This window comes from Thunnus albacares, chromosome 16, assembly GCF_914725855.1.
Source record: "Thunnus albacares chromosome 16, fThuAlb1.1, whole genome shotgun sequence".
NCBI lineage: Eukaryota > Metazoa > Chordata > Actinopteri > Scombriformes > Scombridae > Thunnus > Thunnus albacares.
In genome coordinates this window covers 23,516,141-23,660,319 of record NC_058121.1, presented here as the reverse complement: position 1 = coordinate 23,660,319, position 144,179 = coordinate 23,516,141, and the positions used below count along the sequence as shown (strand labels likewise).

General features: G+C 38.3%; 3 protein-coding genes and 1 long non-coding RNA gene across 9 annotated transcripts; 1 reads left to right on the top strand and 3 right to left on the bottom strand.

Annotated features, from left to right (window-relative positions):
* The first annotated feature begins 10,955 nt into the window (after positions 1–10,955).
* On the top strand, positions 10,956–22,554 carry LOC122965353 (beta-taxilin-like). The gene is made up of 11 exons (XM_044329363.1): positions 10,956–11,073; positions 13,693–13,906; positions 14,033–14,105; positions 15,199–15,284; positions 15,538–15,708; positions 16,083–16,277; positions 17,128–17,247; positions 19,038–19,112; positions 20,458–20,550; positions 20,806–20,901; positions 21,122–22,554. The coding sequence occupies exons 2-11, from the start codon at positions 13,700–13,702 to the stop codon at positions 22,064–22,066; spliced, it is 2,061 nt and encodes a 686-aa protein (XP_044185298.1). The 5' UTR covers positions 10,956–11,073; positions 13,693–13,699; the 3' UTR covers positions 22,067–22,554.
* A 25,994-nt stretch (positions 22,555–48,548) lies between these two features.
* On the bottom strand, positions 48,549–64,895 carry LOC122965694 (solute carrier family 35 member D3). Of its 2 annotated transcripts, XR_006398281.1 has the most exons (5): positions 63,912–64,895; positions 59,526–59,736; positions 53,126–53,283; positions 49,590–51,402; positions 48,549–49,470 (listed from the first exon to the last, which is right to left on the bottom strand). XR_006398281.1 is itself a non-coding variant. In XM_044329870.1 (4 exons), exons 1-4 carry the CDS (start codon positions 64,134–64,136, stop codon positions 50,653–50,655), a joined length of 1,344 nt encoding a protein of 447 aa, XP_044185805.1. In that variant the 5' UTR covers positions 64,137–64,895; the 3' UTR covers positions 48,549–50,652. The 2 variants fall into 2 exon arrangements, 1 of the variants encoding a protein (XP_044185805.1); XM_044329870.1 differs by having other exon boundaries at positions 48,549–51,402.
* A 13,434-nt stretch (positions 64,896–78,329) lies between these two features.
* Positions 78,330–139,277, bottom strand: pex7 (peroxisomal biogenesis factor 7). 5 transcript variants are annotated; one of them, XM_044377471.1, is made up of 11 exons: positions 139,189–139,277; positions 137,464–137,608; positions 136,612–136,669; positions 136,134–136,284; positions 135,896–135,973; positions 135,000–135,108; positions 113,123–113,229; positions 111,716–111,829; positions 107,623–107,678; positions 95,283–95,382; positions 78,330–79,439 (listed from the first exon to the last, which is right to left on the bottom strand). In XM_044377471.1, the coding sequence occupies exons 2-11, from the start codon at positions 137,573–137,575 to the stop codon at positions 79,371–79,373; spliced, it is 954 nt and encodes a 317-aa protein (XP_044233406.1). In that variant the 5' UTR covers positions 137,576–137,608; positions 139,189–139,277; the 3' UTR covers positions 78,330–79,370. The 5 variants fall into 5 exon arrangements, with proteins under 5 accessions (XP_044233406.1, XP_044233405.1, XP_044233403.1 ...); XM_044377470.1 differs by having other exon boundaries at positions 137,464–137,624; positions 139,090–139,247; XM_044377468.1 differs by having other exon boundaries at positions 139,090–139,247.
* LOC123000034 lies at positions 79,589–82,944 on the bottom strand. Its single transcript, XR_006407877.1, has 2 exons — positions 81,189–82,944; positions 79,589–80,543 (listed from the first exon to the last, which is right to left on the bottom strand). It is a non-coding gene; the product is annotated as an uncharacterized LOC123000034 (long non-coding RNA).
* Positions 139,278–144,179: the final 4,902 nt, after the last annotated feature.

Here is a 144,179-nt window from a genome sequence, read left to right as displayed (position 1 = left end):
TGTTTACATACAAATAAGTAAATAAAGATGGTCTAAGCATCGATAAATCTGATATCTTGGCCAATATTGCAAAGATATATCGGTATCTGTGTATGTCTGCTGATAAAATTGATAGATTGTTTGGTTGTTGTATGATTGAAAACTGAAGTAGAAACATGTCAGAGATGTGTCACCATTCGATAGTATGAGAGTAGTGATTTTTTCTCCATCATTCTATTTACATCTCTGAGTTTCTCTCTCAAACTGTCAGACTCACTGTTGGTCCATCTCAACCATTCACTCAGAGACCAATATGAGGATCCGTTATCATTATTATTGAAGCACGTGTGTGTATGTGTGTGTGTGTGTGTCCTTTTGTACATGCATGGAATCTGAATGGGTTGGTTCGCACACGTGAAGCGGGGCAGATTTGATTATGAAAGGTACTGCAGCGCAGCAGAATATAAAATACAGTCAGAGCTGCGTCGCAGAAAAGATTAAGATGCAGAAAGAGAGACAGTGAAGAAAGAGAGATGAAAAACAAGAGAAATAAACAAATAAAATCCAACAAAATACATTTCAAGAAATGAGAAAAATCAATAAAATCTCATCATGTAGAAAAATGACAATAATAAACGAATCATGTTCTTTCAACTTCACAATAAGATGTTTTCTGTACTCTGATGCTCAGCCTAACCTTACGTCTTATTCTTTCTACTCATCAATGTTGAAAACATCGCTGCAGTCTGTCCAAGGATGCAGTTTGCCAATCAAATCTCCCATCCGTGTAGAAAACAAAGCACTGTTCTGGTTTTGACCTCCAGTGCACACAGACTTATGCTGAATTAGTTGAATTCTTGAGTTCCTTGGTGGGTACTGGTCTGAAGCACCGCTACAAGTGTGTCCTTGCAAGAAAGAATTTCCTTTTTTTTCCCTGGCTCTCTGCTAACATCTCGTAACTAAACACACCTTGCAACTACTGAATATCTGCCTGCCCACAGTGTGAAAGACATTCTTCGTACATGGCCAAATGAGCTGAAGTTAATGAGCAAACAATCCAGGGGTGAAAATAAATCCCTGTAAACAAGCTGATGTGAATGTGACAAAGAGAAAGACAACTAACCCTCTATATGATAATGGAGCACTGAAAGAAACCCAGTAACAGCCAGTGTATGCTTTAAATGTCTTTTTACCTGGCCTTGTGTTACTTTTATATTCTGTCTTGATGCCTTTTATGCTCTGTGTAAGACACTTTGAATTGCCTTGTTGTTGAAATGTGCTATACAAATAAACTTGCCTCGCCTTTAAAGGAACTAGTTTGTACAAAGATTGTGAGATTGTCTGCTTTGGAAAATTACAAAAATGATTGAATGCAGGTTCAGGTTCAGGTGTGATGTGGGAGAAGAGGGGTTCATACGTTGTTTTGACGATCAGACAAGCTCTTTGATTGAAGCATGCTGGTGCCTTAAGGGTGTTGAGTCTGGTTGGTTTATGGGCTTGTAGTGCATTGAACTCTAGAGCGGCAGAGTTGTGTAAAAGTTAATGATGCCTTCTTTAAAACATAACTATGATCCTTACCTAAAGATAACCAAGTGTTTAGCTGCTAACCTTAACCATGCCTTGACCATTTTTTATTTGTTATAGCCATCTTTTCCCAACCTTAACAATATTGTAGTTGTTGAGCACAGTTATTGTAAAAACAGAAAAAACACTGTCCATGTGTCCAAAATAAGCCAGGAAACTGCTACATAGCCTTTTCGATGCTATGTTTCAACCAGTTAGCAATCCCTCCAGAACTTTTTGTGATTATGCAGCCAAAAATGTTTGATTTTGCAGCGGCTTTTCTCAAAAAATGCGATACATTTTTCAATGTTTTATGTGCTCTTTTTGTGGTAAAACTGTGGGAATTGGGAAAAATTGCAAGCAAAGGAAAATAATGCTTTTTTTTTAACTACTACCAGTCATATGTGATCACTTCCTTTGGTAAAAAGCATATTTCATATCACAGAAAGAACAATATTTCAGTGCTATTTGAACATGAGAACCATGGGCTCAAAGTTATATAAAAAACAAAATACTGTAGTTGAGTTCCATTTATATCCTTGTTGGATGCTTTGATGACGTAGTTACCATGACACAAAATCACAAATCACAAGCAGTCTGTTGATTTGACCATTTCATGCGGAAAAGTTGCAGGTTTGCAGGCTCTCGCAAATATTGTGGAGATATCTTGAATTTGCGTCAATTATTGTAATTGATTTGATTGATTTGAAATTGTCGTCACATCCTGTTTTAGCTTGTTTATAGCACCCTTTGCTTGGAAGCTTGAAAGTGCAGCTTATACTTGAATAGTATAGCAATTTCATGTCACACATTTTCTAATTGAAATACATGTCAAATTGATTTAGCGTAACTGTAGCTCTATGCACCGGTGATCAATGTATTAGAGAACAGCACTTTTAGCACAAATCTCCAAGATAGAGCTCTCACCTTCTTGTATAAAAAGATAAAGACACAGGGATGGAGAGAAGAAAAGGGAAAGGGGGTGAAAATGGAGTGAAAATGGCAAACGGAGAAAAGGAGGGATTGCTGATGTCTGCCAAACTAAACACTTAGATTAAGTAATTCGTCATGGCCTTTCAAAATCACACGTTTTCTGGTTGTCAGAGTGACATTGTTAGTCAGTATCTTCCAAAATCAATGCAAATTACCACTATAAAATGATTTGGCAGAAAAGCTATTTGGCTAAGTTTAGGAAATGATCATGGTTATACTTAAAATACAAAACGAAACAGGATGCCAGCAACTGCCTCCCATTTAAATGTCAGATTCTGTGCACGGCCACCTCGGCTTATAAAGACACTTATGTCATAATTCACATAACCACGGGAGGTCCTCGCAAGGTAAACCGAAAGATGATTGAACAAACGGCCAGTGGTTTTTCAGGGGACGGTGATGAGCAAGAGGGTAACATTAGATAAAGAGGGGAAAGAAAATGAGTCGGAGAGCAAGATAAAGAGTGAGACATGAAGAGAGGAGAGAAAGGAAAGGTCGTGAGAGAAAGACAGTTGAAGGAAGGAGAAAGATGATTGAAAGAGAAGAAAAGAACAAGAGACACAAAAGGACAGAGGAAAGAGAAAGAGATGAGAAAAAAGTGAGCTTGTGATAGATGACAGGAGGACACGAGGGGAAAAGATAGGGGGGCAAAGAAACTGAGGAAAGTGAATGACGAGAGAGGATGTGCCATCTTTAGAGGGCTGAGCCAGGGCAATCTAATCAGCAGTAATACCATTTGACCCATTCAGCGGTTTGATTAAGGAGCCATTTGCAGAAGCAATCAAAGAAAAGCAACGGCGTAGATGTTCCTCCATAACTCTCTTGCCTTCACTGCAATTGATTGATTATTTTAACATCGCCCATTTGGTTCACGCTTTCATGGAAAGACATTTCCAGAACGACAAGTGCAGACACAATCAGAATATCAGAGAGAGAGAAGTCAACCAGTGAAGGACTAAACTAACTGTCTTAATTGAGTGAGCACCATGTTCAACAAGGAACTTCATGGCCGTTTACATACAGTTAGGGTAATGTCGCCAAGAAAGGTTTACCATTGTGATACGTACTGTAGGATAAAGTTTAACTACTCTGTGTGCAGGAATTTGTGGCTTGAAAGCGCCAGTTAAACCAATATTTGACTTGATTGTCAAAAACAGCACTTTGGGGCCATATTTATCAAGCTTCCCAGAAGAGGAAATCACTCCCAACAGGCTAAAGATTCTCAGAGTGACACATTTTTGGTCCCACTTTGAGACTATTAACTTAGGAGATCACTCCTATCTCGGTAGATATTTAGTAGCTCAGAATCAACATTGTTTTTTTAAAATCACGACCACGATCATCCCCTAATCTTAACCACTTGGTTATTATTGTAACCATGACAACAAAAGTCTCCTAGCCTTAAGAAATAAGTCATTTTAACCCATACCATGATGTTTCCCTGAACCTAACCAAACTCTAACCATAGTGCTGTTACATCATAAAATATTTTTTTTCAACAGTGATGTGTGACGGTTTTGGAAGGCACAGAGATTTGTACAGCTCATAGGTGTGTCCGATCAGCTCTAGAGTTCATGGACTAACCATGTGTTTTGTTGCTTAATTTGGAGGACTTGCTGTCCATGTCAGCCTCTTTCTTGGTCATCAGGAACAGTTGGGATTCAGTGTCTTTAAAACACATTTTGCCAGACAGGAACATTAACATTGCCTGGTTCTGCCAAACCCTGAATTACATTCAATGATAACATATTTACAGTATAAATCTTTGTATACTACCTCTGTATGCTTGTTTTCACAGTTTATTGTGTATTTGGATTCCCATTAGTTGTTACCAAGGCAACAGCTACTCTTCCTGGGGTAAGAGCATAAATGTATATACATGCTTTCACATACATGCATACATAAATACAATTACAGCACTAACCTTACCCTCTAAGTAAAACATTATAAACATTACAAAAACCTAATACAATTTCAACAAAACCATGTAAAACTCTTTCTCCATACATCTCTCTATATGTATACATACACTGTATATGCATACACACACTTATTTACACATACTGTACATACTTACTAACAAGCAGTGTCTATGACCATGCTTAACAAATGCTTTGAGCTACAAATTTCACAAAACCAATGAGTTGATAAGAAGCCAAATGTTAATCCGGTCTCTTGCTACATCAAAGACTGCTTTGGCACCGAACGTTGGCATTTGACATAAATTGAGATGTGTAGAGTCGATACTGGGCTGAGATTGTTTACTGTTAGACTGAAATGCCATTTTATTTCACTTCATTATCACAGCCCGTATATAAAGATGGGTGTAGCGAGGTGTGACGTCACCTGTTGGTTTCATTGGAGCCAGTCTAAAGCCCAGAGTTGCAGCTTATGGTTGGCGCCATCTTTTCTGTTTTGAGCCAGGACTTTCCAAATAAGGAGTGCCGGGTGTTGCCTCTACCTCGAACTGAAGCTAATGCTAGCTTACTTGGAACACCGAGTGCTGCATATTTGCGCTAATGTTAGCTACTTTATCTAAATTGTGCTAACAGGGCAGTAGCATTAAACTTACTGAAAAATATTGTGACAACAGTCTGGCTCAGTGTGATTCTCGGTGACGGAGAGAGCAGCAGGTGAGCCAACTGTCAACCACAGCTGTCAATCAACATCGCCCACATGGCAGACATCAAAGCTACTTCACAAACTCTATTTGATCTGCAGAGTCCCTCTCAGTGTTTAAGAGAAGACTAAAGACCACGCTCTTCCATGCATCTATGCACTCTATGCATTGCATCCGTGCACCGCATGTTGGCATCTGCGTCCTTTCAGACTCAAACTTTGCTTTATGGCACTTACTTGTGTTGTTCTCTCCTGACTAGATCCCTGCTGTACATGTACGTCACTTTGGATAAAAGCATCTGCTAAATGAAAAATCGTTGTAATTGTAACTGTAAGTCTTCAGATCTTATTAACAGAGCAATAATTTCCAAAATCACCACCAGCACACTTATTAGAGAGCCTAAATTTAGAAATTGAGACCATAATGAAAAATAATTGGGAAACAGCCATCATTGAGCACATCACCAGACGTATTTGGATCGAGATGTAGGCAGTGATTTGGACATCATCTTGGGTATAAAGAGAAAATACCAGGAACATGTTTCAGCTTTTCAGAGAGACGAATGAAAGAAAAAAAGCCTCATTGAGAAAACCCATTGAGTTACAGAAGCATGGCTAACAAAAGTCTAGCAAGGTGAGGAACGCAGGTTTGCAGCTCTTTATAGAGAAGGACAGAGAACATATGACACAAAGAAAATGAAAGGTGAAGGAGACGAATACAGTCTGAAAGAAAGTGTACGGATCAGTCGTACTTTTTGTCTGTGAATGAAAAATTCCTCCTAAAAAAAAAAAAAAGTCCATGGCTGACAGAAAGACATTATCACCTCAGCAGCCAAAAAAAATAATCATTATCACACATTTCCTGTCTTGAAGTTTAATGCTCAAAGTGAAAGGTGAAAAATTCTGAAAGGACAGTATCACACAGCTACAAAAGAAAAAATAAATCTCATGCGTGTTATTAAAGAGACTTGGCTGCAGAGTGTACATTCCATTTCATTATTTCTTCTATATAGAAGAAACACAAAAGATAATGGAAGAGGAGGAAGAAGAGGAGGAAGAAGAAGAAGAAGAAGAGGAGGAGGAGGAGGATGTCAGTAGACCAGTCAAATGTCAGAAGGCAGAGAATGAAAGAGACAGAAGAAAGAATGAGGCAATATATGAAAGGTGGAGGAAGAAAAGACAGACATAGAGAAGGGCAAGTGAGAGACAGAAATTGGCAAAGGAAAGATAGAACAGAGGGAAGGAAAAAGGGCAGGAAGAAAGAGAGAGAAAGAAAAAAGAAAGAAGAAGGAAGGAGGAAAGAGATATTAAAAAAATAAAGCAGGGAAACAAAGATAGATGAGGGAAGAAAGAAAGAAAATAATAAGAAGGAAAAGAAGAGAAAATGAGGGAAGGACAGGACGGTAGAGGAAAGAAGATGGGGGGAAAGAAGAAAAAAGATGAGAATGAGGAAAGAGAGGTAGGAAGGAAGAAAGAGAAGTGTAGAAAGATCACAAAACATAAAAGTGAATGAAGAAAGACGATAAAGGACAAAAGGAAAGAATTAAGGAAGAGAGGAAGGAAGGAAAGAAGAAAGGAAGAAAGGTTGGAGTGTGGTAAGAAAAAAATAAGAAAATTAAAGGAAGGAAAGAAATAGAGGGAGGCAAAAAGAGGGAAAGGAACAAAGGAAAGAACTCAGGAAGGGAGGAAAACAAGGAAGGAAAGGAATGAAGAAAGGAAGGAAAAAGACAAAAGGGGAAGAAAGAGAACTAAGGGGGAAGACACGAAAACATAAGAGAGATAAGAAAGAGAGAAAGGAAATAAGTGGGACAGAAGGAAGAAAGGGGGAAAGGGACAAAAGAAGGAAGGTAGGAAGGAAATGAGAGGGAAGACAAGAAAAAGAAAGGCGGGAAGAAAGAGAAGTAGGTGGAAGAACAAGAAAAAGAAGGGAAGGAAAAGGTAAGAAGAAAAGAGGGAGCAAGTGAAAAAAAGATGAAAATTAAAGCAAGGAAAGAAATAGAGGGAAGAAGTAAGAGGTAAAATGGAGGAAGGAAGGAAAGAGAGGAAGGAAATAAGAAGACAAGGAAGACAAAAAAGGGAGGGAAGAGAGGAAGGAAGGTGGGCGCACAGATGGAGGAAAAAAATGTAAAAGGGATGAAAGAGACAAAAAAGGGCAAAAGAAGAAAGAAAGGAAATGGAAGAGAGAGGAAAAAGGAAGGAAGGAAGACAAAGGTATGGGAAGGATGAAAAGAAAGGGGGGTAAGGATAGAAGGAAATGAAGGAAGAGAAGAAGGAAAAGGGGAGTAAAAGTGTTGGAGTGATAAAGACATTGTGAGACAGAAATAAACTAAAAGATTGACAGAAAAAAAGTTTAAACAGAGAAATGAACAGAAGAGAGACTTAAAAAAGAGAAAAAAAAATGATTGGCAGAGAGTTAGACAGACAGACAGAGAGGAAAAGAAACCAAAATAAAGGAAAGAACGATTGAAGTGCGGCGAAGAAAGAAGACAGCGGCAGTGTGACAGAAGAAGATCAAAATAAAACACAGTAAGTGTGGTTATTGAGTACGGAGCAAACTTGCTCACAGCGAGCAGCCGCGGATCTTTTACTTTTAAAAAGAACATCACACGGCGCTTTCACCACTGCTTATTCCTGGGAACTTATATTTTAAAAAACGAGATCATAGTTGACTTTTGAAAGGAAGCTGCCGAGGGACTTTCACTTTGAGATCGGAGCGTTTTCTGACGGGTTAATCCCAGCTTTGTCTGTTTCCTCTAACAGAGAGCAACAGCAGTCTACACCAGACCTAAGCGGGAAGTTAAAGTGTTTCCACATTTCACAGTAAATGTTTGATTGTTGATATGTGGGGGGGAATCCTTCTCCTCAGCAGCTCAGGTGAGGCTTTCACCGTCTGTTCCTCTGCCTTTTTTTTTATCTTATAAATATAAACTTGAAACTTCTGTTCACCAGCAACATGTTAGAAGCAAAACAGGAAGAAGTGATATTCATGCAGGATAAAGCTGCGGTGCATCGAATTGCTCGCTTCATTTGACAGCCGTTGCACGTCGGATGCACCGCAGTGCTGCTGCATCAAGAGGAGCTTGCTGCACAGCATGAGGCAAATTATGTTATTAGAATCAATCTGGAGTGCTGTGCTGTAATCAGGAGTTTTTCTTGTGTATATGTGTGTGTGTTCATATACAGCACACCACTGCTCAAAAGTGAGTTGAAGAACACCAAAATGTTATATTGTGATACTGACGGTATTTGACAACTTTTCAGATGGAGATTTGACACAATGGATAATATAACAAGCTTTTAAAATACAACACATTGTTAAAGATGAAACCAGTGGTTTCCAACCTTTTTGGCTTTAGACGTCTTACAAAAAGCAGTGTGTAGTCGGGGTCACATTTCACATGTCTATGAGTTGTTAACAGCTCCACCAAATAGTGATTTTTCTCTCTAAACTTCTCACATGCTTTCATTTCAATAAATGTTCAAATGATCCAATATTTCACCACAAATCAAAGATCAGAGAAAAAGTCCAAAAACTGAAAACAGATTTGTGTATCAGAACTTTGTTTTTTCTTCTTTCCTCTCCCATTAATCATCTCACGACTCCTCAGATTTATCTGCTGACCCTTCGGAGGGGCCCCGACCCCTAGGTTGGGAACCACTGGACTAAAGTAGCTAACTGTATATAAAGTAGTTGAAACTAGCTCCACCTCCAGCAGCTACAACAGTAACATGCTGCTCTAACACTGATGCTTCAGTATTAATAATCTAATGATGTCATATATAATAATATATCAGTCAGAGGGACCAAACCACTACTTTTACTGCAATACTTTAACTACATCAAGCTCATAATACTTATGTACTTTTACTTAAGTAGGATTTTTCATGCTTGTAATGGAGTATTTTTACATTGATGTATTGGTACTTTTACTTAAGTAAAGGATCTGAGTAACTTCTTCCATCACTGTGCATTTGGATACAGCGAGGAGGCTGCCTGATCTATCTAACATCCTCTGAAAAAAGAAGAGTGTCCACTTGTTTGAGCTTCTCCTCTCTTGGAGATTCAGATCAGCAAAGGTCAGGTCTAATAGGGTGAGAAATTATTTCATCTCTCATGTCATCAAACTGTTATTAATATTCAGGATGAAACAGCTGATGATCAGTTTTCCATATAATGATCGTGTTATAGATGATACAGGGTCAGATGTCTGGTTATGTTGTGACTGATGTGTGTTTTTTTTTTTTATGTGAGCTGTTTTGTAATATGTTTTATATATTTATTATGTTTCATGTTCAAGTCCACCTACCCCTCAACCCTTGTCTCGTCGCTACCTGAAGCAACACGCCTCCACCAACACGCCTCGTCGTGTTGTTTTAACACACATTTTTAACATCCAGTGTGTGTGTGAGAGGTGGGGGGGTGGAGTGTCTGCATGTGTGCGTGTGAGTCGTCTTCAAATGTGTGTGAGTGAGACAAATTGAAATACAGTGTGTTTGTGTGTGTCTGTGTGACCGAGTGTTAGTTGTGTGAAAGGCAAGAAAGGACAAGTGTGTGTGTGTGTGTGTGTGTGTGTGTGTGAATGAGTGACACACAGAAGAGCTGAGTGACTGAAATGAATGTTCGACACTCTCTTACACACACACACACACATGCACACACATGCACACGCTCACACTCCTGCAGGTGAACATGGTGCTTTGCTGCATTTCATCAGGCTGGTATTGAAGCAGGCTGACGGCTCGCTGCTGCCACCAGCTGGTCAACACCAGAGCACACTTCATATTACAGTAACACCACCTCCTTTGCTCCCATCTGATACAACCTGGAAAGAGTAATGGAAACATAACGCTTGTGTAATCAGACAGTTATCACCATTTATTTATTACAAGCTGAATATGACTCTATCCAGGTTTCTGGTCGTCTGTGTCCAGTTGTGTCTTGATTTCTCATCTCAGACACTCGTTCCTCTACCAACGGAGAACGTTGAGAAACCTGAATAAGTTGTTTACATGCAACAGTATCCTGGTTTCTGTTGGAGTACTCCAGGCAGCATATCCAGGTTTCTGAAACCAAGATATAATGTTTACATGTGCAACACATGACCAGAATACTCCGAAAACCTGATCATAACCAGGATACTACTGCGCCTCAATGGAAAAGGGCTGCATGTGTAGACAAATACAACAAAAAGTTTACTTCCAAAAGTTTCAATGGCATGTATCTTTGCATGACTTACAGTTCAAACGCCTTATTTATTTTATACTGGCCCTTTATGGCTCTTTTTTACTTGTCATGTTATTGTAAACTCAGGATTTTTGTCGGGATCCTGTAAGAATTCTGTTTTTCCAGTGATCTGATTGGTCAGATGTTGGACTGTTGGCAGGTTTTAATCCAATCCTCTGAAGTTAACCCGCTCCAGAGCAGGTTAGCTGTTCAGCATAGGTTACCATGGTGATTTACCCCAGTTAAAAGTGAGCTAGTGTCTTGAAAATCTGAGTTAAGTCCAAAGATAGCTGCCAGTACACTAAACTTGCTTCATGGCCCTTATGATCTGTACAGATACAGTGAGGTCATATTGTACTTCAGAGCATCAATACTTTAAAATCTCTGTCTTTTAAATCATTTAAATTAATCAAATATCAGGCAGAAAAGTCTGTCCTCCCTGTATCCACAGTCCCACACTCTTGCCTAAGCACACACACACACACACACACACACACACACACACACACACACACACACACACACACACACACACACACACTCATGTGTCCCTGAGCTCAGAGTGTGAGTTGAGCCTCTCAGGTTATTTTGGGGGTCAGCTGTCAGCAGGACCCTCCTCCTCCTCCTCTCTCTCCTTCCTTCCTCTGCCTTTCTCTGTCTGTTCTTCATCTCTTCTCTTTCACTCCACTGATCCGGTAAGACTCTTTTTCATTCTGTACGCCGCTAAATAATCAGTTGTGTCAGTAAAGTGTCTGTATGTGTTTGCCTTCATGTTGTGTTGTAGCCAAAATGTAGTGTTTTTTATTGCTTTTATGCTCTCTCAACTTTCCCCCAGTGGACTTTTTAGGAAGAAGTAACTTTTTTTTTCTTTTGTCGGACACTAAATTAGCAGAGAAATACTTATCTTGTGCTGTACTTATTTGGTTTACTGTATAATATTAACTTAATGTACTAACAGAGTAAAAGCACATGGAGAGTTTCCATCATGGTGGCCATTGCGCAATAAATTGCTTCGTCATGGCCAGTCTGTAAATCTTCACCCACGTCAATAAAAATAATCTGTCCTCACCTCAGCGTTTCACGTTTTCTGAGGAAACGACTGTTGATTGGCTGCATGACACAGTGGGTGGAGCCTAATTTTGTCTTTTGGGGGATTTATTACAGCGGCGGTGTGTATGACATGAAGCAGGTAGATGGATATTGTAACACACATGTAACATTTTGCTTATTGTACGTGTGTGTTCAATATATGTGTGTGTGTGTGTGTGTGTGTGTGTGTGTGTGTGTGTGTGTGTGTGTGGCTGTATCAAGCAGTTCTACCATATTTGGACACTCTCAGAATAGATGAGACTACAACAGGTGTCGTCTGGAGTGTGTGTGTGTGCGCATGCGTTTTTGTTACCTCATTAGGACTTTTTCCAGTATAAACACCAACCTTGTTGGGACCAGTAGTCTTCATGGGGACCAGAGCCCAGTCCTAATGAGGCAAAACGTCATTTCTGAGGTCCTGGTTAAGATTATGGGTTAGGCATGAATTGATTATGGTTAAGGTTAGGGTTTAGATTAGGCTGTCCACAATGAATGGAAGTCAATGCAATGTCCTAACAAGGATAGCTGCGCAAAGTTGAGTGTGTGTGTGTGTGTGTGTGAGTGTGTGTGAGTGTGTGTGAGTGGGGGTTGGCTGGCTCACACAGCTAATTTTAACTCGACAGATACAAAAACGTTGGCAGCCGGCATGTTGTGACAGAGCTGTGAGGATAAACAGACACTGAATACCTTCTACAAGCCGCCATGTCTCCTATAAAATGCTTTTACATGCTACTACACTGCAACATGCTTTGAAGTGAACGTAATGAAGGAAAAAAAATGTTTCTGCCAAGAATTGCAAACATGTTGATAGTGAATGCACGAGTAAAACATTTGAGACCGTCCTCCCAGGAAAAACCACACAACAGGTGGTAAAGTCCGTCGCCCACTAACGAGGTATAGTTGAGTTTGAGTGACAGATGCCATCTAGTGGTGTAGTAATAGTAGTATGGTAATTATGAGCCGGAGCAGCGGTGCAGTTCAGATGATGTATATACATGTGGACAGATTCAGAGGAGGAGGGTTGGACGGAGGCATTAAACAAACAGTGGACTCTGCCAGAGGAGACCGCTGTTTGTTTCCTGTTTCCAACTGCGAGGCGGGACTGTTTTTTAAGAGCAGTAATAATGATCATCACCTAAATATAACTTTGTGGTTATTATTGTAGCCATGACGACAAAGGTGGCCTAACTTTAAGGAAGCAGTAACTTTAACCCACACCACATGTTTCTCTAAATTCAAAATATCTGCTTGTTTAATTTAGAGGACTTGTTGAAATGTTCACATGTTGACACAGTATCCGAGCTTACTTGTCTTGTGCAGAGGGCTGTGAAGGTTATAGGGAGGGACGGAAAACATTCTCTTCAAGTTATATTTTATGTGAGATGTCTGTGCTTAGAGAGGCAGAGAAAATAATCAGTGAACTCTCTCACAGTCTTTATTCTGAATGTGAGCGTTGGCCGACGGTTTAAGGTATCAAAATACAGACTGAAGTGTTTTAAAAACGAATTAGTCCCATCATCCATTATTTAAAACAGCAGTAGTTAAATACTGTTTTAGTTACATGGTCACAGAGCTACAGATACAGTTTGACAGATCTACACTGTGCAATACTTTAGTTGTCTGTTGCATGTTGAACGGGCAATACTGGTTTTATAAGCTGTTGTGGTTTAATCGATTTCATTGTTCTTTTTATGTATGTGTGTAAGTATGTTTGGGAGATACAGTAAATGTTTTGTGATGCAGCAACGTTGAGCCCAAGAAAAAAGTTCCTTAAGTATATTTCATCTTTAAAATCTTGCAGTACAATATCAGCTCATAACTTTTTTATGGTAATGTTGGTTAAGGTTAGGTTTGGTTAGCTTGTTTATTAAAGATCCTCTTCAGACATTCTTTAAAACATATAAAAATACTCTACTTGGAATAATGATTTGTGTCTGATGAAGTTTTCCACCAAAAAAAGTTCAATTACCTGGTTAGAAATTCTTAAAACAACATGTGGCTTTAATCAGTCATTAGAAAAACAAAAAAACACTCAAAACTGTACAATAAGTGTCAAATCATTATCTTGTTTCTTTTCTCTGCTGGAGATTATATACTGTATAAAACACTTTTAGTTTTATTGTTTCTACATAAAGTTCTTTAGACCCTATCAACAAAAAAAATTTAAAGAGATGAAAGTGATGCCCCGAGACTGAAATATGATTCTTTCTGTCCTTTATTCTCAGACCTCTGATGATGGAGACATCAGCGAAAGTAGTGGCCCCCAAGCCGGACGTGGTGTCTTCCTCCCCAGACTCCGACAGCGCTGAAGTTGAGACGACGGCTCCGCCTGCAGCCTCCGACTCCTTCGACCCGATGGAGGAGTTCAGCAGACGCCTGGAGAACATCATCAACACCCACGGCTCTGCAGCCAGCCTCCTGGACAAACAGGTGGGAAAAGTGACGTCTACCTGAGTTACACATAAACTTTACGCAACCTGAACATTCATCTCAATGAATCCCGATGACACACAGAGACGTATGAGGGCATGTAAACTGAGTTTTATATTGTTTTGAATGTAACAGAGCGCGGTGGAGGCAGAGATGGAAAAGATGAAGGAGGAGGCAAAAGATGACATCACCGTTACCATGGAGAAAGGTGAGGCCGGAAGATGCTAGCATGGATTATTTATGTACACAGAAAAAAACAGTAAGTCCATTGAGTTTAATTCAGTGAAGCTTTATTTCTGAATTAAAAACATGGATTGAAAACAGTGTTATGATTTTAAGGTAAATGGATAAAAACACAGAATACTTTTATATTAATTGTTTTTTGTGTGTGTTGCAATGAGATATGGATGATGAAATATGACATTCATAAGTAAACAAGTGTGAAAACTAAAAAAAATAATAAATACATGAATAAATATGGAAAATAATACACAATATGTGGAATGAAACAAGTAGTATAATGCTCATTTTCATTATAAATTAATCTGGGGGTTGTTTTTTTTTTCAATTAGAGACCACAGTAATGTGTTGGAACCAGAAAATATTTGGCATTTTTGCTTGAAAAATGATTCAAACTTGAAAAAAACGATTAATCCTCACAGCTCTAAAGTAGTTGAAGGATTTGTGAGATGAGTCAAGGGGACTCCAGGGCTGCTAGCCAAACCTGAAGATAACTAATTAGATTTGGTTTTTGGGTTTTTAAAGGAACCTCTGAACTCCAACTTGGCATCAACAAAACAGGATCTGTTCTCAATAGCTCGGTTCTTCTGGCAAAAACGCTTCCCACTCTGTCAAGAACAAGCTGTTCTTTGTTAGCAGCTCATTTTTAGATGTAGAGAACAAGAAGCTTGTAGTGATGATGAGAGTTGGCATCTTCATCGTCCTCTGCAGCAGCTCGTTTCTCATGAACTTCCATCTGATCTCTGGCTCTCATATCAGCCCACCCACCAAAAATCCATCAGCAATAAAATAAAAAGGAGTGTCGACATCAAAAGGAAGAAAAATGGAAAATCTGTGTCTGTTAAACATTTAAAAAACTAAATATCTCAATCAAGCAGCACCTCAATATTCTCTTGCATGTTCTGCAACATCAGTTCCACCAAGGAGAATTTGGAGGGAGAAGGAAGCCCAGAAGTTTAGGGGCGAAACTTGAAAATTTATATTAAAGTTTATATCTCAGGCAGTCCATAAGAAAATAGAGTTCAGGCTCTACATCTCCTGTTTCTCTCTCTCATCCACAGAGGTTTCTGTCATCATGCAGAGTCTGAGCGAACTCTCCTCCCCAGAGAAGAAACTGGAAGATCTTGTCAGAAAATATGCTGAAATGGTGAGAATATTTTTAAACAGATGCAGAGGCTTTTAACAGCTGAGACATTTGCAACATTTCTTTGATTGTTTGACCTTTAAAATTAGAAAGAAAACACACACTGCCTACAAATAAATCCTGCAACTTTATTTTAGATGTAAAAGCACCAAAAAACAAACTAATTATGCTGTTGCTGTCATTAATAATTACAGCCAAAACACAGCATAAATAAGTGTTTCTTTTTCCCTGTGTGTGTGTGTGTGTGTGTGTGCAGGCGGTCCTGCGGCGCTGTGATGAGAAGAAGCTGTGTGTTCAGCAGCAGAAGTTGTCCGTCTTGCTGGAGCAGCAGCAGCAGCTGCAGGCTGAGTGTCGCAGCGGCATCGTAGCTCGCAGGGACCTGGAGACTCTGTGCAGAGAGCTGCAGGGATACTACAGCGTGTTGAGGGTACGTGGTAGAGGTCTGCACGGGGCTAAAAACTGTCCTGTCTCATGGGTGGAAACAGGAAATGAACAGCAGTCTCCTGTTAAAACGTCCACCGTTTGGTTAATACCTCCATCCACCCCTCCTCCTCATCCTCTGGATGAGGAAATCTGTCCTAGAAACCTTTAAAACAGCACCAGTTCTCCGTTTTTGGCCGACTGACATTATGACCTATTGTAACGTTTTCTCAGAGGAACAGTTTCCTTTTGTGCAGGAAGCAAACGTCCTGCAGGCCAATCTGACACTCTGAAATGAAGAGATAATAAAGTCACAATGAAACCCCTTTTTTCTTTTAACATAATGCTCTCCGTCCATTGTTCCCTACCTACTTCCCCCAGGAGGAGAGTCTTCAGAGCAGCAGGGACGATGAGAGGAAGAGGAACGAGATCACCGGCCACTTCCAGAAGACGCTGGTCGACATCCAGGCTCAGATTGAGCAACACAGCTCTCGAAACACCAAACTGTGCCGTGAAAACATCATCCTGACCGAAAAACTGGAGAGTCTCATGAAACAGTGCGAGACGAGGGAGCAGGTGAGTAAGGTCAAAGGTCAAATGCGTTAAAACTTTGTAGATTGTAATGCGCTTCTAATAAGAACAACTTTTAACGACATATTAACAAAATATTGATCAAAGTAAATGCTAGAGCTGCAATAATTAGTTGAATAATTGATTAGCTGATTGAAAGAAAAATAATGGGCAACTATTTTGATAACTGATTAATCATTTAATTAGTTTCAGGACTCTTCTTGTTTGTAATTATTTGTTGATTTTCTCTTTGTTTTCCGTGACAAGACACATGAAGATGTGATGTTGAGTTTTAGGAAATTGTGACGGACATTTTTTTAAACTTTTTATAGACAAACAATTGATTTAAAAAATAATTGTCAGATTAATTGATGATGAAAATAATTATTTTATTTTATATATATATATTTATGTATATACTCTACATAGTCTGCACAGCAAGACTTATGCAGAAAGTATGATTTAATACACATGCATTAAATAATATTTAATATGTAAGTAATGTATATATATATATATATATTTAATAATATTTTATTATTTATATGTATCAGTTCCTGTATATTTCATAGAAGTAGAAGAGTCGAGTGCATTTCTCCACATTTAGGTTTATACTTTATATAGTTTCAACACACTTTGAAACTTTACTGCAGAGCTGAATCAACAGAGAATTAATTATCAATTAGTTTGAGGATCAAATTTTATTGACCAAATAATGAATCATTTAAATGATAAAACGGCAGGTTAATCAGTAATAATAATAATTGTTAATTTCAGCCCTGCTGAACTCTGTCAGATGTGTTTAACATTACTTCAGATTCTGTCTGTTGAAGACAAATTTCTTTTCTCTCTGCAGAATTTGGAAAAGATCAACAAACATCGTGACCTGCAGTGCCAACTGAGCGAAGCCAAACTGCAGCAGGCCAACGCTCTGCTGGCCAACGCCGAGGAGAAACACAAGAGAGAGAAAGAATACGTGAGTATGAACAAAGTGAAATACTCGATACACAGAAGACAGATTGATAAAATGGTACAATGAGTTCTCCCAAAATATAAAGTATTTACTGAACAATAATTAGTTTTGGTAATTTTTATCACCATTCACATATAAGAACTGTAAAAACAAACAAAAAGATGTAAAAAAAAATTTTTTTAAATTATGTATGTAAAATAGATGTTAAACAAAGTTATGTACCGTATGTAAAAAACAACAACAATTTTTTTAAACGTATGGTATGTAAAAAAAATGTTAAAGAAATGTATGTATGTAAAAAAAAAGTATACATGGAAAAATATGTTAAAGGGGACTTATTATGCTTTTCCTTATTTTCAGTACAGTCAAATAAGTGTCAAAGTGTCAAATAATAAGGTAAACGTATGTAGAATTAATCCTTGTGATCAGAAAGCACCGACTTCACACTGCTCTGAACACTCCAGTGTTTTTTTTCTACCTTCAGCCCGAGCCGACGTCAACTTGTGACTGACTTCTTTATATGCGACTTTTCCGCATTTTACCAACGAAAGTGCAGCTAAACAAGCTGCTTCTTGATTGTTGACATTGACTGATAATGAAGAGAAGAGAGAGAGAATTATAGGTTTGATAACAGACGGCGACGCAGCTACAAAGTCCAGGTGTTAAACCCGAGTACCACAACAAACAAATACTTAATATTTAACCACTCAAGTTTTCCACTGAAGAGCCGTGCTGGTCCCCACAGCAGCAGATAGCAGCGAGCACTGGCTGAACAGAGCTTTAACAACTGAAATGATGAATGACCGCTGATCAGAGTCTCGTTGCTCTGAGTAACCTATAAGAAGCAGCAGAGGACGTAAACACAGCTCCTTCCTCAAACCTCTCAAAGCAACACGATCAGGCTGATATGCAGTGAATTCGCTTTTGAAATGCTATATGAGCAGCAGCAGCAGGCGTGCAGCAAAGTGTGAGCAGAGCACTGACGGCTTAAATACACCGCAATGATTATAAGGGTGCGCTGAATATATGCTACAGTGAGAATAGTACGGCATGTGAGTGGAGCCGCAGCTCGAGTTGGGCTGCCTGAACCAGCACGTAGGCGTCACTTCATGTATGCAAAAAAAATGTCAAAAAAACATGCATCTATGCAAGAAAAATGTTTTTAAAAAGCTTATGTATGAAAAAAAAATATTTAAAAAAACAAAAAGAAAAATGTTAAAAAACCTTACAGTATGTATGTCAAAACGTTTTTGTCTTTTTTATTTCAAAATTTAAATAGAGGATAAGTCCCTTGAGATGCACCATCTCAGTTTTGAGGGGTTCATTTTTAAAAAAAAAGTATGTATGAATGATTAATCTTATTCTATTTTAATTCATTTTTAAATTACTTTTAAATTGAATTGAATTTGCTCGTTTATTCCTTATTGATAACCTACTAGGCTACTGTTTATATCACATATTCAAATATTCACTATTCAAGCATTCAATTTCTGATATCAGTCTTCATTAACGTCGACTTTTTCTACTGTTGTTGCCGTTTCATGTCATTTGATATTTGTTGAACTTCATTACAAGTTCATTCATGGACTACGATTGATCGTGAAATCAATTAAACTTGATTAATATTAATTTTGTAAACAAAATTTTGATTATTTTTGTAGAATCTGTATTTCACATATGATGCTCAGTTGTAGTGGTTTCCTTATACATTTGTATTACTGTATGAACACTTTAGTAATTCTTAATGAATCAACATCCCCCAGTTTGACTGTACATTATCTCTGTCACCGTAGTTGCTTAGAGAGACGCTTGACAAAACAAGGAAATTCACCGAAATGAAGGAGCAGGAGCTGGCCCTAAAGAAGCAGGTAAAGAAGCGTCTTTAATGTGTCTCTGTTTGTTCTCTCCTAACCAGTTACTGGTTCAGGCTGCCGATTGGAAACTGCAGGCTCAGGCACTCAAAGAGCAGGACACTGTGATGCAGGCACAGGTGAATATTCACTGACCAGACTAACACGCTGACCACAAGGACAGGTAGCACATAACTGCAGGGTAGGGTTTAAATTACCGTAGTTACGGATAAACAAGGCTGTAACTGGGATTTTGGATTTTAGAAAGTCGTTAAAACAAGCCTCATCCCATCAGAAAATTTAGAATCATTTCATTTTTAATTTATTACATTTTTCCATGTTATATGTATTCAGTTATCTGCTCAATTAGTTTGTAAATTGTATTACCCAACATAGATACACAGTTTCCTTGTCCACACAACCAGGGATATGGGATGTACAGTACTGTATGTGTAAATATTACAGGAAGTAAACCACTAAACACTTTTATTAACACTGTTACTAAAACACAGGTGGGCCTAAAGGACAAAATACATACAAAAGCAAAAGCACAAACATAATGGAAATATGCTACATATGAACAAACGCTACAAATTGTAAAACACAAGAGAAGTGTTAAAATTAAAGCACAGACATTAGAAAAATGCCCTTCAAATCCAAACGTACAAAAAAATGCTTAAATATACACAAAAGTACTTTAATTTTTTGGTATTGTTTGTGTTTTCACTTTTGTATGTGTCCAAGTGCCATGATACTGTTAGATAACCATGTCCAAAACATTTAAAAACATTAACATTTAAAGATCATTCTTGAGCTTTGAGAGTTGATCTCACCACATGCTTCATTTAGGGTCTGTGCACATATTATTAGGGGGGAGGGAGGGTCAGAGAAGGGGTAAGGCAATTTAATTTTATTTTTTGTTGAAGTCATATATTTTGAGAAAGCTGGGGAGTGTCTTTTAGTTTTTTCATACCCCAAATTTTGTTTTATCTAAGCTGTGTGCAAGCTTTATCATATAAAAAGGAGATGAAATAGTTTGATCAAAAAGATTGTTTTCATGAGGTGTAATAACGGTTTATTTTGCAGCTCTTTATCAAAAATAGATCATTTTGTCAATACTGAAGGGAGGGCACTGCAGGGTATAGGTGAATTTAGGATCCAAAGAACATTTTTAAATCGCAGAAAAGAGTCTTGCAATGAAACATTTAGCCAATAACTTCAATGCAGTCCCTTAGTCGCTGGTCTGGAGCTTGCAGTTGTATCATCCAATCATTGCTGGTGGCTGGTTGTAATTTCCCTTCATGACATTTCAGCCTATTGTGCACCTTTCTGAAATGTTCATGCCTTTTCTGTCTGTCCACAGTTGCACCTCTACTCTCAGAAGTTTGAAGAATTTCAGGAGACGCTGGCCAAGAGCAATGAAATCTTCGCCCGCTTCAAGACAGAGATGGATAATGTAGGTGGTGACCACTGATATGTGAAGCCGTGTGGGTGTGAATGAGATGTTCCGGCACCCACTAACTGGGACCAGTTTGTCTTTATATCTTCTTTTATGTGAGATGCCAAATGTGTAAAAGTGAATGGAGTTAATAACTGAAAGAGGGTTATTGATTTTAATGAAAGTGAAGTGTTTCATAATTAATTTCTTCTCTGTATAGTATTATTTTCTTGTCCAGTTGTCTTCTAGTTTTAAATTCTTTCCCTCTTACAGATGTCAGAGAAGATGAAGAAACTGGAGAAAGAGTCAAACGTGTGGAAGACGAGGTTTGAGAACTGCAACAAGGCTCTGAATGATATGATGGAGGAGGTATGTTGATGATGTTTCCTCATAAATCTGAACTTCCTGTTGAGTTTTGAGAGTTTTCTTGAGTCTGATTGATCCAAATATCTGTGACGGGGGAGTGTCTACTTGGCACTTGGCACTTGACTCTACCCAACCCAGTTAGAGTATAATTTTCTAGTTTTATTCTCATCGTATCTCACTCATTCGTTTCTCATTTTCCTCCTCCCTCCTGTTCCTGTTCCAGAGAGCTGAGAAAAATAAGGAGTACGACATGTTCGTACTGAAGATTCAGAAACTGGAGCTGTTGTGTCGTGCACTGCAGGACGAGAGGAAAATCCTCTATGACAAGATCAAGGATGTCCGCCACGCTAACTCCAACCTCCCATCAAAGATCTTGAGCGACTTGATGAACCACGATGAAACCGCCGTCACTGTGGGTGCTGACAAATCTGTCCTGACCTCTGCGGAGCCTCAGCAGCCTCAGAAGGAGGACCCAGTCCTGACAGAGGACATGGCCCGACTGAATGCGGAGCAGGCCAAGCTGCAAGAGCTTGCTGACTCCCTGCTGGCAACACCCATCGACAATGATGAAGAGCAGGAGGATTTAGACTTTGAAGAAGACATTGTGGCCTCTGCGTTTGCCCACTTCCACAACAAATCTAAGGCCAAACAGCAGGCAGCTGATGTCAAATCAGATGCAGCAGAATCAGTTCTCCCACAGGAAGGTAAAGCTGAAGAGGCTCAAAAGCCAGATGCTCCAACAACTGAAGAGAAGACTTCTGAAACGACACCAACAGACCCAAAACCAGAGGCAGTAAAAGATGAATCACAAGTTGAGGTCAAACCAGATGAGGAGGTCCAGCAGCAGCACTCTGAAGAGACACCAGAGCCTGAGAAAATCCAGATCAATCCACCAACAGACAAAAAACCAGAAGCAGTAGAGATCCTGGAGGAGGCTGGTGAGGTCAAACCAGCGGTCAAAGAAGAAGGTGAGACAGTCCAGCAGCAACCGGAAGAGCCTGCACAGGTAACAGAAGCAGCACCAACCAAGTCAGAGCCAGCTCCAGTCTCTGAAAACACGCCTCAAACCGCCGCCGTTGCCTCCAACGCCAACTCCTCCAACACCAACTCCTCCAAGAAGCAGGCGCCAAAGAAAAAGAAGAAGAGGAACGGCAAGAATGCTAACTAAACGTTAGGATGTGCTGACGGTGTGTGTGTTTGTGCGTGTGTGCGTGCGTGTGTGCGCGTGTGTGTGTGGTGTTATTTATACTTTGCCTGTGCACCTTTTGTAAAGGTTCAAATCTTTACTTTGCCTCAAGTGGTGCAGCTGAAGTGATTCATTTTCTCAAGAATCAATATCACCAGATGAGAACACACAAATAAACCAGCTGTATTTTACAGTTTAAATGTCTGAATGAACATTTAGTTTGGCAAGACAGAAGAGATTAAAGTTTTAACTGAACTCTAAGGATGTCTAAACTGAGATGAGCAAGCACTGAGAAAGATTTCTAGTCAGAAATATTAAATGTTAACAAAAGTGCCATAAAGAGTTTAAGTTTTGCCAGAACAAAATCATTGTTTGGTCTCTATGCCAGTGAAAATGCAGTGTCTCTTTTAAACCAGAAACCACAATGCACTTTGGCAACTCCAATAAAGTGATTTCTTTTGACAATTTTACATCTTGTGTGCTTTCCGATTTTTTTTGCATCCCAGTTATCCAAGATTTTTGGTAGCTTGAATATCCATATTTCTTTCATGTACACACACTGCTTTACTTATCAGGATCCAGATTGAAATAATAATAAAAATCTTATAATAATAAACCTTTGATAAACATGCTTTTAACTTGTGTCCACATCACAGCGTTCCCACGGAGTATTTGTTGTGTGTGTCCTCAGAAATGAACGTTACCTGAAATGACCTGTGAGGCCGGTACAGTGTCCATCTCGGAAGTTTTCATGTTTTGTCTGTTTTACATAATTTAATCAAAGTAGATTTACTGTAATTTTAAGTGACTTGGAAATTTTCTTGTCTCCGTCCCCTGACTTATGCTTTTCAATCACATTTTCTTTGAGTTGTTTAGAGTGTTTCTTTGTCTGCATGGTTTAGTTTTTGGCCATGATACTGTGAAGTTGGACCTTGCAGATACAGCTGGATTTATGCTACAATCAATTGAAACCACTGGACTAACTAATTACATGACTTCAAAAAAAAAACACTTTCAAGTATTCAAGGAAGTTTATTGTCATTCCAGAACATGTTGGTACATGGAGGGAAAGACATTAGGTACTCAGGTCCCAGTTCAGAAAATAGCTTATCATCCGGAGCTAGAGAAGCTGCTGCACTGCTGAGTGCTGCTATGAGTACAAGTACAATAAACGGAAATAAAGATACAGCAGAATAAAACAATTATTAACGAACAAGACAAAAATGACAGAAAAGCAAACCAAATTCCAACCTTAACCATGAAAATAAGGCTTAATCCTCAAACAACGCTTTGAAGAAGCAAGGATTGGAAAAATATCCTTACTATCCAAAATATCCCCACTTGTCAGGTCTGAAACTCACATTGGTCCTAAAAAATTAGAAATACACATGGGCACAGATTAAAGTGTGGCCTACCAGTCTGGTCCATTACCAGATGATCTCAGTTTGCAATGTTAACTCCCAACCAGTCACTTCTGGACACAAGCTTCAGAGAAATGCTGTGGAATAATAAAATACTGTAATACATTAACTGTTGCAAGCTTGGACAAGTATTTCTAATGCTGCAATACAATTGAACATCCACTAGATGGAGTTGTTTTCCTCCACATGTGAATGGCTTTACACCAGCCTGATTATATTGAGAATGCAATACAACTCTTCAACCACTAGATGGAGACAGTGATCTTCATATTACATCTGTGTTGCATGAACATGGTTTTCAACTGTTTTTCAAGCCATTTGATTGGTTCATGATGTCCAGTTTTTGGACACATTTTGCATTCATTTGCATGCATTTATTTTTGTGAACCTCTTTTTTCTTTCAATGAACTTCAGGAAACAGAAACACTAAAAATGTCAGAGTTTCTGTCTCATTTATCCTTTCTTGTGACACCAAAGAGAAACTTCAAAAAACACCAAAGGCATTCATATAGGCTATTGTTGCTTATTTGTTCTGAAATCTAAACTCTATTTTAGTTTTAGTTTAGTTCATTATGATGTTGAAAACAAAATGTACTGTCATTGAATAGTAGATGTTCAAATTTCCATTTTTTCTGAGCACATTAACAACTTCTCAGTTTATTTGTGGACCTTTTGATTACATCACATGATCTTTATTAGCAGATAATGTCTGCTATTAAAGCACTGCAATCAAGCACTAAACTGGACATCAAACAGTCCATTTCTCACATTTAATGACACGTTTTGATCAGATTACAAATAAGTGTGTTTGAATGTTTAACTCTTGCATTGCTCTGACAGTGGAGAGTTTTGGTGTCTAATAATGATATTTGCCACTGTGATGATAATAAAATCACATGGGAATACTGAGATATAACAAGAACAGGGCTATATCTAATGATGAATGGGTTCCGGGAGCATTATTTAGCTTCCTTTGTGTTCATACAGATAGAGTTAAATGCTTCATTTTTAAAGTAGGTCAAATGTTCATTCACAGCCACTGGTGTGGTCTTTCATTTTGTCACTAAAGCTCTTGATCTGATCCACTTAAAATAAGTTCAACAGTAGAATAATCTTAAATTTCTTAAAAGTAAATGAGGGCAAGGGTCAGAGGTGACTAACAAAATGTATCAGAGACCAGAATCACTGTGAATAATATGAAAGGTAAATCAGCCTAAGAGATTTATTCCCTCCAAGAGACTTTTAAAATGTTTTTTAGCCCCACATTTCACCCAAGAAAAAGAAAAGATGAGTACTACAGTGCTTGGGAAAATTAAAAAAAGAGGAGAAGAGAAGTACAAAGGGTTTTTAAAATTCAAGATAAGAGCTTAATAGAGAATGGGGGAGAAGAGCACAGAGATATGGGAGAGAGGGATTTGATTTGAAGCATTTTTTGAAGTGTTTCGACCTAGTGACAGAAGATAAGAGTTGACTTAATGAGTCTGTGTGGATGAATGTGGGATATGAGCAGAGACACTCTGATTTCAGGTTAGCTGAGTAATAATCTTGTCCTTAAATAAAGTTCAACATGTTGAGATTTGTCCAACCAGGGCAGCAAATAAATATCAGTTTCTGCACAAGTTACCTACTTACATTTACATTTGGCAGACGCTTTTGTCCAAAGTGATGTACAAATGAGGTTCAATCCAAGCTACAGTAGATCAAGAAGGAGCCTGAACACTCAGTTCCACCTTAGTCTCTAAACGCTTCGCTCGCAGAGACCAAGGACAATCTCCCAGGTTTTGTGGCTAAAACTGGGTGGAAACAATTAGAGAGTTTAAAAAAACCCTGCATTGGAGAACCAATCCAAAGTCTTTAGGGCGGCCCTTTATATTGGGGACATGCAGTTCACTATGGAGGAGAATGGGGGGAGAGCATCATTTTCGGGAAGGTGTGTCCTAAGGGGCATAGGTTTGTTAGCCGCCGTTCTTGCCGCCGTTCAAACAACTACCGTGCAGTCAGAAATCCCTAGACTTCGGTAGGTGGAGATCTCGGCTTGTCTGGTATCACAAGACTAAGTTCCACCTGACACAAGGCTGCAGCTGCATTAAGTTACATATAAGAGCTTAACAAATTACTTTTTTTTTTGGTTTTAAGAGAGGAAAGGGATTCTGCTGACCAAATGGAGAACTTGTGCCACCACTGAGAGATGATACAGGAGAAGATTATGGAGTGACTGTAGGACTAGTTGTTGTTCATTTGCAGATCATAGTGAGGAACAGATTAAAAGATGAGGCTGGCAATTTTCTAGATTTTTCTTATTGTCAACAAATCTCATGCACAGAGCCAAACCAACAATTTACTGATCTACGTGTGTGTGTATCTGAAGCCTGATATATCTAATTCCTCTGTGCCATAGACCACCATTGTTGTCCAAAACTATTTTAAAAAAGGTCAGTGAATCACACCGCTGCACTGGGTGACATGTTCCTGCATTATGAAGAGTTTGGTCACGTTAGTTTGTTTAGAAATGGCACCAAAGACTAATAACAGTGATCAGGTTTTCAGTCTTTGGAGAGTAGTTCTGTGTAAGTCAGACTCCACTGAGCATGTGTGGCAACTCTGTCTCCTAGAAATTATGTTTATACATTACTAAATTACAACAGCAAATACATTTTATTATAAATGTAATGCTGCTGAATCACGTTTTCTCTCAACAAAATTAGAAAATATTAATTATCATATTTGATGTTGATACTGAACGTATGAGTGAAATGTTCAGAGACAACATTATCTATCATTATCTTGTTTTTTTTTCCACCAAAATATATGATCTTGGATAGGGAGGGAGGGGATATTGGGTATTGGGATTGGGATGGAGGAGGAATACCTGTCAATTGCAAATCTCAGGCTAGATTAAAATATGTTATTTTACGGAGTCTATCTTTGAGGTAAATCTCATTCCATTTTTATTATGTAGTCTCTGATTGTAAAAGTTAATTTTTCCATGTCCAAAATTTGTTCTATTGTTGATAGCGATGAATTTAGTTTTGGTGAATTTGGCTGTTTCCCTGTCCTTGTTACCAGCTTCATGGCCGTCACATGCAATATGTGGATGTTGATATGAAATGCATGTCAGTCGATTTTGTCTTTCCTATTAAACCCAAAATATTTTCTAGTTTCAGAGGTTCTTTTAAGTCAGAAATATACTTTCGGATTTTCTCAACTTCTTCCCCGAAGGGTATCAATATTGGACATGTAAAGAATGTGTGTGTATAATTTGCTACTTGTTCTCCACATCCTCCACATCTTCTACAACTAGTCTTAGAAAAGAAAATGGGGAAACGAAGATTTTTAGCATCAACAATGTGTCCTCTGTCCAGTGTATTTTTTTTTTTTTTTTAAAGAAAACTGGGTTTTCATTAAGCAAATTCAAGCAGTAGCCTATAGACATACTATTAAAGTGCACAACATGTAATGTGCATTACAGAGAACATTCTCTGGGAAAGTCCCTGATGAAACAACACTTGGTCCACCGGCTGCATGAAGCTATCACAGAGATATACTGTATGTCACAGCGGTTGAAGATCCCCCCGCAGGGTACTCGTGCTCACTATAGAGAGCTTTGTCCTCCTCCACAGTTCTTCTCAGAGCGATGGCAGCAGCAGACGTATGTGCAGGGGTATCATGGGCTTCACTGCATCTTTTTATTCGGTTCTATCTGTGTGAGTTTTCTCTAACTCATTCAGTATTCAACGTGCTCCGTGACCACTGACACACTGTCAGCTCTGGGCACGTTACGCACACACAATCATCTCGGTGGAGAGCCGTTATGTGCACTACAAGCTGTCATACACTCAAGCTCTCTTGTAATTTATTTGTACGAGTCTTTGGGACTGCCACAGTGCACAACGACCATCCCTGCCTACTCATTGTGTGTATGAAGTGTGTGTACATGCACAGGATGATCATATTCTACTCACACCATCATGGATCAGTGAGTTATTTGTCCTCTCATTCCTGCTATGCTTACATTTAGGACTTTTACATTAAATTGTAGAATATTGTTCTTTATTTTAAAATGTAGGCTATTTTAAAATTGTAATCCTGCTGATAATCCCCATTTTCACTAAATGTATGGATATTATGTGTCTGATTAAATCTTTTTTTCTGTAACTAACGGAATACAGTTACCTTTTTTGTATCCCAATAACATAACGTCATTATTCTGTTACAAGTCTGTTTATAAGACGTAATTAAGTATCTCTGATTGTGATGTCTTAAAGTTTCCACTTAAGGAGTCTTTCCAGTCTTCTGCAAATATGTTAATTTCTAATTGTTTTCCCCATTTCCCTTTTACTTTATTATCTACAACGGTGAGTTTATGCAATATTTTATAAATATTTGAAGGATTTTCTCAAGTTTTATTTCAATTTTGAATTATGTATTGTGTTAAATCAGTTTTTTGATTTGTCCTCTTCTAAATATTTCATGATAGAACTTCTCATCTGTAAAAATTTAAAGAAATGTTTTTGGTCTAACTCATATTTGGAGACTATCATTTCATATGAATTTATTGTGTGTTTTGTAAGTAATTGAGAGTATGTTAATAACCCCTTACCAGCCCAGCAATCTAAGATTTTATCAGATCAGTTTGGGATAAAATCAAGATTGTGCGCCATTTCTCTAAGATACACACATTCTCTATCTTTAGGGTTTTGCATATACATTTCCATTTACGTTTTAAGATATTATAGTTTTAAAATAAGGGTTTATGAATAAACTATCTTACAAAGGAGATCCCCACACTGGGTCTTGAACTCTAGTCTCCGACTGCGCTGACTACTGAGCTAAAAACCAGCGTGCTGCAGATGTGCAGCCAGACGTCTGCTTATCTAGACACCCGTAACATAGAGACAGCACAGCGTGTAATGTGTAGGGAAGAACTTCAAAGGCGATTCTTGCTTTGCACTTTTCATTTATTGCCTATTTTTTACAACCTAACTTTGTGGAGAGGAGAAGGGGAACAACAGGTTATGGAGAGTTCTTTGAGAGCACTTCGCTTGAGTCAGTAGCTCAGCTTTATCCCTGGGAAACACGCCCAACTCGGGAGTGATGTCCAATTAAGGAAATATGCGTCATGCAGCAGGTGGATGTAACTCCCTTCGTTGAGACCTGCTGATAGACGTAACAGCGGAGCAGAGGAGATAGTGATGTATCTGACCGACCCACACCCTGGTATTTAACTTTTTTTTTTTCTTCCCAAAAACAAATAATTTTTAAAATATTTGTATGAAATAAATGTTCGTTAAAAACCCACTATTTGCACTTTGCTGAATAACGTATCTGTATTTGGGCAGAGAGAGAGTGAAATGAAGCTAAAATAATAAAAATAAAAGAGAAAGAAAAAAATGTCAGCTCCAAAAGTTTGGTTTTCTTCAACCATTTCTACTCTCATGGTTGTGAAGGCGTACAACTATTTGCCTTAAAAATATGTACAAATAAAATTCTTCAATTTATCAGTGACAGCGATACTACTGCTCCTCTAGTCCCTATTTATTAAACCATGTCATTATAAGAACGGGAAAAAGAAACAAAGAAAACATCTACCTTATTTTGTTTTTACTCTTCTCCATAGCCTGTTTAAACATTTATGTACTTTGCAAACTTATTATATTTTTAACTCATAAACACACTTCTTCCAATATAAATTATTTTTTCATGGTATATAAACCTTTAGCAGCTGTATTGCAGTGCCAGTACGTCTATGTATACTCTGGGTTTACTCTGCTATATTCTGTATATACAGTATACACATACGCACACACATTTGCACACCTATGTAGATATACAACACACTCAGACCACACTTAGACATACACATGATCATTTATACAACACTGGATGTAGAAATCAAAATGTCATCTTTCTCCTTTTAGACAAAAGATTCTCTTGTTTCCCTTCTTATGTATCCCCCACTCTCACATCCCCCCGCCTTTCCATCCCATTCACACTTGTGCTCACACACACATACACGCACTCAAACACAGGGAAAGAGTGAGGGAGGGAGAGAAACCATCACAGTAGCTCATGCATCAGTCCATAAAGTTATCCTAGTGTCTGTAAATTAGGCCTATATTGTTGTAAATAGAAAAAAAATAAAGAGGAAAAAGGTCCATCAGGCAGATAATGTCAGCACTTAGAGTTCAACAGTATGTCGTTAGTCTTCAATGTGAGATCTGTCTTTTATTCCCCATTAGATCATTTCCCACTGTTGCGCTTGAATGCAATTTTCCTATTCCGTTTGTTTCTCCGTCTGACTTGTAGAAACCTTTCCGCTCCAGATCTTGCTAGTTCTGCACTGCTGTAGATGGTTGCAGTGCCATCCTTCTTGAACACTTTGAGTTTTGCTGGGAGCCAGGATGTGTGACTTGACCTGTTGCTCTCATAGTTGCTCTCACACAGCTCTGTATGCAGCCTGATGTTGTCCAGGTCCAGGTACATGCATGCACCATTGAGGAGGATCTCTTTCTTTGACCAGGCTGCCTTCAGCACTTCTCTCTTGCTATCATGGTTGGCGAGGTGCACGATGATTGGTCTCTTGAACCGATCCCCTTCCTTTAGTATGCCTATTTTATGTGTTTGGGTAATTTCCATCAGCAGAACATCTTTAAACATTTCTGGATGAATGTAGTCATGTCGTTCCCTTCACTCTGTTCAGCAATGTTGTAAATGCATACATTATTTTGCCTGGATTTATTTTCAATATAGTCCATCTGATCTCCATCTCAATGATGTGACTGTTAAGGTGTTTTAGTGTTTTCTGCTGCTTAAGCTTTTTCTCTTCCAGTTCACCCTGGTCTCCAGCTCCGATACTCTGGTGTTCATTGTCTCCGCATCTTGTTGTAAATCCGTCGTTTGCGGCATTATTTTGTTAATGTCTTGCTCTGTGTCAGCTCAGAAGTTTTTGAATTTGACCCTGAAGACTTAAATTTCTCCAGTGATGGAGTCCTTCAGCCTCATAATTAATTGTTTTACCTCACTGGTATCTGTCATTGTTCGTGCCTGTCATGTCGAAGCCAAAATTTTGTTCAAATCAGATTTGTTTTCTTTTTCCTGTTGCGTCTTCACTCTCATAGTCACCACCTATATGTTTTATTTACTGCATGTTTTCTTAATTTTTAGTTAAATCTAACTTATTTGCTGAATATTTGGGGTTTTCAGAGAGTTTCAAGCTGCCACCGCCATTGATCATGTGACCATTTATTAACATTTACTGTAAGTAACACCACCATCTTTTACTAACCTGAAACAAAGTGCTTTTGTTGTCTAAACCTGAACACACACAGGACTCAGGATGTGAACTGGAGTCTGTGGAGTCCTGCATCTTGTACACCCACCATCCACCCTGACCTCCTCCGTCCGTCTTTAGAACGATGTAGCGTCATTCATTTGACAAAATGTTACCTGTGAACATAATCCAGGCAGCAATTACGTTTGCTAATGTAACGTAATTGGGAAAACAATTTAGTTGTATATAACTGTAATTTCTAGAAGACAGGGATGGGTGTGGATGTGTTTTTGTTTACAGCTTCACTAGCTTGTTATACTACAAATCACAACCTATTGACTTTGTACTGAAGTTCTGGGAAATTTATAATGTAGCACAAAGTCAAGAAGTTGTGATATGTAGCACAACAAGCTAGCAAAGCTGCCTGCCTTACACAGAACTACTCTTCGGAGACTGAAAATGTGATTGCTGTTATTATTCTTTGGAGCTGTTTCTAAACAAACTAACACAACCAAACTCTTCATGATGAAGGAACATGTCACCCAGTGCAGCTACGTAGCTCACTGATTTATTTTTGGTAGTACTAGTAGATCAGTTCATGGTTGGTTTGGATCCAAACATGAGATTTGTTGACAGTAAGAAAAGCATAGAAAATCACAAGTCTTATGCTTAATGGTAAGCTGAAGGTCAGTCCTGCAGCACTGACAGTCAAAGCTCATGAAAAAAAAAACAGAATTATGTGCAACCTGTGAGGGGCTGCAAATCCTGACAGTGTAACAGGAGCCGCAGGTGGAAAATGTAAAGCAGTCCCAATTCTTATGCACGCTCCTGCCTATCTGCGAAAAACATGCAAGACGCCTGTCTGCATGCAGGAGACAAGGTTCTCATGAGTGAGTGATTAAACTAAGCCGTGGCACACATAGATGTTAGAAATGACTCTGACAGAGAGAAAGAGAAGAGAGATGTTAATGTTCTACCTGCTGACCTTTCTATAATCCACTCAAAGTCTTTATTACACATTATTTATTACATCACTGTTCTTCCACACCATACAGGAAAAAAAACATTTCGTTATGGAGCTGCTTTGTGTCATGTTGAAACAGGAAAGAGAGAAACATAAACTGTTGGCACAAAATTAGAAGAACATTATTGTCTTAAACATTCCTAATATTTCTGGCGTCTGACCCTTTGTAGGCAAAAAACAGCTTCTACTCATGACCCCCCTTTACAGGTTGATTGATCTTTTAGCACTTCAATCGACGACAACAACAAAAAACTGCTTAGCACTTATAGAGGTGAGAAAAAAAGCACACAGTTTATCTGTAAGGTTTAGGGGACAGTTGTGGTCGTGGTTTAAAAGAGACGACAAGTTCACAGTTCACAATGTCACGTGATCTTCTTCTTTGCTCCCGCCATAATTACTACAGCAGCTCGACGGCGCCGTAACTCAAACATAAATATGCGTTGTTTTGGGTGAGTCGCGTTTCCTGAAGTTATTACGACCCAGAGTCAGAAAGACCACAGTTAATTAGACCCAGATTGGCCACAATTACACCGTTGAGTGTCTGCATACTTTTAATAAAATATAGTATAGCTCTGAACACTAAACTAACAATCAAAACCTCATCTTTAACCCAAATACAAAACTCAAAACTATAAAAAATTCATAATCAAAACAGCAACAGGTCTCAATGATCACACCTCAATACAAATATTGTACTTATTGTAGTAAGAAATTCAAAACAGTTGCTCAAATATAATGTTGATCAGGTGCCCGAGTATATCAGCTGCTATGACGCTTAAATCTCCTGAAGGCAGACAGACGAGGACCGACTCCGCAGCATCTGATCAACGGGGTTGTCACATTTTGTGCTTTTCAAGCTCCAAAAATGCACCTTTTTAAACTTTGGAGAAATGTTTAGTGTGTGCGGTTCTTAAGAACAAAGATGAGTATTTTGCTGCAGGGATGATCTCCGGTCAGCAGTTTGACTTTAGAAGATTTAAGATGGCAAAATGAATCCAAGACGTTATTTCATAAATCACTTCCCCCCGAGGGCTGTTAAGCGACCTTTAATTTATCTTTGTTGCGAAATATGTGAGTGCGGCATCACAGAGGTTTTTATTCAACACAGTCTCGACGCTTATATTTTGTAGTCACGCTTTACACATGTTGCATAAAGACTGAACTAACCCCTGCACACTGAAGCATCTTTATATTGCGTTTTTACAAATCATGTATAACACAAATAACACTTATGGAGACGCTGCTGGAAACTGAACTCCTGTGTAAATAAACTGATCATCTGAGCTTCAAAAGCACTGAGATGAACTTGCATTTAGGCAAGAAACATCCCTGATAATACACTCTTCAAAACATCTGTTTGCAACGTGTGTTGTGCTCACATTGTTGGATTTAAAGAAAGGTAGTGAAAGATATATCAGTGGTGAATCACGAGCTTGTCTCAAACTCGTGAGATAAGCTTAACCAGTTCAGACCTGATCAGACTTCAGGGGGATTTCTCTGACTGCTTCTGTTGTTTACTGAGATCACTCTGTAAGAGCTGCTTTTTGATAAAATCAACTATGAACGTCAAACTGCCTTTGGAAGGAAGAAAAACCTCCCAAAATATCCTTACTTTACAAAACTGTCCTCTCTATAAGAGGTCAAACACTTAGATTGGTTTTCACGTTGGAGAAAAAAAAAAAGCAAAGAACATTAAACTAGTATCAGTTATTGTTGCTTGAATTCAGTTATTTCCTCTTTTGTTTCATCTTTTTGTGCTTTTCATTAATCTTTCCTCCGTCCTGCGTGTTTCTGGATGACAGCTGAGTTGTGTTTGATGTGGATATGAGTGTCGAACAGGAAGATAATCTCCTGTAACACACACATTCACCTCTGTCAGACTCATGTTTCTGTCTGACAGCTGCCGCATGTCAGAAGAAATCCATATCACACCAGGAGAGCCGTGCGTGAGTGTGTTTTCTATCTTTGCGAGGACCAGATTGAGTCTTAGTCTCACAGCGTGAACAACTCTGTCTCCCAGAAATTACTAGAATTACACACTGCTAATTTATTTTGTCAGTTATGTCTTGAAGGAAAGTGCTAGGATTATGTTCATTGAAAATATTTTTTGCAGAGAAAGTGACTGTTCTGCATGCAAGTTGTACTGAGATGTGGATGGTGGATGTACAAAGCGGTGCAGGACTTTGACACCAGAGACCGAAGTTCAGATCCTCAGGTTTGGTGTCAGAAGAACTGGGGACATTATGAAGTTATATTAAAAAAAAAAAAAAGAATATTTATAAATAAAAAATTACATTTTCATTTAAAAATTGCTTTAAAAAAGTTAAAAAAAAAAAAAAAAAAAGGAAGAATAGTTCTGCTGATGCAATATCATTAGTTTTGCAGGTATTTGGACAAATTTTTGAACTGATGATGGTATTAGATGGAAAAGTTAAGCAATCACCAAAGTGATTACAATTCATCCAACATGAATTTCTGGACCAAATTTGATGGGAATCATCCCAAAGTTGTTGAGATATTTCAGTTTGAATGAAAAATTTGAACCTAGACATAGCTAGAGGAAAAGTCAGACATTGATCCTCTGAGGAACATGAATGTCTTTACAGCATTTCATGTAGTTTTTTAAATATTTCTGTCTGGAGCAGCCGACTGAACCAACGTGTTTATCATCAGAAGTGTTTCCAGCTGTGGTTCAGAGTTCTGCAAAGGCCAGTTTGGATCCTGTTCCTGTCCAGTTCACTTGGGTTCTGGTCTGGTGTTGTGTTTGTGTGTGAGTGTATCTCTCTATCTGGGGCTCCTATCATTACTGATGCAGTGTGTAATGATGTTGGCTCTATTGAGCTCCTCACAGCTCAGTGCACAACCAATGATGTGTGTCGGGACTGATGGAGACTCTATCTGCTGGATGCTGCTGCCTGTAATGAACACAGAGAACACAACTGCGGACAAACACACACACACACACACACATATTCACACAGTATATATGTATACAGTGCGACTATGCACAAACAGCACATATATGAGGAGTATAAAGGTCATGTAGCCTAGAAAACTCATGTTTTCTCAAGATATCAGATAATTCTTTGAAGTGATCGTGATTTGATCGGACAGTTGACTGCGGTTGTAATTTCTGCTTGTCAGATCTTCACTACAGTACAGTTTTCCACTTTGGTGCCAAACGCTTGAGCTGTGTCCACATCTCAAGACTGAATGTGTCATGATGAAGCTGTCTTATTTCCAGAGGTCCAAAGGAGTAAAACGTGACAGAGCTTTTAGCTTTTTCTCCTGCCTTTTTTAAAGGAATATTTTGACAGTTTGGGAACCATCCTTATTGGTATTCCTGCTGAGAGACGAGAAGATCGATGCTACTTTCATATCTGCTAAATATGAAGCTACAGCCAGCTGCTGGTTAGCTTAGTTTACCATAAAGACTGGACATTAGGAGAAACAGTTAGCCTGACTTTCCAAAGGTCCAACAAACAAAATCCACCTGCCACCTACGAAAAAGAAGTGTATCAATCTTTCTGGAGTCTCTGCTAGTTGCTCAGAGCCAATAAATAGCCTAGTTCAGCACATAACTCCTTGCAAAATGGTGTATTGATGTCTTTGCACCTTGGTTTTTGTATGGATTAAACAAAGAGATGTTCATTAATTAGCTTTAGAGATGCTGGTAGGTGGATATTGTTACCTTTAGACAGATCCAGGCTAGCTGTTTTGTGTTTCCAGTCTTTGTGCTAAGCTAAACATATACATATATACATTTATTTGTCCCACAAATTACTTTTTACTCGAGCAAAATAGCAAAATCTTTTAGATTTATATCTACATTTTGACACAGAATCTTTTAAAGTTTAAAGAAATATCTTCAGTGTCTCCTGAATGTTTGACCTACACACTCCGAAGCTTCTTCACTCTCTCCGCCTCTCTCTCTCTGGAGCGAACCGTGGGTGAGAGTCGAGTCAGCTAAACGACTACATCTTCATGTAGGAGCTGCTAACTGTGTGAAATCACAGTGTGAATAGTGCTGCTGCAGCTCACTGGCTGGGAAACATTACCCGCTGATGCACTTTCACTTTGACCTTGAACTCTCTTTGTCTAATCAATACTTTACTTCACTGCACCTGCTGGATGTTTGACAGAACACACTCTGCCACTTCCTTACACACACACACACACACTCAGATATTATCCTCTCACTAACACTTTCTCAATTAGCCCATGAATTAATTATTGCACAGGACACTTTGCCCTTAAAACAGCACCGGTTCTCTTTAAGGTACTTGACAGGTCGGTTGTTTCTGCATCTTGGAGAAGTTGACGCAGTTTTTCTGTGGATTTCGGCATCTCAGTTGCTTCTGTCTCTTCAGGTGATCCCAGACTGACTCCAAGATGTTTAGATCAGGACTCTGTGGGGGCCAAACCATCTGCTGCAGGACCCCTTGTTCTTCTTGTTGATAGTCTTGTATTATGGATAAGATTATAAACATCTAAAGTGCCCTAAAACTTTTTACAGAGTGCTGTACATCTACACATAATATACACAGTGAGATGAAAACTAGATTTTCCAAGTTCTAATCCTTGTTACGTGCGAGATATGTGTCAAAAAGTATTATTATCATTATTATTATAGAGTATTTGTTATTTTTTTAATTTCAAAACCCCTCTTTTTGCTTCCTGTAAAATGTCTCACAGCAGTCTGTGCACATCCTAACATGTTATCAGGTGCGTAGGCTAAAAGGCAAAGACAACCTCAAGAACAAAGAACGCCCACACACACTGAGTAGACGCTCCCAAAAAGGCGATTTTATTCAGTAAAATTATGACGTTTCGACTTTACATCTTGTTACAAAGCTACAGCCTAGGGGAAATCCTGACACAACATGAAAACGAGGCTCCGCTCTTCCCAGATTCTCAAGAACCACCAGCATCAAGTATTTATTGCACACAACTATTTGGGGGATATTTTGGCTTCAAGGTGGGTTAACAGCAAAATAACACACAAACTGAGCTGAATTAATAAACCCTTATATTATCTACTCAAAGCAAAAGTAAGCAAAAATGCATATTTCCCATTTTTGTTGCCCAGTTCACTTTTTTGTCATCTTCATAATGCATCAAGATGCTGTTATGAGCTCCTGTTGATGTTTGTCCTGTTTCACACTTTGTGTTTATGTTTTCTACTCACTCTTATTTTAATTTTTTCTCTTTTCAGTGGATACACTACTAAACCTCAAACTCTACAAGTCGCTTTCTATTAATTTCACCATTATTCATGTTCCTTAAGCAACCAAAACAAACAGTGCTCTGGGTCTTTTTTCCCTGTTTCCCAGTGTGACCATTGAAATCATGTTTGAAGTGAGACATTTTTCTGCTTCATGTCGAGAGATTTTTTTTTTAGCCTCTAGTACTTTGTTTCTCCAAAAAAAAAAAAAATAAAAATAACCTCAACAAAGCACATGCAGCCTCTCTGGTGCACATTGCTTCCTTTGAAAATAACAAGAAACACCCACAATAAGGAATATAGAATATTTTGGGGATATATATGCAAAACCAGTCTCTGTGTTATTATATATAATATTTTGTTTGAAGTTTAAGCGCACCTTCAATTTTAAATAAAATGGGTTGCACTTTGCCAAAAAGCTAATCCTAAAATGAGTCTGAAAGCCTCTGCACAAAGGAAATCACAGTCTGCTCTCCTGATGTCCAAAATAGAGGCTATTTCTGTCTGAATCTGAGCCAAATTCAATTCAATTTCACTGAAAAGATAAAAGTAGGGTGTCAAATGTGTTCTCCTCCTCCTCCTCCTCCTCCTCCTCCTCCTCCTCTCTATTTTACTTCCCTACACCTGGTGTCTCTTTTCTTTTTTTTTCTTACCTTTTTTTTCTTGTCATTCTCTCATTCAAACTCTTTGTCAACCCAACAAATGAGTTCAGTCACTTCTTTCTCTGGAAATGGCTTCTTAGCAGCAGTCAGACAACCTGCAAATTGTACCATTATGTGCAGACCTGTGTGTGTGTGTGTGTGTGTGTGTGTGTGTGTGCTGCAGTCCTGATGAAGCATTTGAAGGACAGTTTTTGGATGGATTTTCCAGTCGTAAACTGCTGAGTGGGCCTTTTAGCCGTGCAATTTTCTCCTTATTCCTCACTCGAATTCCTCCTCTTCCTCCTCCTCCTCCTCCTCCAGCAGCAAACTGTTACCTGAGAGAGCAGAGATGCAGTAGTTCCCCTGAGCAAGGCATTAACCCAGCGCTGACCCAGTAGAGATGCTATGGGTAGTACATTACATGTAGAGAAAGCTGGGAGAAGCAGCACTTTATATATCGATGGCCAAAGCACAAAACCTCTTATCTGCAAAATTTTCTGATTGGTGGATTTTACTTTGGATGATGAGGTTTGGATATTCAGTCTGTCTGCAAGATAATCCCGCCCTTCGTTGTGACAGAAAAGTCACACAACAAAACAAAAACACAACGCAGAGTCCTTGGATGTGTAGAGAGGCTACAGCACGAATCACTGAACGTTCATTTCCAGTGGACGAAGAAGCAAATACACTAAATTTAAGGAATTTCCCACTTAAGAAATTCTGATCCTAGTACACCACTACATTGTAGTAACTATTACATTTACTACATCTTTTTACCTGAGAACAAACTTAATTTTATTTTTAATTTAATTTTAATTATTAACTTTATTTAGAGCATCGTTTTGAAGAACCTCTTCCAACTTGCACCAAGTGCAAAAGCTCCTATCTGCACTTTGTAAGCATTAATACCTAGTCGGTATTGTTAACACATAATATAATAATATAGTCCAAAAACAGTGTATTATGTATTGGGTATCCTTAACAAATAGCATTCTGCAAGAAAACAAGTTTTTTTTAGTTTTCTCAAAAAAGTGCATTTTTCAGATCTGAGGTTTTGCTCTTCGATATTCATGCTACAAAAATAACAAGTATATTTTGTCTTTTTACTGTCTATAAACTTTATGACATTATTTTAACTTCAGCTTCCACTATTCAGTGTTCAAAATTATCCAAATGACAGATGTAATGAGTAAATAATGGCTGAAGTCTTCATTTTGGTTTTATATCACACAGCATGTTCTAATTAAGTGATATTTTATATTTTTCTTATTGTTAATAAATCCTATGACAAGCTAAAAAATAGAGATGTCTCAATCAAGTTTTTTTTGATGTGTGTCCTTTAATATCGTCCAAGCTGTAATTACAAAGCAACAGAAGTTATGCGATGTTGATCCAATATGTGTCCGTCACATTGAAATAACAGCTGTAGCCTTCTGACTTTGGCACACATTTGAATACTGAAGGTCCTGGTTCAAAATTATTAAACTGATCATCTTGAATGATTGATCTGATAAGAAAGTTTAACTGGAGAATGTGCGATGGTCAGCACCGGCTAAACATGAGAGGCTGCTAGCTGGATGTTTTACAATGAGAAAGAGTTGGAGTTGAGCCATTCTGTGTATTTTCCCAACCAGAACATCAAAATTTCACAGAGCTCAAGAAGGGCCATGGAGAAAAAGAAAACTAATTTGTTCTCTCAATTTAATCATTCGTGCACACAGATTTCTTAATTAGGGCTCTCAATTTATCTCCTTTGTCTGTTCCCCTCTTGTAGAGAGAGGGAACCAAATGAATTCAGTTAGCAGGAGGTTTGAAGAAAGCAACGAAGAAGACATTTCCTGATGTGCTGATGCGTGGCGAATGAAGAGCAGGCAGAATACGTTTAAGGGATCTTAGAGTATATCCCTGAAATATACTGAAGTATATCCACATATCTTAGTCCAAGATTAAAATGAAACCTTATTAAGTCCAAGCGATCCACAGTGAGGGTAGAGAGACTGGCATGAGGGTGAATTCTGTCAAATTAAAAGCACAGATTTTTAAATTGAGAGCACAAATAAGGTATTTTTTTCCTCCACGGCTCCTCTCGGGCGCCGTTAAAATTCAGTCACTCACACTGCTGAACCCCAAATCATTTTCACATTCACACACTCTAAAATTCACTTGCATGTACCGGTGAAATGCTGCACTGTAGGCTGCTGTAAAGGAGATTCCCTGCAGGATGAACACAGTTGACAAAATGCAGCATTTGCATTAGATCTGCTTCATTTTAGCTGATATTGATCCTTTAAAATATGACCTGGATACTGATCCCAGGGATTGGCTCCGGACATCTCTAACCAAAACCGAGAAGGTGTGTTTCCTGAGTCTACTAGATTTTAGGCTTGTAGTTAATGTGTCTTTTTCCAACATTAAGATGATGGAAATATAGCTGACTCTTAAAAATAAAGCTATTCAAAAATAATGAGTCAACAGGGTCAGAATCATTTCTGGTTACAGACCACAAAAAGAGTCATGACTTTATCAGAGCAAACAGCAGAACATCTTCATCCCTACAAATAAACTGAAATCCAAACAAATCCAAATAACTACATTGTTTTTTTTTTTGTTTTCTCTGGAAAACAAATGATTTATGATGATGCAACAGCTTCATAGAGCGAGACCACACACACACACACACACACACACACAAACATAATGACCCATATCATCTAATCATGTCCTCCACAGTGATTCTTTACATCATCCGTCACTACTCTCTGCTGATGGAAACACCATCATCGCCGTGGAAACACCTCCGTAAACAGGGCTCCCGACCTCCCCCCACTCCCCTCCGCCCTCCTCCCCTAACAACACAACAATAACAATGTCCCACAGGAGCGATTTCTTTTATTACAAAAAAAGATTTTCAATTTATTTTGCATTGAACATGCAAATTGAAGAGCAGATGGTCCTTTCACTTCACCAGACAAACATGTTGTTGTTTTTGTTTTTTTTTCTATGCAGGAACAATACAGAGTCTGAACACAGGCGCATTGAGTTCACATGCAAATAAAAAAAAAAAACAAAGATTAAAAACCATCCTGGGAATTATTGTTTCATAGCTTGTATTCCTTCAAAATATCTCCAAATGTGTGTGTGTGCATGTATATGTGTGTGTGTGTGTGTGTGTGTGTGTGTGTGTGTGTGTGTGTGTGTGTGTGTGTGTTCAGCACCTGCAAGGACCACGTTTTATACCTAGACAATGAGGAAATTTTGTCTGATTTTTGAAATAAGGTTAAAATTATTTGTAAAGGTTTATGTCTGCAAAATGAGCAAAATCTGTTGATTTAATATGATGATTTGGAAGGAAATTCATTTTGGACACTTCCATCTTTGTGGAAGTTTTCTTTTTTGGAAGCAAATAAATGGGATTGGGAAGTGTCTCTATTCTTTAATACACACTGAATCTTAGCATGTGTTGAGTCTGTACAGTAGTTCTCACTAGAAAAAGGAAAAAATTAGGTGTACTTAAATGCTCAGTTTGCATACTTTGTCCAATTTCCATACTGCCTACCAGCTGTATACAGTATGTACTTATCTCTCTACAGTAGTACACCATTTTTGCGGTTAGTATGCAATAAAATCAAAATACTTATTGGTTTTATACTAACAGGAACTTTGTCAAACTGGGACTTCAAGGTATTCACAGGTCAGATATTACTTTTGTTCAACTTTGACTGTTTGGCCAATAGAAACTCTGCTTCACTGTATTTGGAAAGTGATAATTTTAGCCTGTTTCATCACCATTTTTAGAATATTATCACACTATCAGACTACAAACTGTAGCGTAGCTCTCATAACCTCATGGGCGTTGCCTGGCCTGGCCATTCAGGGCTGCAGCCCCATAGATTTTTTCTTTGGCCCAGAATAATTCTCCACTTTGAGTGGTTTGTCATTAAAGAAGATGGTAGTGTTGTAATTTTGTATCTTCAGTAAACGGAGGCAAGAATAAATCAGAGAGGGCTTACAGGAAAATGCATGGAAATACTTGTGTCTTATTGGCTGAAAGGTCTTTGTCAGTTCTTCAGTTGATGAGGTTATACCAAACGCTAGCTCACAGGTTGAAGCTGAAGCAGCGGCACAAACATCCTCTCATGCTGAGCCAGGAAATGTGTAAATGTCTGTATGAGTCTGAAGTTACATTAACATGATATGAGCAGAGCATAAGTTATATAAAGCCAGCTGTAGCCAGCTAAACTGTTAGCAATGGCTACAGCGATAACATCCGAGGCAAATTCTATGACCAATCCAACTTTTTCTCATTTTGTCAAACTTTGATTGTTAAGTTACCAAAGTTTCCATAAAACAAAACTTCAGGCTACTTGCTGAGCTGAACATTAGTCAGTTTAAGAAGTTGGCTCATTCACGAGAGATGTCAGATTAAACTAGGAAATAAACACTGGATCTAAATGATAGATCAGTGTCAGGTGTCAGTGATAGTGGTCATGAGTGATCATGAGCGGACTATTACAAGCATAAGTATTCAAAACTATTTATTTTGCTTCTGATCATTTATTTGCATATCAATGCAAGACTCGATTGCAAAACGAGATACCAGATAGGAGGTTTTGCCCTTTGGCCATCGATATATCTGATTAATAACAGTGGTCTGCATGAGAACTGATTGTTGATACAACTGGAATATAAAGTCAAGGACCTACAGGATTAGTTGAACCAAAGCTTGATGGGAAAGAGATGGTTGGCAGTAAGTTGGATGATGGGCATTTGAAAGGTCTTTGACGCAATTGTAGAGAACATTCTGCAGTGATGATAATTATAAAAATGTGTTTGTTTTACTGGCAAAGGAATATTAATCAGTCATAGATTTTAAGACTCTATGAGCTTTCTTTCTTTCAAATTGCAAATAAATTCAGTCATTTCATTTAATCTCAATCTTATGTCTGTTTCCCTGCTTATATTGCAGCCTGGACAAGTTGGGTTGTAACAATACTGAAGTAGGTGAAATTTAACCAAATAATACTGGGCTGTGTGTTCACTTTATTAGGTTTTAGCACTGGTGCTAGCAAGCTAAAGATTTCAGTAGCACAAAGGAAAGTTTACTAGCACACACAGGTGGACAGTTAACCTTTACACACTGCTCATATCCTGACCCTTCATAGTATGGAGTGGGTGATTTTTGATCCAACTCAAGTATCCCTTTATAATTAGTCCAAATTTTGTACCAAAATTGTATTTTGCATCCATAGATGTCTTATCAGTCATTAATAAATGGATGATTAATCCTTCATTAATGTTTCAGAGAGCAGAGAGAGTGTTTTCTTTAGGTTTGACACCATTCATTTATAGAGAAACATTCACGATAACACTATATTATTGTCTCATGTTATATAAAACAGGAGAACGAAACAGCCATAATTATTTATAATATAAGTGAAGGATGCAAAAACATTTTTGAATGGTAGGTTTCATTATAACCAATCAACACTGCTTGCAAAGTGAAAGCCCACCTACTCAGTCAGTTGTACACAAACAACTCTGCATTTGTTGTGCAGAAGTTGCATCTCCCTTTCTTTAATCCCCTTGCGGCAATAAACTGTGGGAATGCACACTGATCAGGGCATGATTTGGACTACTGTGCTGCTGTGTCTGCTGTGGTTGGCGTGTACGGAAGGTGGAAGTCACAAGGACCTTTCCTCCATTTTCTCTATGTTGTCCTCTTTTTTCTAACACTTTCTCTTCAACTCACTGTCTCCTTTTTCTTCTTGGTTTAACAGATCTACCTAATCACTCCTTCCACTTCACCAAATCAGTGAAATAAGCAATGTGTAATGTATTAGGCAATGAGTAATGTTTCTTTCACTGATTTTTACAGATCAGCACAACCCACTGGTGAGTTGGTACATATTTCTCTTCACACAGAATAATTTTTAACAGCATATACCATCAAAACTGTCACATTGTACAGCCCTGTTATATAATTTTAAAAAGACAAGTCAGTTCAGTTATTGTCTTCACTTTTCCACAGGTAACAATGTTTTCTCATGTTTTACTACCTGTACCATTGAGATGGGAATTGTGGTTCATATCAAGTAGATACATCAGCAATGATTTTGCAACCAAATTATGAAAGTTTACTTTGAGTAGTTAGCCGTTTTCAACTCTCATTCATGAAATTGCCATTGTATCATGTAGGTCCAGTAATAATGATTGTAGGTATTTGATGTGATGTTCATTTTGATTTGAGACATTCAAGTGGCTGGAATATTCATATGCAGATTATATGGTAATTCAAATCCAAACCCTTCCTTCTCCAATTTTCATTTTTAAGCAATGTGTAGCCCTAACATGCAAGAAAGAAATGTATGGAAACAGTCTATTTAGAAATATGTTTTTTAAAGTTTTTTGAAGGAGAAGAATCTGGGCTTAGCCCCTGATGGTTAACAGCCCAGCCAGGGTCCCTGCATAACCTGTTTTCAGTTTGTGATTGCTCTGATCAATATTTATTAATTTATTATTGACTGTCCTCTTTAATTTTGTGGAACAGAAATGTAATGTGACCATACCTTAATACTGACGCTGCCAATTACTCTTGACCGAGAGAAAGAACATTTTTGTTTGTGTTCCTAGAACTGCGTCACCACAAGTTCCAACTGTAGAAATGTAAATTTCCTACAAGTGGCACTAGATCGCAATTCATAAAATTGGAAGTAAATTCTGAACTCAGTAATAAAGAATCGTAATCCTAAATACATTAAAATATGTCTTTAAACCTCAATTTTAATGTTACATTTTATTCCAGATTGATTTGGATGAATTAACAAACCATTATTTTAACATTACAAAGTCTAACGGCTTCAGTTACATTCATAAAGCAAATGTAGTAGATGTATTTAAACAGGGTTGGTGTGGAATAAGGATTGGGGCTTTTGGCATGTAGTTTTGATGGTTAGGGAGGGTCCTCACAAGTACAAATTTGAATGTGTAGTCCTTAACAGCATGCATGCACAGTTAACTGCTCTCATTGACCTCATGTCGATAACAAGCTGTCAATATGACTAACAGTTCAATAGAAAACATTCAACCTTCTGTCTTGTAAAGACAGCACATTAGCACATAACCATCCCTGCAGGCTTCACAGTTACTCCAAACGGGCCGATGAGCCGTACCCGAGCTCCAATGACATCAGAAAACTCATAAATAATCATGGCAAATTTATTTTTGAGCAGCTCTGTAGTGTCACCCTTCTTTTTTGGTCTTTGTATCATGCAAGCGTCACCATTAAAAGTTTGAAAACTCTTCTTCCCAAAGCACAAAAAGACAAACATACAGATGAACCAATTGTACGAATTCTGCATTTTACTGCACCGAACATCTGCTAGACACAGAATAGAAAGTTTTCTGGAAAGAACTTAACAGTTATAGAGAAAACAGGACTTTCCTTGAAAGAAAAGTTGTTTAAACCCAAAGAAATATACATTCATAATAAATGATTACTGGAAACTTCATCCTCTACATGTTTTAATCTCTATGCTTCCCTTTGACAGATTTCAGATTTTTGCATATTCAACTGACCTGCCAGGCACTCACTTAATGACTCTCAAGGTTATAGCAGCCATTAATTGGAATTAATCAATTTAAAGTGTACCATTTGAACACTCCATTTTCCGTATAATTAGTACCAAATCACATTGTTCTTTCTCGGAAACCTGCTAGGAAATTGTTGCAAAATACAGCATTTCCAATATTTCTTTTTCAGACATTGTTTCAGTAGATTGAACAAATGCTCTTCAAGATGTGAGCTACAGTAAATTAACTGGCTAGTTATTTAACATCAACTGCCTATTTTTTACAGGAGGAATTTTAGTTTATTTACCAAATTTACCAAAATTTTTTCTCTATTCCAACATTCAGCAGGTTTTAACAGTCTCAATCTTTAGATTTGGATGTAAAAAGGAAAAAGCAACCAAAAACATGCACAAACAACTTTTGTCATCTTGACTCAAACAAAAAAGGTCTTAAAATTAAACAAATTCAATGTGCAAGGCTGTGATTATTCACGTTTGGCCTTCAAGGAGGCTTGTCGAGAACTTCTGGATTACAGTGAAACATCACATAAACACTTTATCATGGTGGTGCCCATTGACTCATTATCACCCAAAAACACATCTGAAAACACCTAACAAGTCACACGTCATGCTTTAACAACTATATTTATATTTTTTAAAGTGTTAATTGTCCAAATAACGTCCAAATCGGGCTGCTTCGACCAGCCCACACCCTGTGTGTTGCAGCTCGGGGTGACATCAGATCTCTTGTACCGTTAAATTAAGTTTGGGAACAGTGGAGAAAAAAATCAATATGAATCAATACCACTGGTTGACAGCTTTTTCTCTCCACACAATTCAAGGTGCCTGAAGTGTTTTCTTTGTGGAGAGGAGACAGTATTTGAAGGAGAGGAGATAAATGTTTCCTGTTTGGAGTTAAATACAGAAAACAGGTTGAAGACACAGTATTGAGGTGAGTTATTACAAGGCTTCCATAGTGTTGAGGTGGTAGAGATTCTCAGTTGCATGCTAGTCAGGATTGGCCCTGACTGGGTGTTAGAGGAAGGCAGACTACCAGGGCTGGGTGTGCAATATATTGTATACAATTTTACGTTATCTTCACCTTGGGCATTCAGTAATACTTTCTGTCCTTATTGTTTGTCAGTTAGCAGGGAATCATAAAACATTCAAAATATTCAATGAAATTTGGTGTAAAGTTTGGCCATTCACCAAGGAACAAGTGATTAGTTTTTAGTGAGGATCAGTTGACAGTTCTGAACAGTTTTAGTTGAAATGTTGTTTCCTATGTTTCCTATTTATGATTGGGTTTCCGGATACAGATTTGGAAGTTCAATTTATGGCACGTTTCATTTTTAAAATTCAAACAAATGTAAAAATATGAAGTTGTGGTTTTATGGGGAGTCACGGGCTGGAACTATTTCCTGGTGAATGTTATCTGGCAACTTCATGGTGACGAGAAGACTTGCTGAGAAATAGTTAGCACGTAACTCCGTCTAAAACCATGATACAGTATAGGTGTATTTTTAAACTTTGGACAGCGTAAAGCTAGCTATGCTAAACTCATCTCCTGGCTCTATCTCCGTACTTAAAGCAGTCTCCCAAGAATGATATCAATCTTCACATCCAACTCAGAAAGAAAGCAAATAAGCGTACTTCCCAACATATCAAACTCTTTCTTTACAAGTTTGTAATGCTTGGTTGGAGATGAGGTCACAATTAACGTTCATAAATTTCGAGAAAGTTGATATTCTCCATTACATTGGGTTTTTAGATATTACCAGGAAAGTTTATTTCATCAACCACAGTAAAGCTCTCTTTCCTTATGTTAATTAAGAACAGTTTTAAGGTTCACATTATCATAGAACTTAAAAGATGAGATAAAAGATGATGAACGATTCACCAATAAAGGCCTAAACTTCGTTATTGAGTCTTATATTTGCTGGTATACATGTCATCATCAGCATCAAGCCCCAGTTTAGACTGTCTGTCCATGACGTTACAGCCCACATATGATGTGAATAATTCTTTTAGACATTCGGTCTGCACACTGGCCCACACATCCCTTAGAAAGGCTGATTTTGACTAATTTTATTAGAAACTATCTCTGCCTCAGGGTGGGCAGACAGCAGTGTTCAGCTGAAACTCTATAGATCCAGAAAGAATCTCCTGCTGAGTTTATACAAGAACACAGAGTGTGTGAAGTCTTGTCGCCATCGTGAGGAATTTTCTCATGTAACTCTTGGGCAAACAAGCGAATAAGCCTATTTCTCTCTTTAACTGACATCCCATCGGTTTGCAGTTCACTTATGCCTTGTGTCGTGCCCCAGCTTCAGCAGCAACACATTACACTCCAAGAAATAAAGATAACATTTCATCAACTCCAGATTAACATGGATTAATTAAGAAACAATTTATCACAAGTTTATAATTCCACCTTTAAAGTCTGATCAGATTATACACAATTCTTCCCTACATCGATCGTTTTTCTGGGGTCAAAGCTCACATGGACAGTCTCCAAATGTAACCAAGGCTGGTAACCTGGTTAAACAACAGTGGAGCGCAGCCACCTTTCCTCCCACCACTGGTTTTATAAAGCTGTCTCTGAGCTTTAGCACAGCTAGAGGTATTAATTGCAAATCTGCCTAAAATAATGAATTAGGAGAGGAGTAAGAAAGGGATAATCCACAACAAGGTATGAATTAAAGGATGCTACCACTCACAGCTTTGTGTTAGATGCCCCCACCCAATCCTCAACGTGGGCAGGAATTATTTTCTACAGAAGGTAGAAAATATTAATAACTGTTCACAGTCAGATGTGTGTATTATTCAGAGTCACAAGGGCATTGTTTCTGGAAAGCTGCTGTTTCATGTTTGTTTTGTGTTGTGGTGGCTTCTGATGTTTCAAGGGCAGGGATCTCAAAACCTTGGTACATAAAACTGAAACTACACAAACAAATTTGATAGAATTTGAACAAATACCTTTTCAGAACTTGGAGAAAAAAGATTTTAGAATCCACCTTAACAAAGTGGTCAGAGATTGGTTCAAGTCAAACTGAGGTATGTATACAGCCAGAACACAATTTGTACTTTATTCATTGTCAAAAGGTAAAATTTTGCGACAAAAGCAATTCATTTAAAGGGAACCAACGTGATCAGTGGATTTGCTTAAGTAAATATGTGTGAATCTTTCATGCTGAGTTCAACTTTGGTGAACTTTATATATGAAATTCCACCTTTGACAAATAGCAAGCTGTCTTGACATTTCCGACCTCTTAAGGAACAGAGACCTTAAAACAGAAGAAGCTAGCTTGTTAGCTATGTTGCAACATCCACTTTTATTTAAATCTGCCGGAGTATAAACTGCTCCACAAAAGAAACATGGTTTGCAGACAGTATCAGACAGCTAGGAGTCGATTGTACAAATATGTCTCTTGATTAAACTGTGTGAACTTATCGCGACCAAGCTAACTAGCTCACTCACTGTCAGTTAGCAAGGTAGCAAGCTATCGTGATTTACTGACAGTTAGAAAGCTAGGTGTAACAGAGAGTTGTTGTGACTGACTAGCACAACATAGCATGTTAGCAGTGAGCTCATCAGCTATGGTAGTTCACCATCTAACCATCTATCACCAGGTTTTTAGCACTGCCTATTTTACGAGGTTGTGTCGATGACTTTAAGGGTCCGTGCCAATACCCACACTTACAGCATTTGCAAGTAATCGAGAAATTTCCGAAAACTGCCACAGCTGCCACAATTTTGGTGACAGTAAAAAATGCATGCAATTAAAAATGCAACAGTTCTATGGAAGCATGTTGGTCTATTGTATATAAAGAGATAACATTTTATTTTAAAAGTTTTCTGCTAAGAATTTTAAAGGAAGACATCTCAAAATCTTTCTTACGGGATATGATATTTAATATTTATGTCAGATATGCATTATTACTATTACTACTACTTTTTAAATGTTATGTAATATAGGTGTTTGTAAAGCACTTTGTAATCACTGATTTTGAAGTGCTAAATAAGTACATGTTACTATTATTATTATTTACTATCAATCTCATGAAGAAGGGCAGAGTTTTAATATTGAGAGAGAACCATCGGTGGAGGCATTGCCTTAACTGGTTAGTGTTGGGACATTAATAATATAATAATATTCACAATGAATCCAACATGTCAGAAACGTCTGTTGATTATCATTGCGTTACTGCCAACAACCGGACTGTTGCACAATAGACTATGGTGAATTGAGGGATACACTTGGCGCTGAATACCACTTCAAAGTGGTTTTAGGAGAAGTGTACATTCCATGAGGGTTAAGTGTCTGTGTGTTGGCATTTTTCAGACAAGGGACACACTTGCCTTCTACCTCGCAACATGTTAATGTGCACTTTAGTGCTAGAGACTGCAAGTGTGAGTATTAGGATGGACCCTATGTCACGATAACTTTACCAGCGGCGAGAAAGATAAAATACCTCACTGATGTATGAGCAGAAACTCCATTTTTACTCCATTTTTCTCGTGTACATAAAAACTGGCGCTGATATTGTTTTGTGTCTATGATGGTAAAAAAGACACATGAATGGTGAACCAACAGTAAACCAACAGTAAGTGTGACAGACAATTAACTGATTTTCAGACTCAAACAAAACAAACCCAGTGTGAAAGTAGCTATAGATTAGTTAGCATCTTTGTGGCCAGTGCATGCCTACAAGTAAATAAACTTGATCTGAACCACATGTGCATTAAAGGTGTCATCAGAAACAAGAATTAACCCAGGTTTTCATTTAACAAAACATAAACTTTCAGTTGTCTGCTGTTTGTTTTGCGGTTCCCTGATTGGATGTGTTATTTCAGTTTGCACAAGATGCACTCTTTTTCTTCAAGACCTGCTTTTGTTTGGCTAGCTGGCAAATCAGTGGGGACACAGAGCAAACCGAATCATGCTACACCATGGTTAGTCTGGTCCCTGCTGGACGCCACAGAGCTGAAGGAGACGAGGCAGAATTTATCACCGACAGGCAGCTTCTCCAAATACTCTTTATCCACTTTTCTCCACCAGGAACCTCTATTTCATTTCATCATAAACAAAGAAAATGAATTTTTTGTTTCCTGCTTTCAAATTCACTGAATCTGTTCTTTTCACTCAGAGCCCCATGTGATGAAATTGAACTTTTAGCATAAAAGCGTGGGTTTTCATTGAGGTGAAGACAGCAGCAAACATGACCTGTGTATTCAACAAGCATTTGTTCAGCAGTGCTAATGCTAATAAAAGAAGTTCCCAGTGGACGCAGAGCTCCAGTCTGTGATTTTTATTCTGCCCATCTCCTTTTCTTTTTCTCTGGTTTCTTCAGCATGTTCAAGACTTTTTATACTGTTTTATTTATTTTTAGAGTCTGTCCAGGTCTCTGTCCTGCCCTTACGGACTCTGCTGCTCCATGTTATCAATCAAAGGGTCTTTCTTCATGAACTGCAGATTTCTGATGGACCTCCACACCCCGACATAGCTGTCACTGGCTGACTGACTGGAAGAAATGTTCTCCTTGTGGAGATGCTCCCTCTGCATCTCCAGCACCTCCTTTTCCGTCATGACATGGGAATTCAAGCCTCCTTCTCCGTATCCTTGTCCACCGTCTCCCGTCCTCAACTCTCCATTAGCCAAGCCAGCTGGTGCCTCCTCCTCCTTCCCTTCGATGCTCACTGTTACCTCTTTCTCTAGTTTTCCTGGGTCAGATCCGGTGTCATCGCCGGGCCCGGAGCTGTTTAGAGGTGGTTTCTCTTGGTAAGGCTCACCAGGGGGTGAGCCATCCTTCCCCGCCTCCTCCAAATCCTCATATGAGCTCTTCTTCTTTGTCTCAAAGTATTTGACAACGCAGTAGGTGATGGAGCCGACGGTGTTCACCACCACACCGCCGATGAACAGCCCAGTCGGCGCGACATCGTTGAACGCCAGCATGCCTACGGTGATGGTGGCGATGCTCTTGACTACACCCACAAAACTGGTGGTGACAGCGGAGTTGATGTAGGTGCAGTGCAGCGTGGTGAAGTTCATGGCGCAGCCAATGAAGATGCAGAAGACGAAGATGGACGTGATGTAGGGGTCCTTCCAGCCCTCATATGACCACATGTTGATGGCATCCATGGAGATGAAGCAGCACACCAGCAGCACCTGAGAGGGACGCAAAGACACAAAGAGACTCACATGGACAAAATGTCAATAAGAAAACTTGACAAAACAGAAAGGAGAGAGGCTGAGAAGGAAACAGAGAAACTAAGAGAAGGGAGAGCAAAAAAATACAAAAAAAGAGAAAGAAAAGTGAAAGTCGGGGACAAGGAACCGGAAAAAAAGAGAAATGTAGGTAGAGCCAAAACAAAAAGATAGTAGAGAATATAATGAAAAGTAGCAACAAAAAGGAGAGAGGATGTAGAGAAAGAGAAGAAAGGGAAGAGAAGAGGTAAAGGTCAAGCAACAGAAGATCATGCAGGAGAAGCAGAAAAGGAAAAAAAAAAGAAAAAGAGATAAAACCTGAGAGAAAATGAGTGGAAATTAAATAAAAAGAAAAGACAAAGAGAAAAATCAGATGTTATCAGGTGCTGAGAGAAAAAGGGGAAGGGGAAAAGTAGAGAAAAGGAAGAAAAATGGAAAAAGAAGAGGCAGAGAGAAAGAAAAGAATGAAAGCAACAGTGAACAAAAAAACAAAAAGATGAGAGAGAAGGGAAAAGAAGAAGGACAGAAAGGGGAAGTAAGCGACAGACAAAAAGAGATAGAATCAGAAAACAAATACTGAAAGGAAAAGAAAGAGAAATAGAAAGCTGAAAGAAAGAGGGTCAAACAAACAGAAAGAAAGAAAGAATCACAGAAGTTAAACTGAAAAAACGAGTGACCAGTTTACTTTGCAACGTTCTGCATCACAAAGGCAATAACAGCAAAACACTGCATCAGTCTATAAAGGCTGAACACAACAGTACAGCCGAAAAGCATCTTTGATAGCCTGTTCTAAAAAACAGCATATTCACACCAGATTTGTGCATTTACGAACAAGGCACCACAGTGTAACTTAATTGATTATTTAAATTTCCCAACACGCCGACAGGATCAGTCAGGATATAATGTTAATTAATGTTCTGTGTTCCTCTACACACCCAAAAGGTCACACACAGTCCAGGTTCATACAGTGAAATTGTTTGGAGTAAAGCAGCTGTCCTCCTCCTAAATCTTGAGCTCCATCGGTGCTGTCTAAAAAATTATTTCAGAAGCTAAAAGTTTAATTCTGTTTCCTCTTTCCTGTCAAGTTGATAACTAGAGTTTTTAGTTGTTGGGCTGCAGGAGACAATTCTAACTGGCATGTGTCAACTCGGTTCTTTTCCCCACTCCACTATCTTAATATCAGGGTCTATTTTTGCCAGACCCGCTCACAGACAGAAAAAAAAACTAGTTACACAACACAACACAAATGGGCCTATAGGTCAGCAGTCACCTGGCGGCTGCAGCTCCCACCAGCACCCCTACTTCCTGCAGCAATGGATGAACCCGCATCAGGCGGACAGGGAGAAAGCGCTATACCGCCAGGGAGCAAGTGGTGAGCTGACCTCGTTGTGGGATGATGAGTCTGGTGGACTCAGTCGTTGGAGTTTCTTCCTCAACTTACAAAATTACAAATTTTGTTTGGCCATTGTTGTAGCGTTAATGTAACATCGCCTGAAAAGCAGCTAGCTGGCTGAAGGCAGCTCAGGATAGTATGTGTCCAACCCAGAGCAACCAATTATAGTCCGGAAACTTCCTACAACTTATTTCAGCAGTTTTGTTTTAATCAGACAACAAATTCAACATGTACGTAAAGGCCCAGGCCCATTACTGGCTATGTGTCTGCTGTGCAGTGTTAATGCCTTACCGGCGCGGCCATGATGGCGATGGCGTACTGTGCTGTGAGCGGTCCATATTCGCTGTCCAGACTGGTTTTCTGGATCAGGACCAGATAGGAGGCATGGATGATCACCGCCAAAACACCAGTGATGTAACCGAAGGGATCACCAGTGAGATCTCCAGCACCTGGAGAGAATATTAAAGTCATGAGGATGCAAAAAAATCATGAGGACGCAAAAAATGCCCCCAGTGTGTAAAACCTTTAAATAATGTAGTTAGCTAACGGCATGCCCGTTGCCTTTGGAAGTGTAAGGCTAGGTGACTTCTGTAGGTAGTTAGCTTGTTAACCGGGCATGCTAACATTAACAGTTTACATTACAGAACATAATTACACCATTTAATCCATTCATTACACTTTTGTTATGTTTTTGGAAAAGCTAGAGAACAACTGCAAAGCAAATGCTGCAATTATGTCATGTCAGAATGATCAAGATGAATGAATTACGAGAATCCGGCTTGTAAATAGTGTTTATGTCAACATCCATCAATTAAAAGCCAGGTCTTCAATAATGGCTGGGCATGTGGTCAACACAAAAACAGGCCGATGAAAAAATAAGGGTGGATTTTTAGAGTGCAAGTTCCTCCCGAAATGTTTTGGCAGTGTACCACTTCGCTGTAGCATGCTCACGGATGTATGCTAGCCAGCTTAGCCAAGGTAGCCTGGTTACCCTGTAGTGTTGATGCGGTCAGAATGACAAATAAAAGACCCATAACACTGACCGAGTGCAACATTATTAATAAAATATGCACTGTTATCTCCATAATGAAACAATACCGAGTACTAATATTTTATAATTAGAATTTGCTGATTCTAGCCTCTCAAATATGAATATTTTCTGGTTTCTTTACTCCTCTATGACAGTAAACTGAATATCTTTGGGTTGTGGACGGTTGGTCGGGATAAAACAAGACATTTGAGGATGTCACTTTGGCCTTTGGGAAACAGTTATCATCATTTTTCACCCTTTTCACATGTACCAAAAGATTCGTTGATTAATAGAGAAATATTCATGAAAATGAAATGAAATGCCCTAAAAAGAGATTATGAATTGGCAGAATATCGCTCTACTGTCAGAGATAGAAAGCAGAGACAGATCATAAAAAAGTACAGGCTCAGTGACCACAAATCATCTTTGTGTCATCCCTTTTCAATTGCCAAAAAAGTACGACACAAAAAAACATATGGCAACCAAAAGAAAACAGACATTTACTGGATATAATGTTGTATTGTCAATACATAGTATTTTTAATTCTCCGTTTACTTTTGAATCATACAACTGACTTGAGTTACCCCGTGACAAGTTGTGAACATGGGATTCTTTCCTATCTCTACTATCCATCTGATAAGTCATAAACACGTCATATGATTGGATGATCACTGATCATGTGTGGTGTTTAGTGAATGGTTAATTGTGATCGTGTACCTGCACAAAATCAATTTGGTATTGTTAAAAGCTTTGAGATTCCCTTCATCAAACATTTGCCCTGATGAAAGTCTATTGACTAAAATTTTGGTTTGATTTTTAAATACATGGATTGCATTGGTGTTCTCTTGTACAGTACCTTAGCATTGTGTTGATCTTAGCAGAAAGGAAGAGATAAAAACAGAGGAAAGAGTGTGGGACTTTGAAGGAATCAGAAGCAATGAATGAAGCAAGAGGAATTAGCAGAAGATAGAGGATTTAATCCTGTGAGTCTATACGGTATTCAGTTCAGTTCAGTTAAGATCTTTATTGTCTCTCGAGGGGAAATTTGAGGGCAATAACACAACCACAAAATAAAAGCATGGGACATTAATCACAACAGACTGCATACCGCAAACACACATACAGACTGAGGAATCCTTCTTTCATCTAAAATGGGATACTGGATTACATCAGTGCTCATATATTTGGATTAAAATTGTATAGTTGATTATCTATATTTGAAATCTTTTTTAATGTTAAATAATAAAATAAGAATAAAATAATTACTTGATGTTCTGAGTGCCTCTGAATCTACGTTTTATTTTCTGAGGCACTAAAACTGTCTACTGAAATCAAAGGAAGTAAAAATAAAACATGTTCAGTCCTGTTTAATGTGAAATCCATAAAATCAATAATAATCAATCATTTTAATGACTTTCAATACATGAGCATTGTGCACCAGATCAGTAATACCATAAATATCACCATAGGAGGACAATCGCTGGCTCATCTGTCTGTTAGTATTTACAACCAAGATCATTCTCGTAACGAAGCAGCAAGACAATAAACCCTTTCTTTACAAATTCAGAAGCAAGTGCTGTGAAATGGAAGAATGACTTTTACACGACCCCGTAAACACCAAAGTGTTTGGTTTTTGGCTACGGAACCAGTGATTAGTTTTTTAAATTAAATGAACTAAAAAGCACCAGGCCAAGCAATATGATGCTTTAATGTAATATTGGAATTTTTGCATTATTATGTTGAAGCACCTTAATTTGTCTGGTGTTTATTATTATCCAAAAACAGATATTTAAATATATATATATATATATAATGTTAGCTTGGTGATTGGCTGTTTCTTGCAGAAATGCACCATGTAAGTTAACTTCTATACTAAACCTTTTCTAACACTGCTGTTCAGAGGGAACTGCAAGTCATGGAACATTGTCTATGGGGAAAATTAATGGGATTTTTACTTTGAAACCAAGGACACCCAAAATAGTTTTTCCCACTTTGCAACTCTATAAATAGTGACAAAAGTCAAACACAAAAGTTTGAGTGAAAAAAAAAAAAGCTTTATGGTTAGGAAGGAATGATGGTCATGGTTGAAAGAAACCAACAGTGACTGATGGAAGGAAACGGGAACCCATACAAAGTTTTTTGGCGCTAGTAACATGACTTTACTCTTACATAAGTCATCTTAGGCCTACTTAACTGCTGCTGATGGTACAGTGCGAGCCTTCATCATCATATCAACCACAAAAGAACATCAACTCAGGTAGGATACAGCAATTTAAAGCCACTTCAGTATGTGTAGGATTAGGTTTTTTTACTCCAGTGCCTAAAAACACAGCAAAACCAAGCGGGTAGTTCTGGGTCTGAAAAGTGAAAGTGATGCAGAAGAAACTTAAGTGACTCCACTGGCTCCAAAAAGAAGTCCGATTATATGGAAGTCTAAGGGAAAATGGCCCTACTTCTCACTTTATTTATTACCTCAGTAAACAGTTTCCTAATGAGTTTATGGTCTAAATCGTTAGTTTCAAGTCTTCCTCAATGCAGCATGATGTTCATTTAGTAAATTATGGTCCCTTTTAGAGTGAAATAGACGATAAAGCAGGGTATGCTTTAGGGTGTGGCTATGTTGTGATTGACAAGTCGCTACCACAGCGACAGTATTGGTTAGGTAACGTAACCATGTTGTGACCCCAGATTCACAGAGAATAGGTGTAGACGTAACCGTCGCTATTTCAGTGTTTGTTGTAACATTTTGGTTGCTAAAAAATTCTTATTCAGCATTTGGTTGTATTAAAAGACCCTCTAAGGAGTCGGCTATTCACTTTCTAGTAAGTACAATTTGTTTTAATGGTTTTAAGCCTGTTCTTTGCAAGTGAAAATTAGCATTAGCATTATCACAGTTAACCATAGACGGTAAATGCACTGTACTAACCAAGCTAGCAGCTGGAATTAGGGTCAGCTCCACCCCTTTGTCCAAATATGGTAACTTCTGGCTCCAAAAATCCAAGATGATGATGGTCAAAATGGCTTCAAGGCAGGAGTTCACAAACCAATGGGCATCATAGTTGCTATGTCCATTATTTTTTTACAGTCTATGAGCGACATACATACAAAATGTTAACAAAATTACATTAACTTGATTAATCCATGGGCGCCTGGAAGATACAAATATTAAATATTCCTCAGGAGAAAAGGTGATTAGCACCAACATTAAACTCAGAATGATGAATTGCACATTAGACTCATACGCTGCACATTTTAACACTTCATGTTTGAACCCCCCTGGCCCTCCTGCCTGAGAAACACTGAGAGCGGCAGCAGCAGTGGAGATCAATTCAGGAAATTAATTATCTCTAGGTTTTTTGTTTATGAGTTCAGGATCATTAACATGAATGGAAGAGGAAAATTTACTGCTGGGAAAGATAATTAGATGAAAGATCTGTACGCAACACTGGAATTAAATTTATTAAAAAACTTTACGTAAGATGAATAAAAAGAGATTTTTATAGAAAAACTAAGCACTGTTATAAGAAGACTGGTATATCCAAGTAAAAAGTGGAAGAAGATTTTGAGAGACCACGGTCATCACGTGACCTAATTATAGAGCTTTGTTCACATAATGGGGACAAATCCTAATGGGATGTGGTGGTACAGACGGGTATCCCAGTAATTTTGAGATGCTGATAGGAAGATGAACACAAGGAATTGTTTTTGGGCCATTAACTGCAAGAATTGTAAAAGATATTAGGTGGAAAATGTTAAAAATCCATGGAGGGAAACTTAAGGGTGCATAATTTAATATCAGCATCTAGAGATCTGGTGAGAGCCTACGATTTTAATAAGGTGGTGGACAGTTGTTTTTTTGTTGTTTTTTTTAACTAAACAGGTGAGGAACATACATAGACTGTAAAAAATATGGGCATAGCCACCATGACATCACCCATTGGTTTCTGAAGAGCAGTTTTGAAGCTCAAAGTGGGCGACTCTAGCTGTTCCCATCTTGGCAGTACCTGTTCCACCTCACTCCTGGCTAATCCAAAATAGGCAAAGAGGTGGAGCTGAGGCGGGCTGAAAGAAGCCTGGTTTCTGAAACAAGCCACTTAGCCGCTAGCGACCTGTCACTCAAAGCAGCCATGTCCTTAATTATGCATAACTCTATGGCTTAATAAAATTTAAACGGGTGAGTTATAAAAAAATAAATCCCATGTACAGTCATAAAGTTAAAGTTTATTTATTCAAAGTGCAAAGTCACACCAGGGTGTCTTAATACACTTTACAGCAGTAAGACAAGGTTAAAAGAATCAAACAATATTAAAAGAATCAAGGAGGAACGACACAAAAAAAAGATAAATAAAAAGAATGATAAATTATGGAAAATTTAAAAGTGGTCCAAAACACAGAAAACCATCTGAAATAGCTCATCATATGACAGACGCATATTATTACATCACTACAACTGATAGCAGGAATGGAGATATTGGTGAGACAGTGTAGCTGTTCTACAGCCTCACTGGAGTGACGTAAAAGACTATATCAAACCCACGTCATTGGTGTTAAGGCAGGTCATATGATTGCAAGAATAAGTATGTTTTGAGTCTAAATTTAAAGATTTCAACAGAAGTAGCTTCCCTGATTATAAGAGGTAGCTGGTTCCAGAGATAGGGAGCTCAGTAGGAGAACACTCGACTGCCTACTGATTTTTTCTTGATTCTAGGAGCAGTAAGATATCCAACATCATGTGATAGGAGTGCACGAGGGGGAGTATAACGAGTGATGAGGTCAGAAAGATATGATGGTGCAAGCCCATGTAGTGATTTATATGCTAAGAGACGCACCTTAAAGTCTGACCTGGCTTGGATTGGGAGCCAGTGAAGGGAGATTAGGACTGGAGTAATATGGTCAAATTTTCTAGTTCTAGTAAGTATTCTGGCGGATGCATTTTGCAAGTTGTAGTTTTCTAATAGTGCAGCTAGGTAGACCAGAGAACAAGACATTACAGTAATCTAGTCATGAGGTAACAAAGGCATGTATTACAATTTCAGCATCCGCCATACTAAGCAGAGAGCAGATTTTTGAGATATTGCGAAGATGGAAAAATGCAAACTTGGTGAGGTTTTTAACTGTGGAGCTCTGTCCCTGAAGTTTAAAGTAAGGTCTGCAAGAAGGGAGAGTTCGAATTTTGGGCCAACAACTAACATCTCAGTTTTAGTGGCATCCAGTTTGTAACAGCGATTAGGCATAATTCAAGGTTTGCAATTTGTGAACGATCATCAGGTGAAATTGGTATATAAATCCGGGTGTCATCCGCATAACAGTGACATTTGATACCATAGGTGTAGAAAATTTCACCAAGAGGGAGCATGTAGACAGAAAAAAGCAAAGGCCCCAGCACAGAGCCCTGTGGTACACCTAAGTTAACTTGAGAGTATTTACATGTAGCGTTTTAAAGTGAGACACAATGAGTTCTGTCAGATAGATAAGAAGTTAGCCAGGAAAGCGCAGAGCCACAGATGCCCACGTAGCTCGCTAGGCGATTTAAAAGAAATTTATGATCGACAGAATCATATCGTATCATATTTTGTGCTGCAGAATAATCACAGAAAAACTCAGAGAAATTCTCAAGTCACTGGAAAGACAGTTATATGTGTGTGGATGATGTGTATTTACCAGCTAGCGCGGCTCCACCGGTGGTGATGATCACGGCGGTCACCACACCTATGGACGGCACGCCGTTCCTCAGCACGCACACACCTATGCTGAGTGTGAAGAGTGGCAGGCAGCGTTTGAACACCACGTACATGGGTAGACTGAGGCCTCGCAGAGACCACAAAGTGAGAGTGGACTGCAGCGTGGAGAGGATGCACACCGGACCAAACTCCTGCAGACAGATCGAAAGGGAGAAATATACTTTTAATGGACTAACATTAATTCTCTGGACATTTAGCCAAATTTTAATGTAAAAAAAAAATCCACAGATTTAGCATCGCACACCTATAACATTATGGGACTTATGATGGACAATGATACAGGAGAACCAGAGATATCGTCTTTTTTGCATTCGTCTTCCTTGTCAAAACCTGCAGCCTACATTACCCACAATTCAGTTCAGTCAGAGATTTGAGTTTGGATGCTAGTAGTGACTTATGTAACTTTGAGCTGCTAGCCTCCAGCAGAGACGAATAGGGGACTACAGAGGTCTGGTAACCTCACAATCTTTCCAACTCCACACCCCACACCAACCGATGCTGACTCAAGTGACATCACATGAGGTAGTTTATCAGATTTCACATAGCTCCCTCTGGAGACACAAAAGTCTTTACACTACTTTTTTACACATAGAACACCTGTAAGACACGCTGAGGTGGAAAATCAGTTGCATTAACTTAAAAAAAATTGAATGGTTTACCTTGTGATTACTATAGTCCCCACAACATGATTAATACAAGTACTCTGACACACACAGAGGGAAGAAAAACAACTTGTAAATCTGCTGGTTTTACAGTGAATCTTCTGATTGTACCACTCTTTTTTCATATTGAATATGTGTATTTTAAATACATTAATAAAAGAATCTGAATAAAATGTATTGGTGTTTATTCTCGGAAGATGGATGAAATCAGATTTTAAAGTATACTATTTTTGCATTCTTTACCCATTTTTCTCTTCACTTTATGTCACTGGAGCCATTTTCTGAGCTGACCTAGTAACAAGGGGACCTTGTTAACTGTAAACTGCTGTGATCAGTATTTTTAAAATGTTCAAAACTGTAAAAAAAAATGACGATCACTGTCCCACACCCCAAGCTGACATACAGCTGACAATGTCTTGTTTTGTCCCAACAAATAGTCCGCAATAATATATTCAGTTCACTGTCATAGAGGACTAAAGAAACCAGCAAATATTCACATTTAAGAAGCTGGAATCAGAGAATTATAGTTTTTTGTAAATGACTCAAAACAATTAATCAATGATCAAAATAGTTGTCGATTAATTTAATAGTTGGCAATCAAACAATTAATCAAATGATTGTTGCAGCTATAACTGGTTTTAAATTACCTGCTTCTTCCATGTGACACATTATTAAATCCACAAACATTTAAAAATAATAATAAATTATAATAATGTAATATTTTCTTGCATTGAACAAGATGTTTGTGGTCACTTTTGTTTTAAACTGTCAGCCAATAGCATTAGCTGTTTACAGTAATATCTAACTGAAAATCTATAGAGGTTTTACTTGATATTAGCAGTTTGATCAGATGTTGCATGAACCTGGTTGCAAAATGCTTCATCTAAGTTTCTACAGTAGTTGTTATAACTTTCAGTATAAACAAACAAGTTGAGATTTTAAAAAGTATCATTACTCTTATACACGTATCTCCCTCTTTTCCCAACTTAACTTTCATTCTAGTAATTTATGATGAATTATGCAAACCCTTTCATTCATCTATCTAGAGCCGCCTTTTACCTTCAGGACAGCCTGAATTAACAAGCTACTGGAAACAGTTCAAAGCTCCATGTTGACTCAACACATTAAAAGAAAATGGCAGAACTTTCATGCATGTTTAGGTTAGTAGCAGCAGCAGTCTAGTTTTTTTTTTTTTTTTTTTTTTTTTTTTCTTGATGGTCACAGATTAAAGGTTTAAGTTTTGGTCATGCTTGCAGCTAGCGGGATAAAAATGTCAGTAAGTCTGTTCCTTCAACTCTTTAGTTTAGAGTGAAATACGTCAACTACTGTTGCTATGATTCTTCTTAAATTTCGTACAGACATTCATGGTTCCCAGAGGATGAATCCTACTCACTCTCAAGATCACTTGACTTTTCCTTTAGCGCCACCAAGAGGTAAAAATATCTGCTCTTCCATCACTTCCAATCATGATAGGTTTCTGTAGCTCTAAAACAAATTACTGAATTTGTGTCGTCTCAGATAAACTTTGAGCTTCAGATTACACAGTGAATCACCTGGTTCATGTCTGACTGTAAGTAAGCACACCTTTTATAAAATCTGCAGCTAGCTGTTACTTCACTTCAGCCGTGGAGTGCAAAGCTGCTAATCCTAAACCGGTGCAAAGGTTGATGACAATACTCACAAGGTTTTTGTTATTTATTTGAATTAATGAAGCTCATTTTAAAGTTTTAACAGATTTTCTGGGGCAGAAAAAGGTAGCTGACAGACACGCAGCCCTGCCATAATATTGCCATATTACTGCCCAGCATTTTATTATTTAAAAATACTGACTAAAACTTGTCATGTAGTCAGTCTTGTTGTGGTATTTCTCCCAGCCACCAGTGGGTGCACTGAGCACTGCTGTTGAGCAGAACTCCAGTTGGTGTGCAAAGAAGAAATCCTTTGCCTGTAAGGGATTTTCTTGGTCAGAGTAATTTGTGTTTTTGTCACTGTGCACACCTGTGATGCCATTTTTTTCCCACCTGCAAATTGAATATGATCTACCACCTCATGGTTTTGTATTTGTTATATTCTTTAGTGATGAATAAACCACCAAGTAAAATTTTGGTTCTGGGTATAACAATACCAGATCAGGGCTAAGAGCCACCAAGCTAATTTATTGAAATATGACTTTAAGGTTTATTTGATTGTACATTGTGAGTTGAAAATGAGCTGCCTGAACATGAATGAAAGAACTTTTTTAAAATGTGTCACCCATTCTGGGCTAAATGTGCTAAATTAGGTGTCTGTTGTGTCCAGAATGTGAGCCGCAGCAGCAGCAGAGGTGTTCCTGTGGGTGTTTCTTGTGCACTTGCATGTAGCACATTTATATTAACCCAACAGTGGACTTTGCCACAGGGGACCGCTGTTCGTTTTCAACCTCGAATGTCACATTTCCAACTGTGAGTCGGAACAGTTTTTAAAAAAGCGTAACTACAATCATCCCCTAACCTTAACCACAGCGTTGTCACATCATAATACATCATTATTTTTAACAGTTATGTGTAACGGTTTTTGAAAGCACAGACAGATGATGTCGTCCTGCTGATTACTGCCGATTGGGGCGCCAGATTAGGAAACGCTCCTATGTGTTGTTCTGGAGTCACACAGTCAAACCACGTATTTGGTTGTTTAATTTGGTTTAACTTGTTGTGAGATCTGGAAGGTTTGCACACTGGCCTCTGTGACCTATAATATCCTTCACCTAATTAATGTTGGTTGTCAATTTCAGTTTGATTTTATAACTTCCTGATCCACCATTTTTGCTGTACATACTCTGTGGGTCTGTATTGATTCTGATAAACAGTCCTGCCAATAAGTTAATGAATTGTATCAGTCAATCAGCTACTCGGCCACTCAGTCAGTCAGTCATTCATTCAGTCAATCAGCCAATTATCAACTGGAAAATACCAATACAGGCAGTTTTAACAATATTGAAGGGGGAGGGGGAGTTACTGGTCACCAGTTTGCAGCTTTGATGTTAAAACAAACATGAGAATATCTGCTTAATTATGCCAACAATTTCCAGGCATCCATAATCTGCACATTAATGTTCACTATTAACATGAAAAGACGAAATACATACTGATGATGTGGTGACCCTTTTAGGATGTTCATATGCAGAATAAAAGTTAAGGATGCCTCCTGCATCTCAAACAAGATTAAAATGATTCAAAACTCAAAAGATTCAAGATTAAAAAGTAGGAAAATAATTATTCTTACAAATTATTATTTCTGTATTAATGTGATGAATTCAGAGTTGTGGAATGTATTAGTGTATTTAAACTAAATTTAGACTATTTTCATTTTGTTAAACAATAGAAACTTGTAGTAATTGTATCATTTAAATAAATATACCTCATCCACTTCTGAAGAATGATCCATATGAGTCCCAGGACGCAGATTTTAACTTTTTTCCCCCTGTTTTCTCAATATTCTGTTTTATTTTCAGTCTGCTTTTAAAGTTGCAAGGATAAATACAAGCTGGTGAGTTTTATGAAGCAAAGAGATCAGCGTCTCTCCCACCTGAAGGTTAAATTCTGGCAATAGACTACAAAGACCCCCAGAAAGCCTCGGGAATTCCCAGTTTGGGAATCAGTTTTTACCTTAGAGAGCTGAATGCTGAACGGGGGGATGTTGACCTTCCCCAGCCGCCTGAGGGTCTCCAGAGTGAGCGCTGCGGTGCTGCTGGTCAGGAACTGGATGAGCGTCAGGAAGTTGAAGTGATAATTACTGATGAGGAACTTCAACAAGATGTTCAGAGAGCCGGAGAAAATGCCGTGCGCAACGGCCACGGAAATCCCCAACAACCGGCTTTTAAACACATCCATGATGGGTGCTGGTGGCTTTACAGAAAGTCAAACAAGAGGTAGAAAGTAAGCTTATCTCGGTACTGGTGGCTCCACTTACAGCCCGGTTTGGAGAGGTTCTGTCTGAGGGATGATGAGGGGGAGGGTTTGGTTTTTACGCACAGCCGCGGCGCGATGCTGCTGGACGGAGAAACGAGGGGAAAGGAAGGACGTGGAAGCCAACGTTGGTGTCGTCTGTGAAGTGAAATGAATCTGCATTCAGGAGCTTTTAGTGAAATAAATAAACAAACGTGAGATCTGAAGGTGTAAAAAGAAAAGAGGGAGGAGAAGGAGGAGATCCTCGGTTCGGTTCTGCTGACTCGTCTCTTCGCACTTCGTCTCTTTTCTCCTCAGTTGAAATTGCTTCAGTTCAGGACTTTTTTTTCTTTCTCAGCTGCAAACAGTGAAATCATCCAAAAACATTCTCTTTTTTGCATTGGTTTCCACTCAGTCGTTATTACTATGAGATGACTTGTTCTGGGACTTTTGTCTTTGCGCTTTTGCTCCAAAAGGACAAAAAAGAAAAAAAAAAAAGGAAGAGAAGAAACAAAAAATCTCTCCCGCAACTATGAAAGAGACGCGAACCAAGAGGAAAAAGAAGAGAAAAAGGGAATTCCCTAGAAAAGGAGCTGCAGTAGAGTACAGTAGAAGCGCAGCAGCTGTACAGGAGGTGTACAGTAGAGGGGAGGTCGTCCTCTGAGAGCGCTGCCAGTGAAATATGACATTTTGCCGCAGCGCCTCTTGGCCGCGTCCCCGAGAGAGAGAGAGAGAGAGAGAGAGAGAGAGAGAGAGAGAGAGAGAGAGAGAGAGAGAGAGAGAGGAGGGGGGGAGCATTAGCGTCAATGAAAAATATTAAATTGATTTATCACGATAGAACACATTGAAAAACATAAATACATATATTTTTTTGTAACTTCATTTAATCTAATCAGGTGGAGAGAGACAATCATAGTCAAACAACCAACAATAAAGCAACTATTAGGTAAAGATCCTCTACAGACATGTATTAAGACATATAAAAAATACTCTGTCTGGAACAATAATGTGTGTCTGAAATGTTTTTTGCACAAAAAAAGCAGAATTGCCACTTTAAATCCTTAAAATGACATCCACTCATCTCTCATTAAATATTCCAGAATCTATGAATATGTAAATATTTTTAATTTTAAATGTTTAACTGCTGAACACAAGATGTCTCCTTCTTCACTGAGAAGTACATTCTCAGCGTGTGTTTGCCCTGGAGGCTTCAAGTTCTCCTTGTGTAAGTTGAATACTGGACTATGATTGGCTTCAAAGTTGTTGTGATGTCATAATCCCTGCTCGTAGGCCCCGCCCCTAAAAAAATCAGATTCTCAATGAGCTTAAAGAAACTTTCCTCCTTCAGCAGATGAATGTTAAAAAAAACAAACTGTGCACATACATCATTCTGCACAGAGAAGAGAACAACATCCAACTGAAGGAACAAGAAGAAAAACATGTATCTGAGTGGAGGAAGACTTTAATAAAAAATAATTACACCAGTCAGTGGCCAAATTAACCTCCTATGAGGCCTCAGGGCAAAAGTTTGTTGTTGGGCCCGTATTGAACTTTACTATACATGACTGTAATTGATTAATCGTTTAAGAAGAAGAAGAAAACCACTTTTCAAAACCAGGGTTACAAAGTGCAAATGCAAGCATACAATGACAAAGTTAAATGTTATTGAAAGAATAAAAACAAAGAGAAATAAATCAGAGCAGGGAGGCCTCATCTTAACATGAGATTTAAAACACTGAACTTTGAGCATGTGAGTCCTTTTTCATGCAAAAATGCCAAATATTCTCTGGTTCCAGCTTACATGTAAATATCTACTAGTTTTCCATGATAGTAAACTCAACATCTTCGTGTTTTTGACTGTTGATCAAACAAAACAAGTCATCAGAATATGTTGACTTGGGCTTCAGGGAATAATGATTGATGTTTTTCACTATTTTCTGACATTTTATACACTAAACAATCAATAGATAATTGCAGAAAAATAATAGCTGCTTGCAGCCTTACAGAACTCCTATGATGGAATAAAACTAACTTGCCCTCGGTTCTTTGTGTGCAGCTTTATAAAACTCAACTTAACAACAAATTAGCTGAATATAAACGAAGCTATTAAAGCCCTCAAGCTAGATTTTGACACAGAGTCCTTCAACAGCAGGACCATAAGATGAAGGACCTGTCAGTTCAGGTTGGACCCAGATGATTTGAAGTAAATCTGGGTTTTTGGGGGCTTGGTTGGTAATCCAAGCTTTGCACGAGTCAGAACAGCATCAGAGAGTAAAACTTACAATCTCCATCCAAGTGCAAATAGAAAAAAGAAGAAAAAAAATAGATTACAGTCTGAGGAAAATTGACATGTGTTTGTTTATTTAACACTGGATTTGTGCTGTCAGGAAAATGAAGCCATTTTTCTTTACCTCACTGTACCCCCTCATTCACCCTCTCTCTCCTTCTCTTTCTCTTCAGTCAATTCAAATCTGCTTAATCGGCGTGACAGATAAAGGATTTATACGTTTCCAAATCCTTTACAAGCATGAAATAAATCAGAAAATTAACAAACACAAGATAAAAATCTACAGATCTTGCAGATATAAAGTGCAGAAGCACCTCAGTACGTTCAGTGAACATCAACACAGTTAATGATTATTTTCATTATCGATGAATCTGTTGATTTTTATATCAGTTCATCTATAAAGTGACAGAAATTGTTATAATCTCCATCAGTGTACCAGAGTCCAAGGTGACACCTTCAAATTGCTTCTTTTTACCCGACAAGCTGTGGAAAAATATTCAGTTTATGATAATATAAAACAGAGAAAATCATAAATTCCTCACATTTGAAGCTGGAACCAGAGAACATTTGCTTCATAAATGACTTAAATTATTAATGAAGTTGTTGCTAATTCATTTTCTGTCGACTACTATCAATTAATAAACAACAAAATACTTTCAGAGATATTGTTGACTGTGCTGTTTCTTTAATATTTGTTATTATTTGGATAAAGTTTGCAGAAAGAATGTTTTCTTTTTGATTTGTGTTGCAGCTTTCATACAACTAGATACAGTTCAGTGTGCTGCAGGTGACAACAAATAAGATGATGAGACTCGAATGCACACAGGGAAGTAAAAATATAAAAATACAGAGACATCATTTACATACAGAAAAGCCAAATATGGTCAAGACATCCCTATGAAAGTTCTTTAGCATTAATGCAGAGTTACAAAAGAAGAAAAACTGGATGGATAAAAATTAAATGTATCACAAACAATGAGGTTAAGATACTGCAGCGTCCTGAGTACAAGCATGAAGTAAAGCTTCCCAGCGTTCACCATGGTAACGGACTCAACTCAACACTATTTCCACACTTCATTTTTGCCACATGATTAGTTTTTACGAGTGAATGTGGTTAAACTGCGACGGATGTGGTGTGCACAATTCATCAACCCCCTATCCCCCACGCGCCCACATGCAGTACTTTATTTTGAAAAGACATTGGGGACTTTTTACCAGAGGATATTGTTCTGCAAGATTAGATAATTTGGTGAGTGTAAAAAGTTCAATATGTTGTCACTGAACATTTTACTCATACGTACAGTATCAGTACTTCTGCAATTTCCCAGATACATTAATCAACATTTTCTTAAAAAACAAATTTGCCTTTGCAGTTTTATCATATATAAACATAATTTCTAGGAGACAGGGTTGTATGTAAGGTCGGCCTCGTTAGTGTTGGCTGAGGTTGAGGTCAAGTTCTTCCACACCAAACTGGGAAGCATATTTCTTTGTGGTGCTGCTTTGTGTCATGTTGAAACAGGAAAGAGACAAACACAAACTATTGACACAAAGGTAGAAGAAGACTGTTTTTTTAAAATGCCATTGTGTGCTTGGACAGTAAGATGTAAGATGTAAAACTTCACTGGAACAAATCCAATAACAATACAGATAACAAAACCTTTTCACTGTGAGACTCTTTCTCCCTCCGCCTCCTTATCAGAAACAGAGACATCACCATCACTCTTAACAGGCGTGGAAATGGCTTGGAAAACATTTTAATTGAAATATTTCATCAGAAAATCAGTTTCCAGTCCACGAGGGAGGAAGATCCGCCCTTATCGAGCACAGACTATTAGCTTCCAATTAACACGCAGAGACAGAAGAAGACGGAGACAATTTCAAATGTGAAGAGATTAGGACCAGGCGGAGGATTTAAACCGGGACTGTTCTCTGCTGGGAAAACGCATGCATTATTCCACTAACTATAGGTAATATAGATTAGGCTGAGTAATTTAACTTAAAAAACACAACACTGCCTGAATGGAGCAGAATCCATTTTAATATGAGTTTCCAAATTAAATGCAGCACACAATCATGAGAATGAATGAGAGGACATGTGGAGTGCAGCTAGTGATATAAAACTGTACAAACATTCAATTTAAGTTGAAGGAAGAAACAGTGATGTTTTATTTTAGAAGTCCTTGAATTTAATAATAATTTCTTGGAGATCTGCAGGTATTTAACGGTTAATTTTTTAGGTTATTTTACAGAAAGGTGGTGCAGTTTGGTACAAATTGTAAGAAAAATGGGGAAAATAACACAATAGGTTGTAATGTCAGTCTCCAAAAAAATGACCTATAGTTACATTTGAGTAACAGATGCCATCTAGCAGCTGTAGTAATTCTGACCCGGAGCTGTGGTGCAGTTCAGATGATGAACTGAAATGATATACAGCATATGTGGACAGATTTTCTCATTTAGAGGAAGAGGGGTTCCCAACAGTAGACTTTGCTGCCAAAGAACCATGATGTTTCCCTAAACCTAACCAGACCTTAATCACAGCGTTGTCACCTCATAAAACATCATTATTTCTTAGCAGTGATGTGTAACAGTTTTGGAAAGCACAGACAAATGATGTTGTCCTGACGATTACTGCTGAAAGGGTGCCAGATTAGAAAACACTCCTATGTGTCGTTCTGGAGTCACATGGTCGAATCCATGTATGTGGTCGTGTAATTTGGAAGACTTATTGGAAAACAGTGTTAGGTTGGTATTGTTGTTTATTTTCAGAAACCTAATGTGCTAATATATTGTTTGACACACAAAACTACACACTGAAAAGTATGTTTTTTCTGTCTGTTAAAGAATTGTTAAGAATCTAATTTATTAAAACTTTTTTTTTTGCAAATTAAGAACTACATATGAGCCTAAACATATTGAGTGGGTATTTACCAACTTAATACTTTTTTTTTTACAATCTTTAAAATAATTTGTACCAAATTGCACTACCCTCTCTGATAAATTTGCAAGTATTTAATGGACATTTTACAGTCAGTTTCCAGGAAATTAGTATAAAATGAAGAGACCTGTAAAATAAAGTCTTACAGAGGAAACTTCATGCATGTGACATACGTTGGATAATATACAGCATGTGCAGATGGATTTGTCAGTTTGTGTCCAGTTTGTTGTTGTGTTAGGTTGAGTGTGTCAATATTCAAAAATGATAACATGAAAAATCAGAAAACTAAACAGTGTATATATACAGAATTTACAGAACAAGTTAAACACTGTTAACCAGAAATCTGTACAGTGATGGTTTAATAAACTGGTGACACTGATGTGCTGGCTATCGCTCCTGTCTGGCCACAGATTTTCATCAACATCACACCTGAAATTTTCCATTGCAATGCAATGGGTGGAATCTTCTTGCATGCCACAACCATCCCCTGCATTCATCTGCTATGATGTCATCACAAGCAGCGACCATTGCAGCAAGCAGAGACATCTGATGTTGAGGCAGATGATCATATACTTTCCACCTCCACGCAGAAAATAATTCCTCAATTGGATTCAGGGATGGGGAATATGGTGGAATGAACTCCATCAGCATCCGATGGTGGACAGCAAACTATTACCTGATGACATTTGCACGGTGGAAGCTTACATTATCCCACACAATCACAAAATTTGGCAAATTATGTCTTATCAAACCTCTCTCATTCTCAGGGATAAGATCTCTATAGAGGGTGTCCAAGAACATAAGGAGATTATGGGCGTTGTATGGGCCAATAATGGGAATATGTGTACTTACTCCATTCTCAGATATTGCAGCAGATATTGTTATATTGCCCCCACGTTGGCCTGGCACATCTGCTGTGGCTTGGTGTCCTATAATGTTTCGGCCATGTCTCCTCAACCTCAACCACGAACACAAGTGTGGGGGATTCCACTTCCTTCAAGTTCCATTGTTCTCTATAATACAGTTAACAAAATATCAAATCAATATTGCTCTAATATCATACAGTTACAGGAAAGAAAACAGTAATTGTTCTGTTCGTCTCTATAACTTCATAAGGACATGGGCGGCTGTGGCTCAGGAGGTAGAGTGGGTCGTCCACTAATCGGAAGATCGGCGGTTCGATTCCCGGCTCCTCCAGTCCACGTGTCAATGTGTCCTTGGGCAAGATACTTAACCTCTAATTGCTCCAGTGTGAGAATGTGTGTGAATGATTAGATTTCCTCTGATGGGCAGGTTGGGACCTTGCATGGTAGCCCCTGTACCCATTCAGCATATGAATGTGATTCGTAGTGTAAAAGCGCTTTGAGTGGTCGGAAGACTAGAAAGGCGCTATACAAGTATAGTCCATTTACCATATACAGGCCTATATACTGTAAGTACATACAGGCCATAGTGAAGGAAAACCCATAATACTATAGAATATACTGCTGTGTTGTGCACACGACTGCTTTACCTGTACATATTGGTACCGCAGCTCCTTCACTCTGTCATAGTTTCTCTCAAATGGTACCCTGTAGAGTTGCTTCATGGTCATCTGATGACTCTTCAACTCTGTCTATTGTAGAGATGCTGACAGAGTTCATATTTTGAAAGACGTCATTGTCCTCTTAAATTACACTCTGGATCTCTCTCAATCTTATAACATTATTTGCTGTCACCATGCTGCAGATTTCTTGCTCTTGCTGAGGTGTAAAAACTGCTCTTCCGCCACCAGCACAAGGTAGTCGTCCAGTCCTACACACTGAAATTCAGAAATAGATCATATTACTGTATTTGTACTGTATTGTATTACACTGTACTGTGCTCTACTGTGTGCTTCATGTATTTCTTACAGCTTGAGTTTCACTGACATTTAGTTACTGTATTACTGTAACTGGAATACTGTACCATGAATAATTACAGTATTGAGTGAGTACATACCTGTTTTCTCTGTGGAATGTTTGGATAATTGAAGACACTGCAGAAGGGTTTACAGTCGGCTGCACTCGGCAACCAGCCTCCGCCATTGTAATGCCACGGTTAATTACATGGTCCACTATTGTGGCCCATATTTCATCTAGGACAGCTCTATGTCTTTGTACTCTTCCGCCTCTTCATCTGTTTTGCTGTCTTCCCCTCACCACACCACCACACATCCTTACTCCTCTTCCTCCTCTTCTTCCATGAGAAAGCAGTTGCCTCTGTTCTTTTTTTTTTTTACCATGGCAGGTGCCTCCATGTTCAGAAATTGTAGTGATTCTGTTGCGGTGAAGCATCATGAATATGTTTGATGATATCCATAATCATGAATAGCACCTGTCATCTAACTTGACAGGATGTGTGATGTAAGATTTGAGAAACTCCCCTTTGTTAGTGATGTTCAAGTTTCACCTGACAGGCAATTTACCAATTTAGCAGACGTTACAAAACTTCCATATCAATGCTATTTATTGAATATATGCCTGAGAGATTTTGTGGAAAATGCGCTGTAAAAAAAAATGTAATCTTACTACTTACCTCATTTGCACCAAAGTAAAACGTTTCCACATATTTTGTGTATTTCAGATTTTATGAGTTGTATTTTCCAGGATGCGTTGCCCTATTAAGGTGTAAACAGAGTCAAAATGGTAAACATTTTAACATTTTATTTGATAAAGAGAAGTGATACATTATTGTTTTCCCTGGTCATTTACATCATACATACTAGTTTTTAAATTGATTTCATCATTTCTATAATCTATCATTAAGTATAGACCTACCACAACCTTCAGTTCAACCAGTCCAGTTCTACCAAGTGAATAACAACCACATAAGTAACGTAAAAAACAAAAGTACTTTGCAATTCTGTTTTTCAACTGATTCAAAAAGGAGAAGACACATACAAATGAACAACCACAATGCCTCTCACTTCCTCTCTATTCATTTTGTGTGGAATTTTTGGAAGCAGTTGCGTGGGCTTTTGCTGGTGACGATGCACCGACAAACTCAATATTCTTGACAGGAGATGGTTGTCTGTCCATCTGGTCAGAACCTTCCCGTGTCAATAAAAACTGAGAAGTGATCCACTTGATCATAGCGGACACCATCCACAGGTCTTGGGGTTGTTGTGCTTTGGATGCATCTGGTGGGCACATCCTCCTCCCTCCTCTTGGAGAGCCTTAACTTCTTCTTTCCACACCGTGGATAAGCGCATCTGCAACCTCCAGCCTGAACGTCTTGAGGTTTTTGTGCTTTTGCCCACCAAGTCTTTTGGCATCTCAGCAATACAGCAGCCATCCATTGTTGATGGCTTCATAAGCCATTTGCCAAAAGAGGCACATGTACCACTGCCTCCCAAGTTATGACACAGTGTTTGGACAAGGAACATCAACTTTTCTTCTCTCCTCTCTGGAGAAGCACTAACTTCTTTAAGAGGGCTTACAGCAACACAGGAGCTAGCTAGAGCCACAGCTTTGTTGTCGACCCATTTCACATCAGCCACTTTTGCCTCATTATCCACCCTGTAGTCATAGCTGCCCTTTCCTTGCCTTAGCAGAGCACGGTCATCCTCAAGGGTGTATCCCTTTAGCCTGTTCTTGCAGATGGTTCCCAGAGTTTGCAAGCCAAAGGACTCATTCAGATGCACAATGAGTGGTAGAGATGTGAAAAACTTGTCAAGGTAGACAACACACTCTGATGGGTTACTGATGGTCTTGCAGAGTTGAAAAACAACATTGGCTCCAAGTCTAAGTTCCTTGACAGGACCCTGTGCTGTGCCAAATGTGGTCTTTCCAGTGTATGTCAGGAAATCATACACTATTCCAGAAACACCTGCTCAAACACAGATCTTGATACCTCAATGGTAAGTTTTGCGTGGAAGACATTGTCGGAGGGACCCAGCCTTTGTTCCCTTGTAAGGGACCATCATCTTGTCTGCTGAGAACTCTTCTTGCTATCAATTTCCAGACACTTCTTCCTTATGTGTTCTAGCACTGGTGTGACTTTGCAGAGCCAATCCTGGGCAGGGTCTGATGTCTCAATATCTTGAAAGAGGCATTTAGACCTTGTTATCGGCATCATGTTTGCCATTTTATTCTTCATCAGCATATTAAGACAATAATCATATTATGATTTTATATTGTTGTTTTATTGAAAATAACTATGATTAATATATAATTACCACCTTGTAAGCATGTCCTGCACCATTGGCGGCCATGATGATTTCTGATCAGGCTGACTAAACAATGACAGATAACCGGAACCAAGTCATGTGACCTCAATACTAATAAAATATAAATGATAACTTGATTGGGTGAAAACCTTCAATCATGCCCCCTACAGGATGCCAAAGACGTTGTATCTCCTGGTGCACGTTGCAAAAACTTTCAAACGTTTTGCAAGGCAGCCTGTCTTTTGGTGCAGAGTCATTTAAAGTCTCTGAGGAGTCTGTGAGAGAGACAGAGGAGAGAAGAGTTAATGGAAGGAGAGTGAGGAGGAGGAAATGAGGACAGAAGAAAGGGGTACGGGGGATGAAGAAGACAATAGGACAAAAGAGGATGGCAGGGAAGAAAATTAAAGAAAAGGAAGTGAAAGTAAAGGACGGGAGGGAGAAAGGAAAGAACAGGGAGAAGGGTAGGAGAGGGGAAGGGAAGGGAAGAAAAAAGACAGGAAAGCAAAGAAAAGAGAAAGAGGAAGGAAAGAAAAAAAGGAAGGAAAGAAAAAGGAGAGAAAGGAAATGAAAAAGGAAAGGAAAGAACAAGAAGAAAGGTAGGAAAGGGGAGAAAAGGGTAAGGAAAAATTTGGGAGGAAAGAAAAAGGAAAGTAAATGAAACAAAAATAAAATAAATAACAAAAGAAATTAAGTGAAAAGAAGGCAAGGTAGGAAAAGGAAAAGATGGGAAAGGAAAGAAAAGCTGAAGATATAGGAAAACAGTTATGGAGGAACATTGAATGATAAAAGAAGTGGAGAGAAAAATTGAGAGGAAAGGCTGAAGAAGAGACAATAGAAAACAGTAGAAAGAGGAGGATAAAATAAAAGGGTAATGGTCAACGGAAGATGCCATGGCACACATCCTCCACACCACCTTACCTCACCTGGACAAGAAATGGAGCTCTCTGAGATTACTGTTCATTGATTACAGTTCCCCACAGGCTCATCACAAAGCTCAATAACCTGGGATTAAATACCTTACTGTGCATGTGAATCCTTTACTTCCTGTTGGGCAGACCCCAGGTGGTGAGGGTAGGCGGACACACCTCTTCTACCCTCATCCTTAACACCGGAGCACTCCAGGGCTGTGGTTCAAGTCCCCTGCTGTATTCCCTGTACACACACGACTGTGTAGCCAATTAAGCACCAACACCATCAAGTTTGCTGATGACACAGCTGTGGTGTCTGATTACAGATAATGATGAAAAGGCCTACCTGAAGGAAGTAGAGTACCTGACTTGCTGGTGTCAGGACAACAACCTACTCCAGAAGGTCAGCAAGAGTAAGGAGCTGATAGTGGACTTTGGAAGAAGCAGGGAGGGAACTACGCTCCCCTTAACCTCAATGGATCCTCGGTGGACAGGGTGGACAACTACAAGTACCTTGGTGTGCACATCACCGAGGGCCTGACCTGGGGACCTGGGTGCAGCATACTGACTCAGTGGTAAGAAAGGCGAGGCAGAGACTGTTGCACCTCAGACGCTTGAGGAAAATTTGGATATCCCCTCACATACTGAGGAATCTCTACTCCTGCACCATCGAGAGCGTCCTGATGAGGAACATCACTGCCTGCCTGAACAGGACCACAAGGCCCTGCAAAGAGTGGTTTGCTCAGCTGAACATACAATAGGCGGTGCTCTACCCTGCCTAAAGGATATTTACACTAGGCGTTGCAAGAATAAGGCTAGGAGAATCATTAAGGATCCCAACCACCCAGATTACGGCCTTTTCTCCCTGCTGCGGTCAGGAAGAAGATACACCAGCCATCCACCACCAATCATACACATATATTTATTACTATTCCTTTTCTATTTAACCTCTTTTTAATGCACATATTGAAGAAACTGGAGGAATTACATTTCCCTGTGATTGTACCTTATATGATTATTTGTGACAAATAAACTTAATTGATTTAATTGCTTGATTGATAGGAAAAGAAAAGAGAGGAGTATAGGAAAGAAGTAAAATAAAAGAAGTGAAGGAAGATCATGACACAAAGGAGAGCAGGAGGAGATGAAAAGAGAAATGAGGAAAGACAGTGGAGTGGAGGAGGAGCGGCGTAGAGAATCTGTCTTCATGGTTTTTCATCCTTAGTGAAAGTGAGGCCAGTTTTTCCCTGCAGAGAGATTGGCTGGAGGGCAGAGGAAGCCTTCACGCATCATCACCAGAAGAGCTGTGATTGGCTGCGGTGAGGACGAGTGGGGGAGCTCCATACGACACACATTCATCATCATCATCATCATCATCATTTAGCAGAACATGTAAGGCCTGCCACATTCAAAAGGATCATCGTTGTAGACTCTGGCTTTTTTTTGGGAGGGGGGGGGTGTAGGACAAAATAACAGAAACACCTAGCAGAGAATACCTGTTAAAGGTGAAATTCACCTATAACAACTTGTTGAAGTTTGTTGTGTCTACTTAAAGCTTCACTAATCATTATTAGTGTCCAACTGAAATCACATCTAATCATCCATCTGGGCAGCAGCTGGGGCAGCAGCTGGGGGTGTGTGTCAGTATCTGTGTTTGACAGCAGCTGGGGGGGAGTGTCAGTGTCTGTGTCAATGACGCTGCCAAAGGGTTGCCAGGGGTGCCACAGCAACCCTGATATAATTGCTGCCCCCCCCCCCCCCTTCGTTAGTGGCATATGCATAATATTTTTCCTCTTCTTCTGAGTATGCACTGGGGCATGTTTTCCACTGGGGATGGGGGCGACATGTCCCCTCCCCTTGTTTCAAAATCCCGTTTGTGTCCCCCTTCCCACTTTCAAAATCTTACTTAGTACTTAATATGCTACTATTTGGCCAGCTGTCAAATTCTGGCTGAAAATGTGAATTGAGCTGCTGATTTCAGACATCAATTATAGATCTGTTTCGGCCAATAACGGGCTGGTTTTGTTTGTGTCTCGGCCTCCTATGGCTGTTGTTGTGGCTGTATGGAGGCGACATTACCAGAGAAGCCTCATACCATCTGGAAACAACAAAGTTTCATATACTTTGATACATTTTATATATTTATGCTGTGATTGAGGTTACAAACGACACATTATCTATTGATAATGCCACAATAATGTACCATAAGTGTGTTAATCCTATTCTTCAAAATATATTTAAATCCATGATTGAATAACTCAACATGAAGTTCAGTAAAGTTATGGGTTACAGGAAGTAAGACAGCTTTTTCTTACGTATATTTAGTAGTATTCTGGCAGAATTTAGCATGATTACCAAATAAATTATTTCCCAGATTTTGTATTGTTACCGTAGTCCCTAAATATATGTAGAAATGCAGGAAATGGGATTCAAACTGCAGCCTATTTGAAGAACAATGAATCACCTTGGAACTCAAAATATTAACTGTACCAGTATTAGTGTGTGCACATCAGATAATTAGTAACATTAATGGTAAAATAAGAAACCAAAGTATATATAAGTGTATGTGATTCCTTAACTCTCATACATAGTTTTAAACTAGCCTATATACTACAACAGCATAATAGCATTCGTGAAATTCCCCTATGGCCACCCACTGGTCTGTGTTTGATTGAAAGCAGCCAGAGGGGCGTGTAGGTGTCTGTGTTTGATTGACAACACCTGGAGGGGCGTGTAGGTGTCTGTGTTTTATAGCAGCTGGGGGGAGCGTGTCAGTGTACGTGTTTGATTGGTGTGTACAGTCAAAATGGCAGCGAAGACGAGGTTTTATTCATCATTGTGCCTAACTTTAGTGGCTCATAACATATCAGGTATGGAATTAATCTGCAGATGCTCCAATTCAAGATGAGACCAAACTTTTCTATGGATGTCCATGACAAAAGCCAAAATGTGGCCTGCAACAGACTAGATAAGCTTTGTTTTTACCCTAGCTGATTGCTGTAAATGCCTTTTGCTATGTTGTAACACATATCGTATGACGAGGACTGCTGAAAAGACGAAAGTCTAAGCTCTACTATGGGCTCATAAAGAATCTTATCAATATTTATTTGAATTGACAACATAACCCACTCTCACGGTACTGAAATTTAGCAGTGATTGATTTAATGTGGCAACAAGGCATGATTGGTTGTCCCTTGTGGAAACAAGATTCGAAACTGAAGCAGTTGTTGATCCCTTGTGGCTGGTTAAAGAGGAGTGACAAGTCAGCAGACAATAGTGGTATAAAACAGAGCAGTCCATGGTGTTATAAAATAGGTTTTTCAAAAATTGTGAATCACTGCATCCACGAGAGGTCCTTGAGCATACAGTCATAAATGTGCACAAAAATATTAGACTGATGGGTCCAGTAGTATCTAAGATTAGCTATGGACTGATACACACACAGACACACACACAACTAAACGCATGATGCCCTCCAGGCTTACACATGGCGGAGATAAAAATGGCTGTTTTTGAGTTTTGGACTGGTCTGAAAAAACAAGACATTTAAAAGGCATCACCTTCTGCATGAAATACTCACTAGAGTACCCAATATGGATTCATCCGCCTCTGAAAATAGTCTGCAACAAACACATCATTTCTTAATTTTTGAGTAACATTTGTTAAAAACTACAGTGGCTGGCTGTTTTTGTAAATTAATAACCTTTTTTAAAAATGAAAATATTTATTTGTGATCTGTTTTCTAAAGATTTACTTCTTCAGTAGGAACCAGTAGGCTTGGAGCTGAGAGTCACAGAGTAGGGACTTCAGAAAATAAGCAGAGAACAACTAAAACATTGTTGTTTTAATGGGATTTGTTGAGAAAAAGAATAATACAGAATTACACCAGTTACACTTAAAGGAAATTAAATTACATGCTTTTAAAACTTAAACTGATAAGATGAGTCTTCATGTGATATCTGCTGCTTTATTGAAGGCACTGCACATACAGATCATCATCATCATCATCATCATCATCATCCACACTGGTGACATTTCACTTGTAAAATTTGTCACAGCAGACATTTGTACTCTAGTTGAATTGAATATCGCTGAGATAAAGCAGAAACACACGAATATCATGGATCACAAACTCACTATTAAACATCCTGATTTACATGATACATTCACAGTAACTCAATGTAACAATTAATAATATCTAAACACATGATGGACATTTACAAATCTCATTTTCTGCTTTTACTGAAACTAACTGATGACATACTTTACTGATTCACTTTACAGCTGCATCACTGCTGTAACATAATCACAGTATAATGTTGAATTATACTGTTTATATGCTAATTAGGGCACTCGCTTGTCAGTAAGTAATTAAATTTCAGCTCTTTTTATTCCCTCGTGTCCTTCATCAGACTTAAAAATCATTATAATAGAACATTTAGGGACTTATCTGTTTCACACTGTTGCTAATAATGATGGCACTGTGTGTTTGTATTCATCAGACTGTGAGGGACAAATGTCTGGTCACACAGTCACTTTGTGGGGACTTCCATCTGGGGACAAAGCTGTGGTCCCCACAAGGTTAACAATGTGAGTGTTTAGACTTTGTTGTAAGTTTAAAAGCACAGATCCAACATTTTCTATACCGACTCTGATAGAAAAACTCAATCTGTTATTAACCTAGATTTAAAATGTGTAAACCTCTCTCACAACTTGGGGGAGTGAAAATTATCTTTACCCACAAAAGTGGGTCCGACAGAAAACGTTTGAGAATCACTGAGGTAAGGCAAGTCTCCAGGTAATAAATGAAAATCAATACAGTGTCCAAACGAGTGTGGTAGTTCCTCTGTTTGTGTTATGAACCAGCTGATAGACAGGCAGGTGTGTAGATCTTCACCGTCTCGTCCCAGGAGCAGTCGACCACCTGTAGCCAACGACAAACAAAAAACAAGTACTGTTAGAGACGAGGAGGTGTTGAGAGCGCAAGTGCTTTGCTCAATGGCACCTTACCAACAGTAGTACCTTTCCTTCTTTTTGGCAATATAAGTGGAAAAAATGTTGTTGGAAAGTAAGTCACCTACTAATTTATAGTAAAAAGCCGTTCATATCAATGGAACATAACCCCTGGATTGTTTGTGTATGTATATTTTCTTTCTGTATGTAGTCAGTATAAACTGAAAACTATAAAAAAAAAACCCAATATTGACACAATTTAGTCTATAATAATAGATTAAGCAATCAACAGAAAATTAACAGGGTAACACTTTATTTGAAGGGGTGTAACACCTGTCATGAACATGAAGGAATCTTTATGAATATTTAGGACTGTTGTCATTAAGTGTCATTTGGTCAATTATGTAATTTTTAATGCAAACTTGACATTGTTTGAGATGTCTTTGTTACGACAGCTTGACATTAATCAAGACAACATAACCACATAATGATAATTAGGCCTGCTATGACATAAACATGATGATCAATGTTATTACACTGTCAAATACTTTTAAATACCTTAACAAAAACAATAGACAAGTCAAGAGATAGTTTTTCCTTTATGTATTTGCACAACAATACACTTGTTCTTCCTCAAACAGAGGGTTCTGACATATTCTCAGTATGTACATTTTGTACTTTTGAAAACAACAACAACAACAACAACAAAAACAGGATTACTTGTTCTTTAAAAGAAAAAAACTGTCTTTCCAAACATTCTTAAGTGTATTTATACATTACTGGGAGGTTTTTTCCACTTTTTTTCTTTGCTGTGATCATTTCAGCTCTCTCCTTTGTTATCGCCCTCCTGCAGCGCTCAGCGAACTGGGAGATCTTTTCATTATCTTCGTCTCTGGGGAGCAGCTCCTTGAAGGTGTCTGGAAATGTGATCACTAGCTCAGCAATTACAGCTGTTCATGCAAATGTGTTGCAGTCAATGTTAATCTCGGCGAAGTTCTTTTTTCATAGCTCCAAACTCGATGAATCTCCTCAGGGCTTTCTCGCAGCAGTGGATGACATCCATCTGCCGTGGTCACTTAACAAAAAATTAAGAAAAACAAATAAAAAAACTCTGTTAGCATCTATTTTCAGGCATGCATTGTTGATTTGGCACCCTACAGGTAGTACTAGTAGATAAGAAACTATTCTACTTACCCTGCTGATTCACTGTGCATCCTCCTTCCAGGCTGGTCATATTAGATTTAGCTCCCTTCCTATCTGCCTCTGCCTCAACAGCCTGGAAGGAGGATGCACAGTGAACCAGCACAGCAAGTACTGTCCTTTCTTACCTGCCTCAGAGGCTATATCTAACAAAACCAGCCTGGGTGGACGATGCACAGTGAGCCAGCACGGTAAGTAGATTCCTTTCTTATCTGCTTCAAAGGCTAAATATATCTAACATAACCAGAAGAGAACACAGCATAACCTGAGGAGAGTGAGGTAGCTATTAAACAGGGCTGCAGAGATCTGAAACACTGATTTTTAGAGTGAACACTAAAATATAACAATCAATGTGGGACACGGACATAACGTAGCAACTCTTAGGCCCTCTCTGTTTATTATTAACTTAGCCCATGTTAGTAGCTGCTTTTCATACAAATATGAACCATAGAAGACAGTTGTGGGTAACTTAAGGGTAAGAAACCATCTGATTATAAAGATGATCAATGCCTGTGCTTACCTCTTGAACAACTGTGTGAATCAGTGAGTTTCATGGACTTCTTCTTTTTCTACTTCTTGTCTTCTTCTTAGGATGATGAGGAGCTGGAGTCTGAGGAAGAAGAGGGGGGGGAGGGAAATGTTGAAGGTGAAGATGAATGAAGTCTTTCTAGAGCCTGTGAGAAGAAGGGTGTTATGGGGGGTTAGGTGGACGAGCAGAGAGGTGTGTAAGTAAGCAAAGCTCAAAAACATAAAAAGCTGCCTTTTTCAATGTTGGGTACTGTCTTGAGTTTTTGAAAGCATCGAGGTGTTTCACGGAAGAACATGTCCTAAAACAGACTTTGTTTTATTACAGATAATGAGTTTTATAATGCTCTCACTGTAGTTATTGATTAAAGCAACAGTTCCCTATTAAAATGCACAAGTCTTCCTGTAAGTCCTTTCCTTTTTGAAAGCAGACTAGAGTGCCATTGGAAGCGCATGTCACTGGAAATAATGGATTTCAGGGTGCAGAAGTGGAGTTACTGCATTCTGAAAGCCACTTAAAGGGATTGACAACTCATATCTGAAATTTCCTCCTGAAATTACTTTTTCATCATTTTGTTGACCCTAACTCCATCTTTGCGCCATTAAATCCATTATTTCCAATGGCTCCACAATGAGGGCTTTCCGCTGTGCCGAGTGAAACGCTCCCCTCAGTGAGCTTGCACCCAATGTTGAACCTAGCTAAACTTTTGCGCTGTATGCTGTGATGAATGCCTGCACCTCAAACAGAAAGGAGATGCAGCAAGTCAGACAGAGGAGGAAATAGGAGGAAAAGTAAACAGTGGCACTATCACAATTCCCTGCATTGTGGAAACACGTTTCCAATCAAGTGGATATCCCAAGTGTGTTTAAACAATGCAATGAAGATTAGCTCTTGTTATCTATCCTGACACTCTGCTCTTGAAAACCAGCTTATTTAGCTCTCTCTTCCATGACTTCCCTGAACATTTAGTCCATCCCTGAACGTCTAGTACTGTATGAATAATATTAATTGTATTGCCATTGTACCAGTAAATGTAGGCACCCCGGGGGCACCCTTAATTTGGGCAAGTAGGAAGTCCTTGTCATTTTTCAGCTCCATGTTGGCCTCCTCCAGGTATTTAATGCAGTCCTCAAGGTGTTCAATCTTATGTCGATCCATCTTGGCTCATTATTTTAGTTTGGCCATCTCCAATGCCCCTGTTGGTGACAATAATTTAATTTATTTCGGTAAACAAATGTGATTGTATATAAATTCAGCCTTTTTTCATCTACCATCCCCAGAATGTCACTTGTTGCATATGATGCAGAAAGATAACTGTGCAGTAACAGGGTAACAGGCTGTTATAAAGTGTAATACAATAAACAAAAGCGTATTCATATCTTATCTGGACTAAACAAGTAGCATAATTACTAGGTTGGCTAGCTAAAGCTAACTAGCATTAATTGCTAACGCTAACTTTACGTAAAACAGGAAAGATTGATGTCAATGTTATGTTCCCAAAGACATGTTTAGCTTACCTCAAATAGCTAACTTTTTGGGTACTTCGTTTCGTAAATATTCTTCTTCTTCTTCCTTTTACACTTGTGACAGTCAGGACAATTCTGCTCTCCATCGTTGGACAGTCAAGTATGTGCGCATTCAATTCAATTTAAATTTGCTTTATTGGCATGAATGTCACAACAACAATATTACCAAAGCATCAAGAATCGATGTTAATACAGTTCATACATTAAAATATACATATAGGAAGAGAGAGAGAGAGAGAGAGAGACCTCAGATGTTGTACCTGGAATCTGCTGGAGCTACTCTCCTCAGTGCTCCAATTACCACTGGTACCACTGTTGCCTTCACTCCCCACATCTTTTCTCGCCCCTCTCTCAGCCCTTGGTATTTTTCAAGCTTCTCGTGTTCCTTCTTCCTGATGTTGCTGTCGCTTGGGATTGCTACGTCTATCACTACTGCCTTCTTCTGTTGTTTGTCAATCAACACGATGTCCGGTTGGTTAGCCATCACCAGCTTGTCAGTCTGGATCTGGAAGTCCCACACGATCTTAGCCTGGTCATTCTCAACCACCTTAGGAGGTGTCTTCCATTCTGACCTTGGGACTTCCAGCCCATACATATATATATATATATATATATATATATATATACACACACATATATGTGTATATGTGTGTATATATATATTTGGGTTTTGGACAGTTTAGAGTTTTGTCAAACAATTTGTTACCTTAAAATCTGGGAACAAGACATTTTTCAGTATTTTCTAACTTTTTATAGCGCAAAAAATTTATCAATTTATTAATTAATAATGACAAGAGTCATTAGTTGCATCCCAGTAGACACAAGCAGACAGAAACACACCACAATCCAGTGAAAAGATGTTTTACAAAAACAAAATGCTCCCTACTGCATTAGAACAAAAAGTGATTGTAGAGGAGAGAGCTGGATGAAAACACACACAGTGTCTCTGCAGAGACCAGAGTGCGGTCTTGTTTTCTAAGTGCAATTACACTCGAGCTTTCAGCTGAAATAACCTGAACCCCTGTGTTCTCTGTGCTACAGGTGAAGTGTGGGCGCTCGGGGAGGACAGACAGCCGGGAGACGAGACGTTCGGCACTCCTTCTCCTTCTGATGCAGACATACATCAAAGTGTTTCACCAAAATTACTTCCATTACCAGGTCTGGGACAAAGATGCTTAGAGAGATGGCTGACTGGCTGCCGGTGTCCGCTCTTGAGACTAAAGTTTGTCTTTTAACCGTCTCCCTTTCTTTTCTGCCTTACAGAGCTCAAGAGGAGTCACAAGGGCAAACTTATTCTTTTCTGTCAATTATAATTTCACTTTCATCATTCACCATTAAAAAAAAGCAGATGTGCATTAACCTATAATCATGTTGTCCAGAAGGTAAAAAAAATGTTACAACAGTAAAACCATGTAATATCATTTGTGACAGTAGGTTTTTGGAAAATAAGGTTGAAAACAATGATTATTTTCAATATCTTTATATTGATCTGTTTTAATATTAGTTTGTGGTGTGGCTTAATCTCAGTGAGGCACTTTTCATAGTTTAATAAATCATAAAAATAAAAATATATATATAATTCATAGTAATTATTTTTATATATTTGTGAGAAAATAGTGCATAACGATCACAAGTACAAGACATCTTTCAAATGTCAAAAGCAGCAAATGAAAAAGAATGTTTGATATTTTTGATCAATGAATGATTTAAATGATTAATTAAATTATCAAACTTTTTGGCAAATTCATTTTCAATGTTAAAAGTATTTGTTACAGCACTAGTTGAAAGGATTGGCACAGACCAATACTACAAACTAATCACTAAATTATTGTTAATTAAATAAATAATAAGTATTGTTTTGTTTGACTTTTTTACAACTTGGATGCAGTTTGGTGTAGGGCTGAATGATATATCAAATTAATGCAATTATTGAAAATTTTGTTTTCGTATGATGTGCAAAATCACACACACTGCCTTTCACATTTTCAAAACCAAGTTAAAAACAGTCTTTCAGTTGGAGAAATTCCAGTAAAATAAACAATAAATCAAGTAAAAAACAATTAAAACCATTATCTGTGATAAAATGTATATTTTAAGAAGAGATTTCTTTTGCAGGTAAACAGACATTTCAGAATAAGCAGTGGAGGAGACAGTACAGCTGTGTCTCCACCTTCCTCTCTTTGCTCTATAATCAGGCAGGACGTGGCTATCATCTGAATGACATGCCTCTGTGTGGACGTGGCTATCATCTGAATGACACACAGTCGTCCCCGTCGTCTCTTCTGGCTGCAGAACACAAACCAACTGATGGGTCTGAACTCTGCTCTCAGCTTTCAAAGTAAAACACTGGTTCCACTTCATTTCCTCCCTCAGGAATATAAAGACGCTTTATGGTTCATGCCTTCACACTTGTTGGAACTCACTTTGTGTCTATTTGGATAAACAGTGAACCAGCACGGGCAGCTGCAGCCTGCTGGTTGGGGAAATGGGATTATGAATACATGATCAATGGTTTGAATCCGAACTGGGAGAAATCCTGTTTCTTACTGTCAGCTACAATGAACAACACTGAAGCTGCTGGACAACCTGCAACATCCTCAAACCTTTTCCTGCATATTATGCTCGTGTACAACAAATTTGCAACAAATGTGTCTTTATCACCATAATAAATTTTTATTAAATATCCTGTGCAGAATTTCAGATGGGTGCTCTGCCTCAAGAAAAAGGAATGAAATATGTTTGTTTCCAGATAAATAAATTCAGGAAAAAGGCGACACTCCGGTGGTAAACAACACAAAAAGTCTTCAGCCACGTACAAAGCCACAAAGCTTTGAGTAATTCATGAGCCAGTTCATGTAGTTAGTAAGATATTTCACTGGATAAGCGCTAAATGAAAAGTCAAGGGTTTAGTAGTCAAAAAATTGTTATGATTCACCATTAATGTCTGACCAAAATTCATGACAATCCATACAATAGTTGGATAATTAGATATTTCAGTTTGAACAAAAGTGGACCAACTGACCAATATAATAATACCATCCATGCTGCTGGTGTGATGAAAAAACAAGTGGAAGAATTCCCTTCATGTATTGATAATTTTCATAAAATTCATTTGAAACTGATGGACAAACAAACATGGACAATGACTGACTGACAATCATCCACTCAATCAATCATCTGCAGCGGCTATTACTGATACTGCATAGTTTTTACCGGAATAACACAGCGACAAGTGGAAACAGTTTGTAATGGACAAACTGCAGCAGCAGCGTCAGAAAAGAGAAAAATATGTGTACTTTGGTGGGTGGCAATCCTCTGTGCCACCGAACCAAGTATCAGCTGCCACGTCTTGAGGCTGAAGCACCTTAAAGTGCCACCGACGGCTGCTAGATGCTCCCATTCAAAAAGCCTCAACTTCTCTGTAGAGTGAATCATTTATTTCGAGGAGTCATTATGGTCTCAATCTCTAAATGCAAGCCCTCTAATAAGTGTGCTGGTGGTCATTTTGCTAATGATTGCTCCATTAGTAAGATTTGAAGACTTAATGTAGGCTTTGATGTCTGCCGTGTGGGCGTTGATTGAGAGTTGTGATTGAAAGTTGGCTCACTTTCTGATCTCCCCGACTCCACGACTGGCACTTAGTCGGACTATTGTCACAATATTTCACTAAGTTTAATATAACTTGATTACAGTACGATCTGGGCTTCAAACCGGCTCCAATGGGTGACGTCATGCCTCGCTATGTCCATCTTTATATAATGGTTATGTGCTGAACCCACAGCTGGCTCCAGGCTAAAAATGCACCTGTCAAACTTGCAGGCTTGTAGTTGGGTCAGGTGGAGATCAGATCACGTTCTCAACACACTTCCTCCAAAGGATCTCTGTGCGGTTATTTTGGTCAGAGTACGATTGCTGTGTTCAGATGTGCCCAAACAAATCGTACCATGTAGGAAAAACCCCTTCAACCAGCCTGAGCTAGAAAGGTTTGAAAGCGTCCTTAATGTGTTTTTTTTGTTTTGGATTGTGGCTCTGAGGTGAGTGCTGACCCTGAAACCGAAGATCTTGAATACGCACTCCATTTTTGTTCTGACCCTTGACTTGGGAACTCTGTGCTTGTTTTGCAGCGTCAACACCCTCTCTCCTGACTCCGGGCTTCCCTTCTGCTCCTTTTGTGCTCCTGATGGGATCTTTAAATTAGTGATTCAACAAGCTGAAGGGCCTTTCAGGGCATGAGTAAGCAAAGTAAGTGAAGCGGTGAGTCAGCCATTGAGAAGAGGAATGCCTTTCTTTAATTAACTTTTACAGCCGGCTGTAATGGAAAGGCTCACACACCGGCCAAGACTGCAGCAAAGCACATAGAGAGAGAGCAAGAGAAATGACGAGATGTGTAACGAGGAGGGGAAGAGGAACACAAGACTAAAGGGAAAACAAAGCGGGACAGAAAGTTCAAAGTCTGATGAATGTTCAATGCCTCCTTAAAAGGCTTTTTTATTTCAAATAATGAAGGACAGATTAATGAGGAAACAATTAAAACACTAATAAGCTTGTGGCAGATATGTACTCATAGGGGAAAGGCACAAAGCGGTCAAACAGTACAGGACAGTACAGTGTTGAGTTGTCATGGTAACAGTGTTTTGAGTGACAGCTCTGGGACACATCAGCCGCTCAGGTTAGCAGCAGAAACAACCTTAAGTGACGATTTTTAATTTTACGGCTTTAAAATCTCACAAACATGCAGACTCCCAAGTACTGAATACTTCTTCCTCTGTACACAATATCAGTGTCCTGTAGTGCTTTAATTTACAACAGAATACCTGCAGCTAAAAGAATCATCAAAGTGATCCAGTAATAGTTGTCTGTACATCAATGGCTACACTGCAAACAGGAGCTGCTAATAGCTACTTCAGCAGACTATTAATGGAGGCATTTTGACGAAATGTAAACAAATATAGGCTAAAGAGAGTAGCAGTACCTACCTGTAGCTGACATTACAACAGCCCATTTGATGAGCTTTTATGGGGTCTTCCTCTCCTGATGGTTTAATTTTTTATGTCAACATATTGATTTCTAAATAGGCTGATATGGTAGGGGTGGGTGAAAAAAAAAAGGATTCACAGAGAAGAATCGCAATTTTTATCTTCTACGATTCTAACTTGATTCACAAATACCAATTTTTTTTTTTTTTTACTTTAATGACTCAGTAATTACCTTTGCAAGACCAACGTGAAGTATATTGTGAATACTTTCAACATTATCACCCAGAGGCTAACATTAGCGAAGCAGCGAACTCCAGCAGTAACCAATGAGATTGATGCCAGATTCTCTCTTTGGGACAGACAAGGCCTTAGCACAATTGGGGATTTCTACAGAAAAGGCACATTCTCCAGTTTTGCTCACCTGTGTACTGCCTTCAACTTACAGCAATCTGCCCTCTTCAGGTACTTTCAAATTAAGCAATTCCACAAATCAAACACATCTACTTATCCAGATGCCCCACCTTCTTCACGGATTGATAACCTCTTGCTAGTGACAAAAGTGACAAGGCAGCATATTTTGTTTTTATATGACCGCGTAGCTCCAGATATGAGGCTTTGCTGAAGATTAAAACAGAATGGGAAACAGAACTGGGCATTATCATGTCTGACAATCGGTGGACTAAGGCAGTGGAATAAATAAAATCTTCTTCATCTTGAGCAAAATTTCAACTCATACAATTCAAAATAGTTCACAGGGCACACTACAGTAAATCTAGACTTGCCAAGATATATCCGAATATGGCTGACACTTGTGACAGATATTCACAGGCTCCTTGTAATCTCACTCATATGTTTTGGTCGTGTCCAAGACTGGGGGAGTACTGGAAGTCTTATTTCAGAGTGATTTCAGTAGTATTAGAACAAGTAATAGAACCATCCCAACAGATTGCTATATTTGGTGTACCCAAAACTGGCAAAAACATATCAATAAAACAAGCAAATATAATCTGATTTACCTTTCTAACAGCCCGTCAGAGAATACTTTTATCATGGAAGAAACCATTGCCCCAATCACCTACTTCATGGCTACATGAGACAATGTCTGTTTTGGAGTTAGAAAAGATCAAATACTCCATACGTGGTTCGACAGACGGAATTTTACATTCATTGGCAGCCCCTGATCACTTATGTTAAGAGTTTGACGGGTTCGATATTGGAGCGATTCATGTCACTGTTCTATTTTGTGATGATCCCTAAAATGCCAATAAAATATATTTATATAAAAAAGGTATTTATGGTACTGTATTGGCACCACAAATAGCACTTTATACTGTACTACCATTGTACTAATACTGCACCACACATAGCATCACGCATTACAGTAGCAGTATGACTGTAACTATGGCAGTTACAACAAGGATTTTGTCTTAAATGACCAACCTACAGACCTGAGAATGGCTGTCATCCTGCATTTCTGTATGATCTATCACCTCATTCTATCTCTTCCTCTCACACACACACGAACACACATACACACACTCAAAGCAAAAGGCCTCTTTGTGTGTAAGTGTGTGTGTGTGTGTGTGGTTTGGCCTGCAAAGCCTTAAAGAGGGTGATCCATCAGACACATGTGACTAAACCTGGATAAGACCGGAGACCACACCAGGGAGGAAGTGAAGAAAAACATGTTTTTGAGAGGAGGGGGACTTTAACAGCGAGACACACTGGTTCATGTGTAAGCTTCACTTTAACAGCGAACAAAACATCGATGTTCAATTTAAAATCTTACTTTATAGTTGAGGAGCTAAAACTTGTAAAACCACTGGTTCAATACTTTAAATTGTAGTCCAGGGCTCCTGTGCAGCACCAGAATACCTTCTTCAGGACACTCTAACCTCAGACAAAAACTGTTTTGGAAATTACATTTGATAATACTGTTTTCTCACTGCCTTCAAGAGACTGAACAACGTGTTGGGAGAACTGGAGCTGTCTGTGGTGCTGAAACTGCTCTTCTAGCAGTGGATACGTCTGGTGATATTCTATATTTTTCTCTCATTATCAACAAATCCTATAAAAAGACCAAAACCAACTATGAATCGATCTACTAACGAGTATTGTGATTTATAAAACTATTAAAAACACATATTAATGAGCCACACCGCTGCACTGGGTAACATGTTCCTTCATCACCGTGAACACACACACTGTTTATTTTGATTCAATCCCACACACACCGTCCTGCTGCCAGAAATGCTCACTACAGCATCAAATGTGGATTCACCCACTACTGAAAATAGTCTCCTTTAAAATGCACTATTTCCTCCTGTTTGTTTGCTAAAAAACTACAGCTGTTTTAGGAAATGACTACTGAAGATTTACATCTTCAGTAGGAACCAATGGACTTGCTTTTGCTGCAGAATTGCCTTGACGTTAAAGGACAGGTTCACAATTTTTCAAGGGTGTCTTAAAACAACAGTCAGGTGTCCATATCAACAGTGAAAGAGGTTTTCCTCACTGTAATCATTCCTCCTGTTCATACTGGCTGTTAAAAGATCCCCTTCAAATGTGCTCTCAGTGTAAGTGATGGAGGCCAAAAGCCACATTGTTTCCTAACAGTCATTTTGAGCAAAAATGCATTTAAAAGTTTATCTGAAGTTTATATGAGGCTTCAGTCATATCAAGTGGATATCTGCCACATCTACAGTCTTTGTAGCATCAAATTCCCTCTTTGTGTTTCCTCGGACAGTGTTTCCTTGTTGAGCTGCGGTGGAATTATAGTAACAAAAAGAGGGACTTTGACACTAAAAAGACTGTAACTTTAAAGAAATATACTTGATTTGACACATTTGGACGACTGAAGCTTCATATTAGCTACATATACAGCTACATTTTCGAGGACTGTGGATTTTGTCCCCCATCACTAACATTGTAAGTGCATTATGAAGGGATCTTCTAATGGTCAGTATGAACATGAGGAATGATTACAGCAAGAAAAACATGTTTCAATGTTCATTTGGGCTCCTGACTGTTGCTTTAAGACAGGCTTGAAAAATGTATTCTTTCACCACATGACTTCATTTTCTGAATATGTATTTCATCAAGCGTTTTCACTTGTGAGCAGAAATAGCTCGCTGGAAAATCAGAGCAAAGACTTTTCCAGGACACAAACAATGATGTGAGGTGGAAGTGCTTATGTGAGTTGTGGGCTTGAACCCACAACGTCACGGTAAACAGTCAGTTTCCCACGGCAACCAATCACAGAGGGCGAGCTTGACTCCAAGTTTCCCCTTTTCAATCTTTTGACAGGCTGTTTGAGCTGCATGTGTGTGTGTTTGTGTGTATTCAGTAATGAGCTATATTGTCCGTGTTGTTGATGTTTGAGAATGTCTGTGTGTGTGTGTGTGTCTGTGTGTGTGTGTGTGTGTCTGTGTGTGTGAGGCAGCGGCAGTAATAAGCTGTATTGTTAGCTGTGTTGTTATCAGACATGTCATTACAGGGAAACACGCACAGTTCTGACAGTTTTAACGACACTTACACCGACGTCACAGACCAGTCCCCCTTCTATTTCCACTGTTTCTCTCTCCGCCTCTCCGTCATTTCTGTTTGTCTCTTTCTCTCTGTTTGATTTTTTCCACCACTATGTTTTTTTTTGTCTTAAGCTTTTAAAAATACAACAAATTCTAATAATATGATAAATTGACAGGAAATTCACAGTTATATCTGAATAATAAAAAGAAAGTTGTAGCCAATCTAATATATAATATTAGAATATTATACTGTATCAAAGACATATATTACTGTATATCTTGTTGCTAGTTTTAGCAGTGGCTAGTGGTTCCATTTCATCATTAGTATTAATGTTAATCCCATAATCCCAGCTCACTGTTGGTGTTTTAAAACTCAACATAGTTCACATGAAATTTGGGGACTTTTGGGTATAACAAATGCAAAAACAAAATTTTGTGTATTTCTCCATATAAAGTGTGTCCTTAAGTATTTTGGAGTAGAGACAAAGACTTAAAAAACAAAATAAATCTACAGTATCAGGAAAGCCACTGAATCCACCGCCTGTTGTTCTTTGAGAAGCTTTGAGACTCAACTGTTACGACAAATAAAATATAATCATTTATTTATTTAAAGGGAAAAAAGCTGTTTGCCATAGCTGAACAGTATACTGAAGAAATACAATATTACAGCTGCATATAAAAGTATTATATATGCAAATAATGCATGTGCAAATGTACAATTCTGTTTATACAGTACAAGTGTGAACTTCTCTCTATTGTATATTAATATAAATATCTCTTATTAAAGTTAAATTATGTGTCTGTACATTGATTGTTAATTTTATCCTCTCTAACCATATTGTCACTGTTGTACTCCCTGTTGTTTGTCATCAGCATTAAAGCAAACACATGAATATAAACTTAAAATATTAATGAACACATCTGGTGCTTCTTTATGAGAGTAGAGTCACAGTGCAGGTCATGTTGTGAATCAGTGTGTATATGTGTGTGTGTATGTGTGTGTGAGACAATGACAGCTGGGATCTACAGCCTTCTCCTCATCACTGTGATTGGCTGAGTCAGCTCTTTGTTCTCCGTGGAGACCACTGACCAGAACCGTCTGTGTTTTTTATCCTCACGAAGACACATTTTTTTACTGTAAAAGCTTCGGCCATGCTTTTTGTATCTTGTAAACAGGTGAATTCTTCACTCGCTCACTGACACGAGAACCTTTTTACCTTTTAAAATCAGATCAGACTGAACTGTCGTTGAATGTGTGGCTGTAGACTGTTGGTGTTGTGAGCAGGTGTGGTGAACGTTAAGCTGTGCCAAAAGAAGAGATTTGAAGGGAAATGTTGTGCTGCATTAGCATTTTGTTGGAAGAACTCAGAGTGAACTTGAATATCATTTCCATAAACATGGCTGCCTGGCTAGTAATCCTGACATCAGACTAATCTGCTGGAAACACGCCGACGCTACGTTATCTGTCCCGCTGTGTTATATCAGACTCCTCTCCTCCTCTTGCATCAGTATTTTTGGTCTCTTTTTTTTTTTTTTTTTAACCTCCTCTCTGTCCTTTCTCACCACAGTTTCTACATTATTTTTTACAGTCTGTGCTTGTTCTCGCCTGTAAGCCCTTTTCAAAGTGGGTTCCCATTCACATTTCCCATTTGCACATAAAAATCCAGAAATATTGCTTTAATGAAGGGGAAAAGAAGTCGATAAAAGGAAAATGTGACAAAGTGAAATGTAAACAGACTTAGTGAATAAATGACGACGTACATGATGCATTTGACTTAAATGTCAGCGGATCTGTGTGGAGCGATGGAGGAGACTGTAACGTTCCTCAAATTAATACATGAAACAAACACAAATGTCATATTTCCATCATATTTTCCACAATGTTTTCCATCATTTGAGCTTTTACTGCTGCTCTTTTAATGACATCATCTCGTTGTGTTCTCTTCTTCTGCGATGGTTTAATGGTAGCGACTAGAGCCACCTCTTGAACATATTAGACACAAATTATTATTCAAAGTAGAGTGTTTTTTTTTTTTTTAATGTCATAAAACATGCCTGCAGGGGATCTAAAATATCAACAGTCGTATTCCTTACAAGCAACATGTACTCAAGTTTAATTGTGTCTCACTGTCCTGAAGGAGTAAATGGTAGCCGGTGTATTGTTCATAATTTGCTTTTAGGTGTTGATCCATACAAAAAGACAATGAAATAACAGGTGAAAGGAACTTTTACTCAACTTTTCTAAACTACAGAGCTGTCCGGCTGCAACTTTGCTTGTTTTGGTTCATTCTCAGTGCTCTTATAGCCTTGTTACAGCCTTGTTACAGCCTTGGCAGCTGTTTTCAGAGAAAAAGCTCTGACAACCCCACTATACACTACCTGTTCAGCACCAAACGGCAATCAGATACAGTTATCTATAGACTAGCTGAAGAAAAAGTGGAGCTATTAGCAGCTAGACAGCCAGATATTTCCCTCAGGAGTTAGTAGAGAGCAGAAACAGAGCTAAAAGAGAGTGAATATTGGACTTAAATTCACCAGGTTGACAGAAACACGACTCCAAATGAATCATAAAGTTGCTCCGTAACTGCTGGATGTGGAAATAAGCAACTGTTTGCTACCAAGTTCAACATATCAACTTAAAAGTTGATGATGTGTCAGCGTTGTGTTCACTACTTCTTTCCCAAGTTTCTGGAAGTTCATTTTCAAAGTATTATTGAAGTGAATCCAACGGCTGCCTGGAAGGTAGGAAATCAATCTCAAAATTAATGGTACGGTTTGGACGCTGGTCAGCAGTAATGTATGGACCATTTGCAGTTAATGGGCTAAAACATGCAAAGCCGCTCTTGTTCTTTTAAGGTTCAAGGCTTGAGGCGTTTTAGGAAGCTGTTGTGAAGTTTAGCCAAACTTTTTCCTTGAACAACTTTGAGCACAAGAGTTTTAAATGACGCAGTGACGTAGGCGTGATAACCTCACTTCACTCTTTGGTGTTTCCTTTTACGTCACAGCTGAGTCTGCAAACAAACGCAGCTGATTTCAACACTCATTTCCCGATCCGGACGTTAACCCCAGTATGGTTTTTGTCAGTATTTTCCCACGCATGTATCTCCTGACTTCAAGCTGAACTCTGCTCCTCTGTCATTTTCACCTCTTTGCTGGATTTACACATCTGGAGGGGAGTTAGAGAGAGCGAGAGAGACGCCGCCTGTCTAAATTAGTCGAAAAACTGAATTAGACATGAGTGGCCTTTTCAGTTCACTGCTTCTTTACCCCGAACACATTCAAACACTGACAGCCCTGTGTTAGTGTGTGTGTGTGTGGGTTAACCTCAGCCTGCTCATGTGTAGACAGACTGATGGATGGCCCCATTTCAAGAAATACAGAAAATAGGCCTACTTAGACAGACAGAAACCGGATATGGACCCAGAGATTTGGATGGTTGGCCGAAACACTTGACAGGAAGACAAAGAGGTGAGGGGCAGAGAGAAATCCAAAGAAATATATAACTCTCTCTGCTTTTTCTTTCTGCATTTTGATACAAATAAAGTATTGAGGTTAATTCTCCAGGACATTACAGAACATCCAGATTCCAGTTCATTTTCTATGAATGTGCTTGTAATGAATGTGTAAACATCGTATGAGATTGATGCTACAGTTTGTAGCTTGGTAGTGTGATAATGTACCAAAACTGGCGATAAAACACACTAAAATAATAAAAACTTCCCCATTTCCAAACTCTGTGCAGCAGTGTTTCAGTTCTAACCGAACTGTGACCTGTGAAACCACCAGAGCTGACTGGACATCACACCAAAACAGGAAACACACACTTGACTTTGCCCCTCAGCCAGGCTTTACAAGAAGTGAATCGGAAACGGAGCAAATATTTGTACAACGGAAATGTAATGTGACCTTTAGAGACGGGAGTTTCCAACAACACAACTCAACAAGGAACACAAGGTTAAGATAGTACAAATTGGTAATGCTTGGCTAAATTTAAAGACTATCAATTCATAGCGTGTTTGATCAACACACTACCGGCACTCAAGTGTGTGAATGTGTTACCTGGTTGGGGACATGCAGGTTGAAGTCTAACCCGCAGACGAACTCTGAGTGATGCTCCACGGTGTCCAGAAGAGGCTGGTTCCTGCTGTAATCCCAGAACCTACCAACACACACACACACACACACACACACAGATATTTCACAAACTGCTGTTTCATATCAAACACAAGGAAAACTAAAGATCCCTGTTACAAAGGAGTAAAATTGGTGAAAATTTTCCAAAGCAAACCATCCATAGAAATTGCTTTACATTTAATTGTGTAAAAAAAAAAAAGGAAGGTAAAGACATGTCACTGTTTTTTAGTCTGTTTTTTTCCTCTAAACCATAAAAAACCAGCAGATATCCTAATACAAGATCAGATATTTTAGCAGGAAAAACATCTCACTCATATGTTCAGTATCAACATTTTTGCGACTTGCCAAATATGTTAATTAATTTCCTCATTATGTTGAGAGAAAAAGTAATTCGGCCAGCATTATGTTTCCTTCATAACGTATTTGCTGTTGCGATTTAGTAGTACATCAACGTAATTTCTAGGAGACGGGGTTGGCGTCACGTTGTGCGACCTGACTTGAGGATAAATCAACTTCAGTCGTGTCTGACTGTGACTCAACTTGATCCAACTTATTGAGAAAAAGGGTTTGTTTTTTTTTTACAAAGTTTGAATCATCAATCAGTGCCGAAGTCCAGAAACAAACTCCCTCTGCACATTAGGAATGGATGTTAATCAGTCTGTACTGCAGAACTCTATCTCTCTCACACACACACACACACACACACACACACACACACACACACACACACACAAACATGTACACAGCAGCAAAGTGAATGTGAGCAATGATTTACACTAACAACTCACTCAATATATAATATCTCTCAATGCTGGACTCTCCCCAGACACCCATCACTTATTGTGTGTGTGTGTGTGTGTGTGTGTGTGTGTGTGTGTGTGTGTGTGTGTGTGTGTGTGTGCCACAGCTCTCGTACTAATATAGGCCTAATGGAGCCCAGTGGGAGCAGCAGTGTTCCCTCTGAAAATGATTTAATTACATTTGCAAAGTGGATGAGTCTGGAGGGAGTGTTTGCTGCGTCAGGGCTTTGGCACACGCACACACACACACACACACACACACACACACACACACACACACACACACACACACACACACACACTCACACACACACACTCCATCAAGACCAGGAAGAGAAACAGTCTTCCAATTAGTCTGATTGGCCGCTGCTGGCCGAGGTTGGTGGGCAGTGTTTTATTGGCCTTCTCTCTCTCTCTCTCTCTCTCTCTCTCTGTTTCCACTCTCTCAGTCTTTTGCTCCCCTTTTCCTTTTTACTCCTTTGTCATCTTTATTTTTTCCATCATCTCATTCTCTAGATTGTTTTAATATCCCTTTCTCTTTATAATCGTTTAAGCCACAAAGATGTGATGTGCCAGATTTTTATCTGAATGTAGCTCAAATTTAAACTGAATTTCCACAAAATCTGCAAAAGAAAATGCAACTTAATGCTCGTTTTCATCCACTACTGTAATGAGAATATCAGGAGATAAACAGCTGGTGATCAGTCCTTACGTTCCACTCGCGAAATGAATTGATTACATGAAGTGTGAAGAGTGAAAAATCTGGAAAAATGCTGCATAAAGTGATTGTCCGACTGTCTGGTTCAGAAAATTACACAATTATAATGTTTTAGATGCTGTTCGGTGATCATTTTTATTGGAAGCATACTGACGCCTTTAGACTGATGAAAGTTGAGCCTAATTTAGAGCCTGACGAGCTGAGTACAATGTCCTAAAAATACCGCTACACCTTTAAGGTTTAACATGACCTTTATGTGTTTTTGGTAAGGATCTGAAAAGAGTAAAAATGTCTCTTCATCACTCCTCCAACACCTGAGCAGTCTCAAAGGGCAGCTGATGTGGCTGTTTTTAATCTTATTAAAACTGAGGTTATCTTGTAAAAATGTGATTAAGTTGCTGCTTGACGGGATAAGTCAAAAAGACCAGAGAGTAACCTTTAAAATACACATTTTTATTTATATCTATATTCTATTTGAATACATGAATATATGTTTAAACGTATGTATAACCAGCTCACTCATGCACAAATATATGCATGAAGTAAAAAAAAAAAGAGTCATTCATCACCCACAGTGCAGAGCAATATGTCTTCAGTGTAATGAAGTGCAGTGGCAATAAAAAAAACTTAACTGAAATGAATGCATTTCTGTCACAGCTCTCTCATTCAGTGCATTAAGACGCAGGAGTAATAATCCTGCAGCTAAGAGCTTGATTGGCTTCATTAAAATGAGCAATAGCGATGATTTACTGTCGACGGCAACGAGACGGTTTTTTAGATTTCAACACTGTGAGGAAAAAAAAAGTCTGTTCATAAGCAAAGTGAGAAGCTCGATACGACACGTAAGAAAGTGTTTTTTTTTTTAGTGAACTGCATCTGATTATTATTGGGAGCACTGACGTTAACATCCGCTGTAGTGAATCCTCAAGGTTATACTGACTATAAGTGGGAACTATTTGTTTAGAAATATTGACAGTCTCTTAAGGATCTTGCAAAGTTTTAAAAGTGTCTTTTCAGGAAAAAAATGTGCCAAAATTGTTGGTTGTTTTTGCCTTAATTTAAGATAAATTGCTATAAAATTAATGATTATCATGATATTTAACTTCCAATGAGAGTAAAATTGAGTTCATGAATCTCTGAGGACTTCCAAAATGCCTTGTTTTTTGAAACTTTTCAGTAGCTGTTAGCACTTAGCTAGCCAATAAATTGAACCGCCTTTGTAATTTTTGTCCCCTGAATTCAGTCCAGTTTATAAGTCTATAAGGAGTAATCAACTTCCAGTCTTAGGGGCCCACTTAATACACTTCTAGCGCATCATAGGCCCAGTAAGGCTGCATTACATGATGATATTTTAGTACAAAAACTCCAGAACTCTGTACATGAACAGCATTTCTGTGTTAAAGGGAGATGAGACTCCTTTGTTGTGTAACCAAGTCCTTAAACTTTAGCATAAAAAGGTGTGATGGGCAGGCAGAGACACTGCTGGAAGTGTTTATCAGTGAGTTCTTCTCTGTAGTCGTAGTTGAAAATGTTTGATCTGAAAATGATTCTGCTGGAGTTTTGATTATTACGACTTCAACTGGTTAAAAGTAGAATCAGTGATTCTGGAGAAAGATCGTTCAGTGCACTTTTTTTATCTCCTCACGGTCTGCTTGTTGTTTGTTACATGTGTACGCAGTGTTCATACACAACACAGGCTCTATAAATGGAAACAGAAACAAAGCGGCTCGGACCGACAGCACACACAACACTATTCCAGCCAATCAGCAACAGGGGGGCATTCGTGCTCGTGCACAAGACGGGACAGGGGGAAGTCATCAGAGCAGCTGTCTGTGCGAGGACGTGACAGTCTCCCGTCTCCAGCACCAGCTGAATGGTGAAAGAGATACACTTCCATTTTATTAAATGTATCAATCCAACTGAATCCATAAAAGTCTCATGGAAACCCCCTGTGTTTTTTTTTTTTACGCTCTGAGTCCGTTTCTGTCGCATTTAGTGAAGTTTAATCTGAGTGACCAGCTGTTTGAATCACACTAGTATCCTGCTATATAAAATTATTAACTGTATCAATGAATCAATAATTACAAACTGTCGATTTCTTCTCGTGGAGCTGACATGCAAACTATTTTGGTTCAGTAAATTTCTGCTGTCAGTCAGCCTGGTGAAGACAGTTTGGCCGCAATAACCTTATTAACTGTGGCAACTAGCGGGCGGCTAAATGAAGACAGTAATAGTGACGTGACAGTAACGTGTCGCTCAAAAGTGGTCTGGGTGAGGTTGCCATTACATTTTGTTTCCAGTCGGATTAAATTATTAATCAGTCCAGATTGGGATGGGAGTCTGCTTATTGAATATGTGTGTTATAAGGTAACCTTAGAACTTCTTTGCATGTTCTGGGTAACAATAATCTACATAAAATGATGAAAGAGGGTCAGTTACCCCCCACACTGCTGTCTCAGGTAACCTGAGGAAGAACATTTGTAGTTGTAGTTGAAAATAGTAAGAATATAAAACTCGCAGAAAGTTAAATCAGTCATTTTTTAAAGTAAAAGAAAGAACATCATCTGGTTCCAGCTGCATTAATGTGATGATATGATGGTCATCTCTGTTTTATATTCACTATAAATGGAGTATCTCAGGGTTTTGGGCTGTTTGAATGTGAAATATGCTTTGTGAAATTATAATGTGCATTTTCTCCTATTTATTAACATCTTATAGACAAAATGATGTATTAATAAATTGAGAAAATAATACGCTTCGTTCTCAGCAAATTCTCAAAAAAAGACAATTTAGGCTTCAGCATTTCTAATAACTGTTAGAAATAGACTTTTTTTTCCAAAAGCAGGCGTCAGATTCACATGTGATTGTGATCACAGGTTCAGATGACGTGAAAGTGTAAATGTGTGTGTGTGTGTGTGTGCACGTATGGGACCAGATGACTGTCCCAGTTAGACAAAGACACCATGTTGTTTGTATAAATGAGGCTTGCAGTGCCTTTTGTCCATAGTTTCCATGGTAGGTAATTATTTAGCTTCTATTGTGTTCCATTCTGTGGAACAGTCCATTCACCTGTCAGCTTTATGTGTGTGTGTGTGTGTCTCACTATTACTACCAAACTCATTAAGTCACAGCGGAAACAGAGAGAAAGAAAGAAGAAAAAGAGAATACGAGGACAAAAATGAAAGCCAAGCGGAGAAAATGAGAGGAAGCGTACACAAAACATTTAAGATAAGAGAAGTGACGGAAGACAGAACAATAAAGACAGAAAGGTAAAGAGAGCGACGAGCTGATGTCACTGATGCTTTTAATTTAAACAGGAAATTAATCTTAAGAGTCACACGAACACGCAGGCTGCTGTGAGACAGACGAAGGGGGGGAAACATGTTATCTAAAGCAAATATGAGGCGTTTAACCTGCTGTTGAAACAGGAAAACATGACCTCAGAGTCTCAGTTTTATACTTCATACTAACTCTGACTGTGTTTAGAGTGAGTGGTACGTCCACAGAGATAATGACAACTAACATCATGAAAGCTTTAAAATATGATGTGTATGCTGAAAGTTGCAAAGAAGATAAAATGAATGTCAGGAATGATAAGAATAAAACTAAAACTAAAATAATAATCTTAAAAAAACATATTTAGTCACTATTTTATATGTTTTTACATTTGAAGAAGGGAACCAATAATGAAGCCTAGCTGCCAGAAAAGCTGGAAAGTTACATATAACAGGATAATAAAGAGATGAAGTGAAACTGTGAAACTGGAAAAGCCATGAGTGCAAATCAGAGCAGTAATGAGTTCAAAAGGCCTTGTCGTTGAGGTTGTAAACAACAAGCAGCATCGTAGCTGCTGAATTCATTCAAAAGTGACCGACTCACGCTGCAAGTCACTTTTCTTAACACACGTAGTCTTTAGCTTTAACGCAGCATGTAGCGTCTCTCCTGTTGGCTGCTGGCTGTCAGCTGAAGACTCAGTCACACTGGGCGGTGGTAGAGGAGGAGACAGTAGAGACGCTACTACGTGTCAGTTTAAACATTAGATTAACTCACTTTACTGTATTCAACAAGCCGAGCAGGATGTTTCCATCGCAGTTATGTATTTAAAGACAAGACTGATGATTTACAGCCTGTCATGCTGTCACCATGCGTCGCTCTGTGTGTAAAATGTTGCGGCTAAAAACAAAGGTAGTGATGCGACTGATAAAATGTTGACTCAGCAACTTTTAAGAGGCAGCCCTTAACGTCACTATGCCCGAAAATACTCACAATGACAATGTTACCACACTGATGTTAAACCATCTTAGTTTTGTGTGTTAGCATGTCAACAGTTTAGTGTGTTAAGTATAGCTGAGGCTGATGGGAATGTCACTAGTTTTGCAGACCAAACCAAAATTAAAAAAAACAAAATAAAAGTTTGACCAGTTGAAAATGCTAAGAAAATGCTAATGCTAAGTTATTATAATTCAGCCAAAACTTCATGGCAATCCATCCAATAGCTGTTGAGATATTTCAGTCTGAAACAAAGTGGTGGACTGACCGCCAACTTTCTTATTACTGAAATTAATTGTGTTTTCTTGTTGTTTGTTGTTTTGTTGGCTGATATGTTGATATTTAATGGCCTTGTGCGCCGCCAATCATGATATTTATCAGTTCGTTAAATGTGAGTTTCTTTGGAAGAGGGGCTTAATAGCATCAATGAATCAAATGGTAAATTACAGAATAATTAGATTAGATCAAACTGACGTCAACATAATCTGTCTCCCAGAATATATTAAAGTCTGAGGTTGCAGATGGTTTAAACTCACTGAGCGCTCCACTGACAACTGACTACGACTAAACAAACACACGGGAGGGAGAATGAGGGAGGTGAAGAGCGGAAACGAGGGATGAAAAAGGATTCATACATCCGTTTGTATGTGTAAATGCATATGTGACTATAAAAGAGCGTGTGTTCAGATGTATTTGCATATGAGTGTACCGTATGTGCATTCAATGTGTTGTCCTTTGTGCGTGCAGGTGGATTAGATCTGTATTTGTTTGTATTATAACCGGTGTCTGAACACACACAGGGAGACCTGTAGAGGCAGGTGTGTGTGAGTTTACACAAAGGAAGGTGTAATGTTTACTGAGCTGAGCACACCAACAGGTGCATGTGGAAATACTCAGATTCAAGATTTAAAGCATCTATAATGTAGATTTTTATAATAATATAATATATATAATATCATCAAAAACTGTCAAGTATCAAATACTGACACTGAATTCTCAGACTGAAAACATTTTAAGGTTTGTTTACATACTCTTGGACCAGATATTTGCTGATCTCAATTAAAGTTTATTAATTATGGACTACTTTTATGTACTTGCAAATATTAGTATTTGCCTGAGGAAGACCTGTGATTAGTCGTAAATGTTGCAAATAAAGTAAAGGGAGCTCTAATTCAGTGTGCAGGTACTCCTTGTATCTTGGCTGTGGTTCAATGTCAACTCACGGTTGGAAATAGGAGGTGAACGGTGATCTCACATGTTTAAGTCTGATGTTTAACTCTAATAACATTAAGCCAATGTTATGACATTACTTCGTCTCTAGCCTCCTTTCCATTAGCTTCTTTCTGTAACTCAGTCATTCATTATTTCTTTCATTGGCCTTTTTGAAAAAAAAAGGAAGTTTGTGCCTGGAGTTTATTTTCCATATTTCTCAGACAACTTGGCTCCACTACAGCAGCTGCTATCAGAAATTTAACCCTTAAAAAGTTTGACGTTTAGCTCGCAAACGTCTAGGACTTATGGGAAACGATGTCCGTTGAAGGCCAATAAAAAACATAAATACTGAATAAACAATGATATTAGATGGTTTTTCAGAAAACTCTCGTCCTTATCTGAACATATGGATCGAGCCTTACGACATACTGTTTAGAAAGGTTCTATTTCAAGGTTGGATTTTACTTATTAGCAGAGTTTCACATGTTAATGAGATTTTTAATGAGGTTTTCTTACTTCTGGAGCAGAATCCAGCAGTTCTGGTTTCTCTATAACGTCACCTAATTTCCTCCTTTTGCTACCATTATTATAATTACTATTCCTGCTAGAGGGTGCTGTCACTGAAATGTAAATTTATGTCGTTTTGAGGCACTCGCTGAGACGACTGATTTTGTAGTTTTTTTTTGGGAGGACAGTTTAGTTTTGGTGAACCAGTCTGAGTCAGAAAGTCCTGGGGGCAGTTTTTATTCCCACTCTGCCTCTGTGTGAAGAGACGATTCTCCCGTTAATGAGGTAATTAAAGACTTCTGCACTCAGTCGTGATCAATGGTTAGAGGGTTTACACACTTACATGACCACACACACACACACATATACACACACACTATATCCGCCCAGACACAAATTGAGAATAGGTGATAATTAGTTTGATACCCTCTATGTTTGTAGTTGTTCAACAGAAAACAAATCTGCAGTACGTGATGTTGCTACGGAAAACACACAAACACACTTACATACATGCACACACACACACACGCACACGAAACAATCGTGTAATTTGTGGCCTTGGCTCAGTCCAATCGTATTAAGATAACATCAGATGAAGTAAAGTCAGTGAAACAGTGTCATCACAGCAGTAATGAATGGATTAAGGATTATCTCAGAGTGGACAGCAGTAAAGTTAATAAAGGAGAAGACAGAGTAAAGATTAAATTAAAGATACAGCGTCTTTACAGATGCTCAAAAAAGTTCCTCTGCATTGACACATTGTGCTCTTATTGAGTCCCCTAAACGTTTTTTTAAAGTTAAAAGAATTATGGAAAACCGTGTAAATGAAGAAAAAGAAAAGAAAATGGTTCTGGGTATAATATGTACTTAAGTATTAGATAACTCTTCTGTTAAACAGACTTTTGTCTGAATGAATGATAAAGTCCTTTGAACATGTTGGGCAGATTTTTGTGTCCAAGATCAAGTAAGACTGTAGCAGTAAAAGTGTATTAAATTAAGAATAGCTGTGTTTAGTTTCTGATATTCATTTAAAAGCTTCACTTTCTTCTTGGTGCAATTTTTGTTTTTTATCCAGATAGTTTTAACTGGACATGACTTTGTGTTTAATGGTAAAACCTTGTGGTGATAAAGCATTTATTGATTTTTCTTGTGTGTTCCTGCATATTTGTTAACTGTTATGATACTTGTAGAACACGTTACTGGTGAAGTGGTGACCTAACCAACCCTCCCAAGAACGGCGCAGGGCTGTGAAGCGAGTTTGGCGTAGTAGCTGCATCAGGTACAACTTCAAGGTTCATCACATGATGCACGCTAGCCCAAAAAGTATTTTTCCTATACACAATGTTACACGCCCCCCCCCCCCCCCTCAAATCCAATAAAGAGGAGGCAAGAACCTTGGCTTGAGTTAGATCCTTTCTTCTGTTGGTTCTTTGCACCCTGATGGGTCTGGTAGTCCTGTTTTTTCATGGCTTTGTTTCTATTAGGCTTAGTTTTAATGCTGGTATAGGTTAGGGGAAGATCCAACGACCCATTGTGGGGTTGACCTGGAAGTCTTCCCTTCCTTTTGTTAATTTTGGCAGGCCCTTCAATCTTCTGTTGTTATTATTTGTTGGTGTTAATTTGTGGTGATGTTTTTTGCTTATAAATTAAAATCTATTGGGTTTTTTTTTTAAGTTATGTTTGACCTCTTTTGTGAATAGCTTTTCTGGGGATCGTAAAACACAATCAATGGCAAAGGAACGGCTTTAAAACAGTAACAGTTTGGCTCTGCACATGACATATGTTGACAATAATAAAAAGATAGGAAATCATCAGAGTTATCCTTTAATGCACCCGATGAGTGGACAGATACCAGGTGTGAATGTGAGGGTGTTGCTGAAAAACAGCTTTTATATTCAGCAAAATTCAGTTGCATAATTAAGTGATTTAAAAAATGTATTGCGATGAATAATTTCTACACATCAGTTTTATGCCAGCATTTTTGTTTTTGCTTTTGTTCACTGCCTGCAGGCATCTTCATAGAAAACAAGAATAAATGGTACTTTTTGGATTTGTATCTGAGGATTATTACTACAGACGCTTTTTTTTATTACCTGAGACAATCTTAAAAGCCACGGGCAAAACTCTACCAGAGTCTGGCAGGTGGTGATTTCCCACTCTGTGTGTATGTGTGTGTGTGTGTGTGTGTGTTCAAGGTATTCCTCATGTTGTGGGGACGTAAATCTGTTAACAGTCATCACGTTTACAGTCCCCCCTTTAACGTAAATCATTAATTTTAGGGTGAAGACTTGGTTTAATGTTTAGGGTTATGGTTAAGGTTAGGATACGTCTCCAGGAAATAAACGCAAATCAATGTAATGTTCTCTGAAGTGATGGAAACATGACTCTGTGTGTGTGTGTGTGTATGTTAATGAAATCTGTACTCAGCATGGAGTATTTGAGCCAATGAAAGCACGGATCAATAAAACACAGGGTTTGGCAAAGAGCCAGCTCTCAACACATTTATCTTTCAGACTACCTTCTTTCCCTCAGGCTCTCTCTCTCTCTCTCTCTCTCCATTGTCTGAAATATCCAACATCTTATTTATTTCAGCATCATCCCTCTTCCAGCGTGATACCAATCATCCCTCCATGTTTTGCTCAGGGACACAACTGAAGCCGAATTGAGTCATTTGGAGACATTCATGAAACCAAAATGATGGGGAAGGGGATTTCTGAGACAGAAAGTTGAAAATCTGCAGATTTGTCGACATATGTGTTGCCAAACTGCCGTCCCTCTCCCTGTCATATCTATCCATCCGATCGACACACATAAAGATAAAATAGATCCGTCAGCAGACTTAATGAGGCCCGGTGTCGGATGGATGTAGGGCTGCGGAAACTAAATGAAAACTATCTCTGGGATGGAGAGAGAGAGAGAGAGAGAGAGAGAGAGAAAGGGGGGAAAGACTAAGCAGCAGCATATTCTCATAAGAAACACAGAGGCGGTCTTGCTTGAAATTACAGATTCTATTAAGTCAGCCTCTGCAGCTCAATAAAGGAACAGCTCATTGTGTCTTTTGTCTCTCTCTGCTCCCTCTTCTCTCTCTCTCTCTCTCTCTCTCTCTCTCCATCTCACACACCAGTTAACTTTATCACACATATTATCAAACCGTGTCCTTACCCATTACTACTCCTAAGGTGACACCATCCATCCGCTTTGGTCAGTAACTAAGAGAAAAAGGAGCGTAAGCGTACGACCGCATCCGCCGCTTCTTTCTTTTAACCTCGTAGAAAAGTTTCAAAAAGTCAAACTTGTGTTTTATAATCGCAGATAAACGTCATTACAAGTCTGGATTCTAAACTAAATTAAACTAAACTTAAAGTTGAAAGGACCACATCAGTGTTTCTGCAAGTTTTAGCTACTAAACTATAAATCATGTATACTTTACTTCCAAACTAAACTGGGAAAACATTTCTTTATAGAGCTGCTTTGTGAACTGGGTTCCAATTCAAAGTCTGCGTCTGGCCAAGTACAGTCCAAATGACCGGACGTGTTCTCGCTCTGCTCGTTTTATCGAGGCTACGGTACCTCGGGAGCTGATTTGTCTGGACTTATCAAGTTTGAATATTTTTTCAGGTGCAGCAGTCCGACTCCTGAGATGATCAGCTGGTCAACGTCCGTTATCATCCCGGCCTTCGCTTTGGTGATTCACCGCTAGTTCTTATGTCTCTGTAGCATTTTGATCTATGATGTAATTCCTTTTAGATGATATTTTGGTAAAGTAAATGTAAGTAAAGGTAAAGTGAAGCTTCACGCTGCCTCTGCAGACTTTGGACTCCTTGTATGTACAGATACCAACACATTTCAATTAAAATCTATGAATATACATTTATTAAAATGAATAGATCCTTCTATATTAAATTTTGTTTTATTTTATTAAGCTACAGTTTGGATTTTTATTATTACTACATAATTGACTCCATCTCACTGTCATTTCCTCTTGAGAAAAACTGTCAGTGGAGCTTTGAGTGGATAATATTTTGTCACGGTACAGTCAGGTACAGCTGTGTTGAAGATTAATCACCAGAGCTGAGCTGAATTGGTGATATCAGCAAAAACACAGCTGTTCTTCCGGCAAATGATCATACTGCGTCCACCTGTTCTCAGGACTTTGTACTCCTGAGTTGAACTTGCCATTGTAGAGTGAAGTTAATATCAGGAATATTTGTTCAAATGTGTCATCTTGACTTGTGTTTAAACAATATTTAGATGAGCTTTAGACGAGTTCTTATCTCAGCCTCACTGTTTGCATTTCTTCTCTTCTCTCTGTTGACTGTCGTTTCTTCGGGCCGACACGTTAAACTTAAACCTGCAACTTCATTTCCACTGCTCACTATTATAAAACTACTTACACACGTACCTCAAAGTCGTGGCTGAGACACTGATATTTTGGTGGTTTACTTTAATTCTGGTGTTTTACAGTGACACAACCACCAACAAACCCATGACAACTTCCTTTAACTCTGTAACTTTGGTTGTAAAATTTAAAGAGTTGCCTTTTTAAATGAATGGTTGAAGAACAGTAACCTTTATATATTGGGAACATTGTTTTGTGCACAAACATGGGGGCACCTGGTAAGAGGTTAAAGAACTTTTATCAAAAGGTGTAACAGCGCTTAATGATCAGGACTAAAACATATAAAGGGAAACATCACACAAGCGAAGAAGAAGAAGAAGAAGAAGAAGAAAGTAATAAAAGAGGCAGAGTTGATCTTACCTGACAGTGAAGTCGTACGAGCAGGAAGCCAACACCGTCTTACTGAACGCAGAAAACTGAAGGAAGAAAAATACAAAATCTAAATCAGGAAAATGCTAAAATGTCATGTAATTCATCTGTTTGTTAAACTGTGGAATTTCCCAGTGAAAGGAACGACTTTTCACTTCGCTCTTGTGAAGATGAGCTTCTTCACCAAAAACAAACTTTATAAGTTCTGGAAAATTTGGAATGTTTTTTTACAATTTCCTGAACATAATAACATACAAAATGATGAACTGATTTGACTGCTAATAGGGCTGTGCTGTTGTTGTTTTTTATGTTATTTTATGTGTGTTAATCACAATGCTCTGTATTGTAATTGTTCAGATTATTATTTTTGTTTGTTTTGTTTTGTAAAAGACAATAAAGAGATGTTTAAAAAAAAAGGGAAAGTCAAAAACAAAATGAACAAACAATAAATACTATTATTATACAAATATACTGTTAAATTATTAATATATTACATATATTCAATGTACAGATAATTCTGTTTATGATCCATGGACAATCCTGCACCTTACTGTACAGCTTTCAGGAATATCCACCTGACTCGAGCCCCTTTCACACATGCACTGCAACCCTGAAATTTTCCAGACATTATCCGGAGAAGGTGTGTGTGTGTGTATGTGTGTGTGTGAAGGTAAATGTCTGAATCAGTTGGACCGGACATTAAACAGACTTTACTCTGCCAGCTGCCTGGTACAAAGTCTGATTGAGCCCATGTGAGAATATAGCAGGTCATTTTCCGGTGAAATCACAGTGAGCGAGCGGGCGTGTTGATGATATTTCTATCATGCGGCCGGCGCTGGATAAACACAGCAGGCCGGCTATAAGCTGTATTGTTTTGATTAAGCCTGAACGCTCCGCTGTGAAGCTAGCGCTAATGGAAGAGAGGATTTCCTGTGATTTCTCATAAGATAAAAGCCGATTTATTTCTGGTGAAAAGCTTAAAACTGCAGAATTACAACCGCAGCGTACTTTTTGCATCATGTCCTCCCTCCTGCACACTCTACCCAGGCGCCACTCCTCACCTAAACCAAACAGTAGCTGAGAACACGTCTGACACGGACAGTCTCCTGTTACATGTGTGAAAGGGCAACTCCAGACAATGTGAGGACCTGATTCTCCAGAGAGAGGACTTCCTGTGATTCTGGACACTGTCCAGAGTTCATATGTGAAAACGGCTTTGCACTAATGTACAGTGTATTAAAGTGTATTAATATTATTGTACAGTGTATATTCAACACACAGTATAGTGTAGTTTTTGTTCTATCTTTAGTCTCTATTCTATTTTTTTATATTTTATTGAGTGTATTTAGTTATTGTATATAATTTAGCTTTTAATTGTGTTTTAATCATCAAGATTAATGGGTTAGCTAATCTGTTTATCTAAAAAAAAGAATCAATTCGATTGGGTCACACTGTTAGTCCATGCGGAGGAAGTTATCCTTTCAAAATAAAAATGTTGTTGTAGTGGGAAAAACTTAATATTGTGCATCTTCATCTTCATCTTGCTGGGTTACATTTATTTCATCTGTTCTGAGCTGTTTTAATGTTGGACTAAAGTCTCTTGTTGGAAGTTGCTCTTAATCCTGTAAAAAGGTGTGAATTCTTAAAAAAAAAATCGTGACATTTTCTCCATCAAAGTGAAACACAGCTTCAGGCAGGTCGAGCAGCCTATTTTCTGCTCAGCAGTTACAGGATTGTGCCGACGTCGAGAGACTGAGAGAGAAGAGTCCGCAGAGAGTCATTTCACTAACTGACAGCTAAGCACTCTTAAATTAATTTATTCGTTCATTTGTTCCCCCTCTGTGCATCTGACAGTTTCACCTTTCCTATCAGGAGGATACAAACGGCCTCGTTTAACACGTTTCTCTTTTCCTCTTTGTTCCTGCCTCTCTATTTGTTTTATAGCTACTTTATGGACGTTATCAACAAAAAAAAAACGTTTATCACCGAAGCAAAAACAACAAATATAACGAGACACTGAGCAGCTGTGATGATAAAATACACAATCATTTCTCTGCTAATGTCTTCTGTCTGACGTTGAGTTTTATTGTCAGTATTTCAACTCTAATACACACTGTTCATGTTTATTTGCTTGTTTTTTCCATTTAAATCATTTAAATGTAAATTTTGAAGTAAATTCTTTTTAGTTCTGCAGAATCATTTTATACCTTTTTAGAGGACGACGTGTTTTATTTGTAGATAAAGAACAAATACATTTATTGGCTGAGTAGCTTTTCTCGTTAATAGATGTGTGAATTCATTTGTTTGCATCATTTGAATGAAAAATAAGAAGTTTTTTTCTAGTTTTGTCCATCACTTCTATCAGTTTAATATCAGTTATTAAAAATAATGGAAAAGGTATTTCATTGTTACGGCTAATCTACAGCATGATGACCAGTTTCCCTACAGTTAACAACAGTTAATAAGAAAAGTCTGCCAGATTTTTTTTTTAATTTAACTCTTTTATGCATGAATTATTAAATCACAGGGTGAAAAAAAATTTGATTGTTTATTTTTACTCATAAACAAGTGAAAAATCATGTTAGTAACTTTTTTTTTTAATATTTTGAATTTTGAAATGTGTCCACTGTAGTGGACACCATGCATGAAAGGGTTAATAAGTCTCAATTTACCCAGAATTCATGAATTGTTCATATTTAAGATAAACAGCATTGTGGAACTTATGTATTAACATGTTAATCTTAAGTCTGACTATTAGTTTGATCTAAATCTCAGCCCCTGAACCATTAAACCAGGAGACCTGAACTCTCTCCCTCCAAAATCTGCAAAAAACTGCTTTAAATTACAGAAAATATACCTGTGATATGACCATAGCTTGTTGATGCATGTTTATATTAGTGAAGTTTGGTGTTTGAATGAAATCTATGATGATTAATGTCAGAATAACTTCTGTTTCCACTATCCTACACATCCAGTCCAGTTTAACCTCATTTAACAGTATAAATAATGGCAGTTTTTGGGAAAACTACTCAAGGAATTATATCCAGTAAGAGACATAAAAGATGTGTCTAAATTTATTTACAGGAACATTTGGTAATAGTGATGTAATCTCCAGAGCCACCAACCAACCAACCAGAGCCAACTCCTGTGGTTGCATGTGAGAATACGTTTCATTTACACTGTACTTCCAACGTTTGCTACACCTTGTGTACATACTTTATGATCTTTTGTGTTCCTTCCCTGTTGGACTCTGCATCACTGCATCGCAAAATCTCAACAGTTTTGATAAAAACTATAAATAGAACATTTAAAAAACTGAATTTTCCTTTTAAACACTCTCAAAATGAACTTGACATTTGGATAGAACGTGTCTCCGTCTGTCGCTCTTTTCTCATTTTCTGCTGATCATGAAATCGCTTCGTCTCCTTTCTGCTCCCTCCACTACATTAATACCAGCCGACAGATTTGCAAACACACACACACACACACACACACACACACACACACACACACACACACACAGAGTATAACAGTCACTTCTTTTCTCGATCGATTGGTGGCACCTGTCCTGAAAAACACAACTTGAGTATAAGACAGGTCCTTGATTGGATGGACTCAGGTTTCTGTTTGTGCATGCAAGAGTTTCTGTTTGCAGTTATAAGTTTGTGTGTGTGTGTGTGTGTGTGTGTGTGTGTGTGTGTATTCCTGACGTACAGTATGTGAGTGTGAAGTGACGTGTGCCTAATCTGAGTAACTGGGATGTGTTTGGTGACTTGCCTGCAGCTGTCTGTTTTCTCACACATACACCCACACACTTCTAATGTGTGTGTGTGTGTGTGTATATGTGTGTGTGTGTGTGTGTGTGTGTGTGTGTGTGTGTGTGTGTGTGTGTGTGTGTGTGTGTGAGTGGTCTTATTAGGTCCATTTAAGTGGGTGTTTTGATGCTGTCAGGCGCTGTACTACATCTCTGCCGCAACACACACACTTTGCTCTAAATTCTGAGAACAAATTGTTACATGACATTTAACGGAGTGTGTGTGGTGAAAAACCTGAATGTGTGGTGTTTGTGTATGTGTGTGTGTACCTTGACTCTGCGGATGGCGTAGGTGTGGCCTAGCAGTTGATTGACAGGATGTCGGACGTTCCTCAGATCCCAGACACACACGCTGCAGTCTACCGAGCCTGTGGCCACAATGTTCTGCACAAAAACATCAAATCACTGATATAAAAACTCACAATTATGAAAGAATATGTTGGTTAAATGCACTTTAAACAATGAGTGAAGATTAATAAAAGAGTTTTAAAGTAGAATAAAGCTGCTTAAATGAATTTCAACAGAAATACCAACTGGTTTTTATTAACCAACTACATTTTAAACTATATGTCTAATTAATTGTATTTTCACACTAAAATACCTTCAGTAACTAATTTAAAGGTAGAGTCAGTCATTGTGGAGAAAGATTGTTGGGATTTCAACTAAACACACACACACACAAAAAAAAACACCCCTCCCTTTGTGCTCCTTCAGAAGCTTCGTCCCCAAATTCATGGACAGGCATTGCCATGGCAACCACCAAAAGTGAAATACGGTGGAATCCAGAGCAATGCGATGACTTCCCCCCGTCCTGTGCACGAGCATGAACACCCCCTGCTGATTGGCTGGAGTAATGTTGTACTGCTCACTCCGAGCCGCTGTGTTTACATGTTCATTTACAGAGCTGGTGTGTTTGTGGACACACAGAAGGGACGGCTAGTGGACTGTGAGGAGATATTTGCTGAATGTGACAAAAAATGTACTGGATTAGAATGGCCAACTTTACCTTTAACTGCATTTAAGCCATAATTATGTGCATTTTTTAAAAACCTGAATAAAATTCAGTAAATAAACTTTAGAATAAGAAGAATAAAGAATGAACTTAAGAATAAGTTTTATGAAATGCATTTGAAGTAGAATAAAGCTGCTAAAACGCATTTGAAGTAAACTTTAGCTCTCTAAATGCATAAACAAATGAATAAAGCTCATTGAATGCTTGTTTATTTTATTTAACACTTCTTAACTGCATTTTTACCCCAAATGAAGAACATAAAACCAAACTACAGCTCAATATATGCATTTTAAACTTGAATAACTTCCACTATATGTCTTTTAATTAAGAATAAACTTTATTACAACTATTTAAAGTTAAAAAAAAAGATAATATGCATTTAAGATAAGCTGCCAAACTGCATTTAAACTAAACTATAGCTACACTAAAGACTAAAGATTATTGATTTATTTCATTTGAACAATTCTTAACTGCATTTTAACCCAGAATTAAGGGGATCAAACCAAACTCTTATTTGCTTAGTTCATAGTATTCTACACTAAAATAATGCAGGTTAACTGTATTTGCATCCATTATTAACACAGTGAAGCACAGTGAAGTTTATTTCCATTGTGTTTTTAACAGTGTGAACTTGTGTGAGGCAGCAGAAGGTGGTGGGCAGTTACCTGGTCGTATTTACACCAATCACAGCTGAGGATCTCAGCCTTGTGCGCCGGGATGACCAATCGACACGCTGCGCTCTTCACCTCCCAGATTCTGAGCGTCCCGTCACCTGAGAGAGACAGAGAGTAGAGATTTACCCGACATGCTCTGTACTGGAGACCTCTGAGCTGCTGCTCATGGGCACTTTGGCAGCAAAAAAAAAAACTAAGAAATGGAGGTTGTGTGTAAAGAGGAGAAGAAGAGTCAAATGTAGAGAGAAAGACGAGCGACAGTAAAAACAGAGACCAGTAAGAATAATTAAATGAGAGAATTAGCAAAAAATAACAAGAATGACATTAATTAAAAGCCAAATTAAAGCTGTTGTTTAAAAATGTTCACAGAGCCCACATCTCTTATAGCTCTTGAAGCTGCGTTTTCTTTTTTCTTGTGTGTATAATTATGCGTATTCAAAAATCCAGAAGTGGAACATCTAAGAGCTTTTGAAGGATTATAAAACGACAGAGAGTCTGCGATGTCAGCCAGTCCCAAACCATTAAAAGCTTTAAAAACAAATAAAATAATGTTAAAATCTATTCTAAAAGATACTGGGGGTCAACGGAGTGTAGCTAAAACCAGGCTAACACGCTCCCTCTTCCTTGTTTTGCTTAAAAGTTTACCAGCAAAGCTCTGAATACACTGACATTTTTCAACTGGCTGCTTCGGAGGACCAGTAAAAAGAGCACTGCAATAATCTAATCTATTTGAAATAAAAGCATGAATAAGTTAGTATATATATATTTATATAATGAGAGAGAGAGAGAAATGTAACTTAAGACAGATGGAGAGAGACAGGAAGACAAAGAGGTTAATTGAGGGGAACACGACAGCCAGAGTGTTTTGAGTTCCTTTAGACGTCGGGTTTTATGTGTGTCCCAACATAACTTATTCTCTTGTGAGGCGAGGGAGTCATTTCAGGGGCCACTTCATTATGGCATCAACCCAACTCTCTGTGTGTGTGTGTGTGTGTGTGTGTGTGTGTGTGTGTGTGTTCCTGGCTGGAGGTTGAGGGTCTGCCAACACTGCGACAATCATCAAGCAGAACCTTTACATTCTCCTCTCCTCTTCTTCCTCCTCTCTCATCCTCCTCCTCCTCCTCCTCCTCCTCTTTCATTTTACAGCCAGCAGGTTCTGAGAGGTTTAATCAACTCTGCAGTCTTTCCTCCTTTAAGCCAAACATGGAGTCAGTTTGCTTCAAATGAACAAGCGTCGTGCAAAGTAGCTGCGGTTACACGTGCACGCTTCTTTTCCTTCTGATGGAAGATTTCGGTCAACTGTTTACATGAGATGTAATCTAACATGTTCTGGTGTTTACATGTGCTGACGCATTTAATCGGAACAGGGCAGTATGTCAAAATGTTACTACCAGCCACCATCAGCCCAACAATGGGGGGTGAGGTTAAGCTAACCCATTGTCGCTAACTTCAGGGCTAACCCTCTTCACTTTAATCAGCAGGTGGCAAACAGGACACGGGAACTTGAGTCTTGAGGAGTTGTGGCATTTATTCACTGACAAATAGCCTAAACTGTAAAAACACTGCACTGTTCACAGCTATATTGCTAACTTCATACACATGCTCTCTCTTTCTCTCTCTGTCTATCATTATGTCAGCTAATGTTACCCCTACGTGGGGCAAACATGCGTAGAACGAATATATTTATTCCAACCAGAGAGAAACAATCAGATTAAGCATTTACATGGTTATTAGGCGCTAATTTCTTCCTTTTGAACGGATTATCAAAGGTTTACACCAACCCCTATAAACCCGATTGAAAATTCCCTCCGATCGGGACAGATCAGGCCACCTGTAGAAGCTCTGCCCCCAAATTCATGCCATGGCAACACCCAAAAGAGAAATATGGCGGAATCCAGAGCGATGTGACGACTTCCCCCTCGAGGTGGTTTGATTTAGGTGGTTACTCGAGTGCCACCTGTTACATGAGACATTTTTTTACTCTGATTAGGCTATTATTACAATTATTAGATGACATTAGGTTTCCTTAAAATATATTTCCTGTTGCAATTTAGTAGAAACATAAGTTCTAGGAGACATGGTCGCTCCCAAAGACCTGTAAACTCACTTTGCTTTAGAAATTCAGCGGAGTTCCCCTTTAATATCTGCTTTCTCTGGTGTTAAAAGACACATTTCACATGCTGTTCCTTTTTTTTAATGGCAAAAGTCATGGTGCTCATATGATATAAGCTCCCTGGCTGTACATATTATGCACTGCAGGGGGTTTTATTAGGATTTATACTGACAAGATTGAAGATTTGTGTATGTTTTTTTGAATAATTCATTTACTTAAATAAATCTTCTGTTTGCAGTTAATTGAACTCTTTTGTCATGCTCTACTTAAGCTTAAGTGAATCTTTAAGATCAGCAGAAATGTTTATGACTTCATCTCTATCTAGATATATATATATCAAATGTCATTTTGTTTTGGCAAACTAAAAGCTTTTTATAAATGTTTAATAATGTTTGAATGATCCAAAGAACAAGGAGAAAGGACGGAAGTTTGGACCTCCTTGGTGTCATTGTCTCGAAGCATAAAAAATAAAATACATTTGCTTAATAGGATTATGTGACTGGGACTCTGGGGTTGCTCTTCAGAAACAATGCCACCTAAATTCGATTTGAGGCTGAGCGGAGGGGTAAACTGGCCTGAGTGTTTTGGATTCAAGGAGGAAAGCCCACAGAGTCTGAATAAACAGCTCAGAACAAATCCTAACTGTTTGTTGTAGATTAAAGAGGAAGCTTCTTCCTCTTCCTGGCTTCACCTCATGTTTACTGACCAGCAGATTAATCCTCCTCCTCCTCCACCTCCTCCTCCTCCTCCTCCTGTCAACGTGCTTCCTCTCCTCCTGTTCACCATTTCCTCCACTTCCTCTTTAATCCCGACGATGGATGAAAACCCAACACACACACTCCCGGCATCGGTCTCTTCCAGACCCCCGTCCTCCTGGTCCTTATCGATTCCTCCATAACTATCTTAACCCTTCGTGTCATTCCTCCTTTTTATTTCATCCTTTTTTTTCTCCTTCTTTTACTTTTTCCATCACTCACACACTCCGCTTCTCAGCCATGCGTGGCCTCTAGCATCACCGAGTGGAAAACATGCCGGCTAGACTGTGTGTGTGTGTGTGTGTGTGTGTGTGTGTGTCACCGTTTACAACAGCAAAACTGTTTAACATTATGTTTCTTTTACAGCAGCAGCAGCAGCAGAGAAGATCTGGCTCTGCATGTAAATGTATGAGGACGTGTGTGTGTCTGTGTGTGTGTGTGTGTGTGTGTGTGTGTGTGCTTGCTCTGCAGTGCATTAGAGGCTGACTCCTATAAACGGGTCTCGCTCTATTACACCTGGTATCTCTGCTGTATCAGCAGGTTCAGCTAACACACACATACAAACACACACAGACAAACACACACACACACTTTTTTTCCCCACATGCAGCTTTTTAAGCTTCATCCTCGTGTGTATCACAGCCAACTTTAAATTTCTGCCAATATACAACACACACACACACACACACACACACACACACACACACACACACACACACACACTTGATGCCAGCGAACTAACAGATGTGAAGAGGAAAACATCACAGGGCTCATTATAATCCTTTTTTTTTTATTTAAAAAGCGCCAATATTTTATTTTTATTAGTTCATTTTGTGAAAAAAACTGGTGGAAATCAGATTTTAAAAACACAAATTGTTGTATTTTTAAATTACTTTAAGGGTCTTTAAGTTAAAATCCTTTTCATTAGGGCTGCAACAAACGATTATTTTCATTATCAATTCATCTGACATTTATTTTCTCAATTAACCAATTCGTTTTTCAGTCTATAAAATGTCAGAAAATGGTGAAAAATGATCACTGTTCACCTGAAAGCTCAAGATGACGTCCTCAAATGTCTTTGTTTGTACCGACCAACAGTTCACAACACAAAAATATTCAGTCTGCTGTCATAGAAGACTAAAGAAACCAGAAAATATTCACATTTGAGAAGCTGGAATCAGAGAACTGCAACCAGATGTTTATACTTTGCTTGTGCACTCTATGATTATGTTTTTATAGTTTAATGAGAAGGAAAAGCGAGTCTTCGATTTCACGAAAATCTCCCCAGTTAATACTTTAATATTTTCAATATTTTAAGCTGATTAACTTCGCAGTTTCAGGAGAAAACAGCTCATGAAAAATAAGATGTAAAAGTCAGTCGGCTGCTGCTGATATCTCGATGTGTCAGATACATATTTAACATTTTCAGGTTGTATTTATGGACTGCAATCATTCATTATTTTCTGCCTTCTCTGACAACTAAAAAGTGATTAGAGAGCTTTGAGTTTTACTTGTTTGTGACATGCAATTGTTAAAAGCTAAACCTGCACAAAATTAGATTTGATAAATGGTTCAAAAGGATTCAGATTTGATAAGAAAAAAGCTACAGAAACCTGAGTTACTCAACAACTCCTCTCACTGAGCTACATCTCCATCCAAAACTGTCAAAACTGCCCACTATGTCTTGAGATAAATAATATTAACTTGCTGCCTGTTGAACTCTGGATGTGGCTCTTCACTCTGCTGATCAGCTCATATTGATCTAAATCAAAAATCTATTAAAACGAGCGTTCGGGTTCAACCTTCGAATTTACAAACAGGTTCACGATTCTCCCGGTATTTTTTTCTCTCTGCCCCCGCCTACCTACAAAATTAATGTGGTGGTTCTTAAACACATCATTCTATCAAAGTCCATTTGGATATTACAATCAGGCTGTTTGATCATTATGCTTTTTATGCATTAGGTTTTCTTGCTATCGAGAGCTCGACTGGCACCTGCTGCTGTTTGATGTGAAGAGTGAACGCTGCAGTTAAAAGAGGAGCCACTAGATGGCAGAAGTGAACTTTACAACAACAGCTTGAGTTTCCTTGCCTGCAAAAAGCCACCAAGATATAGAATTGTCTTCTTTATTTTTTTTACGACAGTGTGATTTCACCAGTCGTTTGGGAACAAACTGCATAAGCTGTTGTTATTACATTTCCAATCAATTATTTAGAGTGTCAAGGCATAAAACCAATGATCTGTTGATCTGTACAAATCAGGACTTGATAGTTTAACAGCGTAGCCATCAGTGCTGAAAGAAATAAAATTTAAATTGAAAATCAAATAGAATCATGACCTTAAAATCGAAAGAATTGTGGATTTTGGGAAATCGTGAGACCCCTTACTTATGACAGCAGCACAAACACTGCTATAGTTAAAGTCTACAAGTGCATCCTGCAGAGATGGATGCATTTACACCTGTTCAACAACCAGCTAAAATGTGCTGCTAAAAACATTTCATTTCTGTTTCAACGTATAACTATATCCTATTGCTGATGCAGTTCTTCCAGCTAATCCCTCCCTGGTTGGGGGGGGGGGGTATCTCTCTTCATGTATGGGGTTATTTGCATTTAAAAAAACATTCACTACATTTTCAGAGTGGAGGCTGAAAGTGATCGCAGCAAAGCGTGTGGGTGACCGCAGCAAAAAGGGTTCAAATGAAAAGCCAGAGAGAGCTGCATTCACAAGATCTGCCACCTCCAGAGCTTATCTAGAATAGCATGACCACTGGTAGCACAGGCCTGAAAACACACACACACACACACACACACACACACACACACACACAGCTGGGTCCTGTCTTCTACAGAGGCGAGCTGGCAGAGAAAACAACCAGAGGAATTATATGCAGAGTAAAAACATGGTGCTTCTTTTATTCTGAGATTACTTTTCATTGCAGCTGAGCTTGACTTCATTACATTCTGTGGATGATGACAGAAAACATACAAAGAAGTGAAAGAAGACATTCAGAGAGATACTAAATGCACTAGACACAACATGTTTGTTGGATTATGAGCTTCACAAATTCAAGCATTTTACCAACTTGGAAACAGATCCAAATTACAACCAGGTGATATAATCCACAACTACTCATGGAGGGCTGGAGTCCAAGGAAAATTTGAACCATTTTAAAGGGGAACTCCACCAATTTTACACATCGCAGTGTTTTTTCCAGGTGTTGGGCAGTACTACAACACTTTTTGAGGCTCTGATAAACTGCATATGTCACTTGACCTCATATTTCTGGAACTGTTGCATCAATTTTGATCCTTTTTTAAAAAACTGTTGATCATGGGTCCAATAATGTTAAGGCCAGGGAAGAGTAAACAGTTGAAGTATAGTAAAGTTATGTTTGTGCATTCAGCAATGGTGCTTCTGTTACTCGCTGCTGGCTGTGATAACAGATTACAGAATAACAGATCAGAGGTATGAAACAGATATTTAACTAGTTAGTAATGTAGAATTTTATTTTGTAACTTTGTCCTGTTATGTGATGTATCAGCTCAGCTAATATCATTGAACATAAATGAAATAGGCTATCCTAAATGTAAGCCAGGTGGCAAATTTGGTTTTTAAAGTCACTTCTATTGTCGTTTTTAAATAGTCATAGACAAAGGTGAGCATTCACATTTAAGATGTGTAACATCTGTCTGCCTTATGGTAAAGTCTTAACGACCAAATTCATGTTTATTAGCATGCCAATCGCTAATCGTGAGTTAAGCTAATCGCTAATTAGCCACCGTGCTGGACGGACTTTGGCAAGAATATGTACAAGTTACCTCTGTGTCCAGAATGTAAACTCACATAGTTCATGCTATTTTAACCTAAATGTCAAAGGAATATGTTGCTTTAGACGTCATAGTTTTACTCCTTATGTTAGAGAGTAACGTTAATGTGTGTTTTGCATTTAATATAAGTTAGAATGAGCTATAGTTTGTATTGTGAATTAAAGCTAAACCACAGTAATATAACTATTTAATATTGAGCTTAAAAAGGGTTCAGATGGTTGTAGCTGTGGCCTGTGAGAGCCAATTGTTCACTCTCTGCACTCACTAGCCTCAAATCACCTGCTGATGTGATTTTCTCCTGTTAGCTTTGAGGTGGATTTCAGATGAAGAGGGACCTCTTCTTCCCTGTGGCTGTTGGAGAGGAACTGACGCCTGCTGATACAAAACCTCCTGGACAACGTTTGGTATTTAATTTCCCAATTAAAGACAATTAAAGGTCCCCTTTGAATTCCTATTAAACACTTTTAAAAAAAAAATTGAAGACAGTTTAGGTTGTACTAGTCCATGGACTCAGAAATGACTCTTTACTGATTTGTTACCAGGGTTCAATTTGTTATGCATCTCTAACTATCCATTTCATTTTAATGGAAGCATAAGTTTCCTTTAATTTCATGTCTATAAGGTATGTAAGGAAGTAGGATAAAGATACTCTGTGATTATCTTAAGTATAATAAGGATGGCTATGCACCAGTACAGCAATTCATACAAATAACTGGATGTAAGAAGTAAACTGCTATGAGACCTGAATTCTGCTGAGTTGTTAAACTCATATGGTCTCAGTAATTACTTTACAGTAAGCTGAAGCAGTGGTTACAACTACAGTAGTAGAAAAAATTGTTTAAATGCATGGCAGTCATTTTGATTTGACATGTTGAGACTGGAACAGGGCTCGGAGGCGGGGGGTTGCCGTGCTCAAGTACCACCTCTAGAACCCCCACACTTTTAAAATCGCTGCTCCACCCCTGCTGCTGACCAACTGGAAACCATCTTAACAGTGACCTTTGAGGTTCAAAATGTTTGGGGAACAGACCCATAGAAAACCTAACCAAACCTGACGTGTATTAATCAATTTAAAAAAAAAAAAAAAGAACAGATCCAACCAAAGACCTGAGCACAGTCTCGATCCAAATAGACCCAAATGCGGTTGACCTGAAGAGACCCTAATAGAGAGAGAACTCCAGTACCAGCAGCAGTTTGATCGATCAAATAGCAAACAGAAAGAGCATAATGGTAATGTCTACAGAACTAAGATAAAGTCATAGGAGCTATAATAATAAAAAGTCCTGTTTTCAAATGCTGCAATAAAATATTCTGATAGACAGACAGACAGAAGATGATAATTTTCCACCAATTTAATATCTGTGAATCTTTTTTTTTTTAATAATCATTTATCATCATTAATATTTTAAATATGCAGCTGATTTCCTAAAATATTTTCTCCTGCAGTGATTATGACGTACCATGTGATCAAAGCTAATACTGCGTACACTCTGATCCATTCAGATATCAGACATGCTGACACTCTTACTCTTACCCTCCCTGACCCAACTGAGTATAATTTGGATCCGGTCTGCCTCAGGTCCCGGGTTGAGTCTTGGTTCCCCAGAATCAAGAGGATCTGTGAAGACCTCTACTTTGAGGGAACAGAGAAAACTGGAGCGTCCAAAATGCAGCTGCCACCAAGTCAAGTCGAATCAACATCCTACTATCTTTCTTTGAAAAATAAGCTTAAAGGATTTGCCTGTTGATTTTCTATATTTTTCTAATTTTCAACAAATGTCATATTTGGATCCAAACCAACAATGAACTAATCAACTAACAAGTATTGCGTGTGCATCCAAAGCCTGATATATCTTGTTCCTCTGTGCCATAGACCTCCGTTGTCATCCAAAAACTATTAAAAACACATCAATGAGTCACACTGCTGCACTATGTGATATGTTCCTTCATTATGCAGAGTTTGGTCACCATAGTTTATTTAGAAACGGCTCCAAAGAGTAAAAATAGTGATAAGATAGTAACCCAGTCAGGAGTGAGGTTCCTTGTACAGCATAGAAACGTGGTTGCGTTTACAGAGCGTCACTAGCTCTATTTAATTTATCTTTCAATTAGCTTTGTGTGTGTGGGGATGTTATAACGTCATAACGTAGTTTCTGATGTTCTATCACTCTGTAAAGCACTCGTTTTTGTGTGATATTGTGATATACTAATAAACTTGAACTTATTTTAATATAAAAGTTACTGAAGTTTGTGTGAAGAGTTCTGCCTTACATAACATATAATAGTGGAATATCAATTTGATAATTCAAATGTGAATTTAAACGGTTTTAGACTGATATCATGACATTTTTTTCCTCATTTAAGTGATATTCATTTCAGGCACATTATCCAGTCCTGTCATCCAGTGATTTGGATGATAAAGACAGTTGGAAGAGATGAGGAGAACACAAGTAAGGAAAGAGTCGACTTGTTGTTTACTGAAGCTCTGATTTGTTGCAGAGTTGAGAGCAACACTGGATGTGGCACTGCAAATTACACTGGAGGAGATATGGAGGTGCAGATGGAAGCTTAACACACTTAAACACACACAATCTCCTCTCCTGCTGATGCTGGAGGTGGAGATCAAATGTGGCACTGAACCAAATTGGAGGGGGTAGGGTGGAGAGAAGAGGGAGAGGAAGAAGAAGAGGAGGAGGAGAAACATGAAGAAGATGTGAGGAGGAGAGGCAGCAGGGAGCATGGGAAACCCCGATAAGCTTATCTGAATGAGACGCCATCTTCTCTCTCTCTCACTTTCTCTCTCTTCAAAGCCAACAGCAGCAGCACTAGCCTATCATGCTAACTGCTAAATGCCACCAGAGGGGAAGCCTCCCCTGAGAGATAAGGCAGCAATTCTCCACCATATGATAATGCTATAACACTGTTTGACAACTCATTATCATCCCTCCATTCATACGTAATACCCACCAGAAAAACACAGGCAGGGACAGTTTAGTGAATTTATTGTCAAAAGTGAAGATACAGAAAGCTCACAGGCATAAGTGGCAACTCCAAACAGTCCAAACAGCAGTAGTATTGAATCTACCGTGTTGCAGGGATGAGATATGCAATGAAAGATGGTAATTATATAATGACAAATCTCATTTATGTTGCAGCTTTCAACATGTGAGTTTACAAACTGCTTAACAAGCAGGCCATAAAACTGCCACAAAACGGTTAAATGCTCATGTGACAGATGTTTATGAAAACAGGATAAAACAAACTCAATTTATGCAAAGGACTATTTGCATAAATGAACCAATAAACATAGAAGACAAGTGATTGTCAAGAAAATTTAAGTGTTTTCTGAAGTGTTTTACAGAAGGCGGAGGGCGAAATTCTCAATGTAAATTGAGCAGGAAATAATAAAATTTCTACCTCTTACTAATGTTGGGACATTACAGAAGACTTTAATATGTTTTTTAATACATTTGGTGAATATTAGGTGCAAAAATGCCGGAAACAAATGTGGCCTATACTGAACCTGGTTTGTTTATTGAAATGTTTGAAATGTCATTTATTAACCCTTTCATGCATAGTGGTCACTACAGTGGACAGCTATTCAAAAGCCGTTTTTGAGGTTTTAATGGTATAGTTTGACATCAGCCAACACAGTGGACTCCAGTGTGTCATCCCATACGCTGCCATCCTTTGGCCAGCCTTTGTAAGTGCAACACAAATTTCTCAAAACCATAGACTGTAAAAGCTCAAAACCAAGATGGCCGCCTGCCGGCCGGCCAGGACTGCTCAACAACTCAGGAATATCTTGCCAATCCTTCTATAGTAATAGACCCTTGCAGGTAAATAAAATTTTGTAACATCAAGTAACAACTAAGGAGTAATAAAACTGTTAAAATTAATATTGTAGTAAGTATTGATTTTATGTTGGGAGAAAATGACAATTAATCATCTGTCCACTAAGTTGGGCAAACTCCTTGAAAAATATGTGTTTAAAAAAAATGAAGTTCAAATATTTTTTTCATGCCTACAGAGGAATAAAAACACTTAGGAAAAAAATCCTGACTAAGGTTATCATAATTCACGCATGAAAGGGTTAATTAGGTATGAGTTGCCTCACAAGAAGAATTTGTCTTGCCGTCTCCTTTAGCTGGCTACTTTCATCATCTCGCTGGCCCTGTAGTCATTAATTTACTGATATAACTATTTTTTTCTTATCTCATCAGGTGATTGAAATCACCTGCCAGCCAATCAGAATCAAGAATTGGAAGTGGCCATAATATGATAGACACTGAGGCTTTGGCACCACTTTTTAGGCGCTCATCAGCTAAATTGCATTACTAAAGGGTTGCAGGAGTAAAATTGAAGAAAAGCCAAGAAGACCCACCTGAAAATTGCATGTTTGGGCTCGTGCAATATGTATTTAAAGATGTCTCTGTTTAGAGTCATTAAATATGGGAGGAGAGAATGGAAATTCATACCAACATCTGCTGCACCTGATATATCGTAACACACCGACCCCTGCAGCAGGAAAATGAGTCTGAAATTTAACATCTGAGAAAAGCAGATTTAAAATTCTTCTAAAAGTTCTGTTTCATTAGACACACACACACACACACACACACACACAGAGAGAGAGAGAGGGAGAGAGACTACGGCACAGAGAAACTCAGTTTAAAAGAAGCATAACAAAGTGACTTTAGCAGAGCTCTCTGCTCAGCAACACAACACAAGATAAAAGAGCAGGAATGCAACAGTCTGTTATTCTTCTCATCTCTCCTTTCAACGGCTCAGCAGCTCCAGTCCAGTGTGATATGATTGAAGCAGCCAGTTATAATTATTAACTAGACCGTTATATTATCCGTTTACAAAAGTAATCCTGTGAAGGTTTTGCCAAATATCTCCCACTGATGTTTCATAACTCACTGAATCACTGATCTTCGCTGAGTTCACGTCAGGATATTTAACTCATATTTCCTCACATGTAACATTCCTCTAGCAGGATAAACACACACTCACAGGCCTAAAGGTGTCTTTAACTCAACCAATATGTACAGTTAAATATTGGTCCGATCCTTTCCAGGCATAAAACACTACAGCTCATTTACATTTGTAGTCTCTGTTCCATGTTTCCATTCAAAACTTGGTTGACCAAGATTTCTCCATTGCTGCATTGCTCCCAGACTGTGGTTCAGTTATAGCATCTACTGTATCGCCACATTTACATCATGGCTAAAGACTCACCTCCATAAAAATCACCTTTGATTCCCCTTCATTTTAATATCATAATAAAAATGTTTTCACTTTGTCTGATACAGTTACGTATCTATTTCTTTTTGGTTTATTTTAATTATTTAACTTTGGTCAACTCCTGTTGTTTTTAAATGTGCTCTATCAATACATTTGACTAGACTTGACTAGTAAAAACCCGCTAAATTAATGAACTATGGTGATGCAAAAGTTTCTGCCCTTGACGGTAATTTGCAGCTGGTGAAATATTCCTCCAACGTTGATCTGATCAGTGTTTTTTTTTCTGAGCAATGAATGTATGTGTCAATACAAAACTCATCAGTGGACCTTCAACATTTTTGGTCAAAAACATCTAAAATCAAACTGCAGGAACCAAAAGTTCATGAACCACAGGTCAAGAAGTCAAACCAAGAAACACCAGAAAACACTTTGTTCATTTCTTATCTAGGAAAGTTCTGGTTGAAGTTTTCTTCATCTCCACCTGGCTTTACTTTTATCATTTCAGTGACATCACACTCCTCTGTAGGTTTACAGGTCGCTCCGCTGAGATAGCTGACATTACAGAGAACAAGCAATTTCAAGACGAACTACTGAAAGGCTGATTTTCTACCCAGATCACCCAGTGACCGGTCACCAAGCAACACCACCGGGGCCCACTTCGGTCCTCTGCTATGTGGGACTGAGAGCTGCAGCATTACACCCAATAATTCAGCCATCAGATACACGTCTGTCTATCTTTCAAAAACTACACTGCCACAACAAATTTTACTATTCGACCTATACCTGAATTGCCATTTCATTTCACATCCTTTTCAGTCTGTCAGAACAGAAAACATTACACCAACCAGCACCAAATGTAAAATTTTGACGTTGCTTTGCTGACTGACAGACTTGTACCCCCCTCATGTATGTTAATAGAGTGGACACAATATTAGGAACACTTTTCAATATAATGCACCATGGCTGCAACTAATGATTCTTTTCATTAGTGGTTTGGTCTATAAAATGTCAGAATATGGTGAAAAATGTTAATCACTGTTTCCAAAGATGCAGCTAAAATGTCTTGTTTTCTCTCAACCAACAGTCCACAACCAAAAGATATTCAGTTTACTGTCATAGACGACTGAAGAAACCAAAAAATATTCACATTTAAGAAGCTGGAATCAGAGAATTTGTACATTTTTGCTTAAAAAAATGACTCAAAACGATTATCAAAATAGTTAAATAGTTAATAGTTAATATCAACTAATCAATAAGCTGACTAATCGTGGAAGCTGTATGATGCACTCCAGGACACCACCACGACCTCAATAATAAACATAAAGTAGAATTATCACCTTTCTGACAATGTAAACAAAAACTGAAAATGTATAACATATATATATTCGTAGAAGTAGAATATATGGCAGAGCTGTTGTATTGGATTGCATTAGATTGCACAAGTGTTCCTAATAAAGTGGTGAGTGAGTGTAAATTCTGTATATATCACACAAAAAATCACTATAATAATAATGATGATATTAAGGATGGCTCCAATACATTACATTTTTCATAATAAGACATAAGAAAACATCAAATAATATTAATTAGATCAGTAATGAAAAAAAAAATATAAAAGATAAAGTATTAATAAAATATTTTTAAAATAAAGAGAAACAACCTCTCTCTCTCTCTCTCTCTCTATTGATCGTTGCTCATCTTCTCATTACAGCTGAACATAGAAGGAGGAAATTTAATTTTAAGATTTTTTTCAACTAGATAATTGAAGTTTTTTTGTGGAAAAACAGCAAAAGAAGATTATTTTACGTGTCTTAAATCATGTCTGCAGGGGATCTTTCAGGGATCACCAAAGTTATTACAGTTCATCCTGAGGGGAGCATGAATGTCTGAACAAAACTTCATGGAAATCCTCCAAAAAGATATTTCAGTCTGGATGAAAGTGGTGGACCAACTGACCAGCAGACATTACCATCCCTTGAGCCATACTGCTACACTGTAAATTATCATAAACTCAATTTTACTTGACTGCAGCTATGCTATTTCACATTGTGTTGGTAAATACCTTTCTAAATTGAAAAAACACTGAAACAAAATTTGGGTGGCGTGCCTATAAATCAGCTTCAAGTATGACTTGATGATTATTATTAAGGTTCAATCTTTCAGGATTTTGCAATAGTTGCACTGACCTGTGAAATATATATATATTAAATTCCAAAATAAATGTCTTAAATTGATTTTGCTTTTGTCTTTATTTGAACTTAACATTTTTATATTTTAGGTTTGTTATGGGTTTACAGAAAAAAAAAAGTGAAATGGTTAAATTTGCAGTATTTTATGTTATCTGAAGTGTACATTTACAGTAAATTACAGGCTGAGTTGCATTACTTTTACAGTATATTCTGTAATTATACAATATACTGCTATATCACAGTAGTCTGATGGACATTTTTACTGTAAAATCACAGTTCAATACAGTAACTCTACAACAGAATATTGCAACATTACCATAATTTACTGTGCATTTTACTGTAAAGTCACAGTGTAATACAGTAATTCTACATAGTTTTATATCACAGTAATTTGATTGCACAGCAGACTGTGATGTCACAGTATACAACTGTCATTTCACTTTAAGATACTGTGAAAATGGCATAGTTACCTACTGTGACAGTAACGCAACTGGTAGTCATTAATTTACTGCATACGCACAGTCAAATATTTGCTAAAAATCCATCAGCAGCTCAGAGAGACGTATAATTTTTTTTATAGCTGTTTGTGTCAGAAGTTTAGGTGACTTAATTGTACTTTTGGTTTATTTTGTGTTAGTTTGAAAACACATTTTGTTTGGAGTTTTCCATCCTGAGGCGACAAACACTTAACAAGCTGAATCCTGGAGTTTGATGGTCATTCTTGGAAGCAGAGAAAGTGGAGTCACAATTCATGTCAGGCCAGAGTTTCCCCGAGGCCAGGGCGTACCACACACACCACTGGAGCTCAGTGAAATGAACATCAACACACATCTGACACTGTGTGTGTGTCAGTACACCTTTGTTTCTGATGGACGCCTGCTATCAATTATTTAACCAGACACTACATGGTATCATGGAGCAAACACAAACAAACACACATATAAATACATGCATGTGTGTGTGTGTGTGTGTGTGTTTGTGTTTGTGTTTGTGTGTCAGTGTCCTGCAAAAACATCATTTGGCTGATGAGCACTTTAGTCTCTGGCAAAACACAAACGCATACATTTTTGCTGGGGGGTTGACAGACAGGGTTACAGCTTAGTCACATATAAAGCTGAGCAGTAACTCAATATTAAAATTTATCAAATCTCACTGGCATATATGACCTTATTGGACCTAACTCTGTTGCAAATTGATGATTGCAAGAAAACTATTTGAAAATCAACAGTATTGAAAGCTTTGTTTTGTATTAAAGCAGCGTTCAAGTGTCCCCTGGAAACTGCAATTTGCAGCACATCTCTGTATTTGGTTGTGTTTTCTATATTTGCGACTCTTTTCTGAATGCTGCACAAGTGTTGTCAAACCGGTGAAAAAACTGGTGAAAAATAAAACTTCAAACATCAACTCAAAGTAGTAAGGCTTGAGGCAAATGGTTGGCGATTCATTTTCTGTCAGTCGACTAATTGCTTAATTAACTAATCATTGCAGCTCTAACTCCTTTGAGGACTTCATTTCTACTGACATTTCAACTTCTTTCAGTGCGTCTTCAACCTCGCTCACCACTTACACTGACACTTCAGTTTTATTAAACACCAAAACATTCATCTCCAAAATAAATTAATCTGCAACTCTTTTGATAATCACTCATCATTCAAGTCATTTTTAAGCCAAAAAAAAATGCAGAAAATTTGATGGTTGCAGCTTCTTAAATGTTCTGCTTTTCTATTTCTTACATGATGATTACATGATTTCTTAAATTGATTTTATTTTATTTTGACTGACCAACTGTCCAAAATCCAGACATGATGACGTCACCTTGGGCTCTAGGTAATCGTGATGTCATTTTTCACTGTTTTCTGATGGTTTAATAGACCAAACAATTAATCAAGTAATCAAGAAAATAATAGCCAGATTAATCTATAATGAAAATAATTGTTAGTTCCAGGCCAGATTCACTCACTCTCCAAATGTTTTTTACTCTTTAAGTGACTTTTCACACTCTTTTCAGCACTTACACTATACAGTCGACACAAATTTTACCATTCTTTGGTTTGTGGAGGAATCACTGATTCTAGCAGTGTCCCATCACCCCATTTTTCATTAAACTGCAGTAAAGCTCTGCTCAGTACTTCCTGATCACCTACATCTGACCCAACACTTCACATCCTGATTTGAAACGCAGGGCAATTTCTTTTGACTGAAGGAAAGTCTGAGTGAGTCTTTAGTGGAGGGAAATGGGAAACTGGGAGAGAGTAGAAAACAAGAAAAAGAAAAAAAAAGACAGAGAAAGAAACTCAGGGGGTTGAGAAAAACGTAAATGACTGAACTGGCTGCAACTTAAAGGACCAAAATGTAAGATTTAGGAGGATCAACTGGCAGAAATGGAATATAATATTCATAAGTATGTTTTCATTAATGTATAATCACCTGAAAATGAGAATCGTTATGTATTCGTTACCTTAGAATGAGTCCTTTATATCTACATAGGGAGCTCTGCGGAGCCTGCCATGTTTCTGCAGTAGTCCAGAACGGACAAACCAAACACTGGCTCTAGAGAGGGCCTGTCATGTTTTCGGTGAGTTTTGCAGCCACCGAAGGTTCTCTTGCACGCTTGGAAGGGGAAGGTCAGGGGGAGGGGTATTCGGTTGGTTGCAATCTGCAACCTCACTGCTAGATGCCACTAAATCCTACACACTGGTCCTTTAACTGCAGTGAGCTGAAACAGACGGCAGAAAGACGAACAGAGCGATAAGCACAGAGGGTGACTTGTGCTTGTCTCATATCAGTGCCGCTACGGGTCAAAAAGCAGAGTGCAGATCCCGACCTTCACCTCAGGCTGCTGCAGTAAACCATCCGTCAACTGGGCAGCTTAAATGAAGCTCTCACTTTCTGGTTATTTTCAGACTTGGACCAAATAATTCAGTCTGGACACAGTCTTGTGTCTTGTGGAGATGTACTCATTATTGCCCATTACTGAACCATGGACTGATTCCTATTCTCTGATATCAGACATTAAATTCCTGTCTCTTTCTTGTAAAGATGGTTTGTGGACAGTTAAAACACCAGGCACAACGACACAAATAAGTCTTGGACTTTATCATTTTGTTGCAATTTATAAAATATATTAGAATATTTAAAGTTAAAATGTCAACTATGCCAGATAAAGTGCATTCATGGCAACACACTGTTATATCGGCAATTTTTAAAACCTTGACACCTTGATGCTTTGAAACTTGTTTTTAATGTTATGTAACCCATCCCTTCTTTTGGACTTATCTTATTTTATAATATCATACTGAAAAGGTGCCCTGTGAAGTTTCTGATCTCTAGTAGCACAATGGAGCAGTTTTTTTATGAGACATGGAAAACAACATGTAGTTACATTTGTGAGACAGACGCCATCTAGTGGCCATAGTAGTAATTGTGACCCGGAGCAGTGGTGCAGTTCAGAAGACTTACATATATATATATATATATATATATATATATATATATATATATATATATATATATACATATACACATTATTTATTGTGATCAAGATACACACAGAGTGATAAGTTGATCAGCACAAATATACCAACCACTCTATTTATTGATCTAGTTCTAATTATTACTAATACATTAAAAATATCTCTGTATATCTGAATATTTAACAGCTGCATCAGACGGCAGGACAACTGCAATTAAGGTGAAAAAGTTCAAAAGTTTGTTTTATTTATTGGACTTAAATACTGAACTACAAAAATCTAATGTGTGCATAATAAAGTCATTTTAAAGCGAGACTGAATAAATCACCATATGAATATGGAATAAACCAGCGGTAAGCAGGACAGAGTGTGGGTGTTTTGCACTTTTATTCACATTAGTACTAATGAAATCTGAGCTTTAGTGAATAAAGTGCGTTGACGGTGACAGGATTGAGTTTTGGGGGGGGGGGGACGTACCGCTGTGTCTGGATGAGCTGCTGGCTGCTGGTTGATGTGTCAGATCAGATGTGAACGTGGAGGTAAACAGCTGTAACTGCTTCACATGAACAGTCAGTCCACAGTAAATGGTTTTATTATGGAGGTCAGTTCTCAGTAAATCATTTAGCTGCAGATTTATCTGATCTGATCTGGACTCGGTGTTCTCACAGATCTAATGAGCTCTGTGTCACTGGTCTGAAACTCAGCAAATGGAACTTAACCTCTGACTTCTGCAGTTAAATGAGTCTTTTGTTTCAAATAGATCTTTATTTGCATCTTTAGAGTCCTGATATGCTGACTCTTTGAACAACTGTTATGTTACTTTTGCATTTTATTGTGTATTTTGTTTAGATTTGTACTTAACAAGACCAATATTTACCGTTTACTGTGATATTTTTTACCTACGATGATAGTAGCGTTAAAATTTGATACTTGGAAAAAAACATTAAAAATAATACAAATATGTTCTTGCAAGAGGCCCATTTCTTTACTTTCAAACTGACTGGATGTGTATTAGGGTGGAGGAATCAACTCTGATCTTCAAACGTGAGATTTACATTGTTTTTTTTTTAGTTATTTTGTGTTTTTTTAATGCTACTAATGCCACATAACCACTGGAGTGACACAGATCTAAATTTCAACAGTCAGAAGCCTCTCAGGGTTTCATCTCAACTATGCAGTTTGTATTTTTTTGTGTGTTTGTGTGTGAATATAAATCAAACCTTAAAGGTCAAATTGTTAAAACCAAAATTAACCCTCCTCTCCCTCCGACCAACAGGAGCTTAACATCTCCCTAGTTATAAAATCTCATCAGAGATTTCCTCTCGCTCTCGCAAACCAATTAACCCAAACTCATTAGCCAACTTATTAAAGAGCGCTTCACAAACTGATCCTCAACTGAAGAAAGCTGCTGCAGATTTGACTCCAGCTGCACCACAATCTGATCACAGAGCTGACAAAAACGTACGTCCATCACCAACTCGGCTCCACCCCTCCGATAAAGTTAGCGTGTACGCTCTCACACGAATGGATAAGATAATCCGAGCTCTCCCTCTGGGCACAAACTGACTCACTTAATTGTCTTCTGAATGAAGCTGCTTTCTAAAACTCACTTCCTCAACAGAGCGAGAGGAGAGGAGGATCTGTATCACAACCACCGGCAGGCTCCTTCTCACTCTGGTGCTGCTGAAGTAGATCTGAGTCAGGTTTTTATGATCTGGTGAGGTGATAGCTGGGTTTTGGTTTTGGCTTTCTTCTTGTGACCAATTTGTGTGGATTTCAGGCTCTTTGGTGTCTAGAAAGACAAATGAAGTGCACATCAGTAGCAACAATTAGTCGATTAATTGATTAGTTGTCAACTATTTTTTGTTTTGAGTCAGTTTTTAAAAAAAAAAAGTTCTCTGATTTCAGCCTCTTAAATGCGAATATTTTCTGGTTTATTTAGTCTTCTATGACAGTAAACTGAATATCTTTGGGTTGTGGACTGTTGGTCGGGACAAAACAAAACATTTGAAGATGTCATCTTTTGCTTTGGGAAACAGTGATTTACGTGTTTCACCATTTTCTGACATTTTACAAATCAAATGACTAATCCATTAATCGTGAAAACAATCCAAAGATTAACCAAATTCATGGCGATGTACGTAAAAAGTGACAAAATTAATTCTGTGAAGAATGAAAAAAGAGAGCTAGAGAGAGAAAGTTCAAACTCTGCCGACTTTCACACTTGTGCACATCTAGTCAATCGCTGCCAGTAGTGGGGTTGAATGTTGGGTTGTGAGTTTTTGGAAGTTATCAAACAGTCAATAAGTTGACAAAAAATGAATCTGATAGTTGATTAATCACTTTAAATAATTTTTCAAGCCAACTTTTGATGGTTACAGCTTCTGAAAAGTGATAATTTACTGCTTTTCTTTGTCTTACATTATACTTAATTGATTCTATTTTGATTTTGGATTGTCGGTCAGACAAAACAAGCCATGATGACATCACTGTGGGCTACAGGAAACTGTAATCTGCATTTTTCACTGTTATCTGTTGTTCTATAGCCCAAATGATTAAGCAATTAAGCGAGAAACTAATTGGCAGATTAGTGGATAATGAAAATTACATCTGTTGTCAGATTTCTGACATCAGAAAGGTGTGGAGGGAACAGTTTCAGGTGTGATTTGCCCATCCAACAAGTGCTTTGGTTTGCTGTATACTGGTGCCTTAAGGCTACAATGATGACACTATACAGACCAAACAGCTGATGATATAATGAAAGTGAAGATTATAAATATTTTACCTAAACAACGACTGGAAGTGGACTTAATAATGATGTCCAAAGCTGGGTATTACATGGACTTTTACATGTCATGGATTTATTTGTCTTCAACAGCCATGAAATCAAAACTCATGACTGTTTTCAGCTACACAGAGCATTCAAGCAACATATAAATATAAATATAAATATAAAATATAAACCCCACTAGTCACAGTATCACAGATTTCTGAGCAACAGTATTGCAATTCACCTGCTTACATCCCTGATTCCTGACATAAAAGACCAAGGCTGTGAAGCTGGATGTCCAATTTTGAACTTCAGGAGATATATACAATAAAAGGAAATATAAGGTCAAAGGTCAACTTACTGGTTATCCGATCTTTCAGCTGCATGTCATGGTTGCTCAGGTATCTTCACATTAAATCTTACATGTGAACGTCTTAACGTGGTTTTGTATGGAGGGGATATTGTAACTGCGTCTCTGTTCAGGGGTGGTCTTAAGCGTCTTTAGAGTTTTACATTCATTTGGAAGAATCCAGAAGCTGTGACAGCTCCAGATCAGACTCTTGACCAGTGCCTCTATATGTTTTGTCACACCTCAACATCCTGTTTAAACTACAAATACATAAAATTACAGGACACCATCAAAATGCTGTTTTCTTTGTGATTTTGAATCCAAACTTTAAAACCAGCAGCTGAATCTGGACAAAAGATCACAGAAACTACTGTCTTACTGTCTTTTATTGTATTTTACTCTTTTTAAATGCTATTTATTTTATTTTATATCGTCTTGTGTTTCTTTTCTCAATGATTTTTATGTAAAGCATTTTGACTTGCCTTATTGTTGAAGGGTGCTATACAAATTAACCTGCCTTGCTTTCTGAACACCTTGATATGAAAATGATGATTGAAACCAACACTTACTGTAGAGACACAGAAAAGCCTCGCCACAATAACACTGCAACACCGCCACCTTGTGGTGAGATTACACAACCCACTGTGCCAGCTCTGATTCATCATACCGGCCTAGTTAGTAAAATCATCAATCATCGCACACATCAGGAGCAATTTGGGTTTCAGCGTCTTCAAGAACACTTAACATGTGGAGAGAACAAAATTATCTCAATTATCCCTCTTCAATAATAAATCCTGCTTCATGGTTTAAAGATGTGGAAGGCAAAATGTGGCCCTGTAATGAAAACTGAAGTTTTCCCTCTCAAAGATGACATCACATCTTTTACATGACTCTTCATTTATCTACAGTAGATAATGATGTAAACACAAGGCTTATATAAATAGGTAAATAGGTAAACAACATCATTTGGCCGAACTGAGAAACAACAGATTTGTGTTATTAACTGCGACTCTATCCTCTGGAGTATTTAAAATCAAATAATTTTTTTGCTCATTTATATCTTCTTTCATTCTTTCGTTCCCTCTCTCAGCCTTCGTTATCCGATCTCTACAGACTGTGTGTGTGAGTGTGCATGAGGGCTCACCTGAGGCTGAAGCAAAGCATCCTGGGATGTGAGGTGACCAAATGGTGCTGTAGATGACCCCTTCATGACCTCTGAGTGTGGTCAGCGATCGGCTGAGAGTGGGATCCCACTATAGGGAAAAAAAAAAATACAAACACATCTCTGTCAGAAAAAACTCAGAAAACTTGAGAAAGCTTGGATTTTTATTTTTGTTTGACTTGATTATTTACTTTGTCATGACTTTAACAACAGTTTTTACTTTATTGCTAACAGTCATAATCACAAGCACAACATTCCTGAATATGACACCTATAACTCAAATGTTTTACTTGATGAGTGTGCAGGAAGTGTCTGAAGTGCATTGTTTGAATTTTTAATCAGAGAGAAGATCATCTGACTCCTCTGAGACACATGTAATGTTTTTTTTTTACCAGAACACAAAAAAGATTTCAGGAGAATTTCAATGCATCTTAATGCAAAGCCTGCTGGGAAGTGCTGGCAAATAAGCTAATAATATTTCTAAATAAGTTTTTTTAAGAGTTTTGACATTTAGTCCACTGAACTCATGATTATAAGTTCTGAAAAGTGATAATTAAACTTGAAACTGACCAACATATCTAATTACACTGAGTTAATGAAAGAAAAATGTATTTAATAAAACTTATTATGAAATTTTAAAGTGTTTTACTCCTGCATTCCCCAAATAAAGAACACAAGTCAACTTAAACTTTTCGCTTTGTTATGAATCACAGATTCAGACATTCTTGATTTGTTAACACAGTTTCAACTTTTATTTAAATGCAGACAATTTAGGTTTCTGAGACCTGACAACTTGTAATTGTTATTTCTGTCAAAGAATATAAGTTTGTGCTTTATAGTGAGAAAAGAAAAAAAGAAGCACAAAATACAAAACTGACCACTTTAGCCGTCTGATCCCACGATCCAGAGACGATGAGGTTCTCACCTCTGGTCTGACTCCAGTCTACAGCATAGACCTACACACATACACACACACACACACACACACACACACACACACACACACACACACAAACAGATAAATGATTACGATTCTGCCAAAACACAGCATCTTTATGAAAGAGAACAAAGTTTTATCCCCCTGTGTGTGTGTGTGTGTATGTGTGTGTGTCCTACCTCTTGTGTGTGTTCCTTGGCCACCCTCAGTGGAGCGTTGTGATTGGTTGTGTCCCACAGCTGCAGGCTGCCGTCGCCGCCCCCGGCCACCAAGACGTGCTCGTTGGTTTCGCTCCACGTCACGTCGAAGAGACCATCACCCCACTCCCAGCTGACACACACACACACACACACACACACACTTTGTTTTATTATATTTACTCACAAATATGTGGACAAACTTTAAAACTCTAAATCAAGGTTACTGCAGATGATCATGATGCACTTAACCTTAAAATCACTGCCTGAAGGGATAAAAAATGTCTTTCTAAAATACTGAAATGAGGAAAAAGACGAGAAATTAAATTAAAGTCAGACAAAAAAATGAGGGGACTCTTAAAAGCATCTTCTTCCCCACAGAAAAGGGAAATGACAAACAACGAACGACAGAATACGGAGGTCAGAAAGAGGCAAGAAAACAGAATAAGAGAAACTTTACCTCCTTACAAGAGAAATCCCCGTCTCTGTCTCATCCAGAACCAGAAGTGTGCCACAACCTGCAAATATCGTGTCAAATTTGTTATATGAGGATAAAATTTAGTCTTGTTGCAAAGTGGGTCCCAAAACGTACTCTCACAAAGGCCGACAGACAACAAAACAACACAGAACACACAACACAACCATGCAAAAGAAAACAATTCATAAAAAAATAAAACAATCAACTCAATAACAAAGACAAAAGAGACAATCTGAGGTTTGGTGAGAGAAATGATCTGTGACTGCAGCACTGAAAACACAAGCAATTTGTTAAATAAACCAAATAAAGACAAAGAACAAATATGTGAAGGTAAATTATTCTAATCTAGAGCAGAATTGCTGCCACCAAGACAAAAATATGATCTCTCTCTTTAACACAATCCTTTTCTGTTTTAACAAGATAGTTTCATGTTATAATGACTGACTTTTTAAAGAGAAGTTTCTCTGAGAAACTGAGCAAATATTTTTTTGTCACACATGCTGCTGAACCAATCAGAAGAAACCATTTTTACTAATTCTCTTAGAGACAAAGGGGACCATGTCTAATATGTATTTTCTACATGTATCGCCACTTTTACATCCCGCTCACAGACCCACTTTTATACGATTACCTTAAATTTTAACAGAATGATAAAATTGTTTTAATTCTATCTGTTACAATTACTTATCTATTTATGTGTGTTTTAATTATTTAACTGTATTTATACAGCACTTTGGTCAACACCTGTTATTTTCAAATGTGCTTTACAAATAAATTTCACTTGACTTGACTAAAGTGTATGAAATATAAACACTGTATTATATTTACACTGACCTGCTATTCCATAGTACTGTGAGGCAGTACAGGCCACTCTGTTGGGGATGAATGGAGACGTCTCCACAGCGTAGCCATGACGAGCCGGACTGCGAAACACCTTCATCATCATCAGCGGCTACCTGCAGCCCCACTGGGCCACCTGCTGGAAAAAACAAACACTGTTGGAAATGAGAGTGTTGTATGAAAAAAAAAAATGGTGAAAAATGTTGATCACTGTTTCGCAAAACCCAAGATTCAAGCTTAAATGTCTTATTTTGTCCCGACCAACAATCCACAACCCAAAGATATTCAGTTTACTGTCATAGAGGACTAAAGAAACCAGAAAATATTCACATTTTCATATTTCAATTTATTATTTTAATGCATTCTTTCTGTTTTTTGGTTGTTTGGTTTTTGGTGTTTGAGTTCAACAATCTGCTATTACTCTTATTGTGTGTAACTTGGGACATTTTTCCAGGTTTTACCCTGATTACCATTTCTCCAAGATCCCTCTGAGACCCGGCTGCGAGGTGATGTTGGTGAAACAAACTAAAGTTTGTATGCAAAGAAGAAAATTTTGAGATCGTCCACTGCTTTAAATATCTCGGTGTGATTGAGGAGCTGCATAAACAAACATCCCGTGCTATGTTTGCCCATTTGTAAATGTAGAAATTTACCCGTAGATATCACACTAGATCTTTTTGACAGGTTATGTGAATGCATGTGAAGTGTGAGGGTTTGAAAAAATAGATATATTGGAAAAACCACACACTCAAATTTCTTAAGTACACTCTTAAAGTTAAAATGACAACCTGCAATAATACGGTCTATGGGGAGCTGGGAGGATACCTGCTCTGTGTCACATTTAAAAAGAGACTTATTGGCTTCTGGGGGAGGCTGATAGAAGGTAAAGAAACTAAACTCAGTCGAATAACGTACAACTATTTGCTCAACCTGCATAAATCGAGTGCATATGCGTCACCATGGGTCTTGCAGGTCAATCAGTGGGTGACTGTGGTTTGTCTGACCTCTGGCTCACACAAAAGTGTAACAACATCAGCAGGTTGAAAGTAACTGTTGAACAGAGGCTGAAAGATCAGATTCATGCAGAAGTGAACCACTTCTCCTAAAGTACAGACAGGCTTTTTGTAACTTTGCGGTGAACAACACCAGAATTCCTGAGATCACTGGAAGATATAAAGAGCTGGATAGAAACCAGAGAATCTGCGACCTTTGTATTGACAGAGGGAGATGAGTATCATACTGTTTGAATGTAAGAATGTAAGCAGAATGAATTATAGAGAAAGGTAACGCTATGTTTAAATTAATTTTGTTATTACAATCAGATGAGCCAAAAATACTTTGTAAATTAGGTGCCTTTTTGAAGAACGTCCTATATTTTATCAAGGTGTGACAGTTATACTGTATATTATGTGTCACTACTACACATTGCAATATTACCTCAACATACACATAGGAGCTTCTAATGTCAGTTTAACGATGACCTCTGTGTTATTTTAGTTTCCTCCAAGTACATTTATAGTATCAAAAGTGTAAAAAAAAGTGAGCATATTGCTAATAATGTAGCTTATTATGAGTGAAACAGCTAACTGTTAGCCGTTAATGACTTGTCGCGTTACTCACAGATAAAAAATAACCGGTTTCAGAGTTTAACGTCACGTCGAAACGTTAAAACAATTGAAAAACGGTTCATAAATCCATAGTAACTCTTCTACTCCTCACGCTGTTTACTCCAGCTCGTTGACAACTTCACACCTGCACTTACTTCCGTGTTTGGGTCAGCTGACCCAACAACCCGGATATGAAGGCCGTTTCAGCAGAGGGCGCTGTTTCTACTAAATGTAATATGGGCAGGATTTGAAGCAGAGCTACAATGTTTAGTTGATAAAGTTGATCAGAAGAAAATTGATCAGCAATTATATTTTAATCTTATATAATTGTTCCACTATTTTTTAAAAGAAAAAATGCCAAAAAATGTGTTGGTTTCAGCTTCTCAAATATGCAGATTTGCTGCTTTTCTCTGTGTTATATCACTTTGAATTAAATATAATATAATAATATATAATATTAAAATGAAGAAGTTCCCTTGTGGTCTGGATGCGAAAAAAGGAGTGAAATCACACTTTTTTACATTTTCACAAATAGAATAAAGGTTTCACAAATCAGAAACTGTGTTTTAAGGAGTCTCTGGAGTCTCCATGATAATCTAATCCAGATTTGACAGTTCTAAGTATAATGGTTTCTGATCTGGACCTGATCTAATGTTGTCTGGATGGAAAAAAAACAGTGAAATCGCCCTGTTTTGCATTTTCACAAATAGAATTAAGGTTTCACAAATTAGAAACTGTGTTTTAATGAGAGTGTCCATGTTAATCTAGTCCAGAAATGATGGGTCTAATTATAGTGGTTTGTGATCTAGACCTGGTCTAATGTGGTCTGGATGCTATAAAAGGAGTGAAATGAGTCTCTGGAGTCTCCATGATAATCTAGTCCAGATTTGACAGTTATGTATAGTGGTTTGGCTGAATATGTAAATGTCATGCTCAGTGCAGAGTTTCAGAAACTATCTAAATGCTCATATCTAAAGCAGGATAGTTCTGCATTCATGTGTAGCTGCGGGGTCATTTGTAACTCATTAATGAATGTTTTTGTGTTTCTGGTGAGCAGAGCTTCTAACATGGGAAGAAGTGATGGTTGTAAGTGTCACAAGCTGCCTGTGGGAGGCGACATCACATCAAAACAAAGTCCTGAACTCTGCACTGAGAAAATGTGCAGTTTTAAAATGTAGATTTCCATACCATCAATCATATTTTAAACATACATTGGTAAAGAAAACTTATCTCTAAACATAATTTCCCTGGAACTATAACTCATAAATGATCATATATGAAATGTATCACAATGTAGAACTGCTGGGGGTCTTTAATAGATTAGAGCTGCAACTAACGATTATTAAATATAAATGATGATCAGTGTTTCCCAAAGCCCGAGGTGAAGTCTTCAAATGTCTTGTTTTGACCACAACCTAAATATATTCAGTTTCTTGTCATAGAGGACTAGAGAAACCAGACAATACTCACATCCAAAAATATTCACATCCGCCAAGTGACATTTGGAAAGCTGGATTCAGAGAATTTTGACATTTTTTTCTTAAAAAAATGACTTAGAATGATTAATCGCAATTAATAGCAGCTCTGTATTAGATGAAAGCACATTTGTAGAGACCCTTCGAGATTCTTTACATCATATAAAAGGTCAAAATCTATCCCACCATGGTTCGGTTCATCTCCATCTATATTTACTGATTTAACAGCAAATATTAAGGATTAAAATACAAAATAACTACCCAGTGATGGTTGGTTGAGCGTATGCAGCCATTTTATTTATTACTTATTATTACTTTTAATTGCAAAAACTTCCAAATGATTATTGGAAAGCTGTCAAATCAGCTGCTATGGCAGATTAACAGAAAAAAAAGCTTTTCCAGCTGACTGTTTTTAATGTTTATGAACAAAATTTGGACATATTTTTAAAAATATCATAACAGACACATATTACAGTACCTGGAAACTGATTTTTAGTTTAAAAATCTTCCTTTGTATGTGTGTGTTTCTCATGTGAAGCTCACACTTTGTGCTGACAGTAAAGAGCAAAATGTACATCTAATTCTATGCACAAAGCAGTGCAAAGTACACGCAGCGATTTGGGGAAACCCCCTGTTTGTTTCCCAGACTGTTTACTAGACTAAATAAAGCGGCAGGGGTCAGAGGTCACCATGTCTAAAAATAGAACCTCCAGAGTTCAGAGAGGTGAAGTGGGCAGCAGCAGGAAATCCTAAAAACATACAAACCGCCGGCTGGAGAGAAACATGGATGAAGGGTTAATGACGTCACAGAGGCGACTCAGAAAATCAACAACTCTGCAGCTTCTCTCAGCTTTACGGAGCTTTAAAACAGGTTTCAGCTCATTGTTTAGCTGTCTGGCTGCACCTTTACTGTTTTGGTTCACTCTCACTCGCTGTTTTCAGTGAAAAAGCTCTAAAAATCCACTGTGCACTACCTGCTCAGCACCAAACTGCAAACAGATAAGGTTAGCTGTAGACTAGCTGGTGAACATAGTGGAGCATTAAGCAGAGGACTTACATTCACCAGGTGGATGGAAATGAAATGATAATGTTTCTCCATAACTGCTGGATGTGTTGCGATGCCCCCAAGTTGTTGTTTTTTTCTATTAATGTAGGTTTTAAGAATTTTTTTCCAAATCTCCCCCAAAATAAACTATTTTCAGGAAGTGAAATTAACTGTTATAACTTCTTGTGGTTAAAAAAATGTCTTTATGTTTTCAGAGAGAAAAGGCTTTTTTCCCATTGATGTCAGTGTCACAAACCAGCATCATACCATCTCCCTTCCTGAAGCTCACAAGCTCCGATATATAACTATATTCAAATGAATATATGAATGTGTGCAACATAACTAACATGGAGATAAACAGTTGGGAATATTGTCATGAGAAAAAACCCAAAACTTCTGATTTGCTACAAGAAGTGTGTTTCCATACACCTGTTTTTATGCACATTTTCAATTTATGCATAAAAAAAACGTGTGGAATTTTGAAAAAAAAGTTGAAATATTGCAAAAAAAAAGTGTTGTTGTCTGAGGTGTAAAAGTAGTTGTGTGGATAAAAAAAGCAAATATAAACCAACTTAGTGAATAAATTATGACATACATGAAGCATGTGACTCAAACATCACTGAAGAGACAAAAACATCAGATCTGTGTGGAGCGACGAAGAGACTGTAACATTCCTCAAATGAATGCATGAAACAAACCATCATATTTATTTTCCACATGGTTTTCCATCGTTTGAGCTTTGACTGCCGCTCTTTTAATGACATCATCTCGTCGTGTCCTCTTCTTTCTGACATTGTTTAATGGCACCGACTGGAGAATTAGCGCCACCGACTGTTTATCTTGTAATATTCCCACAACAGGAGTGGATGGAAACAAGCATTTGGATTTGATTTTGTGGAAATGTGGTTAAAATTTGCGTTACGTTCGGACAGAAATTCGGCTAATGTTTCAAGCTCAGAGTTGAGATAAGAGAGCAGAGAACAACAGAAAATGCTTTTTGTTTATTTCTTTTTTTCTCTTCATGTCACGTTTCTCTCCCACCTTGTTTCTCAGGTTCACTTTCTTTCTCTTTATCCCTCCATCTCTGTTTTCTTCTCCTGTCTGTCTCTGTCTCTCTCTTTCTCTTTTCTCTTGTTATGCAACAGTGTGGCGGAGGCTGATCAGCAGACAGCAGCAGCTCTGTGTGTGTGTGTGTGTGTGTGTGTGTGTGTGTGTGTGTGTGTGTGAGCGCCCCAGGGTATTGGCAGTGTCTTGGGAATGGGGTGATCGGGACGTGGGAGCAGACGTATGTATGCGCACACACACACATGCAGAGTCCCAGACGAGGCTGAGAAATAGGTCACTGTTGGCTAGAAGAGATATTATTACAAACACTCCTCTCTGCTGTTTGGACACTCACACACACACTCCTCATCATTCTTTCTTTTTCTACGTCCCTCTGAATTGCACAAAATACATTCTATAATCCCGCTAAGTATTTGCACCCTGGACAAAAATGATCTCAGAAAACATATCGTCTTGGAAACTTGACCGACATTTTCACAAAGGTTTAAAACACAGGAGGATAAGGCCGGTGATTTTTGTTAACAAATGTTGTGTTTGGAGCCAAACCAACAATGACCTAATCTACTTATAAGTGTTGTGTGTCACATCTTGCCTGGACTTTGTTTGTGTTCCTGGACTTTTAGTGCTCTTTTGGGTTTTGTGTGTTTCACCTCTGTTGTCTGGGATGGTTTGGTTTGTGCTGAGTTGTGGTTTGTGAGTATTGTGTTTTTGGTTTTTATGGTTTCTCTGTGTTCTCCTCCTGTGTTCATGTGCTCCTCCTCTCACCTGCCCTGTGTTAGCCTCTTCAGTCCTGCCCTGCTCCCTGCATTTCCACAGCCAATGGGCTCCCTGTCTGTTCATTCCCCTCTCTTGAGTTCTCCACCCATCTCCCCACCTGCACCTCATCTTCTCGTTAGTTCAGTTACTATTTAAGTCCTGGTTTTCTGTTCAGTCTCTGTTGGATCATTTGTTCTGTTTCACTTTGTTCTGTTTGCCCTGTTTTGTCCTGATCACCGTAAGAATAAAGAAGGGTTTTGTCAACCCTGCATTAGAGGTGTGCCCAAATACAAATACATACATTTGGCAAAGCACAAATAATGGGGTTTTTTATGAATATTTGTTTCGTACAAATATTTAAAAAAAAATATTTGTTAGGTAGAGGTCTGTCTGCAAACAGGCGATGAGTAAAGTTTTAGGTCAGTGGTCAGCGCAGTCGTCTATGATCTGGGAGACTCCAGTTCAAGACCCAGTGTGTGGACCTCCTTCATAAGGTAGTTTATTTATAAACACTTATTGTAACACTTTAATTTTCTAAAATTAAAAGTGTAATAAAAACAAAAACAGGATTTTTAAGCCTCTTTCCACTTTTATTCGAATACAAATACAAATAATTTTGCTGCCTCAACAAATACAGATACAAATACAAATACTGGGCTTTCTGCACATCCCTACTCTGCATTTAGGTCCGTTCCTGCTACACCCACATGATATTGTGTGTGTATCCAAAGCCTGATACATCTTACTCCTCTGTGCCAATTC

Excerpts from the sequence above, each read along its gene's own strand:
- LOC122965353 (XM_044329363.1), top strand. The coding sequence starts at position 13,700 with ATGATGGAGACATCAGCGAAAGTAGTGGCCCCCAAGCCGGACGTGGTG. Across the intron at positions 16,278-17,127 it reads AGTGCGAGACGAGGGAGCAG|AATTTGGAAAAGATCAACAA; the intron begins GTGAGTAAGGTC and ends TTCTCTCTGCAG. Across the intron at positions 19,113-20,457 it reads AGCTGGCCCTAAAGAAGCAG|TTGCACCTCTACTCTCAGAA; the intron begins GTAAAGAAGCGT and ends GTCTGTCCACAG.
- LOC122965694 (XM_044329870.1), bottom strand. The coding sequence starts at position 64,136 with ATGGATGTGTTTAAAAGCCGGTTGTTGGGGATTTCCGTGGCCGTTGCG. Across the intron at positions 53,284-59,525 it reads CGGTGGAGCCGCGCTAGCTG|GTGCTGGAGATCTCACTGGT; the intron begins GTAAATACACAT and ends TATTCTCTCCAG. Across the intron at positions 51,403-53,125 it reads TCGCCATCATGGCCGCGCCG|GTGCTGCTGGTGTGCTGCTT; the intron begins GTAAGGCATTAA and ends CGTCCCTCTCAG.
- pex7 (XM_044377471.1), bottom strand. The coding sequence starts at position 137,575 with ATGATGATGAAGGTGTTTCGCAGTCCGGCTCGTCATGGCTACGCTGTG. Across the intron at positions 113,230-134,999 it reads ATGCTTTGCTTCAGCCTCAG|GTGACGGGACGCTCAGAATC; the intron begins GTGAGCCCTCAT and ends TGTCTCTCTCAG. Across the intron at positions 95,383-107,622 it reads TCGTACGACTTCACTGTCAG|GTTCTGGGATTACAGCAGGA; the intron begins GTAAGATCAACT and ends GTGTGTTGGTAG.